At 39.5% G+C, this 144,179-nt stretch overlaps 2 protein-coding genes across 4 annotated transcripts; both read left to right on the top strand.

The window, feature by feature from the left end:
- Nucleotides 1-51,713: 51,713 nt before the first annotated feature.
- TACSTD2 (tumor associated calcium signal transducer 2) lies at nt 51,714-53,660 on the top strand. Its single transcript, XM_060005501.1, has one exon. It carries the CDS (start codon nt 51,955-51,957, stop codon nt 52,924-52,926), a length of 972 nt encoding a protein of 323 aa, XP_059861484.1. The 5' UTR covers nt 51,714-51,954; the 3' UTR covers nt 52,927-53,660.
- A 14,149-nt stretch (nt 53,661-67,809) lies between these two features.
- Nucleotides 67,810-141,825, top strand: OMA1 (OMA1 zinc metallopeptidase). Of its 3 annotated transcripts, none has more exons than XM_060005489.1 (9): nt 67,810-67,829; nt 74,178-74,696; nt 77,139-77,367; nt 79,937-80,110; nt 80,210-80,317; nt 83,072-83,200; nt 86,928-87,002; nt 114,544-114,693; nt 141,339-141,825. In XM_060005489.1, exons 2-9 carry the CDS (start codon nt 74,197-74,199, stop codon nt 141,546-141,548), a joined length of 1,575 nt encoding a protein of 524 aa, XP_059861472.1. In that variant the 5' UTR covers nt 67,810-67,829; nt 74,178-74,196; the 3' UTR covers nt 141,549-141,825. The 3 variants fall into 3 exon arrangements, with proteins under 3 accessions (XP_059861472.1, XP_059861453.1, XP_059861463.1); XM_060005470.1 differs by having other exon boundaries at nt 67,810-67,871; XM_060005480.1 differs by lacking the exon at nt 67,810-67,829 and adding an exon at nt 69,708-69,786.
- Nucleotides 141,826-144,179: the final 2,354 nt, after the last annotated feature.

Raw genomic sequence — 144,179 nt, 5'->3', positions numbered from 1 at the left:
ATGCCAATTTGATGGCATCCCTGTTCTCCTTTAAACAATTCAATATCCCATTACCATTAGGACAAATTCCAAATTCCTTTAGCTTATCATGGCTCCTTCTGTTTTCAACTCAGCTCTCCATTCTGGACTTAGCACTCCTTATTCCTAACTTGAGTCTGTATCCCAGTCTTACTCAGCTATTCATAGCTCACTAATGTGCCCCATCTTTCAAGACTCCATCCCTATTCATATTTTATTCTTTCTGCCTGGAATTTTGCTCTTTCCACCTGACTGATTTAGCATCAACTTCTCTACCAAGTTTCACCTGACTTCCCTGGTCCCAACATAGAACTAAGACCCTTGGCACATTTGATGGAGCTCCAATGCTTACTACGATACTTGGATATGAATTGTTGTTTTCTCTCTTTTCCACTAGAGGGAGCGCTCCTTGGCAGCTGGAATTGCTCATCCCTGTCTCTAGGGTCTAGCAGAGTGGCTGTCACATAGTAAGTGCTTAGTAAATGTTAAATGGGTGGATGGATGGATGGATGGATGGATGAATAGGTCCCCTGTTCAAGATGGCATAGCCAGCAGACAGAATGACAATGCTCAAAACCAAACCTTCCTTTCATATTCTTACTTCTGAATTGCCTATCTTTAAAACCAGTTTTTCAACCTCCCATGTCTCCCAAATCACACCTGCCATTGTAGGCTGCTACAAATGATGATGATATGCCTTGAGAGCTCCAGTTGCTTAGATGAAGGATTCTGTGCCCAGTGAGTACAAGGTGGTAATTTGTCCAATGGGCTTCTTATGTCCTGGACTGAATGTTGCAGAACCAGCTAATGAAATCTACATTGTAATTAGGCAAAATATTCCTGCAGCAAGTTGGAGAGATAATTACTGCCTAATTGTATTTTCCCCCGGTATTTTAGCCCAATGGTCTAGAAAAATAATTTAGAATCATGATTTTTATAATTATCTTTTTTTGAGAGGTCTGTCCAGAATTGTAAATACCATCTAACAGGTTTGAGAGCTAACTTTGGTGTAGGCACTACTCTAAGGGTTTTATGTGCATTATCTCATTTGATTATCTCAAAAACCCCATGAGGTAGGTCCTATTTGGCTTATTTTACAGATGAGGAACTTGAGGCTAAGACGGGTCAAGAATCTTGTCTGAAGTTACCCCTGGTAACTGGGTTGAACTAGAATAGTCTGTCTGCTGCCAAAGGGCATGATCTTATCCATTTTTCTCGGCTGCCTCCACAGTTCTCAAAGGATTCACTTATTCAATTAATTTAGAAATTCTTTATTATTAAATAGTGGCAGGCTCTGTTTTAGGTGTTGGAGATACAATAGGGAGCAAAACAAAGTCTGTGTTTCCATGGAGCATATGCTCTGGGGACAGAAGAAGGCAAATAATTAATAAATAAATGTATAGTATATTATATATTGGTAAATGCTTATGTAGAAAGGTGAAGAGAGAATGTATAAGGAGAACTGTTTAAAGAATGAATGCATCTAAATTCCAAATCAGTAGTATCTTAGTCTAAGTTCCCTGGAGACATACTCTGAGCCTGGGATTGCCTGCAGAAGATTAACTGGGAAGTGCTCTCAGGAAAGGTACCTGTAAGGAAATGAGGACAGCTGGATTGGGCAGAGGAGAAGTTGAGCCATAATGCAATGCATCTGAGCTCTCAGTAGACACTACAGAGAACTTGCCATTGTGAGGGCTCTTTGGGGTTGTCTAAATCGAGGCAAAGGAGGCTGGGCCTTTGTGTCCCCACATCACCAGGCATTGGGCCCTGCTATCGCTGGGGGGAAGTGAAGCAGCTCCCTGTGACGAAGGGCAATGCCTACTGTGGGGCAGTTTTTGGAGTCCTGACTGTTGTTCCTGGACAGTGGATATTTCCTGTCAAGCCTCTCTTGTAGGATTATTGGCTGACGCCAAAGAAAGAACTGAGTCTTCGTTCTTCATCTCTACAAGCCAGGATAATAATATCTCTGCCAGAAGGGCTGCTGTAAGGGTCGGAAGGATAAAATGATGATAAATGACCATATAGAAATATAACAGAGATGAAATGAATTAAGGTCATCTATACTGTGGAATAGTATAGATCATGTGTGAAAAAAAAAGTGCCACTAGGCTTCTAATGAAACACAGCAAGCCCTTGTCCATCCTTGTTCCACATTCCAAAGGCAACCTCATTTAACTCATTAAGCTATCTTACCAGTTACCTCTGTATTTCTAAACAATATGGTTATTTACTGTTTCCTGTTTTATCATATTTAGACATTATCTATTGTCTTTCTATTATGATCCAAGCATATAGCATTCTTATACCACCCTCCCATCCCTCATCTGTCCCGTAGTTTAAGTAAGATTGAAAATCAGGGTTTATATTATAACGACTGTGTAAATGGTTCTTTAATTTTTTAAAAACTCTTCATCAGATCTTCCATCTACCTGTTCATTGATTCCTGTTTACAAACATTCTCATACTGGATACTCTATTTACCTTATTACCTCCTCTTTCTGTTTCGACATGGGGGCATCCCTCCAGGAGATTCTGTCCTCCTACTCTACCCTAGAGGGGTTATTCTCAAGGTCTACCACACAGCTGCCATCTGGAGGGGATCCTCTTGTTGTTCTCCTAGGTAGAATCTTCCGTTGCCTGGATTTCATGTCTTTTTCTCTCCCCAGTTTGGCTGGAGCACATCCTTAAGCAAGGAACTTGGCAGGAAGGGGTGTAAGTTTCATCTTTCCATCATCCTCTGGATGCCATATGTATTTGCATTTGGCCAAAAGCAAGATGGTTTGCTTCCTAGTAAGGTACCTCACACCCCTGAAGTTAAACAAGTATAAACAAAACATTACATACTAATCCATTTATTTAACAAATACGGACTTGGCCCTGTCCGATGATCTGAAATCAATAAGACAGGAACTCTGCTCTCAAGATGTTTTTTCACTAAGGAAAATACATAAACGGGCAATGACTTAATGTGATCAATACTATAGTAAAAACTTCATGAAAAGCTAAAATAGCATCCCCCACCCCCAACAGCAACAACAAAAAAGGACTTAGGGAATTCTTAGAAGACTTCCTAGGATTGGAACTACCTAAATTGAGCCTAAAAACTGAGAATGCATGTTTATTTATCAAGTATATAGTTTAAAAGTGGATAAGATATTTTGCAAAATGCTTGTAACTGTTCTGGTATACTGAAATTCTTCTAGCTACCACGACTGTGTTGACATCTCCCTAATCTCCTGAGTTTCAACATTTTTCTCAGCGAACTGAATAGTGCCTGGCACATAATATAGAGTTATTGAATGAATGGATGTCAGATGTGTCATTATAAATCAGTGGAGGAAGCAAGTTCTTTAACAAGAACTTTTAATGAACTATCCTGGGACAGCTTACTATTAACACACAAAAGAAAACAATAAAACTAGTTCCTTGTTTTACCTTATTTACAAAGATAAATTCCAGATGAACTGGAAGGTAAAATTTTTTTAAACTTTTTGAAGACAATACAAAAGAACATCTTTATGACATCAGAGTAGGGAAAGATTAATTTAATAGGGCACAGTGTGTAAATCACAACATCAAGATTGATCCAATGGACACCAAAAGACACTTATCACAGAGTATTGTCAAAAATTTCTCTTCCCCTGGACTTTGAAGGTCATGTTTGTCAGTCTGACAGACTGATTCTAAACATGACCTTGCTGTTTACCAGCTATGTGAGCTTGGTCAAATAATTTAACTTTTCTGAGTTCAGGTTGCCTCTTCTGCAAAGTAAGATATCATTTTGGATCATTAAGTGATATGACGAATGTAAAGGTCTTGGCAGCATGCACTGTTCGTTTTAGGTGTCCACTGTGCTAGGTGTTGAGGTTTTCAGGATAAATGAGCTGTGATCCCATCCTTCAACCTTGAAGAACTTATAGTCTATTGGGCAATTGAGACAAATAAATAGACACTTACCTATAGAGTGACAAGTGTCATCACAGTTCTCTTCACTTTGGCCTTTTGTAGATCAAGAAGCAATGGCATCCCCATCTTGGGGGGTGGGCGGCGGGCCCCTCTTGGCCTCCTCCATTAGTCCCGTCCCCCAGGGCACTATCACAGCTCTCCTGTTCTCACCGTGCACTCTCTTCACACATGATCTCATCCACTTCTATGGCCATGAATGCCATCTCTACGTTGACACCTCCAAAAATCATCTCCAGCCAAGACCTGACACATCCACTTGAATTTCTAATACACATCTCACACTCAGTATGTCAGAAACTAAACTCAATCTTTCTATGTCCCTAAATAACCTCATTCTCCCCATTGGTCAAGCTCAACAAATAGTACTCAACCCACTCATTTACTCCAAGTACTCAAGACAAAAACCTGGGACCAGTCTTAATAACTGCCCCTCATATATTGCCTAAACCAGGTTCACTCTCCCATCAAAATACTTCTTAAATCAAATCCATCTACTTGCCTCCACATGAACTTAACCAACCTGATCTAAACCATCATTTTCTCTCACCTGGATTTCCACTATAACTACCGAAGAAGCCTCCCTGAATCCCCTCTTATCCTTCTTCCCACCCTCATTCTTCATGCAAATAGTCTGAAAATGCAAATTAGATTGATATTTTCCTACACGAAACCCTCAGTTGGCTTCCCATCATACGTAAAAGTCTAAATCTCTTGCCATGGTCCACAAAGCCGTGAATTACCTAGTCTCCACCCACCGCAACTGCCTTGCCTCACTCCCTTTGCTCATCAGTCTTCCCTGACACTTGTCTTTTTCCAATTTCTGTAGCACATTATATTCTTTCTACTTCAGGTTATGGGCATACACTTTTCTCTCTGCCTGAAACAATCCCTACCTCTTCCTTGGCCTAGCTAACCCATCTCATCCTTTTGGATCTCTTCTTAAATGTCATTTTCTTGCAGGAAATTTCCCTGTTGCCCCTATCAAAATCAGGTATTTTAACTTTCTAACCACCTTTATTCTATCCATATGTTTATCAATTTAAATATCTATTTAGTTTTATGATTATTGAGTATATTTATCTCACCTAAGTGACTAAAATTTTTATAGGGTAGAAACTATGTCAAATTTGTTCCCTATACTATTTTGTCCCTTGTTATAGTTCACTATACCAGCATAGTTTACTATACATAGTAGGGAATTGGTTATCAATAATGGCTGCACAGGAGATTTTATAGGGTGGTATTATGGGCTGAATATTTGTGTTCCTCCTTCCTAGTTTCATATGTTGAAGTCTAACCTGCAGTGTGATGGTATCTGAGGGTGGGACCCTTAGGAGGTAATTAGGTTTAGATGAGGTCATGAGGGTGGGAGCCGCATGATGGGATTAGTGCCTTTATAAGAAGAGAAAGACAGAGATATCTTTCTCACCACATACAAGCACAGAGGAAAGGCCATGTATACAAGGAAGCTGGCCCTCACCAGGAACCAAATCTGCCAGCACCTTGATCTTGGACTTCCCAGCCTCAAGAACTGTGAGAAATAAATGTTGTTTAAGCCATCCAGTCTATGGTATTTTGTTATAGTAGCTCAAGCTAACTAAGATAGGTGTTTAATAAATACATTTATTCGCGGGCTTCAAAAACCTACTGAATCAGGACCTTTTAGCAGAGGAGCCCAGAAATCTGTATTTTTAACACACTCCACAAGTGATTCCTATTTAGATAGCCCAGCTCTGATGTTTGGAATCTGCTGTTCTAGAGGAAAGTGCCCAAGGTAAGAAATCAGAAGACACAGGTTTGAATTCTGCTCTGTAAATTTTTAGGTGTGACACTTGGGAAAGTTATTTAATATCTCTGATCTTCAGTTTCTTTTACTGTAAATTTGGAATAATAACATCTGTTTCAAAGCATAGTTGTAAGGCTCCAGTTGATGCTATATTTTATTATTTTTTTAAATTTTTTATAAATTTATTTATTGATTTATTTATTTTTGGCTGCGTTGGGTCTTCGTTGCTGCACGCAGGCTTCCTCTAGTTTCAGCGAGCGGAGGCTCTGTTGTGGTGCGTGGGTTTCTCATTGTGGTGGCTTCTCTTGTTGTGGAGCACGGGTTCTAGGCACGCGGGCTCAGTAGTTGTGGCTCACGGGTTGTAGAGCACAGGCTCAGCAGTTGTGGTGCACGGGCTTTGTTGCTCCGTGGCACATGGGATCTTCCCGGACCAGGGCTTGAACCCATGTCCCCTGCATTGGCAGGTGGATTCTTTTTTTTTTTTTTTAACGGTACGCGGGCCTCTCACTGTTGTGGCCTCTCTCGTTGCAGAGCATAGGCTCCGGACGCGCAGGCTTAGCGGCCATGGCTCACGGGCCCAGCCGCTCCGCGGCATGTGGGATCCTCCCGGACCGGGGCACGAACCCGTGTCCCCTGCATCGGCAGGCAGACTCTCAACCACTGCGCCACCAGGGAAGCCCGGCAGGTGGATTCTTAACCACACTGCGCCACCAGGGAAGTCCCATGCTATATTTTAAAACACTTTGTAAACTGCATTGTAAAGAAATAGACTTTCCACTTGCTAAGGATCTCTTCTACATAGTGCTTACATCATCATCTCTGACAATCTACCTGGTGCAGCCCACACTTCTTCAGTGAGACAGCATCCCTTTCTTCACACTTCTGAAGAAGGACCAATAATAGTAATTCACAGAGCCTTTGCCTCTCCAAAGTTCTGGGCCATCATTGTCCAGATACACATCGTAACACACCCACAGCCTCAATAGCACTTTTGCTTCTGGGGAAGAAACTGAGCTCAGGCAGCAGCAAAGCCGGGAGGAGAAGGCTTGACCTCACCTCTATGGGGATGGCAAGGTCGAGTCTATGGAAAGTAATAAGGAAAAGCCACCACCAGGAATTGGGAGCTCTCTGAGCAGTGTCTTAACTGACATGCACATGCTGAATCCTTTGAAACCTTATTCTTTGGAGTGATGGCAAAACCAAGAAAACCGGATTCCCTAGCAGACGTGTAATTTTTTTAAAAAATGAACTCTCAGATTTAAGCAATGTGCTGTGTGAATCTAGGAAAATCCTCTCATCAACTTGGCTCTCAGATATCTTATATGTGGAACAGGTGGTTGGACCAGATAAACATATAAATGAATGGATGAATGAGCCCAACTGCCTGCAAGACAGCTTTTTGTTTAAGAATGCGGCACCGGGCTTCCCTGGTGGTGCAGTGGTTGAGAGTCCGCCTGCCGATGCAGGGGACGTGGGTTCGTGCCCCGGTCCGGGAAGATCCCACATGGCGCAGAGTGGCTGGGCCCGTGAGCTATGGCCGCTGAGCCTGCACGTCCGGAGCCTGTGCTCCGCAACGGGAGAGGCCACAGTGGTGAGAGGCCCACACATCGCCACAAAATCCAACACCCAGTTATCCAAGCCAGACAACTTGATTCTGATGATTCCTCCTAGGTTGTCTTCATTTCCCTCACCTTCCCTCCCTTCTCCAACCCTTCTAAACTGACCTGATTTAGCCCCTCATTATTTCTCACCTGGACTATTTCTCCAGTTCCTAACAGCTCTGCCTCTCTTCATTCGTTACCTTATTTGCCCACATATTCATTCATCTGAAAAACATTGAAGTATCTTCTCTGGGCCATGTATTGTTGCAGTGACTGGGGATCTGATGGTGAACAAGACAAAGTTCCAGCCTTCACAAAGCTTACATTGTCATTGGGAGAAATGACTGGAAAACTAATAAACAAATACACATGAAATACAACTTGAGGTTGTGGAAAGTTATTAAGGGAATGTGAAAGGTGGCCGAAGGAATAGAGAGTGGCATGGGCAGAGAGCTCTATTTTGTTTTTTTAGGGGAGTTGGGCAAGAATCCTCTGAGGAGGAAGTCAGGGAGTGGGCCATGTGAGATCAGGCAGAATACCATTCTAAGCAGGAGGGGGAATACGTGCAAAGGTCCTGAGGTGTACACAAGCTTGGTGTGTTCTACGAGTAGCCAAAAGAAGACCTATGTGGCTGGAATGGGATGAGTAAGGTGAAGAATCATAGGAGATGGGTTTAAGGGGTAGGTGTGGACCAGAGTCACGTGAGAAAAAGAGAGATACTAAGAATGACCTGTGACTTTGGGCTTGAGCAACTGAGAAAATGGTGGTACCATCTACTAGGTGGGGAAGACTCGGGAAGAATGCAGACAGGTACAAATTTTCAGTAGTTCTGTTTGCACCAGTTTTGATAGGCTTGTTAGATAACTAAGTGCACATATAAAGTAAGATGGATAAATAAGTCTGAAGCTCAAGGAAAAGGTGTGAGCAGGAGATGCGAATCTGGACTTATCAGATGTTATTTAGAGAGGGTATAGATGAGATAGGAGAGATGTGAGGTTTAGCCATGGGGAAACTGCATACAGAGAAGGAGACTGAGAAGGGGCAGCCGGGGCTGGGGGGCGGGCGGGGTGACGACACCAGGAGAGGAGGTTGTTGGAGCCAAGAAAAGAAAGCATTTTAAGAAATAAAAATGGTCACTGTGTCAAGTACCTCTTCTTTTCATGGAGAATTTAAATCAATTACATTTCTTTGAATACTGAGGTATTTGGCCACCTTTCTTACATCTTATTTTGTATTTCAATTTACCGTGCTTTTTTCTTTGCTGCTTTATTTCTCTGCTGATAGAAATTCAGTTTGTAACTGGTTTAGAGGGAGTCTTAAATTGTTGGGTATACACATGAATGATTATATTTTTCCCACGTGTTGCTTCCAAACTCTGCTATGATGATTCCTTTCTCTCAATGGGTAATGGCTCCCTTAATGGCATCTTGGCTAGATTACTTAATTTTCAACAACTTTTGACTAATAGCACAGTCTAATTCTGTTTTTAAAAATGTAGTTCTGTTTATTTAAAAACCAAGTTTCTTTTTCAAAGGCATACCTTTCATCTATAAAATTTTTAGTGGAAATTTTCAAACAGGTACAAAACACAGGGAAATTCTATTCATTTAAAATCTCAATCTTATATCAGTTTCAAAGCTCTTATCCTCTGGAGGCTAGGTGGGGACAAGTGGGGGACCTATGGTGTCCTGCTGTCAAGGAGCTCATTCCTGAGCTGTGTCCTCAGGGCATTCGTGCTCCCTTTGGAGATTTGATTCTGTCTCTGGCCCCTCCCCATGTTGGTGGCGTCATGCATCCCTCTTGATGCCTGTGACTCTCCATTCTCCACTCTTCCCTGGCACTGGAAACACCACCCCTCCCCCCTCCCTGCCATATTATCTCTGAGCCCATCTTCCATACTTCTCAGGGACTCGGATCAAAGTGAGGACAGCACCGCCTGACCTCTCCCCCCCACCCCATTACCCTCTAGTTCTTTCTTCCTGCTCCCTTTACCCCCTACCCCTCTGATTTCTAACTTCATTATACCTTGTTTATTTATTGATTTATTCCTTTGTTTATTCAACAGTGTTTATCAAGTACCTACTATGGGTCAGACACTTGCTCAAAGTGGTGAACAGGTAGACATGCTTCTGCCTCGATGGAGCTCACAAGTCCAGCAGGGAAAACAGACAGTATGGTACTGGCACAAAAACAGAAATATAGATCAATGGAACAGGATAGAAAGCCCAGAGATAAACCCACACATGTATGGTCACCTTATCTTTGATAAAGGAGACAAGGATATACAATGGAGAAAAGACAGCCTCTTCAATAAGTGGTGCTGGGAAAACTGGACAGCTACATGTAAAGGAATGAAATTAGAACACTCCCTAACACCTTACACAAAAGTACGTAATGATACTAAAGTGTGATGCTATATTACACATTTTACACACATAGATGTTCATCTTTTAAATTCAGTTTAGACATTACCTCCTCTGGGCGGTCTCTCCAGATTCTCCTGGCTGGGCTAGGCACTCTCCTATGTGCTCAGTTGGTATCCTATAAATATCTCTCCCATAGCACTTCACACACTGCCCATCACTGTGGACGGGCCCGTCTTCCCCACAGTAAACAGTGGGTGTCTTAGGGGCAGGCATTGCCTCATTTACTTCTTAATCTCTAGTTCGGTTTCAGTACATAGTAGATTCCAAAAAATGCTAAGTTAAAGGCTGACTGAATAAACATTTCCATCAGATCCTTCCAAGGAGAGTCCCAATAAATAACTCTCTGAACAACTTGAGAAATAAGTCAAGAGTAAAAACACAAGCCAAATATCCCCTTTAGTAGTGCTAGATGCTCTGCTGGAGGACGTAGCTTAGTTTGAGAGCCAAGTCAGTCTGTCAGGGAACCATAGTATTAGGCATTTGCCCACCCAGGTGAGGGGCCATCAGGAGCCAGTAGGCAAGGTTAACATTCCTTCTTAATCTTGTAAGGAGTCAGAATGACCTACTACTTGGTAACTCCTTAGGAGGTAACCTTCCTTCTTAACCTGGTAAGGGGTCATGATGACCCACTACACACTTCCTACATGCTGATCTGGATTGCGTAAGCTGGCAATATGTCATTTGACCTATAACCCTTTGTCTCAAAAACTTACATAACTGTGCTTTGACCTCTAATGGGCGGAACTGTCCTCAGAGCTTTCTGAAAGACTGTCCTGGGTTATAATCCTCAGGTTGGCAAATAAAAGTTTCCATTTCTTTCTTAGATCAACCGTTGATGAATTTTTTTCATTGACAGTATCAATCATTTTGCTAGACCCTTCTGCTTATGTTAGATTGTTCAATCCATACAGAGGCAGAGAGAGGTAGGTATTATTCCCATTTTGCAAAACACGAACCCAAGCATCATATTGGCTAAGTCACTTACCCGACAATGCAAATCAAGGAAGTGGTAGAGAGAGCCTGGATTCAACTGTATTATTAATAACTATGGTTGAGATGTGTTTAGGTGCTTATGATGTGCTAGGCTCTGGGATAAGTACATCAACACATCTAATCCTCACAGCAACCCTATGTGGTAGGTTTTTTTTTTTTAACTCAGTTTTGTAGAGGAGGTAATTTAGGCCAAGGTCACCAGCTCAGGGCTGAGATTCAAACCAGGATCTGTCCTCCAAAGCCTCGGTTTGCTTCCAGACTCTCAGACCATTCCTGCCTCAGGTAGAACACATAAGAAAATCCACAGATTACCCCAAACCACAGGACAGACGGCATCCCCTAAGGCAAAAACTCATTTCTAGGATGGAAGTCAAATCTCCAGGGTCTGGGTTTGAATCTTGCCACTTGCCGGCTGTGGGTTTCTGGGCCAAGGCCTCAGTTTACTCACCTACCAAGGGAAATAATAACACCCCCATCACAGAGATGGACAGACACAGGAGAAGGGGGTGAGCTTCCCAGCTGGCACACAAGGCACCAGGTTAAGGATTTGGGTGAGTGCTGGCCCATGCCTTAGGCAGGAAACAGGCTGACGGTTTATCTCGCCTCCTTGGGAGCTTGGTTCCTCTCTCTGTGCTTGTTTGGCCCAGTCAGGTGCCTTGCCCGTGTCTGAGCCTGGAAGGGATGCCGAAGGGGGAAGGAGGGTTCTCTTAGCAGGGGTGACCCTGGGGTCCTGTGATAGAGAGCAAAGGACAGACCCTAGACTGGGAGAGGGGCGCGCGATGGAGTGGCTGAGGCGGGTTGAACTTCTTCCTGGAACCCCGGGGATGTGGCCCTTAGTCCTCCCAGCAGACCTGAAAGGCAAGCGTTAGCTCTGCTCTTCAGAGAAGTGAAGGGAGGGTACTGAAACAGAACCAAACCGAACAGGCGACAGGAGGAGCTGAATAGGATCTGGGGCTGGTGAAGGAGGATTAAGGAGAAAGGGTGAGGGAAGCAATCACTTACCCACTCTGCCGGCACCCTCTCTACACCAAGGGTGTCCTGTCTTCTGTCCCACAAGGAGGAAGGAGGTGAATTCTGGTTGTTGGAGGTCTGGGTGCAAATCTGGTATAAATGAGCAACTATTTGCTCATTTATGAAGAGCCCTTGGCCCTGTCTGAGGCCCACAGCTGGGGGGGTGTGGATGAGGGGCTGACACTCAGGCTGGCCTGACCCCTGCCCTCGTGGGGTCTGTTTTCCATATGCTGGTTACTTAAAGTGTTACCAGCATTAGCAGCTTCAACCTCACCTGGGAGTTTGTTAAAAAGGAGGAATCTCAGGCCCTGCCCCTGGCCTCCTGGCCAGAGTCTGCCTTTCAGCCGGATTCCCAGGTGATTTGAATGCCTTTACATTTGAGAAGTCCTGTCCTACACTGCCTCTAGGTTATCGCAACATTCCTTCACAGCTGCTGTCCATGCAGCAAAATCAACCCCTTCCATTGCTCTACTGCTGTCTGCAGACCCCATCTCATTCTGAGCTTTACAGCAACTCTTTAAAGTGGGTTTTATTATCAAAGTCAACAAGAGACTTGCCCAAGTTTTCAGAGCTAGTTTAGATCAAGATAAGAAGCCCTCCCAAGCCTCCTGTCTCTTCACATCTTCCCCCCAAAAGAAAACCGCACCGCCAGTTCGGAGGTACTGAGACATGAGTATAGTACATATTTTTAAAAAAGAGGGCATGAGGGGGGACTTCTCTGGCGGTCCAGTGGTTAAGACTCCGTGATTTCACTGCTCAGGGCGTGGGTTCCATCCCTGGTCCCCGAACTAAGATCCCGCATGCCACGTGGTACGGCCAAAAGAGAAAGAAAAAAGAAGGCATGAGGTTATGGCTAGTATCAATCTTCTGGAATCCCTGCTAGCCTGCACAGACCCCAGTGCTCCCAGGAGAACGGCCAGTTCCGAGGCAGGCTTTCCTCTGCGCGCAGGGATCTCTCATCACTCCAGCTGAGGAGTCCTGAAGAAACTAGCAGCCTTGGCCTCCGGCCTCAGCTGTCACTCTCTGGCAGACTAGGGTGAAGTGAGCTTACGTGTGAAGCACTCAGCTCTGTGCCAGACACAGAGACACTCAGCGGCAATTCCTGTTGTTCCCGGGGCCTCCGTTTCCTCATCTGGAAAATGGTGTTCTCCTGGAATCACTTGTTTTCAAACTGTGATCCAAAGAGCTTTGGGGCTGTCAGTTTGCATCTGCAACCGGGTTTGGGTTGAGATAGAAAAGAGAAAGCACACAGATCCCTGTGCTGTCCCTGATTTTAACCAGAGCACCACGACTTTTAATCCATTTTACCTACAAGTTTCCTCATGAGACTTCCTCTAAATATATATATATACTCTTTGGTCTAAAATATTTTGGAAACCATTGTGCTGAATATACTGGGGTTCCTTCCAACTAGTACAGATTCAGATTCCAGGCCTGATTGGGATTTATTAAGTCAGCCACTAAAATACTTACTGAGTGCCATGACATCATTCACTGAGTGACATGCCCTGAGTGCTGCTCTACCACGTTCACTTTGGCTGCTGTAGGGAAATCAGACCATAGGGGTATGTGTATGACAGAAACCCCAACATCCACTCAACCTTCCTTCTGCAGCTACAGAGCCTTGATTTTAGCTGGACACCTGGCTGCGCAGAACAAAGCCTATGTTTCCCAGACTCCCAGGTAGCTAGGTGTGGCTGTTTGACTAAATTCTGACCGATGCGTTTAAATGGAAGTGGGCACGATGTGTGGGTCACCCAGTTAAAGAAAAGGGGTGTGTCCTCCCCTTCTCCATTTCTTCCTCCCAACTGGAGGAACTGAATGTGAACAGGGCGGTGAGGCATGTCGGGTCAAAGAACATGCCCCATGGAGGGTGGGCCACAAAATCAAGGAGGCTGGCACCATGGGGCTGCCACACAAGCCCTGGACCGCTTCCACCCAGGTGGCTACGTGAGTGAGAAACAAAGCCCTGGCTTGCTTAAGCCACTGTTTATTTGGGTCTCTGTTACAGTAACTAAATATATATACATATACCAGCTATGTACTACATGTGCTTATGTATATACTAACCACATGCCACATGATACATGTATAAACTTACATGTATAAACTATGGGGGAGGAAAAACATAATTTTCTCTCTACCCTTTTAGGTTCTTGGCTGAAATACCACCTGTAATAAAAGACAGATCAACAGAAGAAAGAGAAAAAAGAAAGTTTAATAATGCATATACTTCCTGTATACATGGGAGAGACCCAGGATAACTGAGTAAAAACTCACTGAAATGGCCCAAGCCAATATCTTAAATACCATCTTCAGCTACAGACAAAAGATGTTAAGGGGAAGGGGAAGACCAGTTATGAGAGGTTACCAGGAAAGGCACAATAAACAAGGATATGGTTGTTATGCAGACTGCAGTTCTTACCTTCTCCATTGATGAAGAGTTTCTAGTGATTTACAGTCATCCTCCTCTTCCAGGTACAGAGAGGGAGACGCCCTTACAAACAGAGATCTCCCCTGTAAATGTAGACGCCTTTTACAAAATGGCTAACTTATACTTGGTTTTCAGAGCTTCTCCTCTGTCTGCAATTTAAGAATAACCAGCCTAAAATAATCCTTATGCCAAAGAGGCATATTTTGCGGTGACAAACTGCTCCCCTTCGATACTACCTGATACAGTGGGCAAAAATGGGAACAGAGAGACCAATTAGAATTTTACCAGCAAAACTGGTTTATTTGGGAGCAGAAAAGAACTGCAATTGAGGACATGCAACTGTAAAATGACATGCAAGTCCAGTAAAGCAAAGGAGAGAAAATTCTTTTATTTTATAGAGGAGGAGGGGGAGATGGGAGGGGCTGTTATAAACAAAAAGTCTTTTGGAGGAAACTGGGAGTTTGAAGTATAGTGGCTTTTCATAGGCTGAGTAGTGACAGTCTCATTGGCTGAGCTATGCCAGGCAAGGAGAAAATCTTTCTTCTTCCTGCTGGCAGGAGTAAAGCAGTGTCACTTCCTGTCGGAGATGCAAGATATGTCTCTTCCTGTTGGGTTCTGTATTGATACCAAGTGGTACGTGTGTGAGAGCTCCTCCTTCTGGCCTCCTGACTCCACTTTAGTGAGGTTTCCCTTTATTAATTTTCACAGCGGTGATGAGAAGCTCAGGTGGTTCTGGAGGTATTACAGAGATAAAGGAGATGCCATTTGCTGGTCTAGTAAATGTGAGGTATGAGAGAAACAGTAGAATCATGGATAATCCCAAGATTTGGAAGAATGTACTGCCAGATGGAGTAGGCTAGGAGAGGAGTATGAAGGAGGCTGGAAATCAGGAGTTCAGCTTGGACATGTTAATTCTGACGTGGCAAGTAGACATCCTAGTGTTGACTGAGCATTTGGATTCAGGTATCAAGATTTCAGAAGAGAGGGAATTAATCATAAAAACAGAACTTTGGGGCAAAAATGTAGAGAATAGAATTCCACAGTAAAATTCGGATCAACCTGCTGCCTTGTCATTTTCTGTAATTGCAATATGGCTTTTAATTAACTGGCTCTACAGACCGCTGGGCACTGGGAAACCCAGAGGACAAATTACTGCTCTGTGCACCTTGGAAAGTGTATCCTTACATCTGAACAGCTCAGTGTTCCCAAGGCACATAATTATCCTCTGAAAGCTTTCCAGGGTGAATGGAGTTTGGGAAAGTTGGGACGTTGGGGAACTGGATTTTCAATACAAAAGACACAATGGAAAGAGTGGTCAGAAGATCTGGCTTGGAGTCCTTAACTCTGTATGTAAAGAGCTGATGATATGGGACAAGTCATCTACTATCCAACCATCCATCTATCTGTCATCTGAACAGACTATCTCCAGTGTCATTTCTTTTCTCTTGAATCGCCCACATTCCTACACCATATGGTTGGGCGGTGCTGCTTATTGCCCAAGTAAGATGAGGGATGAAACCACCTGGAACATAAAAGGCTATAGAGTACACACACACACAAAAAAGGGAAACTAGAAATAAAGGGATATCTGTCCAGAAACAAATGGGTAATGGAAACCTCTTCTGGCATCAGAGTTTGGGGCAATAGACACAGAGGGAGAAGAAGAAAGCCCATCCGTAGGGCTGAACTCTCTGAAGTAAAAGCCGTTTTGTGAGAGAGGTTTAGGGACAACAGTGTGGAATAGTTTGCGCCTTCCTTCTCAGGGTCTAACTCTGGGAAATTCCAAGTCTCAGCTTCAGCGTGGCACCACGTCCAACACAGCTATGGATATATAAGCAGTAATGGACAAGGAGGTGTCTAAGGGCAATGCCACAGAGGCTGCACACTAGCTTGAGGGAGATAGAGAAACAGAGCGTTCCTGGATCCCAGGGCTGGAGTCAGGAGCTAGATGCCACAGAGAACAGGACTCTAACAACTTACAGAGTAAAGCAGGGACAAAGCCTTCAGCATCAGGGGCCATAAGTGATTGGAGGACACCCAGAAGATCACAGGTGTTCTGAACGCCTGAACAGTCATCCACTCAGAGTGCCCCAACCCACCAGCCCTCTGGATGACACAGAGAATTACAGGAGCTCTTGGACCAGGGTCCCTCCCCCTGTGTACTCTCTTCCCTGCCACCTCCATGACCATGGAGATGTATTAAACTCATGCCTGCACCCAGACACCATCTTGGGAAAGAAGGAAAAGCGGGGTGGGCTTTTTGAATGAGGAGAGAAGCAGTATTGTTAAAAGGCTTGAGTTTAAATTACCGACTCCAACATGACTGGACTTGGCAGAAAAAGTAAGTCCAAAACAAACTGATTTGCCTTTAATTGGCAAGTTTAAGGATTATTTTCCACTATCATTAGCGGTGTGGGTGCAAGAGCAAAATAAGATCAGTTATTGCCAAAGGAAAGGATGTTATTTTGCACATCAGCGTTGTGTACAGATTTTTAATATTCTGCTATCATTCTTTCATTCATTCATTCTTTATTCATCCCACAAACATTTGCTGAGCACTTACTTTCTGTCAGGCACTGAGAGATAGGTGAATAAGATTTTTCTGATCTCAAGAAGCTTAGAGGTTGGGGTGGGAACCAGTGCCCAAGGTCTCAGTTCAGGGTAAGAAGGGCTGTAATAGAGGCCGGCCCAGAAGAAAAGCAAAGGTGCTCAGCCCAGCCTGGGTGGACAATTAGCGAAGACTTGCTGGAGGAGTTGGTGCCTGACCTAAGTCTTTAGGATAAGTGGGAGTTCACCATGTGAAAAAAGATGGGTAGGAATGGTGACATTCATTTCTGTGTTCATTCATTCATTCATTTAATTAATATTTATTGGGTGCCTACTAAATTAAAAAACAGATCTAAGCAATGGGGCTACAGCAGGGGAAAAAACAAATGAGATTCCTCCTTTTGTGGAACTTATATTCTAGTGAAAGGAGAAAGAGACAAAAAACAAACCCAACAGAATAAATATGTAATATAATATCAGATAGCGATAAATGCAATGAAGAACAAATGAAGTTGAATAAGGAGATAGAGGGAGGCTCTAGTGGGAAATGAGAAAGGGATCAGAGTAGGAATAGGCTGAGGGGAGGACCCTGATGAGGTGAGATCTGAATGGAGCTCCAAACGAAATCAGAGCCTTAACCATGTGACATCTAGAGGAATAACATTTGAGGCAGAGGGAACAAGTGCAGAAGCCCTGAGTCTGGAGTTTCCTTGACAAATTAAGGAACAGCCAGTAGTTCAACGTGGCTGGAGCAGAGAGGGAGGGGAAGAGCAGTAGGAAATTAGGCTGGGAAGGTATCCAGGGCCAGTTCACACAGAGCCTTGCAGGCTACGATTAGGCGTCTGGATTTGTTCTGAATGTGAAGAAAAGCCACTGGGGTTTCAAGGCATGAGATAGTAGGGAGCATTCGGGGACTTACACATAATTTGTGGTGTGATTAGACTATAAAGTACAAAGTAGAGATGGTAAAGGATTGAGCCAGATGCGTAGGCTGGAGGCCGAACACAAAAGGCCTAGCCAAAATAGAGCAAGAGAGTTGGGATCGATCTTGAGTGCAGTGGAAGCATTGAATTGACACGATCAGATGGGGGTTTTGGAAAAATGATTTGTGGGCATTTTGGAGGATGGACTAGAACAGGAGAGTAGTATAGGAGCGAGGGAGCAGAATGAGGGCCCGGAAAACCAATCAAGGTGGCTGGTGTAGCCATGCAGGTGAGAGTTGATGACAGAGCAGGTGTGGTAAAACTGGAGATGAAGGGAAGGAGTGGGGTCCAAAGATAGAGAAGTGGAACCAAAGCTTCATTGGATTTGGGAGGTGAGGAAGGAGGAGGAGTCTGGCTCTCTCTTCTCCCTTCAAGTGATCTTGTCTGTTCCCATGAACAGCACCACCATCCTTACGATAACTCTCAAACTTGTATCTCCAGCCCAAATCTCAGTCAATTGAGGTCCAGAAGATACCAGAACTTCTACTTATATTTATTACAGCATATCCTTTGTAATTTATTTTTCTTTTTTATTTCATAAGGTACATTCTATATTAGGATGGAAATATTGATAATAGTCAAGGACTAATGAGCACCTACTATGAACTGGACCCTGTTCTAAGCACTATTCATTAATTAGCTCATGTAATTGTCCCAGCAACCTGGTGGGGTTGCTATTATTATTATAATACTTATTTTGCAGATGAAAAGACTGAGGCACAGAAGTTATAAATACCACAAGATCACATAGTTCATAGCTGCTGGTAGCAGACAGAGATGGGCTACATTTTTCCTCCTTCAAGAAAGGATTCCTTGCCCAGCTGCGAGGAGGTGATAAGCTGACAGCCTCTGTTTGTTCATTCTTTATGGAGCTCTTAGCTCTTCTCAGTGTGGCCCCAGCCAGTGACTGAGCAAGATGGTGGCATGAGGCCCTCAGCATTTCCACCCAAAGTGGGATTCTGCTAATGGACTCTCTCCTCCAGCGCTCCACTTTGGGCCAACAGAGATGGTGCCAATCTGCTTCACAGTCTAGCAGCTTCCTCTGCCCAGTCCTTTCCTTTCACCAGGTTGCTCCTCTGGAAACCTCTTGGTCCCAACTGCATCTCAGCATCTGCTTCCCAGGAGACCGTCCAGACTCGGAGACAGAGCCAGGACCTGATGGCTAGGCATTGTAGACAGATGAGCCTGTGCACCCCAATACCCTGTTCGTCCTTCTGTCTTTGCATCTGCTGCACTGTGTTGACACTTTTGGCTTCTCAGTCTGGTGTGTGTGTGTGTGTGTGTGTGTGTGTGTGTATGAATTAGGCAACATAAAGTTTACCATTTTATCCATTTTGAAGTGTGCAATTCAGTGGCGTTAATTATATTCACATTATTGTGCAACCAACCCTATGTTCATTTTTCCAAAACTTTTTTTTATCACCCCAAACAGAAACTCTGTACCCATTAAATAATAATCTGAGTCTGCTTTTTAGACACCAAAAATAAACTGAGCTCTCAGGACAGCAATGCTATCTTACTCACCTCTATCTGTAGCTCCCAGTCAGACAGAGCATCTACTAGGCATCCAAGATATTGCTTATCAAACTCAGGAATTAAAAGAAAATTCCTGCTGAAATTATCTGGGATGGCTTCCTGGAAGAAGTAACATTTCATTGGCATCCTAATTCGGTGGAAATGTGGGAAGCTCATCCCAGGCAAAGGGAAGACAAGGAGGGGGCAAACTTTGCTGATTGTCAACCCAAAGTCAGTGCTCCCCTACTGCAATTTTGTTTAGGGTGGCAAAGTGCACAACTAAGATATATATATATATATACATTTCCTAGCCTCTCATATCAAGATGGCCATTTGACAGTTGTGGCCAGTGAGATGTAAACAAAAGATTCACATTCCTGAAATGAGTGCTGCCATTTCCTCTTTTTTTCCTCCCTTCCACTTCTTGTCTGGAATGTAGATGTAGTGGCTGGCGCAATATTAGCCATCTTACAACCATTAGAGAGGTGGCAAGAAAATTGTGAAGTCCTTGGTCCTGACATTGAGGCACTGAATCAGCAACTCTAGACTTGTGTGTGTGTGTGTGTGTGTGTATAAAACTCTTAACTGAAAAACTTGGTTGAGATTTTTTCTGTGCAGTCAATATAAGTCTTAACTGACACAATGGTTAAAGGCATAGAGGCTTGTATCTGAGACTGAGGTATCAGAGACAGTGTGATGAGGAAGAATGTCCAAACAAAGGAAACAGACAGAAAGTACTCGCTGAACACCTGCAATGGCCTGGAAATGCCAGCCTGGAAGTTTTAGGTGTTCTCTGGCTGTCACAGAATGGGGAGTGAAGGACATCTAGTCACATGGTCACGAAACTGCAAAAAAACCAGAGAGAACATCTTAAAAGTAGTTCCTTGGTTGATGAGGAAAAGTTCTTTATTGAAGAATCTTTATTGAAGAATCTCAGCAAATCAATGTAGGAGGAAGGATTGTATTAGAAAGTCACCATTTTACAACTCCCTAATGAAATAATGGATCTAGTCAACAACCATCCATGGCTGCAAAAAATCATAAAGTGAAAAATTGTTGGGGAACCTCATAAAGGATCAATAAGACAAACACCTAAACCCATGGATCAATCTTAACATCAGAGTTTTGCTTCCCAGTCTATACACACTAGAAGGAGGTTAGAGTAGATGTTGACTGCTGATGGACCACATCTGCCATAGCCTGAAACACTCTGTTCTTCTCCCCCTGGCCCAGTATTACTCATCTTTCAGATTGTGAGTTAGACTTCACTTGTTTAAGAAAGCATTCCCTGACCCCCAGTCTATTTAGATGCCCCATCTCATCTCAACCTCTTGCTGAAAATATCCATATTGCTTTATGATTTTCTGTTACAAATTGTACATTCACCATACTTCTACTCCAATAACGTGTCCATCTTCCCTGCTAAGCTCCATGATGGCTGACACCATATCTATCTGGTTTACCTTAGTATCCTCAGTAGCTTGCCCGCTGCACGGCACATTTTAGTCTCTTTATATGAAATGAATGAATTTACTGAATAAATAAATAAATGAATACACAAAGGAGAGGATGGAGATAATTACTGTGGAACAGCTTGTAATAAGGCAAGTACAGACATCAGTTGGAGGAGAGTTCCTCTGACGTGGGAGGAGGTGTCAGTCTCTTATAATTTGTTTTGCAGGAGTGGTTACACTGGTAAGTATAAAATATGGCAGGCCTGGGACTTCCATTGGTGGTCCAGTGGTTAAGACTTCGCCTTCCAATGCAGGAGGTGCGGGTTCAGTCCTTGGTCAGGGAGCTAAGATGCCACATGCCTCGCAGCCAAAAAACCAAAACATAAAACAGAAGCAATATTGTAACAAATTCAATAAAAGAGTTTAAAAATAATGGTACACATCAAAAAAATCATAAAAAAAAGACAACTAAAAAAGAAAAGATGATTTAAAAAATATATATATGGGGACTTCCCTGGTGGCACAGTGTGGTTAAGAATCCACCTGCCAATGCAGGGGACATGGATTCTATCCCTGGTCCAGGAAGATCCCACATGCTGTGGAGCAACTAAGCCCATGCACCAAAACTACTGAGCCTGTGCTCTAGAGCCCTCGAGCCACAACTATTGAGCCCACGTGCCACAACTACTGAAGCCTGCACGCCTAGAGCCCATGATCTGCAATAAGAGAAGGCACCACAATGAGAAGCCCGCGCACCACAACAAAGAGCAGCCCCCGCTTGCTGCAACTAGAGAAAGCCTGCACGCAGTAACGAACACCTAACACAGCCAGAAAGAAAGAAAGACCTCTTTCCTTAAAAAAAACCCAAAACATGGCAGGCATGGATAGCATCTGGAAAAATCCGCCACACTCTAAATGATTTTCTTCAGCAGCCTTGAATGGAACCAGATTCTCCTAAGAGAACAGCACTTCCCATTCACTGGCATCTGTCTCCAATAAGGAACATGGTCCCTGGAGCAATTGACTTTGAGGAGGCTGGAGATAATGAGATGCTCAGGAGCTTAAAAGATGCAGGAATAGTCTTTGTCAGAGGTTGTCCATTGCCCAGTCCTCAGAACAAACTGCATCTCAGAGAAGGAACATTTCCCATGCAGCTCCTGGATAGGTCTATTTGGGATACAGACTCACTTCTCCAAGGATTTGACCAGACAACTTGTTTGCCTGTAAGGATTGGATACGTGTGAAAGCCTAGCCATAATACTGAAAAGTTTTACTTCTCTGAAGAAAGAGCCTGCCTGGCAGCTATGCGTTTGGCATCGTAATACTAGGGTTTTGGCATAACATCAGTCTGTTGGAAGCTACTTTCCCCTACACAGAGGGACCAGTGACGTTGGATGGACCAAAGTCTTGTCTCAGATGAATGCAGAGCCCACTTCAGAATTTCCAGCCCCTCAGTCTCTTGCTCCAAAGAACTGACTTTACCATTGAAATTGCTAGTGCAGTGAGTTCAGTGATAGACCAGGAGGAGGAAAGCCCAGGAGAGGATGAGCTAGTCGAGGGGGAGCCACGTGCTCTGGAGCTTGGTTTTGGCACCTGTTGTCTAGGTCACACTTCCTCCAAGATACACTACCATAGTCAGAAGAATGACAGTTTGCTAGATTGAGGTCACACAGGAAAGAAGTATTAATAAGAAATCCATAATATATGTGTGTGTGTGTAAATATGTAATATAGCTCTTATAAAACATCAGTGAACTATGGCCATGGGCATGTAAGATGTTGAGAGTTCACTTGTGCCTCATTCTTCCTAGATCTCATGATTGATCCCTTCACCCCCAGTACAGCCCACCTATGAATCCTCATTCCTTACTAACAAATCTACAAAGCCAGTGCTATTATTTTCTTGGTTTAGAATAGTCATTGAGAGACAGCACTCTGAAGTCAGACTTTCTCAGTTTGAATTCCAATTCCACCACTTGCGGCTGTGTGACCTAGAAAAATTAAGCTAATTTTTCCCTGTCTCAGCTTCCACTCTGTAAAATGGAGTTTAAAATATCTCTAACTACATGGAATTGTTGTGGGAATTAAATAACATTTAAAACAATGCTTGGCATATTGTAACTCCTCAATGATATTCATTATCCTTCTTATAATTATTGTTATTAATATTCATTTGTAGGAGATTGGTTCAAGATGGCGGAGTAGAAGGACGTGCGCTCACTCCCTCTTGCGAGAGCACCAGAATCACAACTAATTGTTGAACAATCATCGACAGGAAGACACTGGAACTCACCAAAAAGATACCCCCCATCCAAAGACAAAGGAGAAGCTTCAGTGAGACAGTAGGAGGGGCACAATCACAATAACATAAAATCCCATAACAGCTGGCTGGGTGACTCACAAATTAGAGAACACTTATACCACAGAAGTCCACCCACTGGAGTGAAGGTTCTGAGTCCCATGTCAGGCTTCCCAAACTGGGGGTCCAGCAACAGGAGGAGGAATTCCTAGAGAATCAGACTTTGAAGGCTAGTGGGATTTGATTGCAGGATTTTGACAGGACTGGGGGAAACAGAGACTCCACTCTTGGAGGGCACACACAAAGTAGTGAACACATCAGGACCCAGGGGAAGGAGCAGTGACCCCATAAGATACTGAAGCAGACCTACCTGTTAGTGTTGGAGGGTCTCCTGCAGAGACAGAGGGTGGCTGTGGCTCACCGCGGGGACAAGGACACTGGCAGCAGAAGTTCTGGAAAGTACTCCTTGGCGTGAGCCCCCCCATAGTCTGCCATTAGCCCCACCAAAGAGCTGAGTAGGCGCCAGTGCTGGGTCACCTCAGGCCAAACAACCAACAGGGAGGGAACTCAGCCCCACCCATCAGCAGATAAGTGGATTAGAGTTTTACGGAGCTCTTCCCACCAGAAAACACCCAGCTCTACCCACCAGTCCCTCCCATCAAGAAGCTTTCACAAGCCTCTTAGATAGCCTCATCCACCAGAGGGCAGACAGCAGAAGCAAGAAGAACTACAATCCTGGAGCCTGTGGAACAAAAACCACATTCACGGAAAGATAGACAAGATGAAAAGGCAGAGGACTTTGCACCAGATGAAGGAACAAGATAAAACCCCAGAAAAACAACTAAATGAAGTGGAGATAGGCAACCTTCCAGAAAAAGAATTCAGAATAATAAGAGTGAAGATGGTCCAGAACCTCAGAAAAAGAATGAAGGCAAAGATCTAGAAGATGCAAGGAATGTTTAACAAAGACCTAGAAGAATTAAAGAACAAACAATCAGAGATGAACAATACAATAACTGAAATGAAAAATACACTAAAAGGAATCAATAGGAGAATAACTGAGGCAGAAGAACAGATAAGTGACCTGGAAGCCAGAATGGTGGAAATCACTGCTGCATAACAGAATAAGAAAAATAATGAAAAGAAATGAAGACAGCCTAAGAGACTTCTAGGACAACATTAAATGCAACAACATTCACATTATAGGGGTCCCAGAAGGAGAAGAGAGAGAGAAACGACCTGAGAAAATATTTAAAGAGATTAGAGTCAAAAACTTCCCTAACATGGAAAGAAAATAGCCACCCAGGTCCAGGAAGCACAGAGAGTCCCAGGCAGGAAAAACCCAAGGAGAAACATGCCGAGACACATAGTAATCAAACTGGCAAAAATTAAAGACAAAGAAAAATTATTGAAAGAAATGAGAAAAGAGGCAAATAATATAAAAGGGAACTCCCATAAAGTTAACCGCTGATTTCTCAGCAGAAACTCTACAAGCCAGAAGCAAGTGGCATGATATATTTAAAATGATGAAACGGAAGAACCTACAACCAAGATTACCCTAGCCGGCAAGGATCTCAGTCATATTCGGCAGAGAAATCAAAAGCTTTACAGACAAGCAAAAGGTAAGAGAATTCAGCACCACCAAACCAGCTCTACAACAAATGCTAAGGGAACTTCTTTAAGCGGGAAACACAAGAGAAGGACCTACAAAAACAAACCCAAAACAATTAAGAAAATGGTCATAGGAACATACATATTGATAATTACCTTAAACGTGAATGTATTAAATGCTCCAACTTTGTTGCACAGCAACAAAGACCCAACGCAGCCAGAAAAAAAAAAAGAAAAGAAAAAGAGGGAGCAGACCCAAATCAATAAAATTAGAAATGAAAAAGGAGAAGTTACAATGGACACTGCAGAAATACAAAGCATCCTAAGAGACTACTGCAAGCAAATCTATGCCAATAAAATGGACAACCTGGAAGAAGTGGACCAATTGTTAGAAAGGTATAACCTTCCAAGACTGAACCAGGAAGAAATAGAAAATATGAACAGACCAATCACAAGTAATGAAATTGAAACTGTGATTAAAAATCTTCCAACAAACAAAAGTCCAGCACCAGATGGCTTCACAGGTGAATTCTATCAAACATTTAGAGAAGAGCTAACACCTATCCTTCACAAACTCTTCAGAAATTTGCAGAGTAAGGAACACTCACAAACTCATTCTACGAGGTCACCATCACCCTGATACCAAAACCAGACAAAGATACTACAAAAAAGATAAAATTACAGATCAGTATTACTGATGATTATAAATGCAAACATCCTCAACCAAATACTAGCAAACAGAATCCAACAACAGATTAAAAAGATCATATACCATAATCAAGTGGGATTTATCCCAGGGATGCAAGGACACTTCAATATAAGCAAACCAATCAATGTGATACACCATATTAACAAATTGAAGAATAAAAACCATATGATCATCTCAATACATCAGAAAATGCTTTTGACAAAATTCAACACCAATTTATGATGAAAACTCTCCAGAAAGTGGGCATAGAGGGAACCTACCTCAACATCATAAAGGCTATAGATGACAAACGCACAGCAAACATCATTAGCAATGGTGAAAAACTGAAAGCATTTCCTCTAAAATCAGGAACAAGACAAGGATGTCCACTCTCACCACTATTATTCCACATAGTTTTGGAAGTCTTAGCCACAGCAGTCAGAGAAGAAAAAGAAATAAAAGGAATACAAATTGGAAAAGAAGAAGTAAGTCTGTCACTGTTTGCAGATGACATGATGCTATACATAGAGAATCCAAAAGATGCCACCAGAAAACTACTAGAGCTAATCAATGAATTTGGTAAAGTTGCAGGATACAAATCAATGCACAGAAAAATTTTGCATTCCTATACACTAACAACAAAAGATCAGAAAGAGAAATTAAGGAAAAAATCTCATTCACCATTGCAACAAAAATAATAAAATACCGAGGAATAAACCTACCTATGGAGGTAAAAGACTGTACTCAGAAAACTATAAGAACCTGATGAAAGAAATCAAAGAAGACAAAAACAGTTGGAGAGATACAACATGTCCTTGGATTGGAAGAATCAATATTGTGAAAGTGACTATACTACCCAAAGCAATCTACAGATTCAATGCAAACCCTATCAAATTACCAATGACATTTTTTACAGAGCTAGAACAAAAACTCTTAAAATTTGTATGGAGACACAAAAGACCCTGAATAGCCAAAGTAGTCTTGAGGGAAAAAAACAGAGCTGGAGGAATCAGACTCACTGACTTCACACTATACTACAAAGCTACAGTCATCAAGACAATATGGTAATGGCACAAAAACAGAAATACAGATCAATGCAACAGGATAGAAAGCCCAGAGATAAACCCATGCACCTGTGGTCAACTAATCTATGACAAAGGAGGCAAGGATATACAATGAAGAAAAGACAATCCTTCAATAAGTGGTGCTGGGAAAACTGCACAGCTACTTGTAAAAGAGTAAAATTAGAGCACTCCCTAACACCATACAAATAATAAACTCAAAATGGATTAGAGACCTAAATGTAAGACTGAACACTATAAAACTCTTAGAGGAAAACATAGGAAGAATACTCTTTGACATGTCACCGCAAGATCTTTTTTGACCCACCTCCTAGAGTAATGGAAATAAAAACAAAAATAAACAAATGGGACCTAATGAAACTTAAAAGCTTTTGCACAGCAAAGGAAACTACAAACAAGCCAAAAAGACAACCTTCAGAGTGGGAGAAAATATTTGCAAATGAATCAACGGGCAAAGGATTTATGTCCAAAATATATAAACAGCCCATTCCTCTCAATATTAAAAAAAGAAAAACAATCAAAAAATGGGCAGAAGAACTAAATAGACATTTCTCCAAAGAAGACATACAGTTGGCCAAGAAGCACATGAAAAGATGCTCAACATCAGTAATTATTAGAGAAATGCAAGTCAAAACTACAATGAGGTATCACCTCATACCAGTTAGAATGGGCATCATCAGAAAATCTACAAACAACAAATGCTGGAGAGGGTGTGGAGAAAAGGGAACCCTCTTGCACTGTTGGTGGGAATGTAAATTGATACAGCCACTATGGAGAACAGTATGGAGGTTCCTTAAAAAACTAAAAATAGAATGACCATATGACCCAGCAATCCCACTACTGGGCATATACCCAGAGAAAACCATAATTCAAAAAGACACATGCACCCCAATGTTCATTGCAGTACTATTTACAATAGCCAAGTCATGGAAGCAACCTAAATGCCCATTGACAGATGAATGGATAAAGAAGATGTGGTACATAAATGCAATGGAATATCACTCAGCCATAAAAAGGAACGAAACTGGGTCATTTGTAGAGAGGTGGATGGATCTAGAGACTGTCATACAGAGTGAAGTAAGTCAGAAAGAGAAAAACAAATATCGTGTATTAACGCATAATGTGGGACCTAGAAAAATGGTACAGATGAACCAGTTTGCAGGGCAGATGTAGAGAACAAATGTATGGACCTCAAGGGGGGAAAGTGGTGGGGGGGCAGGTAGGGGGGTGGGAAGAATTGGAAGATTGGGGTTGACATATATACACTAATATGTTTAAAATAGATAACTAATAAGAACCCACTTTATAAAAAAGAAATAAAATAAAATTCAAAAAAAATTTTAATTCTTGATGATAGGAATATAGGTATTTATTGTTTTATCCTTTGTGTTTTTCTGTATTTTAAACAGTTCTAGAAATGTAAATAAAATGCAAACATCCAAAAAATATTCATTTGTAGCACTCTTTTATTGTTTAAAATCATGGTGTTCACGTATTTTATGTAGTTAGTCAAATTTATGGTTTAAATGACAACTGGATGAAAATTATTTCTCTCCCTTTCTCCAGTCTAGGCCTTTAAATATAGCAAGTGAGCCTAGGTTGCTCTCAGGATGAACTGGAACTGAGGAAATTGAACTTACCCATCAAATGTCCATATTTTAGAGAAAAGAACTATAGCATTAATCAGGTTGCCTTGGGCAGCAAGCAACAAATCATGCACAAACTGGCTTAAGCTGGAAACCAATGAATTAATTCACATAGCAGATGTCCAACAGTAGGGTGGGCTTCAGGATTGGATTATCAGAGATCTGATGATGCTGTTTTGGTCCTAGGTTCTTTCCCTCTCTCCCCTCTGTCCTCCATAACATTGGCCTCATCTTAAGTCTGGTATCCCTTGTGTTCATATGGTGGCTGCCAATGGCAAGCAGGACACATGTCTTTTTTCTCATCCAGTACGGGAGAAAAAGAGGCTAAATACCCATGAAAGATTGTCTACTGGCATCTCCAAGAGCCTCTCCTCATGACTCAGGGGACTCCCCATATCTACCTAGGAAGGAAGATGGTGCTACCATGGTTTTCTTAGACCCATCAGCTGGGGTGGAATAGATATTGGAGACTCAGTCTGTGGCTTTTGTAGGTGTCATGTGAAGAGGCTTTCAGATGGTGCTGGGGCTTACCTACTTTTAGGGTCCTTGAGTGTCAACAAGTAGGGCTGTTCTGTTTATCTATTGCTACACAAAAAATGACCTCAAACTTAGTGCCTGAAGGTATAATCATTTTATTATGTCTCACAATTTACAGGTCATGAATTCAGGTAGGGCTCAGCTGGGAGACACTTCAGCTTCACATGGCTTCAGCTAGGGCCACTCAGTGGTATTTGGCTGGAAGCTAGGTTGGTCTGAGGGTCCTAGGATGTCATCACTTACATGACTGGCACCCTGGGGACAGCTAGTGGTTGGGTTCAGCTGGTATCTCTCCCTCTCTGTGTAGTCTTAGGTCCTTTGCCTGTGATCCCAGCAGAGTAGCTGGATCTCTCACATGGTGACTCACTTTGTTACCCAGCCGTAAGTGATGGAGAAATTGTGAAATAAAAAACGGTTCCAGAGGATCTGAAATGTTATCTTTGATACACATAATAAAGGTAAAGAAATAGACATACGATTTTTAATAATGGATACTTTGTTTCTTTCCATGCCTATGAAATAGATGTGTCCATTTAAAAATTATTAGTTCGAAAAAGTGCTGCTTTGTCATACTGCCCCAGGCACCAGTGTCACTGGCTAGATCTGTGATGTGTGAGCTGTGGAGCTCTCTTTACTTCTCATCAGCCCTGCTTGGTCTAGGGCACCAGCACATCTCCCCTGTGGTATCCCAGTAGTCTCCAGCCTGACCATCCTGCCTCCAGACTCATCCCTTCCATTCATTTCCCCCTATTGTTTTCCAGTGTGATTTTTCTGAAAATTAAATCTGCTAGCAGCACAACTCTTGTGCTTTGGGGGGCCATTATTAAGTACAATAAGGGTCACTTGAACACAAGCACTGAGATACTGTGACAGTCAATCTGATAACAGAGATGAGTACTAAGTCTGATGGGTGGCATACACTGGACAAAGAAATCATTCACATCCCAGGAGGAACAGAACAGGAGAGCACAAGATTTCGTCGTGTTATTCAAAACAGTGAGCAATTCAAAACTTATGAATTGTGTATTTCTGAAAGTTTTCATTTAATATTTTCAAACCACAGTTGACCATAGGTAACTGAAACCACAGAAAGTGAAACCATGGATAAGGGGGGACTAGCGTATTCAGTTCTTTTTTACCAACCAAATAAATTCCATTCTTCAGTATGGCTTAAATATTCTTTCACAGGTGGCTCCTGTCCTGGGTCAGATCCCCCAATTATCACTGGAATGTAAGTCCCAGGAGGGCAGGGATCTTTTCTCTCTTGCCCACTGCTTTACCCTCAGCACCAAGACCAGACCTGGCACATAGGTGCTTAATAAGCATTTGTGGAAGGAAGGGAAGAGAGGGACCGAGGGAAGGAAAAGAGGAAGTTAGTTCCGACAGCTTCCTGTACTCCACTGTCATAATGTTCATTTCCAGTTTAACGTCTGGTTTCCTCACCAGATTGTAAGGTCTCAGGAGGAAACGAACATACCATATTCAACACTCTTAGCACAGTGCCTAGAACAAAGTCAATGCTCAAAAAATTTTCTAAAATAGATGAATTAATAATGTGATAAATGCTTAAGGCACATACACAGAGGGGTGATAGCCTGAAGGAAAGGCCAGTTGATCCTCTCTCTGGAGTTTAGGGGTGGAAATGGGAAGGGGTAGATTGTGAATGAGCCCTTGGAGAACGATGACCTTGGCTTCTGCCTGGGGGCCCCACCTTATGGGATTCCAGGTGATTGGTTTTCTTTAGGCCTCTGGCCCTGAATTGTTGGGTTCCTTTGCTCAGTCCTCATAGCCCTTTTGTGTATTCAGTTTTTTAATTTGGCAAATATATCCAACCCTGCTAGTTTTTTTCCAAGAGAGTGGGGCCTTTGAAGTGATGCATGTACTGCCTTGCCTCAGCCTCCTGGAATGTAACCTCATTCCTTCCTCAGGTCAGTACCCTCATTAAGCAGCCTGCTCAGTCCTGCTGCAGCAGGCAGCCTGCCAGGCATGCACTTGGCATTAGGAGTCCCAGTTCAGGGGCTGAGGCAGCCATTACTATTCAAAAGCATGTACTTCAAAGTCAAATAGACCCCAGAGGGCAGACAGCAGAAGTAAGAAAAACTACAACCCTGCAGCCTGTGGAACAAAATCCATATTCACAGAAAGATAGATAAGATGAAAAGGCAGAGGGCTATGTATCAGATGAAGGAAAAAGATAAAACCCCAGAAAACAACTAAATGAAGTGGAGATAGGCAACCTTCCAGAAAAAGAATTCAGAATAATGATAGTGAAGATGATCCAGGACCTCGGAAAAAGAATGGAGGCAAAGATTGAGAAGATGTAAGAAATGTTTAACAAAGACCTAGTAGAATAAAAGAACAAACAAACAGAGATGAACAATACAATAACTGAAATGAAAACTACACTAGAAGGAATCAACAGCAGAATAACTGAGGCAGAAGAACGGATAAGTGACCTGGAAGACAGAATGGTGGAATTCACTGCTGAGGAATAGAATAAAGAAAAAAGAATGAAAAGAAATGAAGATAGCCTAAGAGACCTCTGGGACAATATTAAACACAATAACATTTGCATTATAGGGGTCCCAGAAAGAGAAGAGAGAGAGAAAGGACCCGAGAAAATATTTGAAGAGATTATAGTTGAAAAGTTCCCTAACATGGGAAAGGAAATAGTCACCCAAGTCCAGGAAGTGCAGTGAGTCGCATACAGGATAAACCCAAGGAGAAACATGCCGAGACACATAGTAATCAAACTGACAAAAATTAAAAACAAAAAAAAGTATTGAAAGCAGCAAGGGAAAAATGACAAATAACATACAAGGGAACTCCCATAAGGTTAACAGCTGATTTCTCAGCAGAAACTCTACAAGCAGGAAGGGAGTGGCATGATATACTTAGAGTGATGAAAGGGAAGAACCTACAACCAAGATTACTCTAACCAGCAAGGATCTCATTCAGATTCGATGGAGAAATCAAAAGCTTTACAGACAAGGAAAAGCTAAGAGAATTCAGCACCACCAAACCAGCTCTGCAACAAATGCTTCTCTTGTGTGGGAAACACAAGAGAAGAAAAGGACCTACAAAAACAAACCCAAAACAATTAACAAAATGGTCATAGGAACATACATATTGATAATTACCTTAGACGTGAATGGATTAAATGCTCCAACCAAAAGACACAGGCTCCCTGAATGGATACAACAACAAGACCCATATATATGCTGTCTACAAGAGACCCACTTCAGACCTAGGGACACATACAGACTGAAACTGAGGGGAGGGAAAAAGATATTCCATGCAAATGGAAATCAAACAAAAGCTGGAGTAGCAATACTCATATAAGATAAAACAGACTCTAAAATAAAGAATGTTACAAGAGACAAGGAAGGACACTACATAATGACCAAGGGATCAATCCAAGGAGAAGATATAACAATTATAAATATATATGCACCCTACACAGGAGCACCTCAATACATAAGGCAACTGCTAACAGCTGTAAAAGAGGAAATCGAGAGTAACACAATAATGGTGGGGGACTTTAACACCTCACACTAATGGACAAATCATCCAAAATGAAAATAAATAAGGAAACACAAGCTTTAAATGACACAATAGACCAGATAGTTTTAATTAATATTTTAGGACATTCCATCCAAAAACAATAGATTACACTTTCTTCTCAAGTGTGCATGGAACGTTCTCCAGGATAGATCAGGTCTTGGGTCACAAGTCAAGCCTCAGTAAATTTAAGAAAATTGAAATCATATCAAGCAACTTTTCTGACCACAACGCTATGAGATTAGGAATGAATTACAGGAAAAAAAAGTAAAAAACACAAACACATGGAGGCTAAACAATATGTTACTAAATAACCAAGACATCATTGAAGAAATCAAAGAGGAAATGAAAAAATACCTAGACAAATGACAATGAAAACATGACGATCCAAAACCTATGGGATGCAGCAAAAGCAGTTCTGAGAGGGAAGTTTAGAGCTATACAATCCTACCTCAAGAAACAAGAAAAATCTCAAATAAACAATCTAACCTTACACCTAAAGGAACTAGAGAAAGAAGAACAAACAAAACCCAAAGTTAGCAGAAGGAAAGAAATCATAAAGATCAGAGGAGAAATAAATGAAATAGAAACAAGGAAAACAATAGCAAAGATAAAAAAAAACTAAAAGCTGGTTCTTTGAGAAGATAAATAAAATTGATAAACTATTAGTCAGACTCATCAAGAAAAAGAGGGAGAGGACTCAAATCAATAAAATTAGAAATGAAAAAGGAGACGTTACAACAGACACCGCAGAAATACAAAGCATACTAAGAGACTACTACAAGCAACTCTATGCCAATAAAATGGACAAACTGGAGGAAATCGACAAATTCTTAGAAAAGTATCACCTTCCAAGAGTGCACCAGGAAGAAATAGAAAATATGAACAGACCAATCACAAGTAATGAAATTGAAACTGTGATTGAAAATCTTCCAACAAACAAAAGTGCAGGACCAGATGGCTTCACAGGTGTATTCTATCAAACATTTAGAGAAGAGCTAACACCAATCCTTCTCAAACTTTTCTAAAAAATTGCAGAGTAAGGAACACTCCCAAACACATTCTATGAGACCACCATCACCCTGATACCAAAACAATACAAAGATACTACAAAAAAAGAAAATTGCAGACCAATATCACTGATGAATATAAATGCAAAAATCCTCAACAAAATACTAGCAGGCAGAATCCAACAACACATTAAAAGGATCATACACCATAATCAAGTGGGATTTATCCCAGGGATGCAAGGATTCTTCAATACACGTAAATCAATCAATGTGATACACCATATTAACAAATTGAAGAATAAAAAGAATATGATCATCTCAATAGATGCAGAAAAAGCTTTTGACAAAATTCAACACCCGTTTATGATAAAAACTCTCCAGAAAGTGAGCATAGAGGGAACCTACCTCAACATAATAAAGGCCATATATGACAAACCCACTGCAAACATCATTCTCAATGGTGAAAAACTGAAAGCATTTTCTCTAAGATCAGGAACACGACAAGGATGTCCACTCTCACCACTATTATTTAACATAGTTTTGGAAGTCCTAGCCATGGCAATCAGAGAAGAAAAAGAAATAACAGTAATACAAATTGGGAAAGAAGAAGTAAAACTGTCATGTTTTCAGATGACATGATACTATACATAGAGAATCCTAAAGATGCCACCAGAAAACTACTAGAGCTAATCAATGAACCTGGTAAAGTTGCAGGATACAAAATTAATGAACAGGGCTTCCCTGGTGGCGCAGTTGTTGAGGGTCTGCCTGCTGATGCAGGAGACATGGGTTCGTGCCCCGGTCTGGGAGGATCCCACATGCCGCGGAGCTGCTGGGCCCGTGAGCCATGGCTCCTGAGCCTGTGCGTCTGGAGCCTGTGTTCCTCAATGGGAGAGGCCACAACAGTGAGAGGCCCACATACCGCAAAATAAATAAATAAATAAAATAATAATAATGCACAGAAATCTCTGGCATTCCTATACACTAATGATGAAAAATCTGAAAGAGAAATTAAGGAAACACTCCCATTTACCATTGCAACAAAAAAAATAAAATGCCTAGGAATAAACCTACCTAGGGAGACAAAAGATCTTTATGCAGAAAACTATAAGACACTGATGTAAGAAATTAAAGACGATACCAACAGATGGAGAGATATACCATGTTCTTGGATTGGAAGAATCAATATTGTGAAAATGACTATACTATCCAAAGCATTCTACAGATTCAATGCAATCGCTATCAAATTATCAAAGGCATTTTTTACAGAACTAGAACAAAAAATCTTAAAAATTGTATGGAGACACAAAAGACCCAGAATAGCCAAATCAGTCTTGAGAGGAAAGAAAAGGAGCTCTAGAAGCAGACTCCCTGACTTCAGATTATACTACAAAGCTACAGGAACCAAGACAATATGGTACTGGCACAAAAACAGAAACACAGATCAATGGAACAGGATAGAAAGCCCAGAGATAATCTCACGCACCTATGGTCAACTAATCTATGACAAAGGAGGCAAGGATACACAATGGAGAAAAGACAGTCTCTTCAATAAGTGGTGCTGGGAAAACTGGACAGCTACATGTAAAAGAATGAAATTAGAACACTCCCTAACACCATACACAAAAATAAACTCAAAATGGATTAAAGACCTAAATGTAACCTTGGACACTATAAAAGTCTTAGAGGAAAAACACAGGAAGAACACTCGTTTACATAAATCACAGCAATATCTTTTTTGATCCATCTCCTAGAGTAATGGAAATAAAAACAAAAATAAACAAATGGGACCTAATGAAACTTCAAATCTTTTGCATAGCAAAGGAAACCATAAACAAGATGAAAAGACAACCCTTAGAATGGGAGAAAATATTTGCAAATGAATCAATGGACAAAGGATTAATCTCCAAAATATATAAACAGCTCATGCAGGTCAATATTAAAAAAACAATCAACGTAATCCAAAAATGGGCAGAAGATCTAAATAGACATTTCTCCAAAGAAGACATACAGATGGCCAAGAAGCACATGAAAAGCTGCTCAGCATCACTAATTATTAGAGAAATGCAAATCAAAACTACAATGAGGTATCACCTCATACCAGTTAGAATGGGTAACATCAGAAAATCTACAAACAACAAATGCTGGAGAGGGTGTGGAGAAAAGGGAACCCTCTTGCACTGTTGGTGGGAATGTAAATTGATACAGCCACTATGGAGAACAGTATAGACGTTCCTTAAAAAACTAAAACTAGAATTACCATATGATCCAGCTTTCCCACTACTGGCCATATACCCAGAGAAAACCATAATTCAAAAAGACACATGCACCCCAATGTTCACTGCAGCACTATTTACAATATCCAGGTCATGGAAGCAACCTAAATGCCCATTGACAGGTGAATGGATAAAGAAGATGTGGTACATATATACAATGGAATATTACTCAGCCATAAAAAGGAACGAAACTGGGTCTTTGTTGAGACGTGGATGGATCTAGAGACTGTCATACAGAGTGAAGCAAGTCAGAAAGAGAAAAACAAATATCGTATATTAACGCATGTATGTGGAACCTAGAAAAATGGCACAGATGAACTGGTTTGCAGGGCAGAAGTTGAGACACAGATGTAGAGAACAAACGCATGGACACCAAGGGAGGAAAGCCGTGGCGGGTGGGGATGGTGGTGTGATCAGTTGGGCGATTGGGTTTGTCATGTATACAAAAAAAGAAAAAAGTCAAATGGACCAGGGTTTGGATCCTGAATCATCACTTACTATCTGCATGGTCGTGAGCAATTTATTTATCTATCTGAGCCTTGACCTTATCATCTATAAACTAGTACTAAAAAGAAAGCCTAATTCATAGCATATTGGGGAGGATTAAATAAGATAATCCATGAGCGTATACCACAGAGCCTCAATAAATATTATTTTCCTATTCAAGGACTACTCTTGCCCTTTGGTAGGTCATACGTTTCTCTGGGATGGAGCAGGGGTGGAGGGGGAGAGAGGGAAGGGGAACTAGCATGTATCAAGCACCTATAATGTACCAGGCCCTGTGCTGCCATGCCCACCAAACTACATGACAACCCATGTCATTGTGTGTAATATTAGCCCCATTTTCCTGTGAAAGGAATGTAGATTGTAGAGTAGACAAAGTTGGGTTGGAATCCAGGCTCTGAAACTCACTTGTGATATGGGTCTGGGCAAGGCCCTTCCCCTCTGTAAGCCGTGGGTCCCCACCAGTACTGGCTGTTACTATATGACAGGCTTGCTGTGCAGACTGTATGAGCTAACACTGTGTAAAAGATGCTTAGCCTGATGGTACTCAGTAAATGTGCATTCTTTCATTCCCGTGGGGTCCCTGGTTGAAAGCAGAGCTTGAATGGAGAGAGGAGAACATGGGCATGCTAGGAAAAGACACTCCAAGGCATCAGGATTCTGGGGGGACACACTTCTCTTACTCCCCAGAGAACAAGCCTGCTATAAACACCATGAGTGGACCTCTCTGCTGGGCTAGCAAAAAGACTCAGGTGGCTGGCCATCTCTTTCCCTGACCTTTCTGGCCCCAGGGCTTGGTAGGAGTGGTAATGATACAGCAGGAAAGAGTTCAAACAGCAGTTCTAAAAGTCAACACACCTGGGTTTAGCTCTGGCTCTGCCACTTATCAGCCATGTGACTTTGGTTAAGTCGCCCTAATCTCTCTGAGCCTCAATTCCCCATCCAAATAGGGATAATATCACATGTTCTGGCTATCTATTGTTGCATGACAAACCATCCCAAGACACAATGGCTTACAACGGCAGTTATTATGTCTCAGGGTTTGGGGCTGACTTGGTCCAGCTAGGTGGCTCCTGCTGGGGGTCTCATGCAGTTGTAGTCAGATGGCAGCTAGGGTTGGAGTCATGTGAAGACTGGACAGGGCTGGATGTCCAAGGTGGCTTTTTCATTCACATGTCTGGCACCTGGGCTGGGAGGGCTGGAACAGCTGGGGGCTGGGTGGGCACCTCTCTTGCCATTTGGCCTCTCCACATGGCTAGCTGGGACTTTTTCACAGCATGCTGATCTTAGGGTAGTCAGACTTCTCTCATGGCAGCTGGCTTCCCCCAGAGCAAGCATGCCAAGAGATCAAGGCAGAAAGGGAAACGTTGCATCTCACCTAGCCTTGAAAGTCCCTCTGTGTCCCTTCTGCTGCATTCCATTGGTTATTAGTGGGACACGTGCCCAGCCCAGATACAAAGGGAGGAGATGGGAGAGGTGTCAAAGATGGGCTGCCATCTTTAACTCATCACCCCACATATCCCATCCTCACAGGACTGTTGTGAAGATGTGGAAAGATGGCATGCATGAAAGCCTTTAGTGTAAGTGATTAAAGAGACATGAGGTTACTGTTTCAAATCCATCCCTTCCTCTCTGCCCTAAATCAGGCCCTCATCCTTTCTATTCTGCACTATGAGCTTTCAGAGCCATTTCTCTGACTCCTGTGTCTCCCCCATCAAATGTATCCTTCATAAATGCCAGCCTCAGTGATCTTTCCAAATCAAAAATACATCTATGTCTGTCCCAGGGGAAAACTGTCATTACACCCAAGGCCCTCTGTGATGTGGCTCTCACTCCCCTGTGCAGCCTTGGCTATAATCTGGACACCACAGCCATACTATTCTGTTCCCCTCTGCAGTATCTCAGTGCCTTGGCCTACACCGTTCTTTCTCCCCAAGACTCCCTTCTCTTTGCACCTCTGTCCAAAACTCCCACCTTTCTGGTAACAATTACTCCTATTTTTAGGATTCCCTGCAAAGTCATCTCCTCCAAAAAGACTGCCCCAACTCTTTCCTTCTACTACTGTCCCATGTACCTGTTGGATTTAAGCATCCCTTCTGTGAGCTCCCATAAAACCAGCGCTCACTGCAAACTGGTCTTCTTGCCATTGCCCAAGCAGGCCAAGCATGTTCCTGACTCAGGGCCTTTGCACATGCTGTTCCCTCTGCCTGGGATTCTCATTTCCTAAAAATTCACTAAATACCTGGCTTCCTCATTTCAATCTGGTCCCCACTCAAATCTCATCTCCTCAGAAAAGCCTGCCCCTAACAGCCTGTCTAAAAGAGCAGGCCCTCCATCCCTCCCCATCTCCTCAATCTGCTTCTTTCCTTTCAAGGTACTTATCATCTGTTGCAGTGTCTATGCAGTGCTGTGCTGGAGCTGGCTCGCACCAGTTTGCAGGAGGCAACTGTGTGCATCACTCCCAAACTGGCATTCAGTGATGCCAAATTGGTAGCTTGAAATTAGCCACAGGGAGAGTATTTTCACCAAGAATATCACCAAATACTGCAAATGATGGTACTCTCTCTTTTTCTTCTTTTTCTGGAGAACTTGTTGTTAAACATCTACCAGCACACTACTGTGTATATATTTTTGTTTATTGTTTATCTCCTCCACTAGATTAGACTTTCTGTAAAGGTAGAGCCTTTATTAATTCCGTATTCCCAGCATCTACTGCAGTGCCTGATACAACACGCATATTCAATAATGTTTGTTGGATGAATGAACAAATGCACAAACCAACAAATGAGTAACAATAATCACAATGAATTCTGAGCTGAGGTCCTTGAAAGCAGAAATTGGCTTTTTTTTCATCTTTTGCACCCAGCACAGAGCCTCCCATAGAAGGAGATCAGGAAATGTCGACAAACAAGTGAATGCACTCTACAAAGGGCTAGATCCAGGTTGAATCCAGCTGCATCCTGATAAGCACCAAAAAAACCGGATTCGACAACCGCTCTGGTAGTTTCCACTATGTGCCAAAGACAGAAATCTGCACTAATGCAGGCAGGGAAAAACCACTGACCTGGAAAGCAGGGGCCAAGGTTTCTAATCCCAGTCCAGCTATCTGATCTCGGGCAAGTCAATTCCCCAATCTGGGCCATAGTTTTCCTAACGGTAAAATGAAGCATCTGGGAATAGCTGACGGGGTCCCTTCTAACTCACAAATTATGATTGAGTTTGTGTCTGGAGCTACCCCAGGAAAGGTTGCCCTAAAGTAGGGTAGGTGTGGGAAGAAGGTGGCTGACCTGGCAGAGCTGCTTAGAAACAAAGGCCTGTGGTCCCCATTCCAGCTCCTCCCACCTGTCTCTGCCTCAGGATGGTGGCACCTGACTTGAGGCTTCCCTGAGAATAATTATAGAGCTTTGGTCACTTTGCCTACTTAAGTTGGACATGGATGGGAAGGTTTCTGCACCAGGGAGGAGCAGGGAGCCTCTACACACCCTGGTAACTTGCTTGGGTTTATTTGTGACAAACAGCTTGGCTGAGTTGGTCAGCCAGCACCTTGTTTCCTGTTGTTAGTTATGCTATATGGAGGTGACCCTGGCAGCTGAAAGAGCCCTGGGAGAGCAAAAGCTAGCACTTATTGAGCACTTATTGTGTACTAGGTGCTGCTCTAAGCTAAGGGCTGGGCCGAACTGCAACTGCTTGTTCTTGTACGGTCCATGAGCTAAGAACTTTTTATTTTACATTTTTAAATAATTCTATAAATATCTCCAAAATAGCCTTGAACTTTGCTCCTTAGTCCACAAAGCCTGAAATATATACCATCTAACCTTTTACAAAGACAGTTTGCTAACCCCCGCTCAAAGTTTTAACCTGGATGAGCTTTCAATCCTCACAATAACCTTGTGAAGTAGGTTACAGTAAGTCCCCTGCATACAAACCTTCAAGTTGCAAACTTTCAAAGGTGCGAACATGAGTTCCATCAGCGTCAGGTGTGAATAAAGTTGCAGCTTGCCCTCTGTCTCCTATCGCTGACGATCCTTCAGCTCTACCATCTCCCACCTCTTCTCCCTCCTCCAGTCAGTGACTCTTCTTGCCTGTTCACTCAGTGCCAGCCCCTGTATGCCAGCTGTTATACTGTACTACTGTACTTTTCAAGGTACTGTACCGTAAGATTAAAACTGTTTGTTCTTTGTGGGGTTTTTTTTTGTTTTTTTATGTATTATTTGTGTGAAAAGTATTATAAACCTATTACAGTACAGTACTATATAGCCAATTGTGTTAGTTGGGTACCTAGGCTAACTTTGTTGGACTTACGAATAAATTGGACTTACGAACATGCTCTTGGAACAGAATTTGTTTGTATGTATGGGACTTACTGTACTATTATCCCCATTTTACAGAAGAGAAAACAGAGGCATAGAGAAGTTAAGTGGTTTATTGAAAGTCAAATAGCTGATAAATGCCCAACCTAAAAGTTGAGAGTTATGTTCTATTTAGGGACCTTACTGAGGACTATAGCCTGGGAGACAGCCTCTCAGATAGCTCTGAGGAACTGCTTCAAAGAGGAAAGGGAGGAGCCAGGATATATAGCAGTTTTTGCTGAAAACAAAACAAAACAAAACACAGAACCATGTAGCTGAACATCAAAAGATTACTCTAATCACAAAAAGCAGGCACCTGGGAATTCCCTGGCGGTCCAGTGGTTAGGACTCTGAGCTTCCACTGCAGGAGGCACGGGTTTGATCCCCAGTAGGGGAACTAAGATCCTGCATACCACGCAGTGACCAAAATAATAATAATAATAATAATTTTAAAATGCAGACACCTCGAGTTAATGATTTTAGTGCTTTTCTGTGTATGGGAAGATATAAGAGTCTGGGCTCATTGAAAGTATTCCTTAGATATGCATCTTAACTATCTAGGGCCAGCATTCAGGGCACAGAATGCTTCCTATTTTTTTCCTTCCTGAATTCCCCTCAGGGTGCACTGTGGGTGTGTGGGGGATGGCCATAGTAGCTGGTGGCTTGATGCGAGAGAGGGGCCTGCAGGGGCAAGCATTCGTCGTTTCGTGGAATGGCAGGCAACATTCCCTTTCCAAGTGGTGAAATCAGGATTTGAACTCAGACAGCTGGTTTTTAAGTTCCTTCTTCAAACCAAACTGCCTCATGGTTTCACTAACTGGCTGTGTGACCTTGAAAAAAATCATTCCACTGTCTCTGTTAAATGAGGTGAAAGCAATGAACTCTATCAGAGATTCTAAATCGGGAGTGGGAGGATCCTTGAGATGGATAAACTTCAGGGACTCCACGACCTCCACTGGAAGCTACAAAGTTTAGTGTTTGTGCACAGCTGCATTTATTTGAGGAGAGAATCCATCACTTTCCTCAGAAATGGATGCCATAACTCAAAATAGATTGGAACTACTGGACTAGTTTTCTTGGAAAGTCATCTCTAACTTTAACATTCTTTGATGTTACTAGGTTGGGTTGTCATCTTTGTGCCTCACATGTTATCTCTTCAGTTGTCTTTTCTGCCCAAATATTTCAGTTGCCTTTTTAATGCAAATGTTATCTATTGGGTTATAGTTTCCTCTGCATCCCTAAAGCATTACATACTCATCATCGACAAAAATGAGAAAAACATACACACTTAAGAGCAAGTGAGGTTTTTCTACTGCTGTATTCTGCAACTCTAGGTACATGATCCGTATTAGTGGGGGAGGACAGGAACAGCACTTTATAACCCTTTATTGTAATTATTCATATGTTTCTATGGTATTTATCCAACATATTTGTATTGAGACCCCACTAGGCAGCCACTGCTGTGTGGACTGTGCGCCCCTGAGAGACAGGGCTTAGGTGTTATTTGGCTTTCATCCTCTCAGCCTGGTACAGAGATGGTACATGGTGGGCACTCAGAAAGGGTTTGGAGTGACTTAATGATGTCTGGCTGACTGGCTGAACGGATGTACGGGAGACTAGTCACGTGGGTAGGGAAAGGAGGGGCAGGGTGCTGAGCAGGTTGGTTCTGTTGGCTCCTGGTTGCCTTCTAATCTGCAGCCTCCGTGTTCTTGGAGAAGCCGCTGAGGGCAGCTAATGGGAGAATGGGAGGGCAGTTCTCGTTTTCCCATCAGTCCAGTCCTGGTTTGAAAGGTTATGGCTGAAGGTTAGCTGATGGAGTCAGGACTTCCCACGTGAATCCAAAGAAATGAGTCCAATTTCTTGCATCCTATTCAGGCCATAGGAACAATGAAGGCTTTCTGGCCCTTTGTTCCCACATTAGAGAACAACGAGTTCTCCTCTCTCCCGCCTGGCCTGCACATTCTCCCTAGACTTCTGAACTTTTCCTCTGTCCCACTCCTCCTCGCCACTACATCTGTCCCCAGTGTGAGTCTAATGACTCAAAACTGCTGAGACGGGCTTCCCTGGTGGCACAGTGGTTGAGAGTCCGCCTGCCGATGCAGGGGACACGGGTTCTTGCTCCGGTCCGAGAGGATCCCACATGCCGTGGAGCAGCTGGGACCGTGAGCCATGGCTGCTGGGCCTGCACGTCCGGAGCCTGTGCTCCGTGATGGGAGAGGCCACAACAGTGAGAGGCCCGCGTACCACAAAAAATTAAAAAAATAAATAATAAAAACAAACAAACAAACAAAAAACTGCTGAGAGCAGTAGTGGAGCACAAACCCCTCAGCACACCTGGCACTTGGGAGAAGATATTTGCAAATGATGTAACCCCTGATAAGAGATTAATACCCAAAATATACAAAGCAACTCAACATCAAAAAGACAAAAAAACAAAAGAAAAAGCAATTAAAAACTGGGTAGAGAACCCGAATAGACATTTTTCTAAAGAAGACGTACAGATGGCAAACAGACACATGAAAAGATATTCCACATCAGGGAAATTCAAATCAAAACCACTATGAGATATCACTTCACACCTGTCAGAATGGATGTCATCAAAAAGATGACAAGTGTTGGTAAGGATATGAAGAAAAGAGAACCCTTGTGCACTGTTGGTAGGATTATAAATTGGTATAGCCACTATGGAAAGCCGTATGGAGTTACCTCAAAAAATTAAAAATAGAACTGCCAGATAATCCAGCAGTTTCACTTCTGGGCATTTACCCATAAAAACAAAAACACTAATTTAAAAAGATATATGTATTCCAATGTTCATTGCATTATTTACAATAGCCAATGAAACAGTGCCCCTCAGATCAGGACTTGAACCCGCGGTCTTTTTTTTTTTTTTTTTTTTGTGGTACACGGGCTTCTCACCGTTGTGGCCTCTCCCATTGCGGAGCACAGGCTCCGGACGCGCAGGCTCAGTGGCCATGGCTCACGGGCCCAGCTGCTCCACGGCATGTGGGATCTTCCTGGACCGGGGCACGAACCCGTGTCCCCTGCATCAGCAGGTGGACTCTCAACCACTGCGCCACCAGGGAAGCCCTCCATGGTCTTTTAATTAGAATCACTCACTTGGTGTCTGGACTTACTGAGGCTCAGGTTCTTTGTGTCTCAGCACAGAAGGAATTCAGTGAGAGGCAAAGTGATAGGCAAGAAGTAGATTTATTAATGTAGGACGCTTGTAAGAGATTTAAGCGGGCAGGCGAGGGAGCTCTGCCCTGAAGATTAAGTGGGCTACAATTTTATAGTCAAAGGAAAGGGGGAGGGGAAAAAAGTCTTCTTCAAATAGACATGAGGCTTACATCACTAGTTCCTCCTTCTTATCAGGCAGGAGAGTGTCTGACCCTATGAGGTCAAACTAGGATTATCATAGCTCTTATTCAAATCAGTAGAAGGGTGGTGACATTTTTCTTCCACCTAATGGCCTGGGACATATCTCGTGCTTTTATTTATGGCTTTATAGTTAAACAAGCCTGCTTCATTCCACGACGTTCCGATAGCTTTCTTGAGTGATCATTTATTTACGGTGGTCTCCTAAAGTTTCCTAGGATTCCCTCTCCATCTATAGTCCCCTACTGGGACTTCCACAACTACCTATTCTATCCCTATCACCAAGAAATAGAAGTAACCTAAGTGTCCATCAATAGACAAATGGATAAAAAAGATAGGTTTTATATATATATATATATATGGGTATATATATAATAGAATATTACTCAGCCATAAAAAAGAATGAAATCTTGCCACGTGCAACAACATAGATGGACCTGAAGAGTATTATACTAAGTGAAATAAGTCACACAAAGACAAATACTGCATAATCTCACATATATTTGGAATCTAAAAAAAATAAAACAAAGCACAAAACAAAATGAAAACAGACTCATAGAATCAGAGAATAAACAAATGGTTGCCAGAAAGGGGTTGGGGGGCAGGTGGATGAAATAGGTAAATGGGATTAAGAGGTACAAACCACTAGTTATATAATAAGTTATGGGGATGTATAAGAAATAATATTGTAATAACTTTGTGTGGGGGCAGATGTTTACTAGACTTATCATGGTGATCATTTCACAATGTATGCAAATGTAAAATCATTATGTAATATAGGTGAAACTAACATAATATTGTATGTCAACTATATGTCAATTAAAAAAATTTTAGAAGACACACAGCCACAGAGGCAGGGAAGAGCAGAAGTGCAAACAACAGAGGAGAGATGACTTTGATGCCCCGATTTGGCAACTATAGAAGAACAAGAGGTTGGATGTAGTCTGAACTTGTACACTAAGTGTGGTGGAGTTGAAAACCTGTGGGTTTGGGAAATTCACATGGTCTGTAACAGCGTGGTGTAACAGAAAGAGCAGAATCTCAGAACCAGACAAGATGAATGTGAATTCCAGCTCTGCCGTTTACTGTCTATGTGTTCTTGGGCAAGTGCCCTTTTTCCTGAGTTTTCGTAAGTGAGAATAACAGAACCTAGATGGTGCAAGGATAAAGATAACACATGTTCAGAAGCTGACCCATAATAGGCTCTCAATAAATTGCAGATATTATAAGCGTTGCCCAGAAACCATGTGTTTCTAGAAAAGAGGAAATTGGTAGCTGGGTAAGGGATACTTCGGATTACACCTACCTTCCTGGGCAAAGGAGTAGAGAGGTGAGACAACAGGAACAAGCCCTCCTCCACAGATTCCTGGGGATCCTCTGCTGGCAGCCTCCCGGTTACACACATCATTTGCTGAACAGGGGCACTGGTGGAAACGCCGCAACCCAGGGTGTGAGGTCGGCACAGGAGGAAGGATGAGGGAATAGTGATGTCTCACCGAGACAAAGGCAAGGGAAGAGGCAGAAGGAAACAGGAAGAGAACTGGGGGACAGGAGAGCTGGCTTCAAATATATACCTGAGGAACCATTGAGTGGAGGGTGAAAATCTTACTATTTAGTGCTCTAGGAATGGAAATTCGGATCAGTTTGTAAAAATTACAGAGGCACAGAATTTTCCTAAATATTATGATGAACTTTCTCATAAAGCTGTTCAGGTCTGGAGTGAGTTGTCTTGTGGCGAAGAATGGATGATTCATCAGCCCAAGTAATGCTCAAGCACCTGTTTAGGATTTGGAGAAAAGATTCCTCTCTTTGGGTGGGAGACTGGGAGAAATGACCTCCGAGATCCTTTTCAATAATTCTAAGGAGCATCACTTGGACCAGGGCTGCCCAGAGGAGCAGGTTAGTGTGGGGTGCTCTCACCACCTGCCCTCACCTTTGAAACAGCGAGAAGTGCTAAGAAACAGCACACACCTTCACTCCCCTCTATGGGGTATCACACATCACCTGGCCGGCTCAGGGAAAGGGAAGACCATGACTCATAAACATGGGGTTCAAGAAACGTGGCTGCCTGGGGAACGTTGTGTTAAGATTTCCCAATCTCTCCTCATTTGTTGCCAAATCTGTCTGGAAACTGATGGGCCCAAGAGCCAGTGAGATGATGATGATGATGATGATTTTAACCTTTTTTTTTTTTTTGGCTGCATTGGGTCTTCGTTGCTGCGTGCAGGCTTTCTCTAGTCGCCACGAGCGGGGGCTACTCTTCATTGAGGTGCGTGGGCTTCTCATTGAGGTGGCTTCTCTTGTTGCAGAGCACGGGCTCTAGGTGCGTGGACTTTAGTAGTTGCAGCACGCGGGCCCTAGAGCATGTGGGCTTCAGTAGTTGTGGTGCACAGGCTCAGTAGCTGTGGCTCGTGTTCTTAGTTGCTCTGCGGCATGTGGGGTCTTCCCGGACCAGGATAGAACCCGTGTCCCCTGCATTGGCAGGCGGATTCTTAACCACTGCGCCACCAGGGAAGTCCGAGCCAGTGAGATTAATTACAAAGTTACTGGGTATTTTATTAGCTTTTCCCCAGTAATAAAGCCCTGGGGAAAGAAGCAAATTACCCCTACGGGAAGAGACCAGAATGAGAGGGGAGCCACTTATGGTTTGCAGTTCATGGCAAGGAGATCATGACAAGATCACGACGAGAAGATCATGTGCAGAAGATACTGAAACGACCATGACACAGACTTTCAGGTAGTCTGATGAACTACAAAAACCAAGCACAACCATAGACGTCACAGCCAACCTCCCCTAAAAACAGAAGTCCCACCAAAATGAGCAGGTGCAAAGAGACACATGCTGTCTTGCCAGAAAAGTGAAAAGATCAGACTTTCCATTCCCTAGGCAGCCAGGTCCCAAAATACACCCAGTCTGCCATCCCGACGTCTTTAAACTACTCTCACTCATTCAACACTTTTCAGCAAGAGACCAAACTGTGCCATGGAAAAGTGCAGATGATTGTGTCACCAGACCTGGGTTCAAATCCCTCCTCTACTGATTCCTCACTGAGTGATCTTAAACCTCAGCTTCCTGATCAGATGATTGGGGACAAGAATATTTATTTTGTAGAATTGTTGGGGAGATTATATGGAATGTATTTATAAAGTGCCCGGCACAATGTTGGTGATCAATAAATGCTAGTTCATATTAAGAGAAACTATGGTCATGAAAAAAAAAAAAAGTAGAAGTAAAACCAGAAACTTCACCCCACATATTTCCTCTAAAACTTAATTTGAGGGATTAACTTGATTTAAAATTTTTTATTATAAACATTTTCGTAATAGCAAACAAGGAAATACAGAGAGTGTTCCCGTCGCCTGGCTCTTCTGAATCCTAATAGTTTGTAATACTTGAGTCACATTTTTAAAGAAACGAAACATTGAAGACAGAGTCCTGTACCTCTTGTCTATTTGATTCTCTGCACCCTTGTCTCCAGCCCCTGGGCTGACTTCCCATTCTTTCTGTGGTTTGTTTCTTGGGGCCTCTGTCCTCTATCCCGAGCCAATGCTCACCACAGCCACCTTCTCTCTCTGCATTTTCTACATTCTGGCTGAAGGATCACCTGATTCCTCCAGGGCTCCAAACTCCCTCTGAGGAAGAAGGGAAACCCTCACCAGCCTTCAAGCACTGTCCACTGTCTCAATGGCTGCTCCTTACAGAGCCTGAAGCTGGCCCTGGCCAGGCCAGAAAGAAGAGCGAGTGCTCTTCCCAACATGGCCCAAGGCAGCTTCACAGACATTACACGGCTGAATCCCCCACAACATCCCTAAGAGGTAACCATTACCCCTCTTCTACAGAAAAGGAAACCAAGGTGAAGAACCTGCCCATAGCCAGGCAGAATTCTAATGTAGGCTGTTTTTTCAGCAAAGTGGAGACATCAGGGACTACTTCCACTCCAATGTGAGAGGACCTAGTGGTTAGTGGCGTTAAGTCCCAGCGTTTTCAGATGTGAGCTCACTGGTGCACCTTACACAATTAGTTATTTTGTGCTCTTCACAGAACCAGAACTTTCTAAAAAGCATTTGTACAATTAAGGGAAAGAAAATTAGTAAAAGACAGCCCAAGGAACATGAGATGAGAGTCTCACCTCTCCATTCCTTCAATCCTCTTCCATCTTAATTAATTTATATGTATATCTGCAGTCAGGAGACCTGGATTCTAGGCCTGGCCTCTCCACTTATAAACCTGTGACCATGAACGAGTCCTTCTCTTCCCCTCCACAGGTCTCTGTTTCCACATCAGTAAAATAGGGATAATAATATCTCCTCTGCCTACACCCAAGGGTGTTGTAGGTATTCCAACAGAAAATGGGAGTAGAAATGCTAAACCACTATCTGCCTCTAGATATTCTCCATATTCCTGTATCCAGTGGGGGCGGGGGAATGATAAGTGTTCTTGGGCAGCTACCCTCCCTAACACCCAGCCCCTTGGACCATATGGTCAGCAATCCGCACAATAACCGGCTTTGTGCTTTTATGATCTCAAAACAACCTCACATTCCTGAGACGGCTGATGATGACAGCTAAGATTAATTCCATTTAGTATATGCTAAACACTCTGTTGGGTATTTTATATTCTTTATCTTGAATCATTAAAATAATTATGGATGGTAAGTATTTTATTTTTATTAATCGAATGCACTTTTATTTTTGCATTTTGTTTCTGTGAATCACCTCCTTAAATATAAAACTGATGTGATGGTATTGGTCTGATACCAAGGAAAATCAGATAATCAACACCAGTTTAGAAAACAGAGCACAAGAATAGATGAAGTATGAAGTCCAATGGGAGAAAAGCATGTTCTTAAGAACAAGGTGAGAAATCATCCTTTTCACAGATGCTGGGGAAATGTAGGCCTTATTATCCCCATTTTATAATTAAGGAAATTGAGACTCAGAACGATGAAGTAACACACAGGCAGTGAAGTGATATAAAACCAGAAGTTGAGGCAAAGTATTACTAGACCCAAAGCTCATTTTCTTTCAGCCATTCTACACTGCTTGCCTCCAGAATCCCTGTCTGCTCTAACCTTCATCAGACGACATCCTTCCTCCCTACAGCTAATAAAATCTAGGATCATGCATAAGAGCAAAAATAACACTCATGTATCATTACCCAGTCTTCCTTGAAACTGGGTGTTTGAAAGGTGGGTTATGGTGGGGATAGAGGTTCGTGGCTGGGGTAGGTGATGAGAATTGCACTAGAAGGGAACTATTGAAACGGTCAACTTGAACATTCCTAGGAGCGTATATTGATACTACAACACTCTGGGCACAACTCAATGTTAAACCAACAAATATTACTGAATGCATAATATATGCTGGTGCTGGGGCTACAGTACTCAGATGTGGTTCCTGCCCTTGATATACAGTTGAGAAGCCTGAGTTCATGGCATGCTTTTGTTAAATATTTAAAAATTAAAAAAAAAAACCCACAAAAACACGTGATATTTTGCAGACCTAGGCAGGAAACTGACAAAGGGAGAAGGGAGAATCAGAGCTGGGGCTGCTCTTAATAAACTCATCTTGGTATTTGTGTACCTGTTGGAGAAAGTCTGCCAGAACCACAAAATTTAAGAAAGTGTGTGTGGGGGGGAGGGGAGGTCATCTTTGCTTCTCTCCATCTTCCACATAAGATAGTGAGGACGAGTTCCTTTTATCCCCTTCTTCCCAACGCATAACGTGGCTAGAAAATCCAGAGGTTTGGAGACCGCGGAGCACAAGCCCAAGTAAGGCCCAGGCACTGGGGCTGTCCTAGCTAAGTAGACACCACTGTATACGTTCCTCATCCCTGAGACCCCTTCCCCATCAGCTTTCCTTTTGCCAGCCTAGGACCCATTGGAATATCAAGCAGGTGGCTCTCAGTTATAGAGGCTACCTAGTCAGTAGCTGGAAGAGTGAGAAGATAGGATAGATATTTAAAAAGTAAAAAGGCAACGTATTATTTTTACAGTGTCTTACAGTTTACAAAGATTTGCCATCTACCATCTCATCTATTTACATTTGATTCTCAGAATGACTTATGAAATAGAGGATTACTATTATCTCCATGTTAGAGGGGAGGCCAGAAGCCCAGAAAAGTTGGTGTTGTCATTCTGGTGTTATAGGAATTAGGAAAGCACAGAGAAGGGGCATTGCCCTGAGTGCAATAGGAGGACCAATCAGGGAAGGCTTCCTGGAGGTGACCCAAGAGCTGAGTGAAAAGCACAAAATTATGCACTAAATAGGTGAAGAAGGGGAGAGTCCAGGTAGACGACTTTACAAAGGTTTGAAAACATGACAAAGAGGCAAGGTGAAGAGGAGAGGCAAGATGAAGCCAGATAAAGACTGTGACGATGGTGGTGACCAAAACAGTTAACACCTATCTATGCTTACCAAGTGCAGATACTGTTCTAAGCGGTTTATTTAGGTTCATTTACATGGATTCTAACACTTACCTTGTTAGGTAGGTACTTTTATTATCCCATTTTATTTACAGATGAGGGTAGGAAACTAAGGCACAGAGAAGTTAAGTAATATAACTTAAGAAGTATGCCCAAGATCACATACGATCTTGTGTGCTAACTTAACAAGTATGAATTTTATCCTAAGAGCCAAGGGCCCCTCTGACTCTGTGCCTGAAATGTTCTCAGCAGAGAGGAGATGGGCACAGATTTGTGACTTAGAAGTCCTCCTCTCATTCAGGGTGGACTGTGTGTTGGAGAGGGGAAAACTGACTAGGCTCCTGGTTCAAGAACCTGAATAGAGACAGTGTGGGTAGACAGCAGAGGAGGGTTCCCACAAGGCCTGGTGCTTGTGGGTAAGAAATTGCCCCCCACGTGTCTCTGCTTTCTCTGCCTGTAAAGGCAGAATGATATATATCCACCTACCTGCCTCAGGAATTGCTAGAAAATTAATGGGGTAGAGGCCTGGGTGGCTTTCAGCTGTGAAACAACACCCTTGAACCACTGCTGGTGTTCTTTAAATGCTGAACATATAAAATGTGCTTTCACCAGGAATAATTATATCTTGCTATTTATTGTTAATTTCACCACAGCTTTGAAACCCTGGACTTTCTCGATGAGTCAGAAAAAGAGATGGCAACTCCTCCATCCCATGGAAGCAGCCACACAGAGGCAATTTCCCACGGGCTCTAGCCTTTCATTGTTTGCAGTGGTTCAGCTACTTATATGGGATATAGTGAAAGAAAGCAATGACTTGCTCTTTTAGAATCAAATTGTACAAAGAACTCCTTATAGCCTTGCTGATTCTTTGAAAGAATTTCTTCCTTTTCATCTCCCTATACTGAGTACATGCGTAAATATTCCGGGTTTGCGTGTGTGAAGGAGAGGGGAAGAAGGTGTTTAACAGAACTTCTAATACATTGGCCACCAGGCCACCTGGGTTTTACCCATGCTATGGTAACGGCAAGACTCCCTAACCTTTCTTCAGATTTTGCACCACTCCCTTTCCATAAGCATTTGTTGAAGGTCTCTGAACAGCCAGGCAGAGTCCCAACCGCGCCTCCGAGGAATCTGAGGAAATTGATGGCTGGGAGACTTTAAAGTTTAACCACACCACTTTTAAAATGGGTCTAATAGAGAGTGCATACCGGTCGGGACCTGATGTGAGGGTAAGATAATATTTGCAAACTGTAAACTATATAAATGTGTGCTATTACAGGAAGTAGGGAAAGAGGCGAGGAAGTGAAAGAACTTAAAGTAGGGACAAGGGCTGGGAAGCGGGGAGAGAAAAGCGGGGGAGGGGGACAAAAGAGTGACAGTCCCACGCCATATCTCTCAGTACAACTTCTGAGAATTCCAGCCCCGGAGAGAGGCCGAGACGCCCAAGGTCCTCGGCTGGAGGCCGCGCCTAGGGCGGGTCGCTCCGCAGGTGGGGCCGGGTGGGCCGGGGGCGGGTCCTCGCAGCCGTCAGTTGAGTATCGGTTTTCCGTTCCCGGGCTTTCGGTCCACAGGAGACGGGACAACCTCCGCTCTCCTGATCCTGCCGCAGGCTGCGCAGGGCGGGTTGGGCCTTCCGTGGGACGGAGACGAGGATGGGGGGCGGCGGGATGTATCACCCAAATACCAGCGGGTGAGTCGGCGGCCGAACCAGCCAGGCAGGTCCGGTGGAGTATAAGAGCGGGAGGGAGTGGCGGGCGGCAGACGCCTGGAGACCGTCTCAGACGGCGGAGCCGGAACCCAGCGCAGTCCCCAGCCCTCACCAGCCCGCGCCCCGTCCGCGCTCCTCCGCCCCACCATGGCCCGGGGTCCGGGCCTCGCGCTGCCGTGGCCGTCGCTGCTGCCGCCGTTCCTGCTGCTGGCGGCGCTGATCGGCCACGCGGCCGCGCAGGACAACTGCACGTGCCCCACCAACAAGATGACCGTGTGCAACCGGAGCGGCCCGGACGGCCGCTGCCAGTGCCGCGTGCTCGGCTCGGGCCTGGAGGTCGACTGCTCCACGCTCACGTCCAAGTGCCTGCTGTTCAAAGCGCGCATGAGCGCCCAGAAGAGCGGCCGCGCGCTGGTGCAGCCGAGCGAGCACGCGCTCGTGGACAACGACGGCCTGTACGACCCGGACTGCGACCAGCAGGGCCGCTTCAAGGCGCGCCAGTGCAACCAGACGTCTGTGTGCTGGTGCGTGAACTCGGTGGGCGTGCGCCGCACGGACAAGGGCGACCTGAGCCTGCGCTGCGACGAGCTGGTGCGCACCCACCACATCCTCATCGACCTGCGCCGCCGCCCGGCCGTCCGCGCCTTCAACCACTCAGACCTGGATGCCGAGGTGCGGCGGCTTTTCTGGGAGCGTTACCTGCTGCACCCCAAGTTCGTGGCGGCCGTGCACTACGAGCACCCCACCATCCAGATCGAGCTTCAGCAGAACGCGTCGCAGAAGGTCGCCGGCGATGTGGACATCGCCGACGCCGCCTACTACTTCGAGAGAGACATCAAGGGCGAGTCGCTGTTCCCGGGCCACAGCGGCCTCGACGTGCGCGTGCGCGGAGAGCCCCTGCTGCTGGAGCGGACGCTCATCTACTACCTGGATGAGAAGTCCCCGCAGTTCTCCATGAAGCGCCTCACCAGCGGCCTCATCGCCGTCATCGTGGTGGTCCTGGTGTCCCTGGTCGCCGGCGTGGCCGTCCTGGTAATCACCAACCGGAGGAAGTTGGGGAAGTACAAGAAGGTGGAGATCAAGGAACTGGGGGAGATGAGAAAGGAACCGAGCTTGTAGGTACCGATGGGGCTGGGGTGGGGTGGGGTAGGGTATCGGATTTCAGCAAGGTCCCAGACCCAAGTGAGTCACGCTTCTTGATTCTTGGCCCCAAGGAGGCCTTTCTCCCCCCAAATTCCTGCCTCCCCCCACCGCCACCAAATTTAATAGATCCTGTTCTCTGGGTCACCTCTTTCTGACTTCTGTCCTGAAGGAAGCATTTCTAAAATTCCTCCCCTTTCTGTCCAACCAGAAACCTGACTCGAAGGGTTAAGGGAAGTTTGGCATCGGGTTATGTATAAGGGTCAAGTGTTTGTAGGACAACTCAGCCTCGTTTACAAGTGACGCAAAATCAATGCTGAAGGCTAAATGCGTCGAGATGGGCAACAGCGCTTTTACTGTCTTGGGTTTAAGTTATTTGATTAGCGCCACTTGTATTGTGGCTTTCCTGATGAGGAGTTCGCAACTTGGCCCCGTGTAGTATCCTCATTTACCATCGTTTGTACTGATATTACCGACCACACATGCTTGTCATCGGGAAAGAAGCCTGTTTCAGCTGCCTGAACACATTTTAGATGTCTTTGTTTGCCGGCAGACTTTGGCCCAGAAACTCAGCATCTGTTCTTCAACTTGCCCTTATTACAGCTGATACTAGTAATGTTTCTTCTGTAAAATGTTTGTATATAGGTTGTCTTTGATAATGCTGTTGTGATTTTTAAAATAAAAAAAAAAGAATGTAATAAAAAAGGCACAAACCAAAAGATGGAGTTTGTGAAAACTTGCTCCAGGTTTATATCACTTTGGTCTCCTCTAATTTCCCACTACTCAGATTTCTTATTTCAAATTCTAACACTTTTTAGCAGGATGGGTCATTTCCTATAGCCACTCTGGTGTTTCTGAGGTCCCTGAACTGGCAAGTGTAAACACAGGTCTTTCTAAATAAGATTGTTTGGAAACCCCCTGCAGGAGGGTGGGTCTGAGGGAGGAAGCTAGAACTAGCTGCTGTTGTTGGGAAAGGGGACCAACTTCAGGTTATCTCTAAATGAGAATTCTCCCTTGGAGAAGGACAACTCTACCTTTGTTTCAGGAGCTGTATCTCCTTTGAATCCCTGCCATACTTGGAAGTAGCTGTGCTATTCCCATTTAGTCCTTGGCAATTGACTTAATCCCAAAGTATTGCGGCTCTGAGTTAAATGACTTTCTCACATAGTCGTAGCCAGTCTGTAGAGGGCTTATGCTCTGGCTGTGTGCATGTGCACACAGTCTGTTTTCCTAAGATTCTACTAGTAATGTGCTTTAAAAACTTTTACTTCATTTTAGCTTGTCTCCTTCACATTTATCTCCTTGTTTTCACTCATTTATGTGAAGCGGGGTGTGTTAGAAGGTCACTGCGGGGTAGCCTACAGGTAAACAAATGACTGCAATTCCTGGGAAATTGCTGCAACAATGGGTGTGCACAAAGGACAGGGTGGTTGATATATCCAACCCCAAATAGCTAGATCCAGGATATCAGTTTCTTCCCTGGAATCCATCCCACGTTCCTCCTCCCACTTCCACTGGGTGGTCTATGCCGACCACTCAAGAATGAAGCACCAGTACGAACTGGGGCGAGGGAGCTCTCAGCTGCTGCCTCGGCAGCTTGGGGCTGTGGCTGGTGCGTGCTGGTGGAGTGATACCTTATGATCGCCAGAGTCTCTAACTCTATAAGCATTCCTGCTAGGGAGAAATGCCCACCAGGCTCCAAACATCCTCTCAGGCTAAAATGGGGCTTAACAAGGGGAGAAGGCTGATGTGGGTTGGCTTCCCCAAAGTGGAAAGGACAGCTTAAGTGCCTGAGGATAGAACAGGAAACTTAACAGAGTGAAACCACTCTCAGGCAACCCCCCCGCACCCCGCCCCGCTCCCACCCAGGTCACTGAATTCCTTAGCTAAAGGGACCTTGGCAATCACCTCTAACCTAGCCTCTCATCTTACAAATGAAAGGGTTAGTGACTTCTCAAGATTAATGTTTCTGTGGCACAGCTGAAACTAGACAGTCCCTTGATCCCTCGTCCAGTATTCTTTTCTTTACATCACACTGCCATTGTTTCAAGAGTCACTGCAAAAAACTATCACTTGGGACTTCTCAGGCAGTCCAGTGGTTAAGACTCCATGCTTCCAGGGCAGGGGTCATGGCTTCGATCCCTGGCCAGGGAACTAAGACGTGGCCAAAACAAAAAAAACAAAAAACAATCACTTGACTGCCCAGAAAATAAACAGATTAAGGATTGAGTGGGCAGCTGAACAAAGGAAAAAAGTCCTGAGAAAGCCCATTCCTTCATCAGAATGTCACTTCTGGATAATTTCTAAATTTCTGCATTAATTCTGGACTATGAGTCCTTGCACTTTATTGCACTTCATGGTTCTAAAAGCACTTTCACATGTGTCACCTCTGAGTCATTGGTTTACTGGTAATAACCCAAGTGTTGACAAACCTGAGTTCAAATCCTGCTCTACTGGGCAATAAGTCACTTAACTCTCCCGAGTTTCCTCATCTGTTGAAAACTACAAATCTCTATTACAAAAAATTAAATGAAGGTAATTGATAGGAGTGCCTAGAATGATCTGGGCACTTAGAGTTCAGTATATCTTAAATTTTTTCCTCTCCTATAGATTACACCCATTTCACATGTCAGAACACTGAGGTCCAAATAGGCTGAGTAACTCATGATCACACATCCTCCATGTGCCAAAGCCAGAGGTTAGAACCTTTGTTTTGGCTTTCTAGCCCAGGTTGCTACCCCAGATACCAAACAGGTTGAAACACCTTTCTTATTCATTTCCTCCAAGGAAGAGCCCCTCATGCTCTGTTCTGAAACTCAGCTTGCCTCTGCCAATCACAGGATTATATTATCCAGAACCAGCTATCTGTAGGGGTTTAGTCTCCACCTCCAGATTTCCAGCCCTGCCCCCCAAATTAACATTTACTGTTTTGGGCACAGGCCTGGGGCTGCCCTTGGAAGGAATGTAAAGAGCAGTTGTGACCCACCTAGCATGTCACAACTTGTCTTCTGAGCCCTGTGGGAGGCTCATCTGATTTCCTTGTTTGGGTCACCCGGGGCTTTCTCCACTCTTGCTATTTCCTTAATTGGAGCAATTCTTTTTTTTTTTTTGGCCACACCTTGCAGCTTATGGGATCTTAGTTCCCTGACCAGGGATTGAACCCAGGCCCTCGGCAGTGAGATCACCAAGTCCTAACCACTGGACTGCCAGGGAATTCCTGGAGCAATTCTTTAAATCATGTAATTTCTCCCTGCTTACATAGTTTTGGCTTCACTGTTTCTCAAATAGAATCACAGAATGTCAGAGCTGGAAAAAGGATCATTTAGTCCAAGACTCCATTCTACGGATGAAGAAACTGAGGCCCAGAGAGGAGAATAGATTTACCCAACCTGAATTTTCAACCTGAAGGTTCCTTTTCAACCTGAATTAAATATGTCCTGCCACTCCCTTCTGGGAGTTTCTGCTGAAAGATCAGCTGTTAACCTTATGGGGATTCCCTTGTGTGTTATTTGTTGTTTTTCCCTTGCTGCTTTTAATAATTTTTCTTTGTATTTAATTTTTGATAGTTTGATTAATATGTGCCTTGGCGTGTTTGTCCTTGGATTTATCCTGTGTGGGACTCTCCGCACTTCCTGGACTTGATTGACTGTTTCCTTTCCCATATTAGGGAAGTTTTCAACTATATCTCTTCAAATAATTTCTCAGTCCCTTTCTTTTTCTCTTCTTTTTCTGTGACCCCTATAATTAGAATGTTGGTGCATTTAATGTTGTCCCAGAGGTCTCTGAGATTGTCCTCAATTCTTTTCATCCTTTTTTTTTTTATTCTGCTCTGTGGTAGTTATTTCCACTAATTTATCTTCCAGGTCACTTATCCATTCTTCTGCCTCAGTTATTGTGCTATTGATTCCTTCTAGAGATCTTTAAATTTCATTTATTGTGTTGCTCATCATTGTTTGTTTGCTCTTTAGTTGTTCTAGGTCCTTGTTAAATGTTTCTTGTATGTTCTCCATTCTATTTCCAAGATTTTGGGTCATCTTTACTATCATTACCCTGAATGGTTTTTCAGGTAGACTGCCTATTTCCTCTTCATTTGTTTCGTCTGGTGGGTTTTTATCTTGCTCCTTCATCTGCTGTGTGTTTCTCTGTCTTCTCATTTTCCTTAACTTACTGTTTGGGGTCTCCTTTTCACAGGCTGCAGGTTCGTAGTTCCCGTTGTTTTTGGTGTCTTCCCCCAGTGGCTAAGGTTGGTTCAGTGGGTTTTGTAGGCTTCCTGGTGGAGGGGACTGGTGCCTGTGTTCTGGTGGATGAGGCTGGATCTTGTCTTTCTGGTGGGCATGACTGCATCTGGTGGTGTGTTTTGGGGTGTCTGTGACCTTATTATGATTTTAAGCAGCCTCTCTGCTAATGGGTGGGGTTGTGTTCCTGTCTTGCTAGTTGTTTGGCATGGGGTGTCCAGTACTCTAGCTTGCGGGTCATTGAGTGGAGCTGGGTCTTAGCATTGAGATGGAGATCTCTGGGAGAGCTTTTGCCATTTGATATTACATGGGGCCAGGAGGTCTCTGGTGGGCCAATGTCCTGAATTCGGCTCTCCCATCTCAGAGGCACAGGCCTGATACCCGGCCAGAGCACAAAGACCCTGTCAGCCACACGGCTGAGTTAGAATTCAGGCTTCTTTTATACTAAAAGGGGAGAGCATATGGCTGGTCGTTGCAAACTTCTTGGTGCTGGGATCCCTTGCAGCGGTCCTCCTAGGTCTGGTCACAATCGTGCGTGTATTATTTAGCACTCTCAATAGGGTCTGGAGCAACGTCATCAACACATCCAGATTTCTGCCATGAAACTTATTAGTAGCCACACTAATTGGTATAACTAGACCATAGATAGCTGTAGGCCACTTCAGGTCAGTTTTGTCATCAAATGGGTTGGCACCAAACTTTCAAAACAGCTTTCAGTTTTCAGAGCATTCTGAATTTGTGGATAAGGGATTGTGGATCTGTATAAATTATGGTTTAATTTTTGAGGACTTTTTAATATGGGAAAGTGCTCACAATATATTGTTAAGTGAAGGGCAGGGGGAATAGTACCAAAGTGACACAATGACCCCGCTCCATTTTTAAAAAGAAAAATGGGAACACATTTGTAATTTAAATGCAAAATTGGCTGTTTTAAATCCAAACTGACCGTAACTGCTTTTGTTTTCCTCTTTTTCTCTTCTTTCTGTTTTTAATCTTCAAGTGCAATGGTATCATTTTTATCAGTGTAGAAATCAATCATTATTCCACTTGGTTTTCTTTGAACAGTCTGCTGGGATGGGAGAAAGGGAATCCCTCCTTGGCCACCGCCCATCTGGTGAAGCAAAGGATAAGCCTTTGGATTTACAAAGGGAGGCCCCTCGCTTGGGGAGCAGGAGAAAGACCCAGACTGATTGGTATTAAGAAGTGGGAGGATATTTTTTTGGAGTTGGGTAGAAGCTGGGGGATGAGGGTGAGGAGAGGATGGAGAGGCAAGGAGGAGAGATCATTCAGCATGGGGTTGACCCCTGTATTCGTTTCCTGGCACCGCCATAACTATGCACAACAAATGTAGTGGCTGAAAAATAGTAGAAAGTAATTCCTCACAGTTCTAGGGGCTAGAAGTCTAAAATCAAGGTGTGAGCAGGGCCACGTGCTCTCTGGGGCTCTAAGGAAGCATCATTCCTTGCATCCTCTAGCTTCTTGGCGCTCCTTGGCCTGTGACAGACAGTTTCAATCTCTCCTTCCTATGGCTGTCTTTCCTCTGTGTGTGTCTATGTCCAAATTTCCCTCTTCTTATAAGACACCAGTCATTGGATTGGGCTGCACTGTAGTTTAGTATGACCTCATCTTAACTTGATTGCATCCGAGAAGAACTTATTTTCAAATAAGATCACATTTATAGGTTCCAGGTGGGCATATATTTTGGGGGGATACTATTCAACTCCAGCCAGACCACTAGTGTGTGATTTGACTAAGCACAGGAAATTCTAATATTTCATTTCTTTTAAAGGCAGTGCCTGCCGAATGAATGAATGAATGATGGATACGGAACTGCGATGTAAATTTCCTCCTTGTCTTTACCCCCAGATTTTCAGGATAAGTCAGCTATGCAAGTGTGGAAATCAAGGAAAAGGCATCTCTTTGTTTCTGTGGGATAAAAAGGGGACACCCGTGGTAAGTGAAATCAGGAATCCCGGAGGAGGGACCCTGAGAAGGTAAGGCCAGGAGTGTCCCTGGGGGCAAGAGCCAGGATCTGAACTGACACCTGATTACAGATACACACAAAATAAAACACAAAGATTCATCAGTGGGGATACTGGGGCTTTCCATTTTCTCCAAATATACTTTTACATATTTTCCAAATTTTCTATGATGCTTATAATTTGCTTCAATAATCAGGGGGGAAAACATTATTTAAAAGAAGGACAATTCAAGGTGATGTATTATTTAGATTTAAATCCAGATCTTCAGAAAATGCCTAAGGAGCTGGCAAACTGAGTTCTTCCTTTCTTTAGTCTCATCAGACCACTTAATACTATTAAAGCAATAATCTTCATCCTCCATGAGTATAATTATCCTCTTCAAATTATTCCCTTTGATCAGCCTGTGTGTTTTCAAAAAATTATTATTATAGTTTTATTAAGAAATCCCTAGGTAAAAGTAATTACCAGTGTCTCTACTAAAAATTAATCAGGACATATTACAATTGTCCAGTAGCCACACACACACACACACACACACACACACATACAGCAGCCATAACTTATATTTGGTCATAGCCTACTTTACCACACTTTGAAAAACAAATGAAGATTCAAAGTTGCGAATGAACAGACATTTGACATCTACTACTTTTCATCATTATGCTAGAAACCAGAATAGAGCAATAAACAGAATTTTTTTCTGTTCTCAAAGATCTTACATTTCAGCACAGAGGTAGTGTTGGGATAGGGGAATAAAGTAAACAGGCAAGTACAATCATGTGAGATAACTGTTGTGATAAGGGAATGCTGGGCTATGAGAACATCCATCAGGTAAAACTGATGTAATCTGGGGTGGAGGTGGGGATCAGTTTAGGGAAGGTCTACTTGAGAAAGTTTAAACTGAGACCTGAGGATAAACAGGAATTTGTCAGGTATAAGAAGAAGAGAAGGGGAAATGGATCAATCAAGGAGGAAAGCAGGTATGTAATACTTGATTGTATTATTAAGAACTATTTCAGGTGCAAGTGTTTGTTAGCAGCTAAACTCAAACCAGTTAAGCAAAAGGAATTTGTTGACTCATGTAACTGGAAAGTGAAGGACAGGTATTAGCTTTAGGCATGGCTGGGTCCAAGGGCTCAGATAATGTCAGGTTTCTGTTTCTCTCTTTATATCTTTATTCTGCTTATGGCTTGGCTTTCATTTTCTAGGCCAACTTCCTCCTCATCTAGGGCAATAGGGCCACCAGCAGCTCCAGTCAAGTATTTTATTAATTTAAGAACCACACAGAAGAACTTTTTCTCCTTCAAATTCCCATTGGAAATAGTTTTTGTAGATCTTAACTAAGCTAAGGATCTTGAGAGGAGATCATTCTGACTTAAGATGGGGCCTAAATCCAATAAGTGGTGTCCTTATAAGAAGAGAGGACACAGAAACACAGAGAAGATGGTGATATGAAGACAGAGGCAGATAATAAGAACCTGCTGTATAAAAAAATAAATAAAATTCTAAATTTCCAAAAAAAAAAAAAAAAGACAGAGGCAGAGACTGGAGTTATGCATCTCCAAGTCAAGGGGCTCACCTGTACGGGAGCGTGTTAGTGGTTTCATTCTGGGATTTGGAGTCAGGAGCCAGCTTGGGTCTCAGAGCCACCACTTACCATCTCTTAGTAGGAAAAACATAAGCATGGAGTGCTGTTGGTACACAGAAAAGTGGGGCAACTCACCAGGCCTGCTGCAGATGCGTGCAGGACTCGCCGGAGGGTGTGATTTCTGCCCTGTGTTTTGAAGAATGCATTAGCCAGGTGACAGTAGAAAAGGCATTTGTAGTAGATGCCAGTGGTGCCCACACATATCTCCCTGGATGTTGGTGTCTGGCCCATAACTCTGCACACGCTGGTTCTACTTGCAACAGCCAGCATCTGCATCCCTCTTCTTGAGGCTTTTGGATCCCTCAGAAGCATATGCAAGATGCCGCAAGTGCAGAGAATTAATCGCCCCCAGGACAGCACTCAACCAATGACTGGCTGGAGTTGGTAGATAAATAGCCAGGCGACTTTCTCCTCCAGTTAGGAAAACTCTGTGTGTTACATAGTCTCCCCACACTCTTCAGAGAGACTCTACTCCCTTTGACCCCGTCTGTAACTAGTTGGTTAATGCATCATGTATTGGCTTGTTTCCTTTTCCTGTCTCACTTCTCTGCTCCTCAGCTGGTGCTCCCTGGGATCATCTCCCGGATAAATTACTTACATTTGATTCCTTGTCTCAGGGTATCCTTCTGAGGGAAACCCAAATTAGACAACATTCCACATAGAAAAGACAGCATGTGCAAGAGCATAGGAATATAAGCATGGACATCTCACAACACATTTAAGGGATTATCCAAATTATTTGAGAATCTGCTGCCTGGTCTCCTGGTCTAATGGGTAAATAATTATCCAGGGCTTAGAAATAAATGGGTACCATGTTGTGATGATCCCTCTTTTATTTTGGGAATTGTTGGAGTCCGGAAGAATGGCTGGGGATTGTTAATTTTCCCTGGAGCCCTCACACCTACACAGTGCCTGGTTCATAGTGTGTACTCAGCAAGTATTTTTTTGAAGTAATGAATTTTATTGTGTTGAAATTGGGGTATTACCAAACTCCAGGGCTCACTATACAACACCCATTCATTAAATGTTTATTGAACAGAACTGAAGGACATTGGAAAGCCAAAGGAAAGCCTTTCTTCGAACAGGCATTGTGCCACCTGGAGGAGGGGGCCTTTGCAGGCACTGGTTGTGTGCTATAGAATTTTGAGAACTTTTAGTTAGGGTGCAAGGTTTTAAGCTGAGTTCTTTGTAAGAACAAAACAACAGAAATAGTTTAAATGTCCACAACAGGGGAATAATAAGTTAAGTGATGCAATATCATTTCCATAGAACACTAGGCAGTGATTAAAATGAATTAAGTTATCTCTATACATTGATATATAAATTTCTCCAAGACTTGCTGTTCAAGCGATAAACTGAAGTCACAGAAAATACATATAATATGATGTCATCATGTCAAAAAACTCACGAAAATACACCTCATATCTTTGCTTGTTTGAGAGGCAAACTCAGCTACAGATTGAGTGGGATGCTGAGATGATTTTTAAGTCCCTTCCAGTTCTGATATTCTGTAATTCTAAGATGACAAGTCAAAGTTTATAGTTCCTTTAGAAAGTATACTGCTTTGACTCATATAAGAAAACTGTAAAGCTTTATGGAGGGACATAAAAGAAAACCTGGATAAATGGAGACACATGCCAGCTTCCTGGACCGATAGAGTCAACATTGCAAAGATATAAATTTCTTCAAAGTTAATCTAAGTTTAAAAACAACAGCAATAACAAAATCAAAGTCTCAATGCATTTTTGGTAGGGGAGGACTTGAAAAAATTTCTGAAGTTCATCTTAAAGGTGAAATGTATAAGAAGAGCCAGAAAATATTTGAAAGTAAAATCTATATTGTGAAGTTAGAATAATTAGAATCTTATACCAATACCAGAACAGACAGACAAAGGAAAAGATGTGGGTATTTATGAGAATTTAGTATGTAACAAAAGCAACACTTCAACTGAGTCAGGAAAGGATGGGCTGTTCAATAAATTGTTGGGATAGTAGTTACCTTGGTGTCCTCGCCATGGGAAGGGCATATGCATGTGTCTTTTGGAAAAGCTCCACTGGCCTAATCATTCAGAAAATATTTTAGGTTATATTTTTCTATTCTACTTTGCACCAAAATAAATTCCTAGTAGACTAAAGATTTAAGAACAAAGTCGTTAAATATTGATACTAGAGGAAAATATTGGTAAATACATAATTTTGGGATTAAGGCAGACTATAAATATGACCTCAAAGGCAAAAACCAAAATGAAAAGATGGATAGATTTGTCTATACCACAATTTTAAAAATTATTTATATATGCAGACATGAATTAAAATTGAAAGGCAACTGTCAAGCAGGGGAAATGTTTGCTATGTGAAGGACAGACAATTCTTAAATATATAAAATATTTTTACCAGTCGATAAGATAAAAATGAATGTTTTTATAGAAAAACAGGTTAAGGCATGAACAGACAATTTGCTAAAGAAGAACTCGAAAGAGCAGATAAGCATAAAAAATTGCTTACATTGTTAGGAATCAAAGGAATGCACATTAAAACAACAGTAAGAAATGTTTTATCCTACCAAAGTTTTAAGTATTTAAAGTAATTTTATTTTATTTTTTTTAATTCTGTTTTTTTTTAAACATTGCTTCTTTTTTTAAATTATTTTATTTATTTATCAATTTTTGGCTGCACACGGGCTTTCTCTAGTTGTGGTGAGAGGGGGCTACTCTTCGTTGCAGTGCGCGGGCTTCTCATCATGGTGGCTTCTCTTGTTGCGGAGCATGGGCTCTAGGCACGTGGGCTTCAGTAGTGGCTCGTGGGCTCCAGGGCACAGGCTCAGTACTTGTGGCTCACGGTCTCAGTTGCTCTGTGGCATGTGGGATCTTCCCGGACCGGGGTTTGAACCCACGTCCCCTGCATTGGCAGGTGGATTCCTAACCACTGCGCCACCAGGGAAGTCCTAAAGTAATTTTAATTTTGCTTTTCAAGAAGGTTACGTATCAAAATGTTAACCGTGATTATCTCTGGGTAGTGGGGTTAAGGGTACTTTTTTTTTTTTTTTTTTGCTTTTCTGTGGTGTTACTTTACTTGTGCAGTAAAGAAATAGTAGTTTGCACTGACTCTTAGAAAAGTGCTCAGCTGGGATCTCTGGAGAACTAACCTCTGGAGAGTGAGCAAGGACGTGTCCAAGCTGTGGCTTCCTCCTGGGCCCAGCCTGGAGCTTGCTGAGCCATACTGAACCCTCTTGGCCCCCAACTTCAGGAAGTGGGTCTGGTTGGCTGCTGTTTATACAAGGGGAATGAGACAGAGGTAGGGAGAGCAGTCAGCAAGCTAGTGCAATGACAATCCATGTGGCCATTTATAAAAATAACACACTGGAATGTGGTGCGACAATTCTATTTGGGCAAAAGAAAAAGAAAGAAAGAAAAAGAAAAGAGACTTCGCTGGTGGTCCAGTGGTAAGACTCCCTGCTTCCACTGCAGGGGGCACAGGTTCAATCCCTGCTTGGGGAACTAGGATCCTGTATGCCATGCGTCACGGTCAAAAAAAAAAAAGAAAGAAAAAATTATAAGTTATAAATTTAAAAAATGAAATGGCCTGCCTGTTCATGCTATATGAGAAGAAGAAGGTAAAAAAGGAGAGGAAAGTTACAAAGTCAAATGTGGATGGAGAAAATACTAAGCTAATTTTTGTTGGAGTGGAATATGCAAATGAAGATGCGGCAACTGTCTATGTGGGGGGGCATTTCAGATGCAGAGCCAGCCATCTCCAACATCTGGAACAGTCAGGCCTAGCACGTATTCAAGAAAAAGGAAAGGCCACTTTAAGTCAAGACTGCCCGTGCCTTGCAGACAATCAAATATGTGACCCTCATCAAATCCTGTGCTCATCTCACCTGGCTGTCAGCCCGAATCTAGATCAGCAGAGTCCTCTTGTCTGTTGAGCTTCTGTCTACGCCTGGTGCTAAAACAATTCATCCCTCATAATTCTTCAGAGTTAGTCTCTCCTTTAATTCAGTATTCAGTTTCCAGTACTTCCTTTAGGAGGTGAGATTGAAAGTCTTTCTGTATCAAAGCAGCTTCTACTTCCGGAGAAAACTGAGTTGCCTTCGGTTGGGTTCCCCAGAAACAGATTCTGAAAGAATTCTTTGTGTGCAGAGTTGCTGGAGAGGAAGGGAAAGAGGATTGGGCAGAAGAAGTGGGGCTTCTCCGCCAGTCCCATGGAGACCTGGGATGGCCCTGCAGGGTTGTCCTCAATTAAAATCCAAGGGTCAGGCATTTGTCCCCCCAGATTAACCAGTCATTGGATGTGCACTGTCCCTGGAGAGAAGGCATATTCTTGGATGAGGCAGGTGTCTTCATCCAAGGGAAATCTCCTTAGAGGAAGCCATCTGAATTGCTCTGGCAGACTCTAGAAGAAGGAAAGAAAAGCCCAAGGGAAGTGGGCTTGCTGGAATGATTTATTTTGTGGAGCCAGAAGATCAGACAGAGGATTATGTTCCACTGGAGGCCCAAAAGACAGATAGTATACAAAGACGGCAAGGAAGGCACTGATGAGAGGAGTACCAGCTAGGGATGATGGTAAGAGAAGCAATCACAGGGCTGGGCTTGATAATATCCAGGAGGATGATAGCATCCTGAAGTAATAGAAGCCAGGTGGTGGCTTTAACCACCAGAAGTCTGGGGGCTGTGATTACTATAACAGCTGGCAAGGTCAAGGGAGCAGCCTTAGGGGGCTTGATCCACAGAGGTTGTGAAGGTATTTAATAATACAAGGTGTCCCTAGGGGAAAACATAGATGGGCCGCCAACTGGTTCTGCTTAACATCTATGATCAGAAAGACACAGGAATGGAGGAACAGGGCTTCTCTGGTGGTGCAGTGGTTAAGAATCCACCTGCCAACGCAGGGGACATGGGTTCGAGCCCTGGCCCGGGAAGATCCCACATGCCGCGGAGCAACTAAGCCTGTGCACCACAATTACTGAGCCTGCGCTCTAGAGCTCGCGTGCCACAACTACTGAGCCCGCGTGCCACAACTACTGAAGTCCACGCGGCTAGAACCCGTGCTCTGCAACAAGAGAAGCCACTGCAGTGAGAAGCCCGCACATCACAAGGAAGAGTAGCCCCCGCTCGCCGCAACCAGAGAAAGCCCGCGCACAGCAACAAAGACCCAACACAGCCAATAAAATAAAATTAAATTAAATTAAAAAAAGAAAAGAATGGAGGAACAGGAGGCTCAGAGTTGTTACCCCAATAAAAAGTCATGTTCTTTGCTTAATTCTCACATCTGAGTCAATTTTCAGACCCAGACCACAGAACCCATTGACCAAAGAGGTGGCTGGGTCCCTAGGAAGAAGAACCCTAAAACACTGAAACAAGTATTTACAGTAATGATTGCTCCATGGCCTATGACCATTTTCTCAGCTGACTATATATTGGGAAAAGAGGAATACCCAGACATTTCCCAGGGTCTGAAAGGATCTTGTTACTCAGAAATCCAAGAGTTATCAAGTCCTCTCTCTAAGACTGGGGACTTCTAGGGGTCAGGTAATAAGCGGAGTCCTGGATAACATCCAGCTTACAGTGGGTCCCTGGGCCTATAGACCCACCCAGTGGTCATTTCCCCAGACTCTGAGTGCATAACTGGGAGTATATATATTGGGAAGCTGAAGGAAGCCCCACATTAGGTCCTTGGCCTTGAGTTCTCATGTGGGGAAGACCAAGTGAAAGCCTCTGAAACTGTCCCCTCCCTATCAAGTCGAGATAGTAAATCAAAACCTGTATTTCATCCAAGGGGAAGTGGGGGATGATGGTGGAGTTAATGCCCATGAACAACCCAAAGGATGGTCGTCCCTGTCATATTTCCATTTAGTTTGCCTGTCTGGCCCCTTCAGAAACCAGGAGGATGGCTTACAAACTACTGCAGACCTAATCATGTAATAGCCCTGATCACAGCTGTTGTGTCAGCTCTGTGATCCATCATAGTACAGGATCTGGACCACCTGGTCAACCCACAGAATGTCACACCTGTTTCATTGATGACATCATGCTAATCAGGCAGGATGAGCAAGAGGTGGCTAGTATATTGGAAACCTTGGTAAGAAACATGCACCTCAGAGGGTGGGAGATAAGCCCATGAAGATTCAGGGAACTGCCCCTTCAGTTTTTAGGGAACCAGTGGTCAGAGATATGCCAACATAGTTCCTTTAAAGCAAAAGGCAAATTACACAATATAGACAAGCAAGATAAAAGAAAAAATTACTTTAAAACGCTCTAAAAGTGATACCTAAAAATAGTGTTTACATCCTTTAGGATGTTCTTCATTGTGCATAGAATATAAATATAACAAACTGACTTTGAAATTATGGGATCATGTCAATATCTGATATTTATTTACTTGTTTACTTGCTTGTTGTCTCGTTCTTCACTATGATATAAGCTCCATGAAAGTAGGGTCTGTCTTGCTCTCTGTTTCCCTGGCACTTGGAAGGCACTTGGTGCCCAGTAAATACTTTTTGGTGGAATGAATGAAGTGTACTATACACATCACTTTGTAGCCAGCTATTTTCAACTATCTTCCAGATGCTTCAGGTTATTCTTCATCTTCCTTAGAATGTGCCATGTGAAAACAGTTTTCACAGCCCAAAGACTACTATCAGTGCAACTTCTGAACCAAAAAACCTTAGCCTTTTAGTAGCCCTCGAATCCCCTTCCTTTTGGTCAGCACTGCCTTAGAATCTACAGCGGGCACAGCCTTGCCTGGATCACTCATTAGATGGACCCAAGTCAAGTTCCAAGACCTGAGCAAGTGAAGATGTTTCCAGGCGAGCAGCTCTGCCTGCAGCCACGTCCCTCCTCCGGCCACGCGGGGGCGCTAGAGCGCCACAGTTCATAAGGGATCGGGTCTCTCTGGGAGGAAGACTCTGGGCGGGTGTATTGACTACCCGGTGTGGGCGGAGCCAAAGGCGTCCACGTCCGAGGCGAGGGCAGGAAGTGAGGAGGCCGGGCTTCTTTGGCGGGGCGTACGCTTGCGCGTAGGTCGGGTCAGAGGAACCTTCGCTTTCGCCACTGTTAGGGTCTGTCCTGGTTGGGGTCGCCTTTGCACGGCTATTAAGAGTGGGCCGGGCCCAGGGGAGGGGGCAGAGTACGGGAGTTGGGGTGGAGGGAGCTTGGAGGGGCGCTGGGGTTAGGAGCGGGGACACTTGGGGGCTCGTTTGGGTTGGGGTGGCGAGGCCTGGGGTGGAGGAGGGACGACGGGGAGCCGGGCTGGAGTGAAGCACGAGGGCGGCGTGTGGAGTCTGGGGAGAGGGCGAGTGGGAAAGGAGGACGTGGCAGTAAAGTCTCCTTTTCCCGCCTGATCCCGTCCTTGTGTTGAACTGCGGGGACCCCAGGGTGTTACCCTGGCAGCGCGGGAGTTGCAAATAGGCAGGTGGCTGCATTTTTCCGGGAAGATAAGCTCCCTCTCCTCCCAGCCTTCTCATTAGCGGCGCTTTTTTAAAAGTTGTGGTTCTTTTTACCGCAGTATCGTATGCGTCACAGTGACACCTTCACCCGTAGAAGACCTCTTCCAGCCGCTTTTGGCATCTTGAGACTCAAACCATCTCTTTTACCTGTCCCTCTTAAAGCAGAGAAAGTAAACGTTTTCCTACCCAAACCCCGCAGTGAAAAATAGGAAATTACCTGTCTCAACAGTTGTAGGGTATTTGAATAATTTCTTCATGAACTTGTCTACAAATTCACTTTTTGTGCTCCTTAAATAATGTCACTTGCCTGTGTAAAGTGGAACAACAGTTGTGTTGCTCAATGAGAAATTTTAGTCCAGGGAGATGAAAATACTTCATTGGGAATTCAGGGATTGAACAACTATGGTGACTCTGACCCATGCCATGTAACCCTCACGAAAAGGATTTGGGTTCATATCCATCCTTCTCAGCTGTGGTGAAGGGGTGCAGTCTGGCATTTGGAAGCTTAAGAACCAACTCTGTTGCCTTCTAATTTATTATTATTTTTTTAAGCCTTCCATCATGTGTGTACTTTGCTTGAATGATTATTTTAAAGTACATGTGCTATTTTTGCCAATCTGACAGCTGTTTCCATAGAAACTAGGGAAGAAATAGTCACTTTCAGAAGAGTTGTTAAAACTGTCTTCCAGGCTTCAGCTGTGAGTGCCAGTGAGCGCTGTACTTGCTCATTCTGAGATGGTACTTAAAGAATTAAGGATCTGAAATGTTCGTAGAGGCTAACAATCCAAATTGTTTAGTTTTCTCACATCATTAATTTAGTAATCCTGGAAGTCTGCCAGCTATGTTTGTTGACCTGCTACAGTTCTTTGAAGAGGATGTGTCAGCCCTGATTCTTCCTTCTGCTCTGTATAGTCTAGTGATTGGATCTTTGAACATGTATAGTTTTCTTCTCCCATTCTTTACCCTTTCTTAAGGGTACAGCAGGGATTACAAAATATCAGGCACTATTTCTGTTTCAAGTGACACTTGTAGGTGATATAAATGATAGCGTTTTTGCTTATATAAGTACTACATACAGTGTTTGGGGCTTTTGCTAACTTCTGTGTCAGTAGAATACTTTAAATTTCACGTTAGTTGTGAGCTGTGAGCAGGAGTTTGCTTGACATGTGAACAGAGCTAAGCAGTGTAAATAGACCTGCACAGAGAGATGAGAGCTTTTCTTTTCTGAGAGGTGTAAGTAAATCAGTGGGTCTGGAGCTTCGGAATGGGTGAAGGAGGGGTAGGGAAGGTGCCTGGAGAAACAGTGGGAGGTGGTATTATGAGGGGCTTGGTCTGCAATATGCAGTTTATTGAAGCCCATGGAAATCAATGGTAATTACAAATATAGTTGCCTTTATTGATTTGGGGCTTACAAAAGTAATAACATATCCTGTAAAAGTTTAAACAGCGCGGAAATATATGAGATGGAAATACTGAATCCCTTACAACCATCATCCTGCCACCCCAAATAACCACTGTGAATGGTTTGGTGTGTATTCCTTTAGATTTACTTATATTTGTATATACTAGTGTGTTTTAAGCATTACTGAGTATGTAAAAAATTTGAGTTATTTTCAAATAATTTGATGTATAGATAATACTATTTATGAAAATTGATGTTCTGAAGCATCTTTCCAGATAATATTGTATTAGCCTAGACTGAGTTAGATTTATGTATTTTTCCCTGCAACTTTTATTATGAAGATTTGAAACACTAAAAAAAACTGAAAAAAAATTTAATGAGCACATCTATAACCACCACTTAGATACAAAGGTTGTTAGCATTTTTCTGTATTGCCTTTATGTCCTGTGTGTATGTCTGAATGTATTTTTATTATAAAATTTGAAAGTTTTATTCATCATGAAAAGAGAGTTGAGCAAGCATTTCAGGTATAAGATATCCACCTACATAACCACATCTTTATCACCGAAGAAAATAAGCAGTACTTACCTAAAATAACCTGAAAGCAAATTCATATTCAAATTACCCCAATAGTTCCAGTTGTCTTCTAAAACAAATTTTTTTCTTTCAAATTAGGATCTAATCAGAGTTCACACATTGCATTTGGTTGTCTCTTTTTAGTACCTTTAAAAAAAATAGCTTAATGTATAGTTGATATACAATAAGTTGGACATATTTAAACCGTGCATGTTTTGACTTACGTGTATATCTATGAAACCAGCAACACAACCACAATAGTGAACATTTTAGTTGCCCCCCCAAACTTTGTAATCCCTCCTCTTGCCCCTCTTTACGTTTCCATCCTCTGATTTCTCTATAAGTATAAATTAGTCTGCGAACTATATATTGTTATATATAGTTAGTTTATATATATATAAACTTCAGTTTATATTATAAAGCTGAAATCATAGAGCATGATTTTTGGAGAGAGAGTAGTGTCCTTTCCTGTGTATCTTTTTCCTGTGTATGAGTCTGGCTTCTCTCACTTGCTAGTGTTTTTGTGTATTGCTCTTGTATTCTGCCACCTTAAACTCATTCTAATAGGTTTTTTTTGTAGATTTCTTTGGATTTCCTGGATAGACAGTCATGTTATCTAGGAATAAAGATCATTTTACTTCTTTATTATCTGGATGCCATTTATTTAGTTAGTTATGTATCTATTTAATTCTGTTGCACTGCCTAGCATCTCCAGTATAATGTTGAGTGTTGAGTGGTGGGAGCAGATATCTTTGCCTTGCTCCTGATCTGGGGAGGAAAGTATAATCTTTCACCAATAAACGTACTGTTGCCTATAGGTTCCTGTAGCTGTCCTAGTTACTGAGTTTTTATCAGGGTTGGTTGTTGGATTTTATCCATTGCTTTTTCTGTGTCTTTTGAGATGATCATGTAGTGTTTCTTTCTTCAGTTAGGGTGAATTACATTGATTGATTTTTGAATTTTTATTCAACCGTGCATTCCTGAGACAAACCTCACTTGGTCATGAGGTATTGTCTTTTTAATATATTTTTGAATTAGATTTCCTGAATATTATTAAGAAGTTTTGTATCTATGTTCATGAGGGATATTATTCTATAGTCTTCTTGTAATTTTTTTTCTGTCTTTGGTATCAGGGTAGTGCTGGTCTTATGGAAGGAGTTGCAAACTATTCCTTTTTAATTTCTTGGAAGAGTTTATAGAGAATAATTATTATTTCTTCTTTAAATGTTTGGTAGAATTCCCCAGTGAAGCCTTTTGGTTCTGGAGCTTTCTTCGTGGGAAGGTTTTTAACTATAAATTCAATTTAAAAATTGGGTATAGGGCTCTTCAGGTTGTTTATTTCTTCTTGAGTGAGCTCTGGTAGTTTGTATTTTTCAATGAGTGTATCCATTTAATCCAAGGTGTCAAATTTAAGATTTTCTCTTTCATTGGTTTTAAGAAATTTGATATACCTTGAAGTAGTTTCTTTTGTGTTTCCTGTGTGTGTGGTTTGTTAAACTTCTTGGATTTGTGGGTTTACAGTTTTCATCAAATTTGGAAAATTTTGGTCATTATTTTTTCAAGTTTTATTTATTTTTTTTTCTGTCTACTATCCCTCTCCATTTTTCAGGGTCTCCATTTACACATATATCAGGTCACTTGAGTTATCCCACACCTCAGTGATGCTATATGCATTTCTTAAAGTCTGTTTTCTCTCTGCATTTCATTTTGGATAGTTTTTTATTGATACGTCAGTTCATAAGTCTTTATTTATACAATGTCTAATTTGGTGTTAGTCTCATCCAGTGTAATTTTTATCTAAGACATTATAGTTTTCAAATATAGAAATTCAGTGTCCATCTTTTGAAAAAATATATTCCATGTCTCTACATAACATGTCCAAACTTTCCTTTAACTTCTTAAACATATGCAATATGTATAACTAGTTTAATATCCTTGAATTCCCAGCTTCATCTCTTTAATTTAGGAGGACCATTGGGCTGCGCTAGGTTTCCCCTCTTTGCATGGTGGCCTAGAAACTCTCTCCAGACAGAAGTCTGGGGCAGTTGTAGGGCTCGCCTAATTTGTTTCCCATTTCTCAGGGATGACTGTTCTTCATTGCCTGATGTTCAGTATGTTGAAACCATTGTTTTACTTATTGTCTCTGTTTTTTTTTAAATTGAAGTATAGTTGATTTACAATATTGTGTTAGTTTTAGGTGTACAGCAAAGTGATTCAGTTTGTGTGTGTGTATATATTTCAGATTATTTTCCGTTATAGGTTATTTCAAGATGTTGAATATAATTCCTTGCGCTATACAGAAAGTCCTTGTTGCTTATCTGTTTCACGTATGGCTGTTTGTAACTGTTAATCCCATACTCCTAATTTATCCCTCCCCCCTCCCTTTCCCCAACAACCGTAAGTTTGTTTCCTATGTCTGTGAATTTGTTTCTGTTTCGTATATAGACTCATTTGTATTATTTTTTTGGATTCTAAATATACATGATATTATATAATATTTGACTTATTTCACTAAGTATAATATTCTCTGGGTCCATCCATCTTGCTGCAAATGGCAGTATTTCATTCTGTTTTATGGCTGAGTAATATTCCATTGTGTTGATGGGCACTTGGGTTGTTTCCATGGCTTGGCTGTTGCAAATAGTGCTGCTATGAACATTGGGGTGCATGTAGCTTTTTGAATTAGGGCTTTCGTCTTTTATGAATATGTACCAAGGAGTGGGATTGCTGGATCATATGGTAGCTCTGTTAGTTTAAGGAAGCTCCATACTGTTTCCCATAGTGGCTGTATCAATTTACATTCCCACCAACAGTGTAGGAGGGTTCCCTTTTCTCCACGCCCTCTCCAGCATTTATTGTTTGTAGACTTTTTGGTGATGGCCCTTCTGACCAGTGTGAGGTGATGCTGGATGTGGTTTTGATTTGCATTTCTGTAATAATTAGCAATGTCAAGCATCTTTTCATGTGCCTGTTGGCCATCTGTGTGCCTTCTTTGGAAAAATGTCTATTTAGGTCTACATATTCTTTCTGTTCTTTTAGTTATTTTCAGTGACAGGATAAGTCCCTTTTACTCTGTATTGACCTGAATCAGAAGTGCCAGTATTATATTTGAAAGGAACAAATTTGTATTTTATTTTTATTTATTTATTTTTGCATATATTTTTTTTTAGGTTTTTTAAAAAATATTTATTTATTTAATTTATTTTTTTGGTTGCGTCAGGTCTTAGTTGCGGCATACAGGGTCTTTGTTGAGGTGTGCAGGATCTTTTGTTGCAGTGTGTGGGCTTCTCTAGTTGTGGCGTGTGGGTTTTCTCTCTCTAGTTGTGGTGCTTGGGCTCCAGGGCACATGGGCTCTGTAATTGTGGCACAGTGGGCTCTAGTTGAGATACACTAGCTCAGTAGTTGTGGCGTGCGGGCTTAGTTACCCCACGGCATGTGGGATCTTAGTTCCTGGAGCAGGGATCGAACCTGCTTCCCCTGCATAGTAAGGCGGATTCTTTACCACTGGACCACCAGGGAAGTCCCACAAATCTGTATTTTTAAAAATGCATTTTATGTTAGACTTTACTATTCCATTAAATACTCTTTCCCCCCATTACTGCCAATTGCTGAAACTTCATGCTGTTTTTGTTTAATCCATTTCTTATTCCCCAACTAATTTAGCTGTTAAAATAAAAACAGACTCCCCCAACTAAAATTAAAAAATGAAACGAAGAAAAAAATCCAGATTTTGAAAGTACATGTTGTTGAGTTAAAAGTTAGTAAAACCTCTTTGGTTTTTATTGTTAAGAGGAGTTGCTGCAGGGGGCAGTGAGTTGAAACCCAAGGTAATTTAGTCAGAGATATGTTAAAGGAAGAACACCTTTTTCATAAGTGTTATATTCCCAGTTTCGTAATAAGTATTTTGCTTAGATATTTATAGTTTATATTTTGTGTTCCAGATAATCAAGCAAAACAAAGATGAGCTTCATCTGTGGACTGCAGTTTGCTGCTAGAAACTGTGTTTTCTTCCGATTTAATTTACTGACCAGCTGGAGAAAATGTAACACACAAGCTGTAACCTCACTGGACTGTCATCAAGTGAAAATTAACAATATAGTAAATAAGTCTCTGGGCCTGGGAGTAAATCAGGGTGATAGATGGACATTTTTGCCTGAAAACGTTCATTTCTGTAGGACTTTTAATAACAAAAGAACAGGCTTCCTCTTGAGCACCAGAAGTAAGGAAACTTGGATGATTCCCCAAAAATGTACTGCGTGGAATAACTCTTTCTCAAGACAGCTACTGATGAAAGACGTTCTAGTAGTTCCTGCGCTTTCAGTGGTGCATCCTCTAAACTGTTTACCCACAAGAGACATCAGGAGTTTCCATACTTCTCCACGGTTTCAAGCTGCTCCGGTTCCTCTCTTGTTGATGATTCTTAAACCAGTGCAGAAGCTACTGGCTATCATTGTGGGCAGGTAAAATGCCCTTTAAAATATAAACTCTTATATTAGAAAGTATCTGTAAAACTCACTTTTAAAGAAAACTTGATAGATTTCCTACCCATAATTAGCTCAGAATTCAGTTTCTAAACAGTTGGTTCTACTCAGTTTTTTTATGTATGCCTTAATAATCTTAAAATCATCTATTGCATATTATAGTACAGAAATGTGATCTTTAAAAATTATTGTTGTATATTTTATATAGACACTATTTAAAAGGTCTTATATTTATGATTACAAGAATCAGAAATGTTTGTTACAACTCACGTATAAGAACTGTACTGACAAGCATTCCTTTTTAGTTCATGGAATTTGAGACAATGGAGCATGAAACTGAAGAACTTTGCTTACTTAAGAAAGGGCTCATTCCTAGCCACGTTAACTCTTAATTAGTATTTTTTATTTATTTATTTTTCTATTCTGTTTCCGACAAATCTTTATTTTCTTTGTGATCCTTTATAATACTTAATGTTTTTTTTCAGCTAAGTAATACTTCATATTTAATTTAAAACTCCCCCTCATAATTCTGTTTTCTCTTATTTGCTCCATGAAGATTGAAGAAAGGTAAAGTTAAGTATTGTCTCATTATAAACTTTTCTTATGTTTGATAACTATGAAGTGCCTTCTAGCCTTCTTACTTCCATACTAACCAACCCAGTTTTCTTTTTATCAAAAATCAAGGACCTGTACTCTGTAATTTATTGTGTTCTTTATGACTAGGCTTTGGCACTCAGAAAATATTCAGCTAATTTAGCTCTCGATTTAAGTAACGACTATCAAAGAAAGCCAGAGCTAGACAATAGTTAAAGAAGTAAAAACAGATTTTATTCAGAACTTCTGCAGTAGGAGAAAACTTCTTCTGCATAGAACCAGAGTCAGCTCTGAATACACCATGGGCTATGTGGGCAGGGCGGGGGTTGGTAGATGGAAAACTACAGAGAGGAAACATCAGGAGCAAGGGGGGATTCCACCCGAACTGACCTACTAGAGTTATTGCTGAAGGCAGGTGAGGGTGATCAGATATCACCTGGGGGATGATGAATGGTAAGGACAGATTGGGTATTGTGATGCGATATGGAGGATGAGGGATTCTGACTTAATTGACCTAGCAGGATTCTTGCTAAAATTGGACAATGCAGAGATGAACACAGTAGTCCAAAAGACAAGGCCTATTTGAAAAAGAGTTCAGGGGAGTCTGAGTAGAGTTCAGGGTAGGAGAGAATCTTTGTCACAACTCAGCCCAAGTTCTTGGGCCAATAACTCTTTTTCATCCTTTTAAATTATTTATTTATTTTTAACCTTTTGTTGATATTACTGTTGTAAATCACCTAAAATTTTATTTTAGGATATGTTTTCATACATTTTAAATGATAATGTCATAAACTTTTAAATTGGAAATAAGTATACTTCATAGTTTGATCTGAATCTTTTTAGGTTGAAACACTTTAAAGGCATTTTAGGTGTGTCACTTAACAAGATTAAGATAACTCAAAGAAGTTATTTTATAAAATAAATTTTGTCAAGAGAATGATGTATATATTTTAAATTCTTGTTGTAATTTCACAGATGAACTCATAGGGAAAAAGTTCTGTTCCAGCGCTGAAAACATTACTGGTTGTCAAAATGTCCATGAACCCTAATAAGCAGCAGAGAGTCTATTGTTGCCTGGTAGAATTGGACCTCCCCAGATGTTATCTATAAAATCTCTCATTTCCGTATTTACAGTGCTTATGCTCTTTTTATTACCTCTCCTTTGTCATGTTCTTGAGGGGTTAGTAGAGTTTCTGCTACTGAGCGATATTAGTTTCTAAAATCAGTGCTGAGATAGTTTCCCTTGTACCTTACTGAAGTACTGGCACATTGTGTCAGATGTCTGACGAGCGTTGGGGGCAGTGGTGGTTAAAGGTATAGATTTGTTGTACCATAACGCCTTCAGATGTTTATCTGGGCAATTCATCCCTATTATATTGCCTTCCTTGCCTCATTTTCCTCTTATTAACTCTACAACCTTGTATAAATTGTTTAACTTCTCTTAAGTCTCAATTTTCTCTTCTGTAACAGGATTATTATGAAGATTAAATGAGGTGATATACGTATAGCATTAGAAGAGTACCTTGAATGTGCTGAACAGTCAATAAATGTTAATGGTAGTTATAGTAAAACAGCTTCTCATTTAGCGTTTACCTTTAAAATAACTGAAGAAAATTCAAATGAGCATTAGAATTTTTAACTATAGCTCCATATAATTGATTACATTTTCATCATTTAGCTAAGAATTTTTAAAAATTGAAAAAAAAATCTATACAGAAAAATATAAAAATTCGAGTACTTGATGACAGAATTTTAGCATAAGCATTACGTTTTGGTGATATGTACTGATTCTATTATCAGAACTTTGAATTTTTCTTTTTGCTCCAGGGGCATAAGGAAATGGTGGCAGGCACTTCCTCCTAACAAGAAGGAACTATTTAAAGAAAGTGTAAGGAAGAATAAATGGAAGTTATTCCTTGGTTTGAGTAGTTTTGGATTGCTTTTTGTATTATTTTATTTTACACACCTGGAAGTGAGTCCAGTCACAGGAAGGAGCAAGCTTCTATTGCTGGGGAAAGAACATTTCAGACTTTTATCAGAACTGGAATATGAAGCAGTAAGTAGAAAGAATTGTTTTTAACTACATTGCTTGATGTAATACTCAAAGGAGGAAGGTTTCTTAAATATGAAAGATGCACTAGTTTTTAATTTAATCTCCGATAGCAAATTAGCATTTTTTCCAAAAGGCCTCAGACCTTTCATGCTTAGTATTCCTACTGCCTACATTGCCTTTCCTTGTATCACCCAGCTAACTCCTGTTCATCACATGTCACCTTAAATGTCACTTTCTTAGGAAAGCCTTCCTTGATTATCCTGACTGGGTTAGGCAGGGTGGCTACGTTAGGCTCTAGGGCGTATCCTTCATACAGACTGCGTTATGAATTAGTCATTTGTAGCTATGCTCTGTGCTTGGCTATATTGGGGCTAGGTCTCCTACTTTTCTCTTTGCATACTGTCCTTTTCTTTTAAAACACTTATCGTGAGGGTAACACCATAATTATTTGCGTAATTATTTATCTGTTGATCTGTCTCCCTTTCTAGACTAGCTCCAGGGGGTCAGAGACCCTGTCTATTCTGTTTATCATTTCATCTTAAGTACTGGCACAGTGTACAAGGTAGTGCTTAGTATATATTTTTTGAATAAATAGATCTGTAATTTGAATTTTTGTACCTTGAAAATAAAGTAGAATAAGATATTCTCTCCCCCTCCCACACGTCAATTTTGGCTTTTATTATATTTTTTGAATGCAAAATAAAGTTGGAATTCAGAAGTCTTAACCTCCTTGGAAAGTATAGTCACTCAAGTAGTTAAACATTTTATACTACTAGTGAGTTCCTTGAGGACGGATCATCTTTCTATCTCTCGTGCTTGGCACATAAACAGTATAGACAAACCTCATCTTATTGTTCTTTGCTTTATTACACTTTGCAGATGTTGCATTTTTAAAAATTGGAGGTTTGTGGCAACCCTGTGTCAAGCAAGTCTATCGGCGCCATTTTTCCAACAGCATTTGCTTACTTCGTATCTCTAGGTCACTTTTCGGTAATTCTTGCAATATTTCAAGCCTTTTCATTATTATTACATTTGTTAGGCAAAAAAGATTATGACTTGCTCAAGGCTTAGATGATGGTTAGCATTTTTTAGCTATAAGGTGTTCTTTAAGGTATGTACATTGTTTTTTTTAGGCATAATGCTGTTGCACACGACATGCACTGGGAAACCAAAAATTCCTGTGACTCACTTTACTAAGATATTCACTTTGTGGTGAATATCTCGTTAAAGATATCGAGAACTGGAATTGAACCCACAGTGTCTCTGAGGTCGCCTGTATATGCTCAATTAATATTTGTGGAATTTATAACCTCACTTGACAGCTTTGTCATGGTTAGATTTTTATTTCAATTGAGCTTCTGAGTTTGTTAATGGAAAGTTACCATAAAAAAGGAAATAACAATGGTTTTTCACTAAAAAGATTGTTCTTAATAAAGATAGGACCAATCTCTTCTATACAGTTTATACAGAGATTTGAGATGTTTCTTAGAATAGTCTAGTTAGAAGCAAGTTTGAGGAAAGTGTTCTGTTAAGATTGAGAAAGGCCTAGTGTTAAATTAGTGTTATCTTCTACCATTTATATCACTAAGAAGCTTTAAAAAATTATATACATGTATATATATTTTTTTCTTATTTTTTAGCCTACAAATGTAATACCTGTTTGTTATGAAAATTCAAACACATGCTCTTATGGGATTATTATAAAGTACTGTAATTACATATAATTTTGTTTGTTGTATCTACTTCAGTGTTTTTCTTTGTTTCAGACAGTTTACACTGGTGACTTGTGCTTTTAAAAAATGCTATATAAAGACTTTCAAATTCATATTCTATAAAATCATGTTTTTAATGCATCTCAAGGAGGAAGGTTACGGACTTCTTGATTCATATATGAAAGAAATTATACATTTTATGGAAATTTAATATTTTAAGAACATCCTCACTTTTCGAAGTACACTTGAAAGAGTCTCATGAATATAGCCTCAGAAAAAGTGTCTTCATATGGTGGTTAGTCTTAATTAGCATAATATAGAGAAAATGATATGCCCATTAGTTCTAAAAGTTTAGTAATTTCAGTCTATCTGGCTAAAGCACTTTAAAATTAATGAAGTGTCCTTTTTTGGCAGAAGTTTAGCTTTCTTAATAAGTATAGGGTGTTTTTCTATTCAGTATGTTATGAAAGTAATTTTCTTTTGTATTTTACTTTCTTATATGAAATCTTTCTGTTCTCTATGCAATGTTTTGTTTTCTAAAATATTTAGGAAGTTAGAAATAATATTTAAGCATTTTATTTGTTTATAGGCTAATAGAAAAGATGAGTGAATTTTTATTTCAACCAATTTATCTGAAAAATCTTAGTTATTAGAATTTATTCTCTTTGTGAGAAACCAGATTGCCTTTGCATAAATAATTCAAATTTGAAATTTTTTGAGTATTTAATATGTGCATATTTTTACATATTTAGAAATTGAAGTGTTCAACAGTAAGTGCCATATAGCACTCCTTAAAGCAACATAAACATTTTGTAGAGCTAGCACTCTCTTAGAGACTACTTTTCTTTTTAATCTTTCAGTGGATGGAAGAATTTAAAAATGATATGCTAACTGAGAAAGACACCCGATACATGGCTGTTAAAGAAGTGGTTCATCATTTAATTGAATGCAATAAAGATATTCCAGGGATCTCTGAGATCAATTGGATAATTCACGTGGTTGATTCCCCAGATATAAATGCCTTTGTGCTTCCAGTACGTAAATGTTACCCAGCCTAATTTTTAATTGTTAAATTTAACGTCCTTGTTTTTTCTGTTGTTCTAATTCCTTACATTATTTTCATTATGGTGCAGAACGGACAAGTGTTTATCTTCACTGGGCTTTTAAATAGTGTGACTGATATTCATCAGCTGTCCTTCCTTCTGGGCCATGAAATAGCACATGCAATACTTGAACATGCCGTAAGTACCTAAAATGAATGTTCAGTTGTTGAAACGCTCCTTTGAAATTAGCAAGTTAAATCTTTTAGAAAACTGAATCTTTTCAGTTATTTTTTATGATGGAATTTTAGTTTTTAATAATTGACTTATTCTGTTACCTGAGAAAGTATGATTGGCTAATTTTGAGAATTTTTATCATCTTTAGTGTTTGATACTGAATAATTAGTGTTTCTGTTAAATACTATTTTTATCATCTGTCTTTTTTGCTAAGAAGTGATTATTCTCAACCTGTAATTATTTCAAATTAGATTTTAAACTTTCCATAATTATTAACATACTTAGAATCTAGTCAGCAAATCAACTGTAGGAAAGTGATATTACTATTCAAGTGGTAAATGTTTTCTTACTTTTTTATTCATTCTCAGAGGATAGCTTAGAGCATCTTTGAAAATGTCTAGAATGATATGCCATGTATAATTAATGCAGAGTAGTAATAATGATACCTTGCCATTTTACAGTTTACTGAGTTTTTTAATACCTTCTCATTCATAATTTTAATACTATCCTCATGAGGTAGGTATTTAATATCCCTATATTACAGGGGTCCTCAAACCCCGGGCCGTCGACTGGTACTGGGCTGCACAGCAGGAGGTGAGCGGCAGGCAGATGAGCGAAGCTTCATCTGCCGCTCCCCATCGCTCGCATTACCCCCTGAACCATCCCCCCACCCTGTCCGTGGAAAAATTGTTTTTCATGAAACCGGTCCCTGGTGCCAAAAAGGTTGGGGACTGCTGCTATATTATATACGAGGTCTCTAATGTTTAAAAACATGACTAACGTGACAAACTGGCGGAATTGGAACTTTAATCAAGGTTTTCTGTTTGCAAGTCTGGCACTGCTTCCTCTTCCCACAGTTACCTGGCTGTTGGCAGCACTTTTCTCATAGATCATAGAATTCAGGTAGATTTATATACCCTTGTGAATATACATCTGTTTGACTTGGTGTGAATCTAGAAAAATAATATATTTGTTTACTCATATTTTTATTTTTATTCATTAAAAATTGTGCCTGGCTCACTTGTTTACATGATTAGAGAGAGGTGTATTTTTTAATTGAAAACACAAAGGTAAATAGTGGAAGGATTGTGAATATATCAGAAATGCAAGTGGAAATGATAATGTTATTAATCCCTCTAAATGTCATCTCAAATTCTGTCTTTTCCTTAGAGTATCAATAAGATGAGGTGGGCCAAAGTTGTGCTATTCTAGAGCGCAAATAGTAATTATCTCTTTTATTTCTTCTGAGTTACAGGAAAATAGAAAAAAATTTCTTCCTTAAACGGATACATACAAGAATAAATCTAAGCAGTTGAGATACGTTATATCTTTCTAGAAATGGCTTTATAACTGCAAAATCAATCAATTTGGGCCATTTTTAGTTTTTAAAAGGTGTTCATTTCAGCACATTAATTTTTCTGGCATCTGGGTCAGTGCCTTGTTCAGCATAATGTTGTCATCTCTATCGGTGCAAGAGCAATAATTAGACGAGACATAAAAAGCAAATGGTCTTAAAAATAGGAAATAGTTATTAATATTTCTTTGTTAGAGGTCTTAGACACTGTCAATACTATGTTTTCTCTTTTAGGAGTCTCCATTTTATGTTGTTTTCATTATTTCACAAATACAAATTTAAAAAAATTTTTAGTTTTCTAAGATTATGTAATAACAATTATATTCTTTAATAATTAATTACAAGGATTTTCTCTTCTATAATGACTTCATCATTTAGTGCTAAAATAATTCCATAATTGTTTTTCATGAGTCTTATAATGAAGCAAAGAATGCTTTGTGAAGGCAGATTATATTCAGAAGTATTCTAGGCGATTATTTTTAGTTGTTAGCCATGTTTCATACATTCAAGTGATGATTCCTATATTATCAGTATCAGCACTACAATAACATTTATTCAGCAACTTTAGTGAGGAACAATGAACAGTCCAGTGCAGTAAACTTATATTTAGATATTACTACTCCAAACAACTATTTTAAGTAAAACATTTTTTGGTTACTGCTATAAGTAAATACAAAAAATCATATAACTAAATTTCCTGGTGGGAAATAACAGGCTGATGAAGTTGCAGACTTGCATGACTCTTCACATATTAGGTCATGAAGTCAAAAGACTTTTATTTAAAAAATAAATTTCTAATATTTTCCTGAATTGTTCCTTGTTTTAACTGCTTCATATGTTAGGTAGTGTTTGGTCTCTGTCTAAAAGTATAAGCATAATAAACATATTTATTTGATTTTTTAAAAAGATTTAGTGACTGTATTAGAAACTATAACTTCCTGGGTTTGGTTCCTTGTTCTTTTACTAATTGCTTTTTGAATTTGGGCAACTCTTTTAATCTCTCTTCATCTTAGTTTATCTATAAAATAGGGAACAATTGTACCTATTTTACAAGATTATTATGCTTGTTAATATAAGACACTGTAGGTTAATGAACCTGTCATTGTATCTGAATGGTGGTAGTGGCTCAAGTAGATATTAGTTGAATGAATAAATGAATGCATAAGTATGTACACAAGAGATGGGAAAAACAGACTGGGAAAGGATAAAGCACACAGAAGAAAACGAATTTGCAGTCTTACGTGGTGAAGTTCAGTTAAACACATGTAATTATTTAATGTGATTACACACGATGAACTAGAAAATGTTAGCATGTACTATCTGAATTTATTAAGTGTAATTTTCATTATTTTGATTTTTCTCAGGCAGAAAAGGCTAGCTTGGTTCATTTCCTGGATTTCCTAGGTCTGATTTTTCTCACAATGATTTGGGCCATTTGTCCTCGAGATAGTTTGGCACTTTTGGGCCAGTGGATTCAGTCTAAATTGCAGGAGGTAAGTCTGAAACAATAAGTTGAATTTGCAATGGCCTGTGGTGAGGACATTTTACTGTAAAGGAAAAAGTACCAGAAATGTTTTCATACCTTATGAGTCTTGCCACGAAAAACGGGTGCTAATTTTTGGCGTCTTACGTCTTCTTATTTTTAGGGGATATTCTTTTTTTATTTTTTATTTATTGTTTCTGGCTGCATTGGGTCTTCGTTGCTGTGCACAGGCTTTTCTCTGGTTGCGGCGAGTGGAGGCTACCCTTCATTGCGGTGCGTGGGCTTCTCATTGTGGTGGCTTCTCTTGTTGTGGACTACGGGCTCTAGGCGCGCGGGCTTCAGTAGTTGTGGCTCGCGGGCTCTAGAGTGCAGTCTCAGTAGTTGTGGCGCACGGGCTTAGCTGCTCCGCGGCACGTGGGATCTTCCCGGACCAGGGCTTGAACCCATGTCCCCTGAATTGGCAGGCAGATTGTTAACCACTGCTCCACCAGGGAAGCCCTTAGGGGATATTCTTAATAGTGAGCATTCAAATTAGAAAATATTACATCTCTTTTATGATGGAGATAGATGGATTAGAAGGGCTTGGCAACTTTTGGCTAGCTTTTTTTTTTTTTGCATAGTTATTGTTCTTACAGAGAGAAACCCAGTCACAACCCTTTCTTTCCTTCTGTTGCTTTACCTTCAGACGTTCCCCTTTTGTCTCCTAGTAACAGTGGTGTACTCACTGGATGACTCTCCCTTCCCCCAAATATTTGCATTTTAATGGGGAACTCTTAAAACCTGTAAACTTTTATGGGCACAGGGTTTGCAGAAGCTGCTTGACTACCCTCATCTCCTCACTCCCAGTTAAATTAATGTTGCCTGGAAAATACTGAAAGGACAGTCTTAATAGGTGTTTGTTAACTTCTGTTTTTAGTACTTATGCATAATGATAGTCATCTGATAAAATTTTTTGAGTCCTCCATCTTGTTCAAAACAGTACACTACTGAAAGGAGGTCTTGCAATCTTAATATCTGCTTTGTTTAACTATGATTAGCTATTTTATTTTATGTCTTTCATCAGATATTTCTTCTTGTCCTGGGAGGTTTGGTTATTTAGGAACAATCTGTTATTTGTTTATTCAGTGATTTGTGGAGCACCCATCAGAGTGCCATCTGGGTGCTGTTTGAATCCAATGTGTAAAATTCTTTGAGACAAATTGCTTTAGAAATTGAATAACTAAGTCTTTTATTCAGTGTTAGCATATCATTTGGTTTCATTTATATTGAAATAAAGGTTCTTAAACGGAAAAAGAAAGAATGGTTATTGCTTAGATTATAGAATCTCATATTTTGAATTTTATCTTTATCATTGATGTGCTGGGAAGTCAGAGAAGGTAATGTAGTTTTCCCCCCATTTATCAATAAATAACTTTTTCTGTAATGGAATCAGGAGATTAAGTCATAAGAAAGATAACTGGAAGCTGTTTCTCCCTTGAAATACTTGATGATCCTGCTATTTGAGTATAATTCTTTAATAATTAAACTGAAAACGAAGTAAGGATTACTTCTGTTTGAACTCTTTTTCCCTAAATCAGGACCCCCTCCCAGTAATTTTGGTGACAAGGAAATATTTCTTTCTCTGGAAGCTTGCTCATTGTCATTGGAGAGCAGAGGGGAATGCTGATAGTGAAGTTCTTGAGGGGGAATTGCTGACATTTTTTTGTCAGAGAAAGGAAGAGAGGAAGGAAGAAGTAGGGGGCCCTCACTTAACTGTCTGGGTACAATGTAGCAGCCCTCATAGAGCGCTACCAGGTAGGGTTTTGAGAGCTATTAATAATGATTATAGTAGCTAACATTTATTGAGTACTTACTGTATTGTAGGCACTAGGATAAACACTGTAGATTAATTTTGTACAGGGGTTAAGAATACAGGCTCTGATCAGATGGATCTGTGTTTGAATTTAATCTCTATTAGACCTAAATTTTATAGAACTTCAGCAGGTTACTTCACTTATTATAGGTTTCAGTTTCTTTATCTGTAAGTTTGGATAATAGTAGTGGCTAACTCAAACATTATTGCGGGTTTAATTATACATTTAAAGCAGCATTTCTCAATATAGGCACTATTGACATTTTGAATTGACAAAGAATTGACAAGATAATTCTTTGTTGTGGGGAATTGTCCTCTGCATTGCAGAATGTTCAGTGGCTTCTACACGTCTAGATGCCTCTACACATCTGGCCTCTACCCACTAGATGCCAGTAGCACTCCCCCCTCTCTTCCCAGCCCCAGTTGTGACAATCAAAAATATCTCCAGACATTTCCAAATGTCCCTGAGGGACAATATCACGTCCAGTTGAGAACCATTGATTGAAAGCATTTAGCACAGTACCTGGTACCAAGTAAGGACTCAACAAATGGGAGTTATTATTATTAATTATTATTTGCTCATTTTATTCTCTCTGCAACTCTAGGAGTTTGGTACTGTTACTGCTCCATTTTACATATGATGCTATTGGGCTTAGAGGCCTTAAAAAGTTAGCCCAGAACTAATAGTTAATACACATCAGCATTTGGGCTTGAACACGTTTCTTTCCTTTTAAAGCCAATGTTTTTAATTGGTTATACTACCGGCAGATTCGTTGGGACACCTGCAGACTGCTTATGGAAAGTGCAGACACTATATAATATAGTTCAGCAACCTAAAACAGACATGATCGAGAAGGAAGCAAGTCATATCTAATGGTCATATACAATGGATTAGATTGATTTTACTATTTCTAGCCATTACTGACATGCAGCTACCTCTGAAAAATTGCTTCCCCAATTAATAGCTCTTCTCTCAAAAATCCTGCCTATTGATCCATCTTCTACAAAGTTTTAGTACTTACTGAAAATTAGTATTTAACTGGAAAGCATTCACATAAATACAAGTGATTAGGAAAATTACAGTTATAATATCTATTTGTATTCTTTTATTGGAGTTGGAAGAAAAGTTCATTTTCCTAACTAATCGATACTTGGCAAACAAAGAGGAAATTAAGATAATATGTCAAAGAAAGACCGTTCTGCTATATGGTTAATTTTCTAACTGAAATAAATCCTCTAGTAGTGTCACTGGCTATTATATAGCTATAGTTTTTCAATTTTCTTTTAAAACTGCAAGATCACAATGTTCCTTCGTCATATTAAAAATCCTGCATCAATAAGCTTTCTTAGGGAATCCTCTACATAGTAAGTAGAGATTATAATTGGAAAAATACAAGTCCACTGTATGATACTGTGGATTCTCCAAAAGTTTGCAGGCATGGTTTTTTCCTATTCTTTCCATGTTTTAAAAATATTAATCTCTGGGCATCCCTGGTGGCGCGGTGGTTGAGAGTCTGCCTGCCGATGCAGGGGACACGGGTTCGTGCCCCGGTCCGGGAAGATCCCACATGCCGCGGAGCGGCTGGGCCCGTGAGCCATGGCCGCTGAGCCTGCGCGTCTGGAGCCTGTGCTCCGCAACGGGAGAGGCCACAATGGTGAGAGGCCCGCATACCGCAAAAAAAAAAAAAAAAAAAAAAAAAATCTCTGATGGAGGAAATAAAGGCTGCACTTTGTTTTATACCATGGTGTTCTTTAAATGTTTATCATGAAGAGCATAAAAGCTATATCCTACGTACTTCATGAAATTAATTTTTAAAATCTCATTTTTTGCTCCTTTTGTTATGAAATAGCCTTAATGGAACTTTTCTTTCTTATTTCTTCTTAGTTTATGTTTGATAGACCATATAGTAGAACACTGGAGGCTGAAGCTGACAAAATTGGACTACAACTTGCTGCAAAGGTAAAATATTTAGTAGTTGAGAATACACAGTGTCCTTCACATAGTAAAAGATAAATGTGTGTCATCTTAATGAGGTTTGGCATGGGCATAGAATGAAGGTTGGGCTATATATAATTTTTCATTAATACCTTTTTAAGTCTGTGCCCTCTTTGCTATCTTTATTTTATTCCTTTCCCTTAGTTTGCTGATCTAAGGAGGCTTTTTGAGTAAGTAAGATGATGTGTAGCTGTTTTTCCCCACTTGGAGAAAGGTTTACCTTACTGTAGCTGTATTCCTGGCTAAGCAACCTGAATTTTCACCATTTAAATAAACGATAGAAGAGCAGGCTTATTACTCTGTATCTTTCAGACTATTTTTGTTGCAGCAGATGGCTTCTTTTTGCTAGCCACAGAGAGCAGCTCTGGGCCTTTACTCTGGTTTACGTTGGCTTTGTTCATATCTACCTAACAGGGCACTTCATGCCTGGCTGCTGTTTTTAATCACCTGTGATAACTGCATATTATTAGTAGGATTTAGCATTAAAAGTAAAACTGTATTTTTAAAAATGAATGAAAACAGTGCCACTTCACATATTAAATTCAAATTGTATTTGATTCTTTGTTGAGTTTTCAGTAGTTATTAAAAGTCCTAACTATTGAAAATTACTATTATCTGAATTTCTCATTATGAGTTTTGTGGATTTAATTTCATAAATCAAGATATTAGTCATTCACAAAAGCAGTGTTCTTTGAATGTTACATAAGTAGAATTAAGTGAATTATCAGACTGCATAGATTAAGAGGTTCCCAAATGATGGGCCACAGATTGGCTCTATCAAGAATTTCCTAATTTTAATGTACTACAGTCTGAAATTTTCCCTCTAGGTAAGTGCATTCTGTGTTCTGATTAAGAAATCTTTGCTTTTTTCAGTAAATTGTTCCTGTTTTATTTCCAAGAAGTTTTATTGTTTTATTAAATATAAGGAGGAGGTCAAGATAATTTTTTTCTCATGTGGATATCTAATAGACTCAGCACTATTTATTGAAGAGTTTATCTTTTCTCCACTATACTTCAGTGTCTCTTTGTCATTTATGTGGGAGGCTATATGTAAGTCTGTTTCTGGACTCCCTGTTGTATTCCATTGGCCTGTTATTTGTCTTTGAGCCAATACCACATTGTCATTGTAGCTGTGTAATAAGTCTCGATATCTGATATCTTGATGTCTTGATTTCTGTCCTCCAATGTTGTTCTGCAATATTGACTTGCCTATTCTTGGTCCTTTGCTTTTTCATATAAATTTCAGAATCAGCTTGTTAAATCACATACCTGTACAAAACCATGCCTGGGATTTTGATGGGAATTGTGTGCCTCAAATATAGATCAATATGGGGACAGCTGACTAGTGTCAACAGTATTGAGTCTTCCAATCCATGGATGGTGTATTTGTCCATTTGTTTAGATGTTCTTTAATTTCTTTCAGTGATGCTTTGAAATTTTTTTGTGTGTGTAGGACTTATACATCTTTTGTTAGATTTATTGCTTAGTGTTTGACATTTTTGATGTTATAAACAATGTCATTGAAAAAACAAATTTGCCTATATATAGAAATACAGTTTGTTTTTATCATTGACTTTGTATCCAGCAACCTTATTAAATAAATTCACTTAATTCTAATAGTGTGTAGATTCTTTTAGATTTTTACATATACATAGTTATGTTGTCTGGGAATAATAACAGCTTTATTGCTTCCTTTCCATTCTGTATACTTCCTTTTTTTTTTTTTTACCTAATTGCAATGGCCAGAAACTTCAGCACAGTGTTGATGGTGGACACCTTTGTTTCTTCATGATCTTAGTGGAAAAGTATTCAATATTTCACCATTAATTCTGATGTTTGTTGTAAGCTTTTTTAAAACCTGACTTTTGTCAGATAAGAGTTTCCCGTCTATTTCTAATATGCTAAGAGATTTTTAAAAATTATGAATATTAAGTTTTTCAAATGGCTTTTCTGCACTTATTGATGATTTTATAGTTTTTCTCCTTTAATCTGTTAATGTGGCAAATTACAATAATTTTTTTTGTTTAAAAAATGACAATTTTTTATTTTTGAAATAGACCAATTTTGTCAATTATATTAACCTTTTAATGTATTGCTGGAGTTGGTCTGCTAATGTTTAGTTTAGAATGTTTCTGTGTTCATAGGAGGTAGTAGCTTGGAATTTTCTTGTAATGTCTTGTCAGGTTTTGGTATCAACATTATGCTGGTCTCATAAAATGCGTTGGGTGGTGTTCCTTCTTGTTTGTAAGAGTTTGTGTAAGAATAGTGATATTTATTTTTTCAATGTTTGGATAAAGCCATATGGGCCTACACATTTCTTTGTGGAAGGGTATTTAATTATGGATTCAATAGATGTGTAACTACTCTTTAATAGATGTAAAACTATTCAGATTTTTATATCAGTTTTCATAAGTTTTGTTTTTCTAGGAACTTAGGTTTTGTTTAAACTTTCAGTATTATTGGTATAAAGTTGTTTTGATATACTCTTCTTATATCTTTAATGTCTCAAGGATTCCTGCATTCTACAGATATAGTTTTAAAATGTCCCCTTTGTTCCTAGTATTGGTGATACATGCTTTGTCTCTTTGCTAGATTTTATTACATTCATTAATCTTTTCAAAAAGGTGTTTTGGCTTTGCTTATTTTCTCTATTCTATGTTTGTTTTCTATTGTTTCAGTTACTGTTGTTATCTTTATTATTTCCTTCTGCTTTGAGCTTTATCTGCTGTTCTTCCTGACTTCTTTAGATAGATACTTAAGTCATTGATTTGTCATTTTCTTTTCTAATGTATACATTTATGCCTAGCCGTTTTCTTTTCAGAATATCTCGTCATATTGCAAGTGTTGATATGTTTTTGTTTTTTTCAGTTTAAAATATATTCTTGTTTTCATTGTAATTTCTTCTTTGACCCATGGGTCGTTTAGAAGTATATTCCTTAGTTTCTAAACATTTGTTGGTTTCCTTAGTTTCTAAACATTCCTTGATTTCTAAACATTTACCTTTTGTTTTTGATGTCTAGCTTAATTACAGTCTGATGGGAGAATATACTGAATGGTGAATTCTTTAAAATTTGTTCAGTTTTGCTTTATGGCTCAGCATGTTACCAAGTTTGTTAAAAAGGTATGCACTTGAAAGTGGATTCTGCCATTGTGGATGCAGTGTTCTACGTATGTCCATTTTGTCAAGTTTGTTAAATCTGTTGTTTCAGATCATCTATATCCTTGCTGAATTTTTTTCTCTGCTTTTTTTTTTTCTAGTTACCAAGAGAGGTTAGTCTCTCGTGATTCTGAATTTTTCTGTTTTTCCTTTTAGTCCTATTAATTTTTACTTTTTATGTTTTAATACTATTTTTAGCATACTCATATAGGATTGTTAGAGTTTACTGGTAGCTTGATCCTTTTATCAATATGTAATCCCTCTTGGGCTCTAGTAATGCTTCTCGCCTGCAGTTCTCTTTTTCCTTTATTAGTATTGTCGTGACAGCTTTCTTTTGGTTAGTGCTTGCCTGTCATATCTTACTCCATTCTTTTATTTTCAAGTTTTCTGTGTTCTTATGTGTGTGCCTCTTATAAGTAACACATAGTTGTTTTCTCGTCCTTGCTGTATTTTGGATGTTTTTAGTCTGTTTATATTTTTAATTTGTATTTCTTAATGACTAATGCTGTGGAGGATATGTTTATGTGTGTACTGGCCATTCATGTACCTTCTTTTGTTAACTGTCTTTTTAGATATTTTACTCAGTTTTAAATTGAGTTGTCTTCTTATTCTTACATTGTAAGAGTTCTTTATACATATGCTGGATATAAGTCCTTTGTCAAATATTTGTGCAAATATTTTCTCTTATTCTGTGACTTGCTTTATTTTTTTATAGTGTGTTTTGAACAATAAAAGTTTAAAATTTTTATGAAATCTAATTTTTCCACTTTGTGTTTAATTTACTCTTTCTCTAGTTTTATAATGTAGGTGCTTAGATCATTGGTTTAGACTTTCTTCTTATTTAGAATAGCATTTAAAGCTCTAAATTTCCCACTCTGCATTGTTTTAGCTAGACACAGATTTTGATATGTTGTATTTTTATTTTCAGTTACACAGATTTTGATATGTTGTATTTTTATTTTCAGTTAAGTCAGAATATTTTCTAAAATTTCCATTGTGATTTCTTCTTTCATCCATGTGTTGTTCAGCAGTGAGTCATTTAATATCCAGGTATTTGGAGTTTGTCTAAACGTTTATTTCTACTTAATTATTTCATGGTCAGAGAATATACTCTGTGAGAATTTAATTTTTTCAACTCTGTTGGGACTTGTTTTATGGTATATCATTTGGTCTATTTTGGTGACTGTTCCATCACTTGAAAAAATGTGTATTCAGTATTTGCTGAGTGTATACTCTATAAATATCAATTAAGTTAAGGTAGTTTATATAGAGTCATTAAATCTTCTATACCTTCTGATTTTTTGTCTACTTGCTGTTGAGTAAGGAGTTTTGAAATCTTTAACCGTGACTGTGGATTTGTCTATTTTTTCTTTCAGTTCTGTTAGTTTCTGCTTCCTGAATTTTGAAGCTCTCTATTAGGTGCATACACATGTGGGATTATTTTATCCTCTTATTGAACTGGTTGATTATTGTGAAGTATTTTTTTATTTGTCTCTAGCGATACTCTGAAGTATTTTTTGTTTGGCATTAATTTTTTTAAATTTATTTTTTATTGAAGTATGGTTGAATTACAATGTTGTGTTAATTACTGCCGTACAGCAGTGACTCAGTTATAGATATATATGCATTCTTCTCCATATTCTTTTTTTTTTTTTAATTTATTTGGTTGTGCTGTCTCTTAGTTGTGACCTGCAGGCTCCTTATTTGCGGCACATGGGCTACTTAGTTGTGGCATGCGAACTCTTAGTTGTGGCATGCATGTGGGATCTACTTCCCTGACCAGAGATCGAACCCAGGCCCCCTGCATTGGCAACGTGCAGTCTTAACCACTGCACCACCAGGGAAGTCCCTTATTTTTCATGTTCTTTTCCATTATGGTTTATCACAGGATATTGAATATAGTTCCCTGTGCTACACAGTAGGACCCTGTTGTTTATCCATTCTGTACATACCAATTTGCATCTGCTAATCCCAAACTCACAATCCCTCTCCCACCTCCCTCCCCCTTGGCAACCACTAGTCTAATCTCTATGTCCCTTTTTCTGTTTCTGTTTCATAGATAGGTTTGTGTCGCATTTTAGATTCCACATATAAGTGAAATCATATGGTATTTGTCTTTCTCTTTCTGACTTACTTCACTTAGTATGATAACCTCTAGTTGCATTCATGTTGCTGCAAATGGCATTATTTCATTCTTTTTTATGGCTGAGTACTATTCCATTGTATATATATACCACCTCTTCTTTATCCAGTCATCTGTCAATGGACATTTAGGTTGTTTCCATGTCTTGGCTATTGTGAATAGTGCTGCTATGAACATAGGGGTGCATGTATGTTTTTGAATTATAGTTTTGTCTAGATATATGCCCCAATCGAAAAATGCTCAGAAGACCTAAAGAGACATTTCTCCAAAGAAGACATACAGATGGCCAATAGGCACATGAGAAGATGCTCAACATTGCTAATTATTAGAGAAATACAAATCAAAACTAGAGTGAGGTACCACCTCACGCTGGTCAGAATGGCCATTGTTAAAAAGTCTACAAATAATAAATGCTGGAGAGGGTGTGGAGAAAAAGGAACCCTCCTACACTGTTGGTGGGAATGTAAGTTGGTGCAGCCAGTGTGGAAAACAGTATTGAGGTTCCTCAGAAAACTAAAAATAGAATTACCATATGATTCAGCAATCCTACTCCTGGGCATATATCCTGGAATTAATTTTGTTTGACATTATTTTGCTTGACATTAATATAGACCCTCCAGCTTTCTTAGGTGTTATTGTTCACTTGGAATATCTTTTTCTGCCCATTTGTTTTCGAACTCTTTCAGTTTTTGTATTTAAAATGCATCTCTTACAGATGGCATAAACTAGGTTCTTGCGTTTTTGTTGTTTGACAATCTATGCCTTTAGTTTGAAGTGTATAGTCAATTTATATTTAATGTAATTATTGATATGCTTGTATTTAGGTCTGCCATACTGCTATTTCTTTTATCTGTTTTTTTGGTTGCTCTGTTCCTCCTTTTATTCCTTCTTTGAGTTAATCATACTTTTTAGTATATCTTCTTCATTGGCTTTTTAGATATAACACTTTGCATTATTTTTAATGGTTCCTTGTGGGATTACAATATGCATCTTTAACCTTTGAAATCTACTTCAGGTTTTTTTTTTTTTTTATACAGCAGGTTCTTATTAGTCATCAATTTTATACACATCAGTGAATACATGTCAATCCCAATTGCCCAATTCATCACACCACCCGACCCCCTGCGGCTTTCCCCCCTTGGTGTCCATACATTTGTTCTCTACATCTGTGTCTCAGTTTCTGCCCTGCAAACCGGTTCATCTGTACTGTTTTTCTGGTTCCACATATATGTGTTAATATACGATATTTGTTTTTCTCTTTCTGACTTACTTCACTCTGTATAACAGTCTCTAGATCCATCAACGTCTCAACAAATGACCCAATTTTGTTCCTTTTTATGGCTGAGTAATATTCCATTGTATATATGTACCACATCTTCTTTATGCATTCTTCTGTCGATGGGCATTTAGGTTGCTTCCATGACCTGGCTATTGTAAATAGTGCTGTAGTGAACATTGGGGTGCATGTGTCTTTTTGAATGTGGTTTCTCTGGGTATATGCCCAGTAGTGGGATTGCTGGATCATATGGTAATTCTATTTTTAGTTTTTTAAGGAACCTGCATACCGTTCTCCATAGTGGCTGTATCAGTTTACATTCCCACCAACAGTGCAAGAGGGTTCCCTTTTCTCCACATCCTTTCCAGCATTTGTTTGTAGATTTCCTGATGAAGCCCATTCTAACTGCTGTGAGGTTATACCTCGTTGTAGTTTTGATTTGCATTTCTCTAATAATTAGTGATATTGAGCAGCTTTTCATGTGATTATTGGCCATCTGTATGTCTTCTTTGGAGAAATGTCTATTTAGGTCTTCTGCCCATTTTTGTATTGGGTTGTTCGTTCTTTTAATATTGAGCTGCATGAGCTGTTCATATATTTTGGAGATTAATCCTTTGTCCATTGATTCATTTGCAAATATTTTCTCCTATTCTGAGGGTTGTCTTTTCATCTTGTTTATGGTTTCCTTTGCTGTGCAAAAGCTTTGAAGTTTCATTAGGTCCCATTCATTTATTTTTATTTCTATTACTCTAGGAGGTGGATCAAAAAAGATCTTGCTGTAATTTATGTCAGAGTGTACTTCCTTTGTTTTCCTCTAAGTTTTATAGTGTCCAGTCTTACATTTAGGTCCCTAATCCATTTTGAGTTTATTTCTGTGTATAGGGAGTGTTCTAATTTCATTCTTTTACATGTAGCTGTCCAGTTTTCCCAGTACCACTTATTGAAGAGACTTTCTTTTCTCCATTGTATATCCTTGCATTGTATCCTTGCATTGTATATCCTTGCATGTGTATCCTTGCATTGTATATCCTTACATTGTATCCTTGCATTGTATATCCTTGCATGTGTATCCTTGCATTGTATATCCTTACATTTAGGTCCCTAATCCATTTTGAGTTTATTTCTGTGTATAGGGAGTGTTCTAATTTCATTCTTTTACATGTAGCTGTCCAGTTTTCCCAGTACCACTTATTGAAGAGACTTTCTTTTCTCCATTGTATATCCTTGCCTCCTTTGTCATAGATTAGTTGACCATAGGTGCGTGGGTTTACCTCTGGGCTTTCTATCTTGTTCCATTGATCTGTGTTTCTATTTTTGTTCCAGTACCATATTGTCTTGATTCCTGTAGCTTTGTATTATAGTCTGAAGTCAGGGAGTCTGATTCCTTCAGTTCCATTTTTTTCCCTCAAAAATGCTTGGGCTATTTGGGGTCTTTTGTGTCTCCATACAAATTTTAAGATTTTCTTTTTCTAGTTCCGTAAAAAAATGCCATTGGTAATTTGATAGGGATTGCATTGAATCTGTAGAATGCTTTGGGTAGTATAGTCATTTTCACAATATTGATTCTTCCAGTCCAAGAACATGGTATATCTCTCCATCTGTTGGTATCATCTTTAATTTCTTTCATCAGTGTCTTATAGTTTTCTGCATACAGGTCTTTTGTCTCCCTAGGTAGGTTTATTCCTAGGTATTTTATTCTTTTTGTTGCAATGATAAATGGGAGTGTTTCCTTAATTTCTGTTTCACATTTTTCATCATTAGTGTATAGGAATGCAAGAGATTTCTGTGCATTAATTTTGTATCCTGCAACTTTACCAAATTCATTGATTAGCTCTAGTAGTTTTCTGGTGTCATTTTTAGGATTCTCTGTGTATAGTATCATGTCGTCTGCAAACAGTGACCGTTTCACTTCTTCTTTTCCAATTTGTATTCCTTTTATTTCTTTTTCTTCTCTGATTGCTGAGACTAAGACTTCCAAAACTATGTTGAATAATAGCGGTGAGAGTGGACATCCATGTCTTGTTCCTGATCTTAGATGAAATGCTTTCAGTTTTTCACCATTGATAATGATGTTTGCTGTGGGTTTGTCATATATGGCCTTTATTAGTTGAGGTAGGTTCCCTCTATGCCCACTTTCTGGAGAGTTTTTATCATAAATGGGTGTTGAATTTTGTCAAAAGCTTTTTCTGAATTTATTGAGATGATCGTATGGTTTTTATTCTTCAGTTGTTAATATGGTGTATCACATTGATTGATTTGTGTATATTGAAGAATCCTTGCATTCCTGGCATAAATCCCACTTGATCATGGTATATGATCCTTTAAATGTGTTGTTGGATTCTGCTTGCTAGTGTTTTGTTGAGGATTTTGCATCTATATTCATCAGTGATCTTGGCCTGTAATTTTCCTTTTTTGTAGTATCTTTGTCTTGTTTTGGTATCAGGGTGATGGTGGCCTCATAGAATGGGTTTGGGAGTGTTCCTTCCTCTGCAATTTTTTGGGAGAGTTTTAGAAGGATGGGTGTTAGTTCTTCTGTAAATGTTTGATAGAATTCACCTGTGAAGCCATCTGGTTCTGGACTTTTGTTTGTTGGAAGATTTTTAATCACAGTTTCAATTTCATTACTTGTGATTGGTCTGTTCATATTTTCTATTTCTTCCTGGTTCAGTCTTGGAAGGTTATACCTTTCTAAGAATTTGTCAATTTCTTCCAGTTTGTCCATTTTATTGGCATAGAGTTGCTTGTAGTAGTCTCTTAGGATGCTTTGTATTTCTGCGGTGTCTGTTGTAAGTTCTCCTTTTTCATTTCTAATTTTATTGATTTGAGTCCTCTCCCTTTTTCTTGATGAGTCTGGCTAATGGTTTATCAATTTTATTTATCTTCTCAAGGAACCAGCTTTTAGTTTTATTGATCTTTGCCACTGTTTTCTTTGTTTCTATTTCATTTATTTCTGCTCTGATCTTTATGATTTCTTTCCTTCTGCTAACTTTGGGTTTTGTTTGTTCTTCTTTCTCTAGTTCCTTTAGGTGTAAGGTTAGATTGTTTATTTGAGATTTTTCTTGTTTCTTGAGGTAGGCTTGTATAGCTGTAAACTTCCCTCTTAGAACTGCTTTTCCTGCATCACATAGGTTTTGGATCATCGTGTTTTCATTGTCATCTGTCTCTAGGTATTTTTTGATTTCCTCCTTGATTTCCTCAGTGATCTCTTGGTTATTTAGTAACATATTGTTTAGCCTCCATGTGTTTGTGTTTTTTACATTTTTTCCCCTGTAATTGATTTCTAATCTCATAGCATTGTGGTTAGAAAAGATGCTTGATATGATTTCAATTTTCTTAAATTTACTGAGGCTTGATTTGTGACCCAAGATGTGATCTATCCTGGAGAATGTCTGTGCGAACTTGAGAAGAAAGTGTAATCTGCTGTTTTTGGATGGAATGTCCTATAAGTATCGCTTAAATCTATGTGGTCTATTGTGTCATTTAAAGCTACTGTTTCCGTATTTATTTTCACTTTGGATGATCTGTCCATTGGTGTAAGTGAGGTGTTAACGTCCCCCACTCTTATTGTGTTACTGTCGATTTCCTCTTTTACAGCTGTTAGCAGTTGCTTTATGTATTGAGGTGCTCCTATGTTGGGTGCATATATATTTATAATTGTTATATCTTCTTCTTGGATTGAACCCTTGATCATTATGTAGTGTCCTTCCTTGTCTCTTGTAACATTCTTTATTTTAAAGTCTATTTTATCTGATATGAATATTTCTACTCCTGCTTTCTTTTGATTTCCATTTGCATGGAATATCTTTTTCCATCCCCTCATTTTCAGTCTGTATGTGTCCCTGGGTCTGAAGTGGGTCTCTTGTACACAGCATATATAGGGGTCTTGTTTTTGTATCCATTCAGTGAGCCTGTGTCTTTTGGTTGGTTCATTTAATCCGTTCATATTTAAGGTAATTGTTGGTATGTATGTTCCTGTGACTATTTTCTTAATTGTTTTGGGTTTGTTTTTGTAGGTCCTTTTCTTGTCTTGTGTTTCCCACTTAGAGAAGTTCCTTTTGCATTTGTTGTAGAGCTGGTTCGGTGGTGCTGAATTCTCTTAGCTTTTGCTTGTCTGTAAAGCTTTTGATTTCTCCATCGAATCTGAGTGAGATCCTTGTTGGGTAGAGTAATCTTGGTTATAGGTTCTTCCCTTTCATCACTTTAAGCATATCATGCCACTCGCTTCTGGCTTGTAGAGTTTCTGCTGAGAAATCAGCTGTTAACCTTATGGGAGTTCCCTTGTATGTTATTTGTCATTTTTCCCTTGCTGCTTTCAATAATTTTTCTTTGTCTTTAATTTTTGCCAATTTGATTGCTATGTGTCCCAGCGTGTTTCTTCTAGGGTTTATCCTGTATGGGACTCACTGCGCTTCCTGGACTTGGGTGGCTATTTCCTTTCCCATGTTACGGAAGTTTTCGACTATAATCTCTTCAAATATTTTCTCGGGTCCTTTTCTCTCTCTCTTCTCCTTCTGGGACCCCTATAATGCGAATGTTGTTGCATTTAATGTTGTCCCAGAGGTCTCTTAGCTGTCTTCATTTCTTTTCTTTCTTTTTTCTTTATTCTGTTCCGCAGCAGTGAATTCCACCATTCTGTCTTTCATGTCACTTATCCCTTCTTCTGCCTCAGTTATTCTGCTATTGATTCCTTCTAGTGTATTTTTCATTTCAGTTATTGTATTGTTCATCTCTGTTTGTTTTTTCTTTAATTCTTCTAGGTCTTTGTTAAACATTTCTTGCATCTTCTCGATCTTTGTCTCCGTTCTTTTTCGGAGGTCCTGGGTCATCTTCACTATCATTATTCTGAATTCTTTTTCTGGAAGATTGCCTATCTCCACTTCATTTAGTTGATTTTCTGGGGTTTTATCTTCTTCCTTCATCTGGTACATAGCCATCTACCTTTTCATCTTGTCTGTCTTTCTGTGAATGTGGTTTTTGTTCCACAGGCTTCAGGATTGTAGTTCTTCTTGCTTCTGCTGTCTGCCCTCTCTCTACTTCAGGTTGATAGTGAGTAATTTCTGGCAAAATGTACAAACTTTGCAATAGTGTATTTGTCAGTCATCATGTATTTAAGCCAAGATGTAGTTCACCCTTCATGTTGTTTTCTTGATTCTGAGGATTTCCTCTTAATTTCCATTTGTGCTACTCGCTTCCAGTTTTTTGTTGTTGTTGTTGTTGTTGTTGTATGCGGACCTCTCACTGCTGTGGCCTCTCCCGTTGTGGAGCACAAGCTCCGGACGCGCAGGCTCAGCGGCCATGGCTCACGGGCCCAGTCGCTCCATGAACCCGTGTCCCCTGCATGGTCAGGTGGACACTCAACCACTGCGCCACCAGGGAAGCCCTCGCTTCCAGTTTTGTTAATGACTTGAAGCCCATAAGGCTTCAGCTTTTTGTCATCCTAATTGTTCATGGTTGAGGAGTACACTGAGTTTAAAAAAAAGAAAGAAAGAAAGATAAAAGGCAGCAGACTTACAGATTTTGCCCCCACAGTTTTATTTTTCAAGAGTCCCTTTGTGTCTGGTCTTTGCTTGCTTTTCAACAACTCCCACCCACCGTCCTTGTATCTCCCTGCCTTAAATGTAGTTTAGATGCCAGTCAGGGATTTGGGTGGAGTTGACACAGAGTTTCTCATTCCTTTTGTAGTTCCCTCATTGTCAGAATTCCCCCTTTAGGTTTCTCACTGCTTTAACATCCCTGAACTATGATCTCTGGCACTTTGGCTGATGAGCCTGTTGCCACTTTCTGTAGCTTTGTCAGTGGAAGCTGGGCAACACCTTCAGGCCAGAAAGCAAGAATTCTTGTCTTATCTCTTCTGTTGAAGTTTTTCAAGATTAAATTCTCTTCTGGCTTCTGTTTTTGTACAGTTTCCATTATCTTTAAATAGTTATTTTAAATCACGTTTTTATAATTGTTATCTGCTGGAAGGTTCACGTTTGCCTCCCTTTTCTTGCGTTAGTCAAAATTTCACCTTTCCTAAAATAATATTTTTGCAGGGCATACAATTTTTAATTGGCAGTTATTTTCTTAGAGTATGTTAATGATGACATTTCGATTTTCTCTAGCTTATTGTTCCTGTTCAGGTTTCAGCTGTCAGTCTTTTTCTGTTCCTTTGAAGGCAGTGGGTCTTTTTCTTCCATGACTGCTAAAATTCTCTGTTTGTCTTTGCTTTTTTATCGTTTGTGTGTCTAGGTGTGCTTTTCTTTGTATTTATTGGGCTTGCTGTGGCTTATAATTTTTCACTAGTTTGGGAAATTCTCAGGCATTATTTTTTAACATATTGTTTAAGCAATATTTTTCTCTTTTCCCCTGTAGCTTTGGGATTTTTATACTTTCATTTGTCTCTTGAATTTTTTTTTTAAATTTTCTGTCCTTATCTCTCTACATTTCAGAATGTATGTTTTCCACTCCTGTCTTGTGGTTAACTGATCTTATTTTCAGCTGTGTTCATTCTGCCATTAAACTCATTTTTGAGTTTTAAATTTCAGTTATATTTTTCCATCTAGAGTTTTAATTTGATTCTCTTTTATAAATTTCAATTAAAAGTCTCCATTTTGTCATAATTTTCTTTATATTTCCTTGAATGTGTTAATCACAATTTTCTTTAAGCATTCATGTTTGTTAACTTATTTTTATTATCTCTGAATCTGTTTCTGTTGCGTGTTTTTGCCTTTGATCTTGTTCTTGGTATGCTTGCTTATTTGTTTTTAATTATGACTTTATATTAAGTCTTTTTTTAATGAAGTATATTTATGGAATATATGTATTGTCTTTCAGATTCTTTTCCATTATAAGTTATTACAAGATACTGAGTATAGTTCCCTGTGCTATACAGTAGATCCTTGTTGCTTATCTATTATATGTATAGTAATGTGTGTCCGTTAATCCCAAATCCCTAATTTATTCCTCCCCCTCCCCTTTGGTAACCATAAGTTTGTGTCTGTGAGTCTGTTTCTGTTTTGTAAGTAAGTTCATTTGTATCATTTTTTTAGATTCCATATATAAGTGATATCCTATGATATTTGTCTTTCTTGGTCTGACTTCACTGAGTATGATAATCTATAGGTCCATCCATGTTGCTGCAAATGGCATTATTTCATTCTTTTTTATGGCTGAGTAATATTCGTGTGTGTGTGTGTGTATGTGTATACACCACATCTTCTTTATCCATTCATCTGCTGGTGGGCATTTAGGTTGCTTCCACGTCTTGGCTATTGTAAATAGTGCTGCTATGAACATTGGGGTGCATGTATCTTTTCAAATTATAGTTATCTCTGGATATATGCCCAGGAGTGGGATTGTTGAATCATATAGTAACTCTGTTTTTAGTGTTAAAGGAACCTCCATACTGTTCTCCATAGTGACTGCACCACTTTACATTCCCACCAACAGTGTAGGAGGGTTCCCTTTTCTCCACATCCTCTCCAGCATTTATTATTTGTGGAATTTTTGATGATGGACATTCTGACCAGTGTGAGGTGGTACCTTATTGTGGTTTTGATTTGCATTTCTCTAATAATTAGCAATGTTGAGCATCTTTTCATGTGCATTTTGGCCATCTGTATGTCTTCTTTGGAGAAATGTCTATTTAGATCTTCTGCCCATTTTTTGGTTGGGTTGTGTGTTTTTTTGATATTGAGCTGTATAAGCTGTTTGTGTATTTTGGAAATTAATGCTTGCTTATTTTTTATTAAATACTGGGCATTTTATATAAACAGTGCTGTTGACTCTGAGTGGTGATTTCTTCTGTCATCGGGGATTCTCCTTGTAGTCTGGTGGACAACTAGAATAGAGCTGATCACTTCAGTCAGTCAGAGCCTGAGCTGAGTCTTTGTAAGTTTCAATTTACCTCTAGTTCACCGTCATTCATAAGGGTATTACTGTCTAGCAAAGCCTATTGAAGGCTTGGAGTATATACTGAGTTCCTTCTCTGTAGTGGTTCCTGAACTTCAGTTTTTGTTCTCATGGCGCCATAAGACAGTTGAAATCTTTACTTAGTTTTTCATCTACTTTTTGTTTTAAAAAGTGCCCTGGGGCTTCCCTGGTGGCACAGTGGTTGAGAGTCCGCCTGCCGATGCAGGGGACGCGGGTTCGTGCCCCGGTCCGAGAAGATCCCACATGCCGCGGAGCGGCTGGGCCCGTGGGCCATGGCCACTGAGCCTGCGCGTCTGGAGCCTGTGCTCCACAGCGGGAGAGGCCACAACAGTGAGAGGCCCACGTACCGCAAAAAAAAAAAAAAAAGTGCCCTGTGCAGCTACTTTGGTGAACTGGCATCAAGTGTTGCCTCTGTCTTCATACTTTCAAATATTGACTTCTCAAATTTGGCTGCCTTGTCAATCTTGACTTCTAAATTTTGGCTCTCTAACCCTGATAGACAGTCAAAAGCTCTTAGTCACCTCCTTCTGCTTCTGCTTGTATTTCGTTTGATTTCTGTTTGATTTCTGCTTGTATTCTCAGTTTCTTGCTCTTCACTGCTTAAAATTGAATAGATTTGCTGGATGACATTGTGAAACAGAAGATCAGACTCACCTCAGTGACTTTTCCTTCTTTCTGGGATTTTGTCTTTTCTAGTCTTGGTTGACTTGGTAACTCTTCAATACCTTTGAACAAATATTATTTATATTTTATCCAGATTTTCTAATCTTTTCTGACAGGAACGTCAGTCTGCTATAATAAGCTACTTGACTTCATCACTGTTAGGAGAGGAAGTCCCTAACTTAGTCTTTTGAATAGCTACCTAATATTGTGTAATTTGGGTAACTCATTTAATTAGGTATCTTTTAATGAACTTTTGGGTTATTTATTGGTCTTTTTTTTTGGTTGTTTTTATTGCAAATAATTCTGAAATCATCAACCTTATACACATATCCTTCTGCTTCTTGGGCTTTAATAGCTATAGGGTGGGATTACTGGCATTTCAATTTTTATTTTAAAAGATACTCCCAATTATTTCAAAATGTTAATAGCAAATCTTACCAGTGACAACTCAGGATGCCTTTTTTTAATACCCACTTCAGTACTGTTTTCAATCTCTTTTTGTTAATTTGGATAAAAAATGAAATCTCATTGCTTTTAAGACTTAAATTTTCTTGCTTAGCAGTCAGGTTGAACATAATGCTTCATTTTCATTGGCTCCTTTATTTCTTCTTTTGCAGATGGCCTTTTATTATGTTTTGATTAGTATATTTTAAAAATACATATTCTAGGCTCCCCGTTGGCAGTTCTGATTCAGTAGCTAGATGATGAAGGTCTGAATCTGAAAATGTTTAGGAGCTGCCAAGTGATTCTGATATCCAGGCAGATTTGGAAATTACAACTTTGAGTAATCAAATGCCTGTTTTGTGTTTTGAGGTGACTTGGTAAATTTCCTGTTTTATTAAAAAAAAGAGGAATGAAATTAGAGAAGTTATTAAAGAAATATTGATATTCCTTTGATTATTTATAAATGCAAGCCATATATTTTTTTAAAAGTATATCTTGATAGATGAAACTATGATCTTATGTTCTAAAGCACACTAAATATTGTGTTATGGACTAGTGACCTTTTGGTATTACGGTTTATTTAGTTCAAAGGAGAATATGATATTGCTACAGATGTAAAATCATGAATATATATATTCAATTCAACATCTTCAATATATGATGTTATCTTATATTGATGAGTTAACATCTTTGTTATGGAGCACTTAGTATATAAAAATGCAATCTCTGAATAAAAGTATTTCTTTCCTGCCAAAGGGAGAAATAGTATGAAAACCTGAAGTATTATATTTATACTACTGCTTACTCTGTCACCTTTTTAGATAATAACACCGTCATCTGCCGTTTAATACTTACTATGTTCCAGTACTTTGCTTAGTATTTTATATGCATTGCCTAATTTAAGCCTTACAGTAACTCCATGAAGTAGTTGTTATCATTACCTCTATTGTGTAACTAAAGGAACTGAAGCCCAGATATGTTACTTTCTTGTTCTCAGGTACAAAATGGTAAAGCCATGATTCTAACTTGAGTGTGTTTGATTTCAAAGTCCATGCTCCAGTTTGCTATCCCTCTACCACAGTTACACTTCTCAAGGTCTGCTTGTCTACCTGTATATTGTATCCCATGCTTACTTTGCCACGTTTATCATGCTCTTCTCCTTAGTAGCATTTGATACTATTAACCGTACTCCCCTTTAAAAAATATATGTATCTATTTGTGTAGCCCACATTTCATTATAGCATAGAAAGTAATTTAGTGTTATAAACTCATAATGGGAAATAACAGCCTTCACTGCCCCCTGCCTTATACCCCAGAGGTGAAAATCACCTTAACTTCTTTTTGCTATTTACCTCTATATTTCTACATAATGAGTTTATTTTGTAATTTCTTGACTCATTAAGTTTAGACATGATTAGTTTCTTGTTATAAAAGATTTAGTCTGATTGTTTTCTTACTATTGACTTTAGAGTGTTCTTTACATATTCTGGATACAGTCGTTTGTTGGATATGTGATTTGAAAATTGTTTTTCTTCATCTGCGGGTCATCTTTTCTTAACGGATTTTTTTTTTTTTTTTTTTTTGTAGAGCAAGCATTTTTAATTTTGATGAAATCCAGTTTAAGGAATCTCCAAGTAAACTCCACACCAGTTTCTGGGGCAAACTCTTTCTGACAGCTTGCCCCACAGATTCCTGCAACTTCTGCAGCTTTAAACTCCTGTCTTCTAATACCTTAGCTCAGTCAAGCTCACCATTCTCTGCTTGGGTTCTACCTCCCTGTGGTGTGGTCAGGAAACTGCCCCTAGGCAGAGAACAGGGGTAAATCTTGGAATCACTCATGTTTTTCTCTTCTCTCAAGGATCATAGTCTTGTCCTGTCTGTTGTCTATTACTTGAAAACGTGTGCCTTTTAGAGTCATTCCATTTTATAGTTATTCATTTGGGGAGGACAGGTCCAGTACTAGTTACTTTGGTGGATGGAAGTGTAAATCCCCAAATTTGTGATTCGTGATTTTCTGTCCATATTTTATAAGAAGGCATTAAACTTTTCAGAAGCTCTGTATGCAAAAGTTGGTATAGTGGACTTCACTGTAAGGTTATAGCTCTTTCTTAGGGAATTTCCATATGGAATTTATATATATATATATATATGTCTTTTCTCTGTGGCTATTCAGGTGTCTTTGTAGAAGAATCTTATAAATTGTTTAGGGGTTGAGCCAGGAGGGGAGGTGGGTGTTTTCTCATTCACTGTGGAGACTTTTACTTAATTCTCTACTTGAGTCTTTTTATGTCAACCCTTCTCTCCTGGATGCCAAGTGCTGAACCGTTCTGGAGTTCCTGTGGCGTGGGGCTGTCGGTCAGCTGCCGTGGAAGCAATAATAGCCTAGTGATAATGAGTGAGCTCTGGGGCCAGAATTCCTAAGCTTGAGAGTCTGCTTTGCCAGAGACAGTACTAGCTCTGTGATCTTGGGCAAGTTATCTTCCCCTTCTGTACTTCAGTTTTCCTTATCAGTATGAAAGGAACAATAATAGGACCTATATCACAGAGTTAATACAGTTAAGGTCCTAAGAGCGTGAATCTTCTAATTATTTATATTCAGATGTCTGCTGTTATTTCCTCTTTCTATTTCACAAATGTTTCAAACCTGATATATTCAATGTTAAATCCTTGATTTCTCCTCACACCTATTTCTCTTCTAGTCTTCCTTTCCCCCAGATTATACCACCTTCTATTCAGTTGCTTTTGGAAAAAATCTGGAGTCCTCCTTAGTACTTCCCTCTTCTTTATCATTTGCATGTAATCTTTCACCAAGTCCTGGTTGTTCTCTCTATAAAGTGTATCTTACTATGTTTCCATTTCCGCTGTCAGCATCTGCACAACCTCCTTATAGCTTTCATTGACTCCAATCATACTCACCTGCATTCTGTTCTCCCCCATGCCACAAATAAGAGGCAGGTTCAGTGAGCTAGGATGCTCACTTTCTCAAGGTAAGACTTAGATGGTCATTGGCCAGCATTTCCACCAGATTCTTCAGTTTCTGGGCTGAATAACCTCCTACTTCTGACTGGTACATTCTCTTTCCTATTTGTTAATACAAGCAAGTAGAAGACAGATCTTTGAGGCCCAGATGTCACTCTCTTTAAGTGATGTACATAGCTTTTCTCTGACCTATTGGGTTAATTTTCATTTATTAGATCAACATATTTAGTGTGTACCTATCATTTACTACAATGTAAGGATACACTATAGTTACACAAGTGGTAATTAGCCTGGTGAAGATGTTGACGGGTGTGTTTTTGGCATGGCAGGCAGCATGTTCAAAGGCAACAGAAATGATGGTCTAGTCCAGGGGTTGAAAATTCTGTATGGCTAAAATGTAGGTAGTATTCAAGAGTACCAGTGCCAAGAGATAAAACTGAAAAGTAGGTAGAGACTTCTCGTTAGCGATTTTAGGATTTTATACCTTATCCAGCATGACGGTCGGGACCTTGGACTCCAGAGTCAGACCTGTGGTTTGAGCTCTTGTCTCCTCGACATGAGTAGGTAAATCCTTTAACCTCTTCAAGTCTATTTTCTACTCTGAAAAATAGCAATAATGATCGCATTTACCTCAAAGGTTAATTTGAACATCCTGAATTTGATTCTTATTTGTGGCTTGTGTCCTCTTTTTGGACACTGGTGCATCAGACTCTTTTGACTTCTTGCCATTTAATATTCAGATCACATAATTCTCTTATTCCTAATTCTATCCTTATTAGGCAACCTTCTGATTATAGTCTGGCTTCCTTTGTACCATGCCTACGAGGGAGAGAACATGCTGACTTGAGGACACAAATGCCCTGTGCCCTTGTAGTTTGGGCAGTTATAGTTACTGCTGTAAACTAGTAAGTTGGCATTCTTATTTTATGTCAATCTTGTGAGTTTGATTAAGGGGAACTGTTCCTGAGAGATGGATCTATTGGTCATGTGCTGTCCCACTGGTTTATGAGATTTTAAGGCCAAGAGCTAAACAATATGGAAAATTCACTAAAATCAAGTTACTCTGAGGCCTCTTTCAAAATATACAGCTTGCCTCCTCTAGAGATACTCTATATCTGCTCTGCTGTTGGCTGTGAGTTTATTTTGTATCTTTACATTTTTATAGTTGTAGTTTTAAATTTTCATTTATGAGATATTTTATCATTACATAAATAATCAGAATGAAAAATATAGTTATAAAAACTGGTAGGACTGAGGTGTCCCAAGTGCAGAGTAACAGCTAGCTGTCCAGTTATCAGCTGACAAAAAGGTGTCCCGTGAAGTATTTGATTTTGTTCTGTGTGTATTCATTTGTCACTGTAAAGAGAATTTGACACTTTACAGTCATTTACAGAAATGACTTTTGTTTATTTGATTTCACAGAAAACTATAATTTTGAATATCTGTTTCTTAAAGATGAGAAAGAAAACTAATTTTGTTTTAGTGGTCCTACGCTAGAGAACAGCCTCTTAGGGCACTGTATATGATTGTTATTGATTGTCACAGTGACTGGGAGGTAGGATTACTGGTATTTAATGGGCATGGAGGGGGCAGCGATATTAAATATACTATGGTGGCCTGGAGAGCTCTCCAGAGAGAGGAGTCTAGCCCCAAAAGCTTGTAAGTGCCCCTCTTGAGATACATAGCTGGGTTATTTCTTCAAGTAACCTGAATAACTATGCAGGTAGCACCATCTAGTGAGAGAAATAGGTAATAAGCAAAATCTGCTTTCATCATAGGAATAAGAGAAAATTCTAAATTCTAAATTTTCTGTAAAATAATAGGTTATAGAATCACAGACTTTTAGAGCAGGAAGGAAAATTGGAGATCATCTGATCCACCTTCTCCTTTTACAGATTAGGAAATTAGGTTCCAAAGAGTTGCAGTGATTTGTCTGATAACATACAGCTAGTTAGTAGCAAAAACCAGGGCTAGAATTCAGGTCTCCGAGTTTTCCAGGTTAGTAATCTGAGCCTTCTTCATAGCAAACTATCTTTGTGTTCTATTTGGGTTAATATCTTAGGTTCTTTTTCAGTGATTCATTTAAGAAAGAAAAAATAATAAATGAGAACATTTCACTTACTAGGTGTGTTATGAAGTAAACTTTCATAATGCATATATTATGCATTACATCTCATTTTGAACCTAATTGTTCCACCTAGAGAAATGAGACAAGCTTTTGTGTTTAATGTTTTTAGTTGCTGTGATTTCAGCACTAGTATTGAATCTTATGATAAAACTTCAGGATAGAGAAAAAAATAAATACATGAAATTTATTAAAATTATGTTGATGATGAACTGACATGTTGTAAATCAAAAGATGCAGAAAATTTTAAAATGAAATGAATTATAAAATAATGGCAGTCTCATTTTTCCTCTTTGTTAGGGTACATAAAATAGTTTTGATAAGTCAAAAGTTTTTTCTTTCTTTTTAAATAAGAGAGATTGGCATATATTGAGGATGGTTTAGCTGTAACCATCCCAAGACTATATCACATTTAGTTGGAAAAGAGCTTTTTTAAATTATTGACTAGAAAAATATTGTTTAGACAAGCAGTGGGTTATTAAGTAAAGTGAGCTTTAACAGGCAATGTCATCTATCAGCAGTATTGGGAAAATGAACCTGTTAAAGTGAGAGACTGAAATAAACTAGTTCCCTGGTAGATGATGATGACAGTGATGACAGTAGTGCTGATAACACTGATGATGATTTTGACAACAATGATAATAGTTATCATTTCTTCATGTGCTGCACACGTTCTGAGTGTTTTAAATGTGCTAACTCTCTTAATCTTCATGGCAACCCTGTGAAGTTTAGGTTCGTTTTCACGTATGAAACCGCGGGATAGAGAAAGCAAGTAACTTGTCAAAGGGCTCACATATAGTAAAGTTTTCCCCTTCTATTTCTGAAATGGAACTTTTTATCATACTTTAACCTGTTAGGAACAATTTTGGCCATCTGCAGTATTGCCCCTAAGATGACCACTTCTCTATCTGTTTTAGTTCCTTTAAGTCTAATTTTAAAATAGCCTCAGAGTATTCTTCTACATCTAGGAGTCCAGTTACCCTTCTCCCACAGTCCTTTGTAGTGTTATTTCAGATGGCTATTTTATTTACCACATGTCTACATGGAATAGAGGAGAGAATGCCAGAATGACTGGGACAAGTGTAGGGTGTTAATGCCATTCCAAAAAAAATTCAGGACTGCTAGTGTCAGAATTTACCTCTTGGAGAGGGTCATGGCTGGTGTGAGTTTGGTTGGAGAGTCTAGGTGAATAGAGAGAGCACAATTCAGAGACACTTTTCTTCTTTGTACTTCTAATGAAAATTTTGGCTACAGGTAGGGTGTACTAGGTCTAGGTCTAATCATATATTTCTCTCTAATATTGTTTTGACCTTGGGAAGTGTTCAGATTATAAGAATAGCTCTTATACTATTGTACTCTTATGAATATGAGTTTTTAGTTGAATAGTAGCAACTTGTCAATTAATATATCCCCTAATGCACATTCTTGCATATTGATATTATAGGCTAAATTAACTAAATCCTTCTTTAGTTGTAAATTCATGACATAATCACTTATGATCGTATTGAGGATCCTGCAATAACCATAGGCCTGTGGTTGCTCACCAGGGGAAAAGAAGAGTAAAAATAGTGTCTACTATGTTCTAGATTCTGGGCTTGGTACTTTACAAGTTACCACATTTAATCCCAATGATCCACTGCTTTAATTTCATTTTTACAGATAAATTTGAGACTCCTGCAGACTAAATTATTGGCCCAAGTTCACACACTCTGGAATCGGTCTCCTTGGGTTCAAATTGTAGCTCTGTCACTTACTGGCTGTGTTACCTTAGCAAATTATTTGACCTCTGTGGGCCTTGGTTTCTTTGATCTATAAAATGAGCATAATTATAGGATTTACTGCATGAGGTTGTTACGATTAAATGAGTTAATATAATGAATTAATATCTGTAACATAGTATCATGTAAGTGATTATTATTTAAATAAAATAAATAACTGGTATTTTGAACCCAGTCTTTCTGGTTCTAACACCCAGTCTCTTCCCATTACCCCAGCATAATGTCTCAAAAAGTATTCCAGGACCAATGTATTTTACTAAAACATATTTTATGTTTCTTTTGAACAGCTGTGGCCATTACTAGTTCTCTTTTAAAAAGGAAATGTCTAGAAAGTCTCATTCTTTCTATCTTTATGTACTTACAGACACTTGATAAACACAAATTCCTTACTTTACCATAATTTTTACTGAGGCAAGTGAGTTATGCTTGTGATAGGCTAAATATTTATTTTTAAAATATTTGTATTTTGATCTATAATTATCACTTCTTTTTCTTTTTTTATTGTGGTAAGAACATTTAACATGAGCTCTACCCTCCTAACAAATTTTTAAGTATATAATACATTACTGTTAACTATAGCCATGATGTTGTACAGCAGATCTGTAGAATTTATTTATCTTGCATAACTGAAAATTTATGCCTGTTGAATAGGAACTTCCCATTTCTCCTTACGCCTAGCTCCTGGCAACCACCATCTACCCTCTGCTTCTGTGAGTTTGACTGTTTTAAATACCTCATTCATATAAGTGGAATTGTGTAGTATTTGTCCTTCTGTGACTGGTTTATTTCACTTACTGTTTTTTTTAATTTTATTTTTAATACAGTAGGTTCTTATTAGTTATCTATTTTATACATATTTATGTATATATGTCAATCCCAATCTCGCAATTCATCCCCCCACCCCCCTCTATCCCCCGTGCTTTCCCGCCTTGGTGTCCATACGTTTGTTCTCTACATCTGTGTCTCTATTTCTGCCCTGCAAACCGGTTCATCTGTACCATTTTTCTAGGTTCCACATATATTATGCGTTAATACACGATATTTGTTTTTCTCTTTCTGACTAACTTCACTCTCTATGACAGTGTCTAGATCCATCCATGTCTCTACAAATGACCCAACTTCGTTCCTTTTTATGGCTGAGTAATATTCCATTATATATGTGTGCCACATCTTCTTTATCCATTTATCTGTTGATGGACACTTCGGTTGCTTCCATGTCCTGGCTGTTGTAAATAGAGCTGCAATGAACATTTTGGTACATGACTCTTTTTGAATTATGGTTTTCTCAGGGTATATGCCCAGTAGTGGGATTGCTGGGTCGTATGGTAGTTCTATTTTTAGTTTTTTAAGGAACCTCCATACTGTTCTCCATAGTGGCTGTATTAATTTACATTCCCACCAACAGTGCAAGAGGGTTCCCTTTTCTCCACACCGTCTCCAGCATTTATTATTTGTAGATTTTTTGATGATGGCCATTCTGAACAGTGTGAGATGGTATCTCATTGTAGTTTTGATTTGCATTTCTCTAATGATTAATGATGTTGAGCATTCTTTCATGTGTCTGTTGGGATCATATGGTTTTTATTCTCCACAATTTGTTGATGTAGTGTATCACATTGACTGATGTGTGGATATTGAAAAATCCTTGCATCCCTGGGATAAATCCCACTTGATCATGGTGTATGATACTTTTAATGTATTGTTGGGTTCAGTTTGCTAGTATTCTGTTGAGGATTTTTGTGTCTATGTTCATCAGTGATATTCATCTGTAATTTTCTTTCTTTTTGATATCTTTGGTTTTGGTATCAGGGTGTGGTGGCCTTGTAGAATGAGCTTAGGAGTGCTCCTCCCTCTGCAATTTTTTGGAAGAATTTGAGAAGGATAGGTGTTAGCTGTTCTGTAAATGTTTGATAGAATTCACCTGTGAAGCCATCTGGTCCTGCACTTTTTGTTTGTTGGAAGATCTTTAATTACAGTTTCAATTTCATTACTTGTGATTGGTTTGTTTATATTTTCTAATTCTTCCTGGTTCAGTCTTGGAAAGTTGTACCTTTCCAAGAATTTATCCATTTCTTCCAGGTTGTCCATTTTATTGGCATATAGTTGCTTGTACTAGTCTCTTATGATCCCTTGTATGTCTGTGGTGTCAGTTGTAAATTTCTCCTTTTTCATTTGTAATTTTATTGATTTGAGTCCTCTCCCTTTTTTTCTTGATGAGTCTGGCTAAAGGTTTATCAATTTTGTTTATCTTTTCAAAGAACCAGTTCTTAGTTTCATTGATCTTTTCTATGTTTTATTTTTAGTCTCTATTTTATTTATTTCTGCTCTGATGTTTATGATTTCTTCCCTTCTGCTAACTTTGTTTTTTTTTTTTTTAAGAATTCAAATTTATTTATTTATTTAACGTTTGGCAGTCTGTTTTTTTTCCCAAACAGAAAGTCACAAAAATTATAATCATCCTCATCAGTTCACTCAATCCCATGTAATTAATTTTTTTTCATCTTGATCTTTTGTTAGCACTTTTATGAATTCATCAGTTTTCCATTAACTTTGGGTTTTGTTTATTCTTCTTCCTCTAGTTTCTTTAGGTGTAAGGTTAGGTTGTTTATTTGAGACTTTTCTTGTTTCCTGAGGTAAGAGTGTATCACTATAAACTTCCCTTTTAGAGCTGCTTTTGCTGTGTCCCATAGGTTTTGGATCATCGTGTTTTCATTTTCATTTGTCTCCAGGTATTTTTTTATTTCCTCTTTGATTTCTTCAGTGATCCATTGGTCGTTTAGTAGCATATTATTTAGCCTCCACTAAACAATATACTTTTAAACAACCAATGAATTCAAAGAAGAAATCCCAAGGGAAGTTAATAAATACTAGAGATGAATGAAAATGAAAACATAATATACCAAAAGTTATAGGACACAGTAAAAGCAGTAGTAAGGGTGACTAGTAATTAGATTGAGAATCAGTAATCAAAATCTTCCAGCAGAGCAAAGTCCTGGATCTGACAGCATCACCAGTGAATTCTACCAAGCATTTAAAGAAGAATTAATACCAGTCCTTCTCAAACTTTCCCATAAGACTGAAGAGGAGGGAACACTTCCTAACTCATTCTGTGAAACCAGTATAATTCTAATACCAAATCCAGACAAAGACACTACAAGAAAAGAAAGCTACTGACCAATATCCCTTAAGGACATTGATGTAAAAACTCTCAACAGAATACTAGCAAATATAATTCAGCAGCCTATTGAAAGGATTATACACCATGGCCAAATGAGATTTATCCCTGGAATGCAAGAATGGTTCAACATATAAAAATTAATCAAAGTGATATGCTGTATCAACAAAATGAAGGAAGAAAGCCACATGATTATCTTAATTGATACAGAAAAAGCATTTGGCAAAATTCAACACCGTTTCATGGTAAGGAACATGCAACAAAATAGAGGTAAGGAGAAAACTCCATCACTGCAATAAAAACCATATATGAAAAGCCCACAGCAGCAAAGACTGAAAGCTTTTCCTTTAAGATGGTGAACAAGGCAAGAATGCGCACTTTCACTTCTATTCAACAAAGTACTGGAAGTTTCTAGTCAGCAAGAAAAAGAAATAAAAAGCATCCAAATTTTAAAAGAAGAAGTAAAATTATCTCTCTTTGGAGATGATATGATCATGTATGTAGAAAATCCTAAAGACTCTACCAAAAAAGTTGTTTAAACTAATAAACAAATTTAGCAAAGTAGCGGAATATAAAGTCAGCACACAAAAATCAGTTGTATTTCTATACATGAACAGTGAACAATCTGAAAAGGAAACTACAAAAATAATTCCATTTACAGTAGCATCCACAAGAATAAAAGACTTGGGAATTAACCAAGGAGGTGACAGGCTCGTATGGTGAAAACTACAAAACATTTCTGAAACAACTTACAGAAGACATAAATGAATGGACAAACATCCTGTGTTTATGGTTTGTAAACTTAATATTGTTAAAATGTCAGTACCCAAAACAATCTACAAATTCAATGTAACCCCTATCAAAGTTCCAATGACTTCTTTTTTGCAGAAATAGCAAAACCCATCCTAAAGTACATATGCAATCTTAAGGGACCTGAATAGCCAAAACAATCTTTTTCAAAGAACAAAACTTAGAAGGCTCACACGTCCTGATTTCAAAACTAACTACAAATTTGTAGTAATCAAAGCAATGTGATATTAACATGAAAGGCATATAGACTAATAGAATAGAATAGGTAGCCCAGAAATAAACCCTCACACATATGGTCAAATCATTTTTTTGTTGAGGGTGGAAAATGGGTAAAGGACAATCTTTTCAGGAAATAGTGCTTGGGAAAGTAGGATATCCACATACAAAAGAGAGAATATGGACCCTTACATAGCACCATATACAGAAAATAACTCAAAATTTTTTAAGGACCTGAGTGTAAGACCCAAAACAATAAGGCTGTTAGAAAAAAGCATAGGGCAGAAGCTTCACAACATTGGTTTTGTAATGATTTCTTAGCTGTGACTCCCTAAGGTGCAGTTGACCGAAGAAAAAATGGACAAATTGGACTTCATGAAAAAAGAAAAAAATTTGCATCAAAAGACACCATCCACAGAGTAAAAAGAGACAACTCACAGAATGGGAGGAAATATTTGCAAATCATATATCTGATAAGGGATTAATATCTGAATATATAGAGAACTTCTAAAACTCAACAACAACAAAATCCTGATTCAAAAATGAGCAAAACTGTCTTTCTTTATATTTATTTGAGGTCTTTTCCTAATTATTCTAGTGATATAGATGAAGAGTAAAATTTCTTTAGTACAGTTTAATAGCAGATTAGACTTCAAAATCTTTATATGAAGTTTTTTTTTGAGTTTTTTTTAAAGCAATGAGCATATTCTACTTTTATTAAAATGATAATGGAAAATATTTTTAAAACATGTAATGACATAAAGGTAAATTTAAAATAATGTCCTCATAACTAAACTTACTTTGTGCTTTTATTAATTTTGATTTTAGGCTTGTGTGGACGTCAGAGCCAGTTCAGTGTTTTGGCAACAGATGGAATTTGCAGAAAGCCTCCATGGTCTTCCCAAGTTGCCAGAATGGTTATCTACACACCCTTCTCATGGAAATCGAGCTGAGCACTTGGATAGACTCATACCTCAGGTAAGCTAACACTGCGTAAGGCGAGACATTATTTTTATTGTATCATTTATTTTTAATACTTTACTTCTTGTGCTTAGAAAAAGAGCACTAGAAAAGAAATCGTTTGTATTAGTTTGCTTCCTGCTAATTCTGCTAAAAACATAGAATAAATAATCACCTATTTTGATTACCATCAGTTTTCAAAGGATTTGACTGAAAAGTAAAATCCTGCTAGTCCGCAAGTCTTAGTGAATAAATTGGTGTGTATAGTTGACTTTTCTTTTCTTTTTTTTTTACATCTTTATTGGAGTATATTCCTTTACAATGGTGTGTTAGTTTCTACTTTTTTTTTTTTTTTGCGGTACACGGGCCTCTCACTGTTGCGGCCTCTCCCGTTGCGGAGCACAGGCTCCAGACGTGCAGGCTCAGCGGCCATGGCTCACGGGCCCAGCTGATCCATGGCATGTGTGATCTTCCCAGACCGGGACACAACTTCCAGCAGGCGGACTCTCAACCGCTGTGCCACCAGGGAAGCCCTAGTTTCTGCTTTATAACAAAGTGAAACAGTTATACATACACATATGTTCCCATATCTCTTCCTTCTTGCGTCTCCCTCCCTCCCACCCTCCCTATCCCACCCCTCCAGGCGGTCACAAAGCACCGAGCTGATCTCCCTGTGCTATGCGGCTGCTTCCCACTAGCTATCTACCTTATGTTTGGTAGTGTATATATGTCCATGCCACTCTCTCACTTTGTCACAGCTTACCCTTCCCCCTCCCTATATCCTCAAGTCCATTCTCTAGTAGGTGTGTGTCTTTATTCCCATCTTACCCCTAGGTTCTTCATGACCATTTTTTTTTCCTTAGATTCCATATATACGTGTTAGCATACGGTATTTGTTTTTCTCTTTCTGACTTACTTCACTCTGTATAACAGACTCTAGGTCCATCCACCTCACTATAAACAACTCAATTTCGTTTCTTTTCATGGCTGAGTAATATTCCATTATATATATGTGCCACATCTTCTTTATCCATTCATCCGGTGATGGACACTTAGGTTGTTTCCATCTCCTGGCTATTGTAAATAGAGCTGCAATGAATATTTTCGTTTATGACTCTTTTTGAATTATGGTTTTCTCAGGATATATGCCCAATAGTGGGATTGCTGGGTCACATGGTAGTTCTATTTGTAGTTTTTTAAGGAACCTCCATACTGATTTCCATAGTGGCTGTATCAATTTACATTCCCAACAGCAGTGCAAGAGTGTTCCCTTTTCTCCACACCCTCTCCAGCATTTATTGTTTCTAGATTTTTTCATGATGGCCCTTCTGACTGGTAAGAGATGATACCTCATTGTAGTTTTGATTTACATTTCTCTAATGATTAATGATGTTGTGCATTCTTTCATGTGTTTGTTGGCAATCTGTATATCTTCTTTGGAGAAATGTCTGTTTAGGTCTTCGGCCCATTTTTGGATTGGGTTGTTTGTTTTTTTGTTATTCAGCTGCATGAGCTGCTTGTAAATTTTGGAGATTAATCCTTTGTCAGTTGCTTCATTTGAAAATATTTTCTCCCATTCTGAGGGTTGTCTTTTGGTCTTGTTTATGGTTTTCTTTGCTGTGCAAAAGCTTGAAGCTTCATTAGGTCCCATTTGTTTATTTTTATTTTTATTTCCATTTCTCTAGGAGGTGGGTCAAAAAGGATCTTGCTGTGATTTATGTCATAGAGTGTTCTGCCTATGTTTTCCTCCAAGAGTTTGATTGTTTCTGGCCTTACATTTAGAACTTTAATCCATTTTGAGCTTATTTTTGTGTATGGTGTTAGGGAGTGGTCTAATCTCATACTTTTACATGTACCTGTTCAGTTTTCCCAGCACCACTTATTGAAGAGGCTGTCTTCTCCACTGTATATTCTTGCCTCCTTTATCAAAGATAAGGTGACCATATGTGCGTGGGTTTATCTCTGGGCTTTCTATCCTGTTCCATTGATCTATATTTCTGTTTTTGTGCTAGTATCATACTGTCTTGATCACTGTAGCTTTGTAGTAGAGTCTGAAGTCAGGGAGCCTGATTCCTCCAGCTCCGTGTTTCTTTCTCAAGATTGCTTTGGCTATTCGGGGTCTTTTGTGTTTCCATACAAATTGTGAAATTTTATGTGCTAGTTCTGTGAAAAATGCCAGTGGTAGTTTGATAGGGATTGCATTGAATCTGTAGATTGCTTTGGGTAGTAGAGTCATTCTCACAATGTTGATTCTTCCAATCCAAGAACATGGTATATCTCTCCATTATTTGTATCATCTTTGATTTCTTTCATCAGTGTCTTATAATTTTCTGCATACAGGTCTTTTGTCTCCTTAGGTAGGTTTATTCCTAGATATTTTATTCTTTTTGTTGCAATGGTAAATGGAGTGTTTTCTTAATTTCATTTTCAGATTTTTTATCATTAGTGTATAGGAATGCCAGAGATTTCTGTGCATTAATTTTGTATCCTGCTACTTTACCAAATTCATTGATTAGCTCTAATAGTTTTCTGGTAGCATCTTTGGGATTCTCTATGTATAGTATCATGTCATCTGCAAACAGTGACAGCTTTACTTCTTCTTTTCCGATTTGGATTCCTTTTATTTCTTTTTCTTCTCTGATTTCTGTGGCTGAAACTTCCAAAACTATGTTGAATAAGAGTGGTGAGAGTGGGCAACCTTGTCTTGTTCCGGATCCGAGTGGAAATCGTTTCAGTTTTTCACCATTGAGGACGATGTTGGCTGTGGGTTTGTCATATATGGCCTGCCTACTTTCTGCAGGGTTTTTATGATAAATAGGTGTTGAATTTTGTCGAAAGGTTTCTCTGCATCTATTGAGATGATCATAGGGTTTTTCTCCTTCAATTTGTTAATATGGTGTATCACGTTGATTGATTTGCATATATTGAAGAATCCTTGTATTCCTGGAATAAACCCCACTTGATCATAGTGTATGATCCTTTTAATGTGCTGTTGGATTCTGTTTGCAAGTATTTTGTTGAGGATTTTCGCATCTATGTTCATCAGTGATATTGTCCTGTAGTTTTCTTTCTTTGTGACATCTTTGTCTTGTTTTGGTATCAGGGTGATGATGGCCTTGTAGAATGAGCTTGGGAGCGAGTGTTCCTCCCTCTGCTATATTTTGGAAGAGTTTGAGAAGTATAGGTGCTAACTCTTCTCTAAATTTTTGATAGAATTCGCCTGTGAAGCCATCTGGTCCTGGGCTTTTGTTTGTTGGAAGATTTTTAATCACAGTCTCAATTTCAGTGCTTGTGATTGGTCTGTTCATATTTTCTATTTCTTCCTGATTCAGTCTTGGCAGGTCGTGCATTTCTAAGAATTTGTCCATTTCTTCCAGGTTGTCCATTTTTATTGGTATAGAGTTGCTTGTAGTAATCTCTCATGATCTTTTGTATTTCTGCAGTGTCAGTTGTCACTTCTCCTTCTTCATTTCTATTTCTATTGATTTGAGTCTTCTCCCTTTTTTTCTTGATGAGTCTGGCTAATAATGGATTGTTAATTTTGTTTATCTTCTCAAAGAACCAGCTTTTAGTTTGATTGATCTTTGCTATCGTTTCCTTCATTTCTTTTTCATTTATTTCTGATCTGATCTTTATGATTTCTTTCCTTCTGCTAACTTTGGTGGTTTTTTTGGTCTTCTTTCTCTAATAGCTTTAGGTGCAATGTTAGGTTGTTTATTTGAGATATTTCCTGTTTCTTAAGGTAGGATTGTATTGCTATAAACTTCCTTCTTATAACTGCTTTTGCTGCATCCCATAGGTTTTGGGTCATCGTGTCTCCATTTTCATTTGTTTCTAGGTATTTTTTGATTTCCTCTTTGATTTCTATAGTGATCACTTCGTTACTAAGTAGTGTATTGTTTAGCCTCCATGTCTTTGTATTTTTTACAGATCTTTTCCTGTAATTGATATCTAGTCTCATAGCGTTGTGGTCGGAAAAGATACTTGATACAATTTCGATTTTCTTAAATTTACCAAGGCTTGATTTGTGACCCAAGATATGATCTATCCTGGAGAATGTCCCATGAGCACTTGAGAAAAATGTGTATTCTGTTGTTTTTGGATGGAATGTCCTATAAATATCAATTAAGTCCATCTTGTTTAGTGTATCATTTAAAGCTTGTGTTTCCTTATTTATTTTCATTTTGGATGATCTGTCCATTGGTGAAAGTGGGGTGTTAAAGTCCCCTACTATGAATGTGTTACTGTCGATTTCCCCTTTTATGGCTGTTAGTATTTGCCTTATGTATTGAGGTGCTCCTGTGTTGGGTGCGTAAATATTTACAATTGTTATATCTTCTTCTTGGATTGATCCCTTAATCATTATGTAGTGTCCTTCTTTGTCTTTTGTAATAGTCTTTATTTTAAAGTCTATTTTGTCTGATATGAGAATTGCTACTCCAGCTTTCTTCTGATTTCCATTTGCATGGAATATCATTTTCCATCCCCTCACTTTCAGTCTGTATGTGTCTCTAGGTCTGAAGTGGGTCTCTTGTAGACAGTATATTTATGGGTCTTGTTTTTGTATCCATTCAGTCAATCTGTGTCTTTTGGTGGGAGCATTTAATCCATTTACATTTAAGGTAATTATCGATAATGTATGTTCCTATTCCCATTTTCTTAATTGTTTTGGGTTTGTTATTGTAGGTCTTTTCCTTCTCTTGTGTTTCTTGCCTAGAGAAGTTCCTTTAGCATTTGTTTTAAAGCTGGTTTGGTGGTGCTGAACTCTGTCAGCTTTTGTTTGTCTGTAAGGGTTTTAATTTCTCCATCAAATCTGAATGAGATCCTTGCTGGGTAGAGTAATCTTGGGTGTAGGTTCTTCTCCTTCATCACTTTAAATATGTCCTGCCAGTCCCTTCGGGCTTGCAGAGTTTCTGCTGAAAGATAAGCTGTTAACCTTATCGGGATTCCCTTGTGTGTTATTTCTTGTTTTTCCCTTGCTGCTTTTAGTATGTTTTCTTTGTATTTAATTTTTGATAGTTTGATTAATATGTGACCTGGTGTGTTTCTCCTTGGATTTATCCTGTATGGGACTCTCTGTGCTTCCTGGACTTGAGTAACTATTTCCTTTCCCATATTAGGGAAGTTTTCAACTGTAATCTCTTCAAATATTTTCTCAGTCCCTTTCTTTTTCTCTTCTTCTTCTGGGACCCCTATAACTTGAATGTTGGTGCGTTTTATGTTGTCCCAGAGGTCTCTGAGACTGTCCTCAGTTCTTTTCATTCTTTTTTCTTTATTCTGCTCTGCAGTAGTTATTTCCACTATTTTATCTTCCAGGTCACTTATCCGTTCTTCTGTCTCAGTTGTTCTGCTATTGATCCCTTCTAGAGTATTTTTAATTTCATTTATTGTGTTGTTCATCATTGCTTCTTTCCTCTTTAGTTCTTCTAGGTCCTTGTTAAATGTTTCTTGCATTTGTCTATTCTATTTCCAAGATTTTGGATCATCTTTACTATCATTATTCTGAATTCTTTTTCATTTAGACTGTCTATTTCCTCTACATTTGTTAGGTTTGTTGGGTTTTTATCTTGCTCCTTCATCTGCTGTGTGTTTTTCTGTCTTCTCATTTTGCTTATCTTACTGTGTTTGGGGTCTCCTTTTTGCAGGCTGCAGGTTTGTAGTTCCCATTGTTTTTGGTGTCTGTCCCCAGTGGCTAAAGTTGGGTCAGTGGGTTGTGTAGGCTTCCTGGTGGAGGGGACTAGTGCCTGTGTTCTGGTGGATGAGGCTGGATTTTGTCTTTCTGGTGGGCAGGCCCACCTCTGGTGGTTGTTTTGTGGTGTCTGTGGCCTTATTATGATTTTAGGCAGCCTCTCTGCTAATGGGTGGGGTTGTGTTCCTGTCTTACCAGTTGTTTGGAATAGGGTGTCCAGCACTGTAGCTTGCTGGTCGTTGAGTGAAGCTGGGTGTTGGTGTTGAGATGGAGATCTCTGGGAGATTTTCACCATTTGATATTATGTGCAGCTGGGAGGTCTCTTGTGGACCAGTGTCCTGAGGTTGGCTCTCTCACCTCAGAAGCACAGCACTGACTCCTGGCTGCAGCACCAAGAGCAATTCATCCACATGGCTCAGAAGAAAAGGGAGAAAAAGAAGAAAGGAAGGAAGAAAGAAAGAAAGAAAGGAAGGAAGGAAGGAAGGGAGGGAGGAAGGGAGGAAGGAAGAGATAGAGGAAGGGAGGGAGGGAGGCAAGAAGAGAGAAAGAAAGAGGAAGGAAGGAGGAAAGAAAGAAAGAAAAAGGAAGGAAGGAAGGAGGAAAGAAAGAAAGAAAGAAGAAAGAAAAAGGAAGGAGGGAAGAAAGAAGAAGGAAGGAAGAGAAAGAAAGAAAGAAAAAGAAAGGAAGGAAGGAAGAAAGAAAGAGGATAAAATAAAATAAAAGAAGGTTATAAAAATAAAAAATAATTATTAAGAAAAAAAAATTTTTAAGACAAAAAGAAAACGAAACAAAAAAAATGGACGGACAGAACTCTAGGACAAATGGTAAAAGCAAAGCTCTACAGACAAAATCTCACACAGAAGCATACACATACACACTCACAAAAAGAGGAAAAGGGGAAAAAATAATATATCTTGCTCTCAAAGTCCACCTCACCTCCTCAGTTTGGGATGATTCTTTGCCTATTCAGGTATTCCACCGATGCAGGGTACATCAAGCTGATTGTGGAGATTTAATCCGCTGCTCCTGAGGCTGCTGGGAGAGATTTCCCTTTCTCTTCTTTGTTCTCACAGCTCCCGGGGTTCTCCTTTGGATTTGGCTCCGCCTCTGGGTGCAGGTTGCCAGAGGGCGTCTGTTCTTCGCTCAGATAGGAGGGCGTTAAAGGAGCAGCTGATTCGGGGGCTCTGGCTCACTCAGGCCGGGGGGAGGGAGGGGTATGGATGCAGGGCGAGCCTGTGGCTGCAGAGGCCAGCATGACGTTGCACGAGCCTGAGGCGTGCCGTGCATTCTCCCGGGGAACTTGTCCCTGGATCACGGGACCCTGGCAGTGGCGGGCTGCACAGGCTCCCGGGAGGGGAGGGGTGGATAGTGACCTGTGCTCGCACACAGGCTTCTTGGTGGCGGCAGCAGCAGCCTTAGCGTCTCATGCCCGTCTCTGGGGTCCGTGCTGATAGCCGCGGCTCGTGCCCGTCTCTGGAGCTCCTTTAAGCAGCGCTCTTAATCCCCTCTCCTCTCACACCAGGAGACAAAGAGGGAAGAAAAAGTCTCTTGCCTTTTCGGCAGGTCCAGACTTTTCCCCGGACTCCCTCCCGGCTAGCCGTGGTGCACTAACCCCCTGCAGGCTGTGTTCTCTCCGCCAACCCCAGTCCTCTCCCTGCGCTCCGACCAAAGCCCGAGCCTCAGCTCCCAGCCCCGCCCGCCCCAACAGGTGAGCAGACAAGCCTCTCGGGCTAGTGAGTGCCAGTCGGCACCGATCCTCTGTGCGGGAATCTCTCCGCTTTGCCCCCAACACCCCTGTTGCTGTGCTCTCCGCCACGGCTCTGAAGCTTCCCCCTCCGCCACCAGCAGTCTTCGCCCGCGAAGGGGCTTCCTAGTGTGCGGAAACCTTTCCTCCTTCACAGCTCCCTCCCACTGGTGCAGGTCCCGTCCCTATCCTTTTGTCTCTGTTTATTCTTTTTCCTTTTGCCCTACCCAGGTACGTGGGGGGTTTCTTGCCTTTTGGGAGGTCTGAGGTCTTCTGCCGGCGTGCAGTAGGTGTTCTGTAGGAGCTGTTCCACGTGTAGATGTATTTCTGGTGTATCTGTGGGGAGGCAGGTGATCTCCGCGTCTTACTCTTCCGCCATCTTCCCCCTCACCCCTAGTTGACTTTTCTTGATGGTGAAGCTTTACTCTTTTTAGGTTCATACTTTTTAATTTTAAAAAATTTGGTGAAAGTCTAAAACTCAAGGTGTATTTTTCATCATACTGATCATGATCTTTTCTTAGTGATTTAAGCTTATCATTAAACACACCAGTTAATGAGTTGTACAAAAATTTTGGGTCAACTGGGTCTTAATTCCAGTAGTGACACTGGAATTTGTTTTCTTAGGGAAAAAAAAATCCTTCATTATTAGTTTGCTTTCTGGTTATTTCTTTTAAGATAGAATCAAGCATGTGCCGTGTGCTCTTCTTTTTCTCTTTTATTTTTGTAGAATTCATTAATGCATCAAGCTGAAGCAGCTTTCTCCCAACTAGTATTCACTATCTTCTAAAAACCTTTTGATTTAACATCAGTCGGAATGTTTTCTGTGCTTTCCACATAGGTACAAAATGAATGTCAGACATCTTTAAGCCAGGCTACATGCTCCCTTCTGTCTCACTGGCATTAAATTTGCTGGTTGGTTATAAAAGCAGAATATTCTTTACCAATTTAAGAATTGGTTTTGGGCTTATTTGCTAAAGGATAACAGAACACATACAGATGTATTATAAAATTATCTTTAAATATGTCTTCAAATTCAGATGAACAAACATTGACTACCTATTATAGGAAAGATACAAAAGAAATAATACGTGGTCTTGATATTTGCAGATGCTAAGGTAAGTACAAAATGATTCTTAATATATTAAAGAATATGAATTATCTTAAGAAAAGTAGAAATACAGTGGTATACATTTTGAAGGAAGAATAGCCTGCATCTCATTTGGGATAAGAAATTACCATAAGGTACATTAATTCATTCATGAATATTTATTCATGTCCATTGCTAATCTACCATTCTGTGTTCTGTTGCTGGGAAATGAGCAAGGAGCAAAACAGTCTCTGTTTTCTTGGAGCTAACTTTCTAGTTAGGTAATGCAAACAATAAACAAACAAACAGACATACATACAGTATGTCAAGCAGCGATAAGCACATTGCAGAAAAACAAAGCAGGTTAAAGGTAGGAGAGAAGACTGGGAAGCAGAGAATGTGTACTAGTCATTGTTCGTTTGTCAAGGAAGACCTCACTAAGCAGAATCTGGAAAGAAGCAGGGGAGCAAGTCCTGTGGGTATGTGGAAGGAGAATCTTTTAGGCTGAGGAAGCAGCAAATCACAGGACCTGAAGTGAAAGTATGCTTGGTGTGTTCAGGGAATAGCAAGGAAGACATTGGGGCTGAATGTAGTAAGGGAGGGGAGAATGATTGAGGTGTACGGGGGCCAGGTGGTAAAGGGTCGTCTAAACCATTGTAAGAACTTGACTCTTATTTCAAGTGATATGGGAAGCTAAGAGAGGGTTTTGAGCAGAGGAGGGACTTGATCTGACTCAAGTGTTTTATAGTGATAGCTGGAGCTCCTGTGTGGGCTGTAGTGGGGCAAGGATGGAATCAGGAAGACTATTTAATAGGCTCTTGAAATAATCCTGGTAAGAGATTATGGAGGCAGAAGAGAGGGAGAGAAGTGGTCAGATTTTGGATTTATTTTGAAAGGAATGATGACAAGATTTGTTGATACTTTGAGCATACTTTGTGCCTTTTATGAACACTGGGGACAGCCAGACATATCTTCTTGAGACCTATCCTAAATATATTTCATTTATACTCTTAATTTGAAGAAAAAATATGTGAGAAAGAAACAGCAGTGAAATTTACTTGATATAATGTGTAGTAATTATTCATCTTAAAAGACAACATAGGACTGGGACAATACATGTTTCATTAGTAACTGGTTTGTATTGAAGAGCACTGACTCTGAGAGTCTTCTTAGTGCCATCCAACACCCGGGGACCTCATACTACCCTGGGAGGCTTAACCTATCTCTAAAGCCGTAATAACCACATGGTTTTCTCTTAGAATTTCCTTTCTTTTTTATTTTTGCTTAGTGAAATTCTAAAAATATATGGTTCGCTTAAAATGGATAATAAGTTCTACCCAACTTTTATCTGATGCCTGTCCTCAATTCCAGGTTTTCATTTCATTATCAGATAATGAAGGATCTTTAAAGAAGTAATAAATGTGCTTTGAAAAGTCTTTAAAATAATAATGAATTGATTAGTGAGTATGAAGAAAAATGGTTGGAGAAACTGATATGTTATTTGGAAGCCAATGGCAAAGAAAAAAACTGAGAGATATTTTTCTTCTAAAAATAAACTATGCTAGTTCAGAAACTTAATTTGAAAAACTCATATAATTTCTTGTATTTTCCCCCCAAGTGATAAAATCCAATTTGAAAGTAATAAAGCTCTACTACAATATTGGGAATAATTCAGTGGTTGAAGTGAAACTGATAGTTAAGGCGTGAGTATATTGTTAATTAGAACACATAGTCATAATTCAGAGACTGAAATTCCCTACTATCATAGGTCTAATTTCTGTAATGGAAGAAAGTGATTCCTCAGGCAATATATAGAATTATGTGAGTCTGTATACTACTAAAGACTTCCTATTTTGGGTTAGATTTTATTTAAGGTTTTTTCCTACTTAAGTGAGGACAATGTTATATTCTACCTAAAGCTCATGTCCTTTGACATTCCTGACAGTATGCCTGAAGTAATGTATACCTCTAAGGCAGTTGGGAATCTAGCACCATAGTACAGAGGTGTCTAGGCCAGAGATGACGATTTCAAAGTCACCAAAAAAAGGTGATAGTTGAAGCAGTGAGAGTGAGTTCACTTAGGAAATAAGCAAAGAAAATAATCCTAGACTGTTAGCAGTATGAGGTGGATTCCACATTTAATTGGTAAGAGGAAGACAGAGCCTGTAGTAGATGAGGTCCATAGGAGGAGAAAAGATCAAGAAAATTAGGAAAGATTCTTTGGTCCTCTGAGAATACAAATCTTGGTAACTTTGATTTTTTTTTTAATTTAACTTATTAAAGATTGCATATTTTTATTTTTTTAATGTTCTCCTTGAATATCATCACAGAAGTGTATTATTTCTTACCGTACCATATCAACATTTAAGATGTTTTAAATCTGTATTTTATGCATTCAACAAATATTTATTGATTACTTGTTATGTGCCAGATTGTAGGAATTGTAGGTTCAGTGACAAAATAGACAAAAAACCCTGCCTTAAGGAAGCTTATTCTGTAGTAAAGGGTGACAGACAATGAATAGAATAAACTAGTACTGTACAGAATAAATCACCAATATACTGTATGTTAGTCAGTAATAAGTGTTAGGGAGGAAAATAAAGGAGGAGGAATAGTGTATTATCTTGGGCTGCCATCACAAAATACCATAGACTGGGTAGCTTAAGCAACAGAAATTCATTTCTTCACAGGCTTGAAGGCTAGAAGTACAAGGTCAGGGCTCTGGCTTAAGCAACAGAAATTCACTTTTTCTCAATTCTGAGGGCTGGAAGTCCAATAATAAGGTTATGGCCGGTTCAGTTTCTGGTGAGGTCTCTCTTCCTGGCTTTCAGACAGCTAGCTGCCTTCTCCCTATGTCCCACTTGGTGGAGACAGTGATTGCAGTAGTGTCTTTTCTTTTTATAAGGGCACTATTCCATCATGAGGGCCACACCCTCATGACCTCATCTAAACATTACCTCCCAAAGGCCCCATCTCTATAAATACTATCACATTGGGAATTAGAGCTTCAACATATGAATTTGGGGAGGACACAGTACATTCCATAGAAGATAGGTAATGTGTGAGCAGAGGTGATCATGGTGCTGGAATAGCTGTTTGAAATGGGGTTGGGAAAAACAGAGCTGGAGGAATCAGGCTCCCTGACTTCAGACCATACTACAGAGCTACAGTGATCAAGACAGTATGATACTAGCACAAAAACAGAAATATAGATCAATGGAACAGGATAGAAAGCCCAGAGATAAACCCATGAACATATGGTCACCTTGTCTTTGATAAAGGAAGCAAGAATACACAATGGAGAAAAGACAGCCTCTTCAATGAGTGCTCCTGGGAAAACTGGACAGTGACATGTAAAAGAATGAAATTAGGACACTCCCTAACACCTTACACAAGAATAAACTCAAAATGGATTAAAGACCTAAATGTAAGGCTAGACACTATAGAACTCTTAGAGGAAAACATAGGCAGAACACTCTGTGACATGAATCACAGCAAGATCCTTTTTGACCCACCTTCTAGAGAAATGGAAATAAAAACAAAAATAAACAAATGGGACCTAATGAAACTTCAAAGCTTTTGCACAGCAAAGGAAACCATAAACAAGACAAAAAGGCAACCCTCAGAATGGGAGAAAATATTTGCAAATGAAGCAACTGACAAAGGATTAATCTCCAAAATATACGAGCAGTTCATGCAGCTCAATATCCAAAAAACAAACAACCCAATCCAAAAATGGGCAGAACACCTAAACAGACATTTCTCCAAGGAAGATACACAGATTGCCAACAAACACATGAAAGGATGCTCAACATCACTAATCATTAGAGAAATGCAAATCAAAACCACAATGAGGTATCACCTCACACCGGTCAGAATGGCCATCATCAAAAAATCTACAAACAAATGCTGGAGAGGGTGTGGAGAAAAGCGAATACTCTTGCACTGTTGGTAGGAATGTAAATTAATACAGCCACTATGGAGAACAGTATGGAGGTTCCTTAAAAAACTAAAAATAGAACTGCCATATAACCCAGCAATCCCACTACTGGGCATATACCCTGACAAAACCATAATTCAAAAAGAGTCATGTACCACAATGTTCATTGCAGCTCTATTTACAATAACTAGGACATGGAAGCAACCTAGGTGTCCATCGACAGATGAATGGATAAAGAAGATGTGGTACATATATGCAGTGGAATATTACTCAGCCATAAAAAGAAACGAAATTGAGTTATTTGTAGTGAGGTGGATGGACCTAGAGTCTGTCATACAGAGTGAAGTAAGTCAGAAAGAGAAAAACAAATACCGTATGCTAACACATATATATGGAATCTAAAAGAAAAAAAAGGTTCTGAAGAACATAGGGGCAGGACAGGAATAAAAACGCAGACGTGTCTTTATTCCCGTCTTACCCCTAGGTTCTTCATGACCTTTTTTTTTTTTTCAGCTCGGTGCTTTGTGATCACCTAGAGGGGTGGGATAGGGAGGGTGGGAGGGAGGGAGACGCAAGAGGGAAGAGATATGGGAACATATGTATATATATATATAACTGATTCACTTTGTTATAAAGCAGAAACTAACCATTGTAAAGCAATTATACTGCAATAAAGATGTTAAAAAAAAACAGGAAAAAAAAACAAAGAACGCAGATGTAGAGAATGGACTTGAGGACATGGGGAGGGGGAAGGGTAAGCTGGGACGAAGTGAGAGAGTGGCAGGGACATATATACACTACCAAATGTAAAGTAGATAGCTAGTGGGAAGCGGCTGCATAGCACAGGGAGATCAGCTCGGTGATTTGTGACCACCTGGAGGGGTTGGATAGGGAGGGTGGGAGGGAGACGCAGAGGGAGGAGATATGGGGATATATGTATAGCTGATTCACTTTGTTATACAGCAGAAACTAACACACCATTGTAAAGCAATTATACTCCAATAAAGATGTTAAAAAAAGAAAAAAAGAAATGGGGTTGGGTCAGAGGAGGTTTCACTGGGAAGATGGTATTTGAATGAAGACTTGAAATAAGTGAGAGAGTGAGCCATGTAGCTTCCCAGGAGGAAGAACCTTGCAGGCAGAGGGAATAGTAAGTACAAGTCCCTGAGGCAGTAGTGAGCCTGGTATTTGACGACCAGCAAGGAAATCAGTGTAATTGGATGGGGTAAGCAAGGGAAGGTGGAGGGTGCAAGGCTCTACAGCCCCGCAAAAAAAAAAAAGACTGGCTTTTGTCAGAGATGGAACACCACTGGAGGGTTTTGAGCTGAGGACTAGAGGAGTAACAGGATCTGAATTATGTTTGAAAAGAATGTGATCTACGGCTCCTACAAAGCAGTACAATCATATAATTTTGGAATACTTTAGTATAGTATATTGTTCAGAAGATAGACTAGTTCCTTTATTGTTTTGTTTCTAAATCAAGAAAACACCCCCAAATTAGAAAAAAAATGCCCTTTTTTTTTTAAATGTGAATTCTGAGATAAAGCATGTGTAAATGCCTAGTTAAATATAATCCTGTGATCCACTAGCATTTAAAAAGGATAAAAATAGGGTTATAGTAATAATATTATTTGTAGTTAATAATATGATATGTTATAATTTTATTTACTTGAAATAATCAGTTAAATTTAGGAAACACGTGTTCCACATATTCGGTTACCATAACAACTTGGGAGAAAAACTGAAGAACAGATGTTATATCAACCTGTTGATGTTTAATAGTATGACAGTTTTGAAATTATAGTTACAATGTTCAGATTTTAAATTTATATGTATATACCATACGTTGTCCTCGAAAGACCTTATTTAATTTTCCTTCTGTAAGTATCATTATACAATATGAATAGGTGTGAATAAGAGAAACTGTATGATAACCCAGGGTAGAAATTTACTTGAAAGATTTATTTTACAACTGAAAGCATTTATACTGAATTTTGTATTATTTCTTCTCTCACCAACTCTATGCCATCCTTTCCTTGGTGAGGGGGAAGAGGATGGAGAATAATAGAATATGTAGGAAAAACGATTAATTTGGACTTACTAGTTGTCTGGGGTTATGTTATTGTAGTCATAATTTTGAACAGGATTTATTTTTTAACGTTCTTAGAACTTGCAATGTCAGCTTTATTTGTAAACTATTTTTTAAATCTTGAGTTTCAACGTTACTACATTTAATATTTAGACATGAGAATCAGTGGCAGACTACAAATGCATTCATTTTAATCTCATTTTATTTCAAATTCTTTAAACTTTAAGGAAGCTGGGGATTTTAACTCGTGTGTAAATCATTCTTACACATTTATAATTGGACAAAGTAAATGCATAAATCATTAATATTATACATCTCATAAGTAGAAAATGTGAGTGTGTTTAACATTGAAGTGAAATGTCGTTGTTGGCCAATGTACACAAACATACACTGTTCACCTTGCAGAATTTCATTTTGTCTGACAAGAAGAGTGTTGAGGAAAAGGCAAATATCATAGCAGCTACTGTAATTGAATTGGCCTCTGAATCATATAAAGCCAGGAAGCCTGACAGTAACATTGTCTAAAACCTTAAAAAAATATTATGGTGCATGTGATGTGTATCTACTTGAGGCTGAAATGAATGGGCTATTAGAAAAAACTTGCTTTTATAGGGAAAGGGGAGAAAAGTAATGATATTTTTAGAAAAATATGTTTAAAATTTGAGGTGATTTTTTTTCCTTGAAACGTCTTGGTTTCTTTTTCAAAGGAAGCTTTTAATCTAATTATGAGGCTTCTTTGGCTTTAATTTTTTTTCCTGTCTTTTTTCCTTTTTTGAACTTAATTATTATAGTTTATATTTTTATGCATAAATAATTGCTGTTTTACTTGATATGTAGTACCTAGAAGAATCCTGATGTGTACCAGCAGTTGTTTTATAAATATTTCTATTATTACTGGGAATAAATACAGCCATTTCTTAATACCTGATTCTCATATGTTAAGAGTGGTTGATCATAAAATTTTATTTGAAAACTTTTCCATATTATTTTATCATTCCAGAGGATAATTGACCTGTGTCAAGGTGGCCTTAATTTTTAATTTTTTATATCTATTCAAAGTTTTAGTTATTTATACTTAATTAGACCACTTAAAAAATTAGTCAGACTCCAATTTCCATTGCAGTTTATGAAAGGAAATGAGTTAGAGGAGAAAAAAAAAAATTAAGGTAAAATCATGACTTACACAAATATAAAATGAACCACATCTGAGATTTTATTTAACTTATTATTAATGAGGGAGCCAGTAATATCTTACAACTAGTTCAGATGACTGTACAAGTAGGTGCAAAACTGATGCATTCATAAGGCAATAATCAGTTGCATTTCACCAGACATAGTTTTTCTGTGGACATAGCTTTTCTGTGGACAAGTATCATTTACATTGTTTTAAGTTTTCTACAACTTACAGAGTGGTAAAATCTCTCTAAAGCCATGAAAGGCTGGGATAATACCAAAGGATGCATTTGACAGGATACCAAATGATCTTCTCATGCCCATTTCAAATTCTTTCACAGTTTTCTCTGTTTTTATTTCCTATTGTCTTCCAGTAGCCTTTCAAGTTGATACCAAATCGAATCATCCTGTCAGACTAATAATAAACAGAAGTTTTGTTTTGTTATTTTTAAGTAGCCACATAGACATTATCCTTGTATTCTCTGTCTCTTAAAGTGGTAACCTACTGTTCTCATTATTTTCTGTTAAATTTGTTTCTAGTGAGTTTTTGCATTGAGATTATTGATGCTAAAATTTCAGATCTTTTGAAAAGTATATGCTTAACCTTCAGAAATCTAGGGAAAGAGTTGGAGATTGAGAGGGTGTAAAGAGACTGCTTTCATTTTTCAGAAGAAACATTTAAACCTCTCATGAGCCATTTAGAACTGAAGACGTAGATGTAAAATCAAGAATGAAGTTATAGAAATGCAAAAATGACAGAGGAAAAGGGAAGCTACAGAGGAAAAAGTTTTGTTCTAAAGAAAAATTTTTTAGTTTACCTTTTGATAATAAAAATTTTAAAACGTATGTAAAGATAGAGAATAATTTGAATAATTTAATAAACCCCCGTTTTTCACTTACATTCAGTAGTAGCAACCTTTTTATACACTTGCTTCATCTGCCTCTTCTCTTATTTCTTTCCCCAGAAGTATTTTAATGCAAATCCTAGACATGAGGGCTTTCCCTTCTAATTACTTCAGTATGTAGTTTAGAAAGTAGTATCATTTTCTTTCGTAATCATACCATTATCATAGCTAAGAAAATCAAGTAATTCTCCTCAACACAGTTAAGTATCCTGTGCATATTCAAATTTCTCTGTCTCAAAATATAGTTTTCTGATTGTTTTGTTCAAATCATAATCCATCAGTATCCATACACAGCATCTGGTTGCTGTGTCCCTTAAGTCTGACTTTAGAACAGTGCCCCTCCCCTCTGTTTTGTTTGTTTTTAAACATGTTGACATGTTGAATAGATCTAGTCCCACATTCTAGATTTATCTGCTTGCTTCTTAGTGATTTTGACCAACTTGTTTCTCTGTATACCTATAAGTGAAAGTTACGTTTTTGGCAAGAATATTTTATAGGTTGTGCAACTGTGCTTCATATTGCTTCACATCAGGATTCTCTTAATCTGGCTGCTCCATGTTTAGTGATGTCACGTTTGATCAGGGGCGTTGGATGGTGATGGCCTTAACGCCTCCTTTGGAAATGTGGTTTTCCCCCTTATGACCAGCAAGTGATTGTGGAGTGGTGATTTGGCACTCTGCAAAAGATCCAGTTCTTTAGCAACCTGAGAAGTGTTTTGATTAAGGAAATATCATCCTCCTCTGTCTCTAAAGGCTTAGCTAAATGTGTGTCTTCAGGAGGAATTAGAACAGTGAAGAAGGAACTCAGACCAGCCAAGTCAACTCTAACGGAATAAAAGATGTTGCAGCCACATTTTTCTCCTACTCAAGAGTAGATTTAAGATGTAAGTAAGGGCTTCCCTGGTGGTGCAGTGGTTGAGAGTCCACCTGCCGATGCAGGGGACACGGGTTCGTGCCCCGGGCTGGGAAGATCCCACATGCCGCGGAGCGGCTGGGCCCGTGAGCCATGGCCGCTGAGCCTGCGCATCTGGAGCCTGTGCTCCGCAACGGTAGAGGCCACAACAGTGAGAGGTCCGCATACCGCAAAAAAAAAAAAAAAAAAAAAAAAAAAAAAAAAAAGATGTAGGTAAGACAGATTTTTTAAAAAAATCAGAATGATGATGAGTGCATAAGAGTTGGCAAGAAAGGAAAGTTGATCATAGGTAATTGTATTTAACAGACTAGGTAGTGTCTGAGTGTCCTTAACTAATACCACCACAAAGACCCTCGTCTAAACTAAATCCAACAATAACAACCAAAAAACAAAGCCTCTGAAATGCCCATTTTCCCCCAGTAAGATAAGCTTCAAAGAGTAGAAAAATCTTAAAAACAAAACCAAATCTCAAATCTCAGTGTAATTTAAAAATGTTACTTCATTGGAGAGGACAGCCTAGGTGATGAAAACTACAGAAACAGCCTGACGTGAAGCTGGCATGATAAGGCTGACTTAACTACATTGAAAGTGACAGAAGAAGAATGACTTTACAAATGTAAGATACATCCATTTCAAAAACTTGCTAAACTTGTGAATACAGCAGAGAAGCTTGTAAAACTTTCATTGGAGGTTGTAAAGAGAAGATTTGATGCTCCAGAGCAAAGACTCATTGATGCTTGGAGATAGAGGAACATAGCACAACCAAATTAAAACACCCAAAGCTAAAAAGTGTCTAAACGATGGAAGCATACTGAAGACACAAGGAAATCCAAACTGCATTAACAGTGGTAAGGATTCATTCATGTCTTTATTTCTTTGACTTTGGTTTCTATATCCATTTTTTGATGTAGATAGCATTTCTAAAGATAGGTTTTTAGAAGAATCCCAGAGCATCATGCATGAGAAGCCTGATATGAACATCCCTATATAGTTAAATTTATCAAGTGTTTAATCGTCATTGCAAAGATAGGCTCTTAAAGATGCCAAGGTATAAAGAGAAAATTTAAAAACAATAGTAAGAATGACTTTGGATCTTACTTTTCAGACTTTGGAGAACTGTAAGGGTTTAAGGGGGAAAGAAACAAAACCAACCAACCAAACAGAAGCCAGTGGAGCTAATACACTTTGCTATGGTATCCAGCCAAACCAACTTTTCTTTCTTTTAAGGTGGAAGATCCCTTAATAAATGAAACACATAAAACAATATGTCAGTGAAGTGCTCAGTAGCAGTAGTGCTCTTTACAGAATCCACTGACTCTCGAGAATTAGGTAAAATGTATAGTTTAGTTTGTTTATATATGATTGTGATTATAGCTTGCACCCTGCTGTTCTTAGAAAACCACAGATCATGTAAAGGAATTAACAAAGAAATGAGTTGAATAGGACAAAAATAAGATTTAACCAACATTAGAGACTAAATGCTTGGAAATAGATGTATATTTCCTTCTTAAATGTGCATAAATCTTTTATAGCAATATTGGTCATACAACTTTTTTGGACAAAAAATATGTGTATGTAATATAAAAAATGTTATGGTTCAAATTGTCAGAACACAGTACATTAAAATTAGCATAACAAAAAATAAAAGATGGGTGAAAGTTAAAATAAAATTGTGTATAAGGCAAGAGAGAAATCCATAAAAAATAAGAGCAGTGATATAGCTATGTTTTCATGGGTTGCTGTCAAACTGATTTGTAAAGGAAATTTTATCGATTTAAATGTCTATATTAATAAGACAGAAGAGAAAAGAAATAGAGTAATGTGTCCCAGATAGGGAAAATACCATTAATAAAATTAAGCAGAAATAAGCAAAATTACAATAGTTGTTTCTTTGGAAAATTTAGTCAAAGTGAGAATCATTGGTTAGTTAGACAAAGAATGAAATGTAACTATGATCAGGAGAGGAGCTACAATAATTAACACACAGGAGGACCAAAAATACTTCGAAGAATGTTATTTTTAGTTGGATATTAGTTAATGGGCCAGGTCAAAATCAGAAATAAAGTGTGTGCATGCATGAGTGTGTGTGTGTTTGTGAGTATTGCCAAAATGGATGCAGCTAGAAGTAGAAATTATAACTAGAATGAACCTCCTCAAATTAAATTTTGAGGAAAGTAAGGTGTAATTAAATCAAATAAATAAAAACAACTGTATTAGAAACCCAAAGAGTCATAACAAATAAGTAGAGAAAAGGACACCTAGCCCTGATGGGGATTAACTTTGGAGAATTTTTTTAAAAGTTCAAAGAACAAATGTTCGGTGAATAATTAATTCTAGCTTCAAAATATAGAAAGGGGCATTGTTAATTATTTGATGAGCAAAATGTTAATCATTTTGTGAGTAAAAAGATTTTGTTTTGACAATTTGATAAGAACAACACCTTTAAAAGAATTTATGGACTGGTGTCATTAACCAGCCAACCATACAGTACTGCTTAACAATAATGATTTACAGTGAGCAAGTAAACTGTCCTCAGATGCATGGGCAGCATAATAAAAGAAGCTATTAACACAGAGGAGGAAATCTAGGACTCATCTTTAATTTCTCTCTTCCCTTCCTCTCTGTATCTTGCCAACTAGAAAATTTTGTCGACAGCCTCCACAAGGCATTAGGGATGTATTCCCTTCTCCATCAGCATTGCTACTGCCCTAGTAAAAGTCACCATCATCTCTTCCCTAGGTTAACTGCAGCCATCTCCTATTTTAATCTTCTTGTTCCACTTTTCACCTCAATCCCTAACAACGTATTTTCAATACAGTAGCCAGAATGCTCTTTTTAATGTCATTCCCATGCTTTCAGTGGTTTCTCATTTAACTTTGAATAAAAATCCAAACTCCTTACTTGGTCTTTAAATCATGTAATTTGGCCACTGCCTGCCTCTCCAGCTTTTTCACGTGCCACTCTCCCCAGGTTTTCCTTGATTCCAGCTATTTCACGTGGAGCCTCTTTCCTCCTTACAACCCCTCTACTTGCCGATTTCTCAGCCTGGAACATTCTTCCCTCAGCTCTTTACACAAATGTTATGTGCCTAGGGAGGCTTTTTCTGATCCCCCAATCTGCAATAGCCTCTCTTCCATGCAGTCATTCTGTAATTTTACTGTTTACTGCAGTTTACTGTAAGTTTACTGTTTACTGCAGTTTACTGTAAGTTTACTGTTTACTGCAGTTTACTGTTTAATTTCTTTGTGTACTTAACTAAAGTTCCCTTGTTTACTTATTATCTGTCTCCTCCCCCAGAATGTAAGGCCCCTTTTCACTGCTATATCCGTAGTGCCTGAGACCATTTCTGAGATACTTAGCGAATATTTGTTAAATTATTGCATGATGGTAATAATAGGAAAGGTAAGTAATAAAATACTGTGTTAAAAATAGAAAAATTGGGCAATGCAGTTGAATAACAGTTACATTCTCTCAGAAGTTTAGCATGCAGCAGATTAATAGTCCATGATGGGAAAAGAATGCTTATAGGAAGTAGTGAAAAAATAGCAGTGGTCTAAGGAGTTTGGGGTTTTAATCTGACCCACTCACCTAACTTTGAGGTAGCTACCTAATCTAACATTCAGCTTTCTTCATCTGTAATATTAGGATAGCAATAAGTCCTGGATGTTTTATGTATGTACTTGTATGTTTGTGGGGTAAGGTCCTGCCTCCTTCCCTCCCTCCCTCCCTTATAAGACACTTTAATGATAAGTATTCAACACTGAGCCCAAGATTTCAAAAGTGGTTCATATCATAATACCAATTTAGATAACAGGTAAAATGCCTGGCACAGTGCAAGGTACATAGAAAATGAACAGTAAATGTTAGTTCCTTTTACTCCTAGTTGGAATCTTTAGGCTGGCTAATCCCATAATCCCATATTTAACTCTAGATCTTACATGGGATTCTTTTTTTTTTTAATTAATTTATTTATTTGTATGTTTATTTTTGGCTGTGTTGGGTCTTCGTTTCTGTGCGAGGGCTTTCTCTAGTTGCGGCAAGCGGGGGTCACTCTTAATCGTGGTGCGCGGGCCTCTCACTATTGTGGCCTCTCTTGTTGCGGAGCACAGGCTCCAGCTGCGCAGGCTCAGTAGTTGTGGCTCACGGGCCCACTTGCTCTGCAGCACGTGGGATCTTCCCAGACCAGGGCTCGAACCTATGTCCCCTGCATTGGCAGGCAGATTCTCAACCACTGCGCTGCCAGGGAAGCCCTACATGGGATTCTTAGAATTGTATATTCTTATTATGAGAGTGTGTTCCTGTTTTCTCTTAGAATGTAAACTCTTAAGAGTGTTTTTCTTATGACATTTATCATAACCATTTATTCATAGCTTGTGTTCTATAAATGTTTGTTTAAAATTCAGCCTGCATTTATTAAGTACCTATTATGTGCAGTGCATGAAGTTAAACACAGAAAACAAAGGAAATAGAAAGGCATATTCTAGCTGTAGAGTGGGAAAACATTGCTTACTTTAAAAGAGATGAAGGCATATTTACTAAGATTTGAATTTATAAAAAATAAAAGATGTTGACACGGCAAAATGTAATAAAATTAATGTGGAAACGAAAGTGAGAAAAGAATATTTTACCAACATATGCGATAAAATCTTACTATGCAAAGCAGGTGAAGATTTGATGGAAATATGTGTGGTCTGTAACAGGATTCTGCTTGATGGGTAGAGGAGAAAAACAGTTCACAGATGAACAAACAGTAACAGAAAACCTTTATAAAGTATGTATAGTTTTTCTAGCAATTAAGGAAATGTAGCTCAGACATCTCCAAAGTGCATTTTATTCAGTAAAAGATTTACTCAAGAAACATATAATGTGGTGCAAAAAAAAAAAAAAAACCAAAAAACAAAAAACCCCATTAGTACATGTAATGCAAAAGTATTAAAAACAACAAAAGTGTGTTCTAATCCCTTTTTTCTAAGCCTTTTTATCAGTACTTCCATGCCAGCTTTTTAAAAAACAGACTTTATTTTTAAGAGCAATTTTAGATTCATAGCAAAATTGAGTGGAAGGTAGAGATTTCCCATCTACCTCTTGCTTCCATATGGAAACAGGCTCCCCCCACTATCAAAATCCTGCACCAGAGTGCTACATTTGTTACACTAGTTCAACCTACATTGCCCCATTATTACGACCCAAAGTCCATAGTTTACATTAGGGTTCACTCTTAGTGTTGTACATTCAATGGGTTTTGACAAATGTATAATGACATGTGTTTATCATTATAGTACCACATAGAGTAGTTTCATTGCCCTGAAAATGCTCTCTGCTCTGCCTGTTCCTCCCTGTCTTCCCCCCAGCCCCTGACAACCATGGATCTTTTTAGTGTCTCCATAGTTTTGCCTTTTCCAGAATGTCATGTATGTAACTAGGGTCATACGCTAGGTAGCCTTTGCAGATTAGCTTTTGTTTTTTCACTTAAAAACATACATTTAAGGTTCTTCCATGTCTTTTTATGACTTGATAAAAGCCATAAAAGTAGCCAGCACTATTTCTTATTAGTGCTGAATAATATTTCATTGTCTGCTCACATCACAGGTATGCAGCAACCTACTAAAGGACATCCTGGTTGCTTCCAATTTTGGCAATTACAAGTGAATAAACAAACGCTAAGCCGTTTTTTGTTTCCTACCAGTCACTTAACCTCTCTAGGGCTCAATTTCTTCTCTGTAAAATTTAACTGATGATTTCTAAGGATTCTGAGGTTTGAAATTATGTGGTTATCTAGATAGAAATCATAAAATCTTATGTTCTGTTGATTATGAATAACTCAGGTATGTATGTACGCGGATGACATTATAAGGTGGTAAAGCCTTTCTGGTGAAAGCAGTCTGGTCCTATATAACAAAAATTATACTCTATTCTTACTCTTTGATTAGATCATTCTATTTTAGGGGGTCTCCCTCAAGTAAACCCAAATGGAGGTTAGAAAAATAACATCTTTTTTTTAAACAAAGGTTTTCATAGCGGGGTAATTTATAAAACCCACATAAAACAAAACTATGGAAACAATTCAAATGCCCAGTCGTGGGGAAACGCAAAGTAAATTGCATGAGGGCAGGGATCATGACTTCGTTCTGATCAATGTGTACCTAGCACCTTACTCAGTGTGACGTTCTAAATATTTGTTGAATGTGAAAGTCCTGAATAAAATCATTTAAGGGAAAGAGAAGAGCTTTTACTGAACATAAAAGGTTGTAGGATATGGCACTCTTCTCTTTGTTTGCTGCTTTGCATCTCTCATTGCTAAATTCAGCTGTGCCAGCTACTACCTGCTGAACTCCACACCTGGCCCTTTACTGATACCAGTGAAGGCCTTAGGCATGTGATGTAGCAGCCGTGACAGGTTGGCTTCTCACTTGGAAAAGAACATCAACATGGTTGTAAAGGAGTTAAAGCAAGAGTAAACTGTACGTCCCAGTTTTGACAGGACAGTCTCAGTTTATGCCTGATGTCTCAGTGTAAATCTTATTTTAATAGCATTTCCTTTCACTCCCAAAGGTATCCTTGTTTGGACAGTAGGTCACCATTTAGCTGAGGGTCTGAATTTCTTTTTACTTTAGTGCTATAGCTGGGAAACATTTTCTTCCTTTTTTCAGTTCAATTTACTTTAACTAACATTTATTTAACGCTCAATACATATTAAATCTACTGTATTGTGAGATACAAAGAAATTTCAGACAAGGCCCCTATCACCAAAGAATTTCACTGTAATGCTTTTTCCTCTTCAGTTTATTTTGGTAACTTATAGCCTCATTCAGGGTCAAAGGTCTCCTAGACCCAAGCTCTTGCCCTGGCCTCGACCATTTAAAAAGACCCTTTTCTGGCTTGCCTCTGGTTGCATGCCCCCCTCTCCCATGGGAGCTAAGGGAGTAGTCCGTTTTAAGAACCTGTGCCCTCACCACATGGCACTCTGGTATTTGGGATAGTGGAATTCCTCGCCCAAACACTTTGGAGCCCGCTTTCAGGGCCTGTGTGGACCTCTTCCTTTGGACGCACGCACACAAGGTCCCTCACTGTGCCAGGTAGGCCAGGGGTGGGAGGAGAAGGGAGTGGACAGCAGGCCAGTGGCAGCAGCAGCTGGGGTAGGCTCCCTGCAACCTTACATGTGAAATTAAAGAATTCTAATTTTGTACTTGGCTGTCTGAGTCATTTTTTTAAAAAAGGTACAGCTACTTTTTTTTTTAATATTAATTAATTAATTAATTTCTTTCTGGCTGCATTGCGTCTTAGTTGCAGCACACGGGATCTTTTGTTGTGGTGCGCGGGCTTCTCTCTAGGTGGGGCACGGGCTCTGTAGTTGCGGTGCGCGGGCTTAGTTGACCCCGCGACATGTGGGATCTTAGTTGCCCAACCAGGGATTGAACCCGCGTCCCCTGCATTGGAACGTGGATTCTCAACCACTGGACCACCAGGAACGTCCCCGTCAGAGTCATTTTGATTGTCTGTTCCTCAAAGTAGAATAGAACATTTTTTTATGTAGTCATTTTAGATGTTTAAATATATGGTATCTGAGCCTCCATTTGCATTCTGACCATGGACCCCACAAATATCAGGAGCAGGCCCACTCAGAGGAAAACCCAAAATCCGCAGCGTGACCTGTGAGATCCCGCAGTCTGCTCCTGCCTCCTTCCCGCCTCTGCTGCAGCTGCCCTGGCTTCCTCCACAGCATTCCAGCCATGCTCCCTTCTCAGGTTCTGGCACTCACTGCTGCTTCTTGGAATTCTCTTCTTCTAGGTACCCATGCGACCTCTTCCCTCAGGTCCTTGTCCTTTAGGTCTTCTCCCCACTACTCCAAGTCATTATTTTATCAGTAAGAACTTACATTTTTAAAACTTTCCTACTCCCGAAGCACTGACTCTCCCCTGCCCTGCTTTTCCTCCCTTAACATGCATCACTATGAAACATTTAGAAGTAGTAAAAACCTAAACTAGCTTTTCCCCTTAAACATCTTTCTTTTAAAACCCCTTAGGTATTAAGACTTTTTTCCCTTAAAAAAAATTGCTATTTTAGTTTTCATGTCTTAAAGTCATTCGTGTACCCGCTTTGAAGAAGCACATAGTTCTCTAAGGCTAGTGCTTAAACCGGCAGTCTCCTTATCCTGCCTTCAGTTTCAAGGGTAACCATTTGCAACTCTATTAAATGATTCTTTTGGTACTTCCCACCTTATCTGTATAACGTGCTTATATTGCTACTTCCTAACTTTTCGGTTTTAGGTATTATCTATTTCTTTTCCCCCATAGAGGATGAGAATTAAGTTCTCCCTTGCCACTGTCACACCCTGTGCATACACACACATGTATCCAGCTCTCCCCCTTCCCAATATGGTTAAGTTGTGATTTTGGTTAGATAAAGATGCAGTTTTTAAAAACTGTAAACACTAATCACAGCTGAGCCATGTCGTATACTGTACTTACTTTTCCCTGCATCGTTTTATTTTTCCTGGAGTTAAAAGTTGTCATGATTTTGATTTGCTTTCTTTGCTAGGTTATCAGCATCATTTCCACCCCAGACTGTCCCAGTCATGTATATCTTCTTTCAGTATGTTCACATCTATTTTCTGTTGTTTTCTCTCTCTTGAAAAAAATCTCTCTGCATCTTCAGATATTCTCTAATCTGAATAATGTTCTCAGGATTGGCTCGAGTTTGACAAATCTCTGCGTCTTCAGATATTCTCTAATCTGAATAATGTTCTCAGGATTGGCTCGAGTTTGACAAATCGAGTTTGATATTCTCTAATCTGAATAATGTTCTCAGGATTGGCTCGAGTTTGACAAATCATACTTCCAAGAAGCCTTATTTATCCCCAATAGGACAGTGGGCAGCCATTGCTAATACAGTTGTTTTTTGCAGATATCTTATTATATAAACAAATCATGTAGATATAACTATTTACTATGAATTTATATATGGTTCTCTTTCATATGTTGTAGTTAAGATACCTTTTATTGTAAAAATACAGAATGTATTCTTATATTTCATTGTTTCACATAGAGCATATTAGGAATTACTGGAATAACCTTAATTAATTTATATATGTGTATATATTCTGTGTTGTATTCTTTCTTTGTAGGCACTCAAAATTAGAGAGAGCTGTAATTGCCCACCACTTTCTGGAACAGACCCTCGATTACTGTTCAAACTTAGCATGAAGAATTTTCTTGAAGAAGCAGAGAAAGAAGACCTAAATATCACTGTTAAACCGAAAATGGATACTCTCCCCATTCAAAACGAGAAGCAAATAGCATTAACGTGTATAGTTGAGAAAAGAACTGGCAGTTGAATTAAAATTTATGAGACACCAGATACATGAAGAATGCAGTAATCCTTATCGTTTTCATGTTACTTTTTTAAAAATATTGTTTGAAATGAAAAAAAAAAGAGGATACTCAGGGTCAAATCATGTATATTACAGGTATTATCTAAATTCTTATACTAGGTATTTTTCATAAAATATTGATATATTTTAATCTATTTTAAAATATCTTCAATGAGGAAGATGTCACAGAATAAATTTATATTACACATTTTACTCTGTTGTATACTTTTTTTTTTTTTTTTTTTTTTTTTTTGGCGGTACGCGGGCCTCTCACTGTTGTGGCCTCTCCCGTTGCGGAGCACAGCCTCCGGATGCGCAGGCTCAGCGGCCATGGCTTACGGGCCCAGCCGCTCCTCGGCATGTGGGATCTTCCCGGACCAGGGCATGAACCCGTGTCCCCTGCATCGGCAGGTGGACTCTCAACCCCTGCACCACCAGGGAAGCCCTCTGTTGTATACTTTTGATTTGGAGGGCAGAACTCTAGTGGATGAAGAATCAGAATATCAGAATGTGCAGTAATTGTTACTGTCGAGAGGGTTCCAGCTGAGCCTAAACTGCATTTCAGAGTCTGGATGGTTATGATGAACTGGGAACCTGACAGTCTGAAATATGCAGAAATTGGTTTGCATTAGGGTGGGATTATATGGAATAGGGGACCTTGAGATAGAGAGATTCCTGGTCCTTGCTTATGGCCGATGAGGGATTAAGAAGAAGCTGAAGAAGCTTTTTTCATAGGGAGGCACAAGTAGTGCTGTTTGCGGTCCAAGTGGCCAAGGGAGAAAATGGGGAGAGGATCATCTCTGCATACATAGTGTGCTTGTGTTGCACTGAAGTCTTAACAGGAAGTCATGTCACCTTGGCCTCTTGACGGTATTAGTTTGGGTATCTCTAGGGTTCTCAGAGAAAACACAACCAGCGTATTCTCATTGAGGATCACCAGGAGACGCAGGGGCGAGGCGCGGCCCCCAAGTTGATCTTCCTCGGCAGCAGACATCAGCAAAGGGCTGAATGAAGATGAGAGACGCACAAGACACATCCCTAGTGATACCCAGGAATTACTGTATTAGTTAAATGTGGAAACAGGTTTTAAAAATGTATTAGTATTTATGTATTATTAGTACTCCCATGCTGGTGAAGTCCAGTGATGTTGAGGTTATATTTCTAAGACAGACATTTTTCTTATAAGACATTAAATCAAATAAATCATTTCTTAGAATCAAAGGGAAATAAACTACCTTTTATTGAGTTTCTACTATGAGCTGTGCCCATGTATTACACAACCCTGTGAAGCAGGTTTTATTACAGGCATACCCCAGAGATACTGTGGGTTCAGTTCCAGACCACTGAAAGAAAGCGAATATCGCAATCAAATGAGTTGCAAATATTTTGGCTTCCTAGTGCATATAAAAGTTATGTTGATACTATACTGTAGTCTGTTAAGTGTGCAATAGCATTATATCTAAAAAACAATGTACATACCTTACTTAAAAAGCGATGCTGTTGGGAAACTGTGACTCAGGATTGCCACAAATCCTCAATTTGTAAAAAACATATCTGTGAAGTGCAGTAAAGTGAAGCACAATAAAACAAGGTATGCCTATATTTTCATTTTACGATGAGAATTAGGCTTGGAGAGGTTAAGTGATATACTCAAAGTCTCTCATCTAGAAAGAGCAAAGCTAGATCTGTCTGACTACAAATCTGTCCACTTCCACACTCTCGGTATCTAAAAACTAAGCTATCAAAAGAAAAAGAACAAACTCTTTTCAGTTGTTTGTTAGCTTCCTCATGTATGACTTCGATACAGATAAAAATCTCCTCAGTACAAAATCAAGGATCGCTTATATTATCTCTAGGACGATTTTCCAGGTCCTCCTCTCAGACCCTTCCATCTAACTTCACATCGAAAGCCTGGAGTGAGGCAGGATGAAAGCCTGTGACTTCTCATTAGGGGTGTGTCCTGACACAATTACATTTTCTTAGACAAAATATTGACCTAGTTGTTAAGAAGACAAGTCCAGAACCTATTTATGTTTCTCGGGGCTTACTATAGATTGCTTGTAAGGAATTTCCTGATCTGCCCGCAAGACGACACTTGTAAGGCAGAGGTTCAGGTTAACTGTTCTCCATACAGTTGTTCTTTCCTCTCCCTAGTGATTGATGTTCTGTCACGGGCACTCCATGACATGTAAAGACATCTGGAGAATGTCACCTACAGGTAAACAGTAAAACACACCATTAGATTTCCCTGTAGGTTTCCTAAGAAAATAGTGTAGTGGAGATCCTAAGTCTATTTTTTTTTCTTCCATTATCACGTCTAATTGTTCAGACTTCCTAGAACCACATACAAGTTCACATCATGTCAGAAAGAGCAGAGAAAATATAGAGATAATACCTTTATAGTACATATGAAAAAGATTTTTTTTAACCCGTGAAATCAAATGTAAGAGAAATGTTACATTTCAGCTCAGGGTTTTAGGAGAAATTAAATAACAATTGGAATGTAATATGTGTATGTATGCTTTAAGTTGTACATGGAAACGACCTCTGTATGTCCTGCATTTAGTTGCATAACTTACTCTTAGTGCTTTTTAC

Source organism: Delphinus delphis, chromosome 1 (assembly GCF_949987515.2).
Source record: "Delphinus delphis chromosome 1, mDelDel1.2, whole genome shotgun sequence".
NCBI classification, from domain to species: Eukaryota; Metazoa; Chordata; class Mammalia; order Artiodactyla; family Delphinidae; genus Delphinus; species Delphinus delphis.
Note: the sequence above shows the minus strand (reverse complement) of the source record. Positions and strands in the feature narration are given on the sequence as shown.

Coding starts and splice junctions, on each gene's coding strand:
- OMA1 (XM_060005489.1), top strand. CDS start 74,197: ATGAGCTTCATCTGTGGACTGCAGTTTGCTGCTAGAAACTGTGTTTTC. Junction 77,368..79,936: donor CAGAACTGGAATATGAAGCA/GTAAGTAGAAAG, acceptor TTAATCTTTCAG/TGGATGGAAGAATTTAAAAA. Junction 80,111..80,209: donor TAAATGCCTTTGTGCTTCCA/GTACGTAAATGT, acceptor ATTATGGTGCAG/AACGGACAAGTGTTTATCTT.
- TACSTD2 (XM_060005501.1), top strand. CDS start 51,955: ATGGCCCGGGGTCCGGGCCTCGCGCTGCCGTGGCCGTCGCTGCTGCCG.